This window comes from Bubalus bubalis, chromosome 8 (assembly GCF_019923935.1).
Source record: "Bubalus bubalis isolate 160015118507 breed Murrah chromosome 8, NDDB_SH_1, whole genome shotgun sequence".
Classification (NCBI taxonomy): domain Eukaryota; kingdom Metazoa; phylum Chordata; class Mammalia; order Artiodactyla; family Bovidae; genus Bubalus; species Bubalus bubalis.
Genome location: NC_059164.1, coordinates 92,164,479 through 92,297,536, shown reverse-complemented (window position 1 = coordinate 92,297,536; position 133,058 = coordinate 92,164,479). Strand labels below are relative to the sequence as shown.

The 133,058-nt window shown below is 43.5% G+C and overlaps 5 protein-coding genes, 2 long non-coding RNA genes and 1 other non-coding gene across 10 annotated transcripts; 1 reads left to right on the top strand and 7 right to left on the bottom strand.

The window, feature by feature from the left end:
• Positions 1–6,970: 6,970 nt before the first annotated feature.
• Positions 6,971–7,042, bottom strand: TRNAP-AGG. The gene has a single exon. It is a non-coding gene; the product is annotated as a tRNA-Pro (tRNA).
• A 7,582-nt stretch (positions 7,043–14,624) lies between these two features.
• OPN1SW (opsin 1, short wave sensitive) lies at positions 14,625–17,634 on the top strand. Its single transcript, XM_006074392.3, has 5 exons — positions 14,625–14,979; positions 15,276–15,444; positions 15,760–15,925; positions 16,341–16,580; positions 17,502–17,634. Exons 1-5 carry the CDS (start codon positions 14,625–14,627, stop codon positions 17,619–17,621), a joined length of 1,050 nt encoding a protein of 349 aa, XP_006074454.1. The 3' UTR covers positions 17,622–17,634.
• Positions 17,635–18,697: 1,063 nt separating this feature from the next.
• CALU (calumenin) lies at positions 18,698–42,028 on the bottom strand. 2 transcript variants are annotated; one of them, XM_006074395.4, is made up of 7 exons: positions 41,872–42,028; positions 34,342–34,573; positions 29,329–29,522; positions 25,189–25,355; positions 24,930–24,990; positions 22,888–23,087; positions 18,698–21,088 (listed from the first exon to the last, which is right to left on the bottom strand). In XM_006074395.4, exons 2-7 carry the CDS (start codon positions 34,560–34,562, stop codon positions 20,984–20,986), a joined length of 948 nt encoding a protein of 315 aa, XP_006074457.1. In that variant the 5' UTR covers positions 34,563–34,573; positions 41,872–42,028; the 3' UTR covers positions 18,698–20,983. The 2 variants fall into 2 exon arrangements, with proteins under 2 accessions (XP_006074457.1, XP_025147270.1); XM_025291485.3 differs by lacking the exon at positions 29,329–29,522 and adding an exon at positions 29,062–29,255.
• An 8,231-nt stretch (positions 42,029–50,259) lies between these two features.
• FAM71F1 (family with sequence similarity 71 member F1) lies at positions 50,260–66,315 on the bottom strand. The gene is made up of 7 exons (XM_025291484.2): positions 65,944–66,315; positions 64,562–64,746; positions 62,816–63,068; positions 58,578–58,699; positions 55,497–55,534; positions 52,053–52,223; positions 50,260–51,117 (listed from the first exon to the last, which is right to left on the bottom strand). The coding sequence occupies exons 1-7, from the start codon at positions 66,190–66,192 to the stop codon at positions 51,104–51,106; spliced, it is 1,032 nt and encodes a 343-aa protein (XP_025147269.1). The 5' UTR covers positions 66,193–66,315; the 3' UTR covers positions 50,260–51,103.
• A 744-nt stretch (positions 66,316–67,059) lies between these two features.
• Positions 67,060–70,595, bottom strand: LOC123334791. The gene is made up of 2 exons (XR_006552918.1): positions 70,468–70,595; positions 67,060–67,397 (listed from the first exon to the last, which is right to left on the bottom strand). It is a non-coding gene; the product is annotated as an uncharacterized LOC123334791 (long non-coding RNA).
• Positions 70,596–88,730: 18,135 nt separating this feature from the next.
• On the bottom strand, positions 88,731–101,862 carry FAM71F2 (family with sequence similarity 71 member F2). 2 transcript variants are annotated; one of them, XM_044946849.2, is made up of 5 exons: positions 100,950–101,862; positions 96,654–96,838; positions 95,590–95,836; positions 93,898–94,016; positions 88,731–89,088 (listed from the first exon to the last, which is right to left on the bottom strand). In XM_044946849.2, exons 2-5 carry the CDS (start codon positions 96,815–96,817, stop codon positions 88,890–88,892), a joined length of 729 nt encoding a protein of 242 aa, XP_044802784.1. In that variant the 5' UTR covers positions 96,818–96,838; positions 100,950–101,862; the 3' UTR covers positions 88,731–88,889. The 2 variants fall into 2 exon arrangements, with proteins under 2 accessions (XP_044802784.1, XP_006074458.2); XM_006074396.3 differs by lacking the exon at positions 100,950–101,862 and adding an exon at positions 99,131–99,420.
• A 3,040-nt stretch (positions 101,863–104,902) lies between these two features.
• On the bottom strand, positions 104,903–110,480 carry LOC123334790. Its single transcript, XR_006552917.2, has 2 exons — positions 109,988–110,480; positions 104,903–105,409 (listed from the first exon to the last, which is right to left on the bottom strand). It is a non-coding gene; the product is annotated as an uncharacterized LOC123334790 (long non-coding RNA).
• A 338-nt stretch (positions 110,481–110,818) lies between these two features.
• Positions 110,819–112,777, bottom strand: HILPDA (hypoxia inducible lipid droplet associated). The gene is given in 4 exon segments (XM_025291481.2): positions 110,819–111,533; positions 111,536–111,604; positions 111,607–111,753; positions 112,614–112,777. Coding segments are annotated over 3 exon segments (186 nt in total). The 5' UTR covers positions 111,686–111,753; positions 112,614–112,777; the 3' UTR covers positions 110,819–111,495.
• Positions 112,778–133,058: the final 20,281 nt, after the last annotated feature.

The following is a 133,058-nucleotide window of genomic DNA, read 5'->3' as shown; positions in this document are numbered from 1 at the left end:
ACCTTTCTTCACCTGGACATCCCCTACTTATCCTTCAACACTCAGCAGGGAGTCATCTCTAGGCAGCCCTTCCTAACGCCCCCTCCCACCCCATTATACACACCCTATCCTCCTTTCTTTCTAGGGCAGTGCCAGTCACTCAGGGTTGTCATGGTCAGGTTTTTAATTTTCTGTCTGCCCATTTTCTTGAAGACTGGGAAGTTACCAAGGTCTTCTGTGTATCTCTAGCATCTGACAAATTCTCTTACACGTAGAATGAATGAGTAAAGGTAAATCTCCCAACTTCACATCTGTATATTCTGCTTATCATTTAGTATATGATCTCACACTCAAGGAGTTCAGTGTTGCCTGTTGACAATAATGTTGCCTCTCAGCCTCTGTCTCTCTTTCCCTCCCTCCACACCCTGCCTCCTCTCCTCACCTTTCTTCCTCCCTCTCATACTCCCAGCTCAGTATGTGCTCAGAGAGATGGTGAGCACAGATCAAGATGTTTCTTGTGCTCCCTGGGGGATAGGGCTCCACTCCGGACCTTGTGGTTAATGTGATCCAGCTGTGGGGAAAGACTGCTGGGCAAGTCCACCCAGACCCCTTCCAGAGGGACTGCTGTAGACTTTAGGTTTGTCAAAACTTGGGGAGCAGAGTGCTTGTCAGGGATGGTGGAAGGGGTTGGCATCAGGAAGATGAAGGGCACAGGGTTCCCAGAAATGACAGAGTCTAATGCTGGAAGCAGAGTGACTCTTTGTTCTGCACCAGCCCAGCTCCTTCTGGTTCTGACTGACCATCAGGGTCAGTTAGCAGACCTTGACTGCTGACCTCTTGGCTAATAGAGGGAGGGACTGGGAAGGCAGTTGTCAACTATAACATCCAAGGGTCCAGGCTCTCCTCAGGGAGCTCTGATCCTGAGTATTAGGACTAATCTCTCCTTGGCTCCTGGGTGCAGGTCATCATTTACCCTTGATTTGAGGAGTATTCAGGGGACACCTGAACCAATCTATTCTAGGGACCCAAATGTGGGTAATTCCTGAGCAGAACAGTACTGGGTTGAGCATGAGAGTGGAGATAGGAGGCAGGAGGTATGGGGGGAAGTGGACTGCGGTCCAGGGATGCATCTCTGAAGGGCTTGGAGTGCTGGGAATGCCAACCAGGTGATCAGCTTAGGGGGATGATCTGAATTAATCCTCATAATCCCTGGACCCAGGACTCAGCCTCCCTCCTAATCCCATCCCAGCAGATCATCCTCTCTGAAGACTGATGCAGCCATTTATCCCCATTTACCCTTATTTCTAAATACCTAGATCCTTTCATTAAAAATAAAAAAAAAAAGAAAATCTTTTAAAGATGCATAAAGTACAATACAGAAAGTAACATAATAAATATCCATGCATTTACCACTGAAATCTAACAACTGTTCATTTCTTGACACATTTGATTCAGATAGCCCATCTATTATATATTTACTTAAATATATGTATTTACAAACAATGGACAACATATTGTCACTCTGGTTATTTAACTTATATGCAGAGTATATCATGTGAAATGCCGGGATGGATGAATCACAAGCTGGAGTCAAGATTGACAGGAGAAATACCAACAACCTCAGGTATGCAGGGGATATCACTTTAATGGCCGAGAGTGAAGAGGAACTAAAGAGCTTCTTGATGAAGGTGAAAGAGGAGAGTGAAAAAGCTGGCTTAAAACTCGACATTCAAAAAAACAAAGATCATGGCATCTGGTCCTATCATCACTTCATGGCAAATAGATGGGGGAAATGTGGAAACAGTGTCAGATTTCATTTTCTTGGTCTCCAAAATCACTGCAGATGGTGATTGCAGCCACAAAATTAAAAGACACTTGCTCCTTGGAAGAATATCTATGACAAATCTGCTGCTGCTGCAGTCGTGTCCGACTCTGCGCGGCCCCATAGACGGCAGCCTACGACCCCATAGACGGCAGCTCCCCCGTCCCTGGGATTCTCCAGGCAAGAACACTGGAGTGGGTTGCCATTTCCTTCTCCAATGCATGAAAGTGAAAAGTGAAAGTGAAGTCATTCAGTCGTGTCCAACTCTTCGAGACCCCATGGACTGCAGCCTACCAGGCTCCTCCGACCATGGGATTTTCCAGGCAAGAGTACTGGAGTGGGGTGCCATTGCCTTCTCCAATGACAAATCTAGGCAGTATATTAAAAAGTAGAGATATCACTTTGCCGACAAAGGTCCATCTAGTCAAAGCTATGAATTTTCCAGTAGTCATGTATGGGTGTGAGAGTTGGACTATAAAGAAAGCTGAGCGCTGAAGAATTGTTGCTTTTGAACTGTGGTGTTGGAGAAGACTCTTGAGAGTCCCTTGGACAACAAGGAGATCCAACCAGTCAATCCTAAAGGAGATCAGTCCTGGGTGTTCATTGGAAGGACTCATGCTGAAGCTTCAATACTTTGGGACTTGATGCGAAGAAATGACTCATTTGAAAAGACCCTGATGCTGGGAAAGATTGAGAGCAAGAGGAGAAGGGGGCGACAGAGGATGAGATGGTTGGATGGCATCACTAACTCAAATGAGTTTGAGCAAACTCCGGGAGATAGTGAAGAACAGGAAAGCCTGGCATGCTGTAGTTTATGGGGGTCACAAAGAGTCAGACATGACTTAATGACTGAACAACAACAAACAATAGACAATACTGGTTTGTGTGTTTTAAAAATATATTTATTTTTTTAATTTAATTAATTTATTTATTTTACTTTACAATATTGTATTAGTTTTGCCATACATTGACTTGAATCCGCCATGAGTGTACATGTGTTCCCCATCCTGAACCCCCCTCCATCCTCCCTCCCCATCCCATTCCTCTGGGTCATCCCAGTGCACCAGCCCCGAGCACCCTGTATCATGCATCAAACCTGGACTGGCGATTCGTTTCATATGATATTATACATGTTTCAATGCCATTCTCCCAAATCATCCCACCCTTACCCTCTCCCACAGAGTCCAAAAGACTGTTCACTACATCTGTGTCTCTTTTGCTGTCTCTCATTCAGGGTTATCATTACCTTCTTTCTAAATTCCACATAATGTGTTAGTATACTGTATTGGTGTTTTTCTTTCTGGCTTACTTCACTCTGTATAATAGGCTCTAGTTTCATCCACCTCATTAGAACTGATTCAAATGTATTCTTTTTTAAATGCAAACATTCATGCTGTTTCATATAGTGCCACTTCATAAATTTTAACTGCGGAATACTGTTTCATGGTTTGAATATACCACAATTTATTTATCCATTCCTCTGCTAATGAGCATTTTCAGTATTCTAGATCATAAGCAATGCTGTGATCAACAGTGCTGTGTGTGCCTCTTTGGCATATATGTAAGCACTTCTCTAAGGTAGATACCTAGAAGTAGAATTTGTGGATCATAGGATACATGCACCTTAAACTTTACAAAGTATTGCCAAATTGTTCTATGAAGCAGTAGGACCAATTTACATTCCACCAGCAGTGGCTTTCAGTGCTTGTTTAGATTGATGAACATATTTATAAATCTCTTTGCTCATCGTTCCTTCTTGCATTTCATGCCTTTCTTCTTATTTCAGTTTCCTTCTTATGAAGTATATCCTTTGGTGGCATTTCAGAAGTCTCTGAGTGGCAAACATTCTCAGTCTTTGTGTTAAAAAATCTTTTATTTCAAAACACAAATGGCAATTTAGTGGGCATAGATTTTTAGGCTGACAGTTTTCTCTTGGCCTTTTGAAGATATTCTACTTTTTCTATAATCTTTTGCAGTGAATAAGAAGTCAACTGCCAATATAATTGTCCTTCTAGGTGAACAGGCTTGCTTTTAAGATTTTTATTTTTCTATTCAGTATTCTGCAGTTTCACCACAATCTGTTTATAAGCTCAGTTTCAACCTGAGAACCATGTCTTTCTTCTTTTTGGAAAATTATGGATCATTATCTATTGGAATATTACATTTCCCTCACCCTCTCTCTTTTAAGAAACTTTATATACATATAAACTTTATATGTATAATATACCAGTACATTGCATTTATCAGTTTAGTTCAGTTGCAGTGTCATGTCCGACTCTGTGACCCCATGGACTGCAGCACACCAGGCTTCCCTGTCCATCACAAACTCCCGGAGCTTGCTCAAATTCACGTCCATTATGTCAGTGATGCCATCCAACCATCTCATCCTCTGTTGTCCCCTTCTCCTCCTGCCTTCAATCTTTCCCAGCATCAGGGTCTTTTTCAAAGAGTCAGTTCTTCGCATCAGGTGGCCAAAGTATTGGAGTTTCAGCTTCAGCATCAGTCCTTCCAATGAATACTCACGACTGATTTCCTTTAGGATGGACTGGTTGGATCTCCTGGCAGTCCAAGGGACTCTTAAGAGCTTTCCACAGTTTGTTGTGATCCACACAGTCAAAAACTTTGGCATAGTCAATAAAGCAGAAGTAGATATTTTTCTGGAACTTTCTTGCTTTTTTGATGATCCAGCGGATGTTGACAATTTGATCTCTGGTTCCTCTGCCTTTTCTAAATCCAGCTTGAACATTTGGAAGTTCACAGTTCACATATTGTTGAAGCCTGGCTTGGAGGATTTGAGCATTACTTTGCTAGTGTGTGACATGAGTGCAATTGTGTGGTAGTTTGAACATTCTTTGGCATTGCCTTTCTTTGGGATTGGAATGAAAACTGACCTTTCCCAGTCCTCTTCCTTATGAAGTATATCCTTTGGTGGCATTTCAGTGCAAGTCTTTGAAAGTGAAAGTGAAAGTGAAAGTTTCTCAGTCATATCCTACTCTTTGTGACCCCATGGACTGTATAGTCCATGGAATTCTCCAGGCCAGAATACTGGAGTGGGTAGCCTTTCCCTTCTCCAGAGGATCTCCCCAACTAAGGGATCAAACCCAGGTCTCCCGCATTGTAGGCAGATTCTTTACCAGTTGAGCCACCAAGGAAGCCCAGAAATACTGGAGTGGATAGCCTATCCTTTCTCCAGCGCATCTTCCTGACCCAAGAATCAAACTGGGGTCTCCTGCATTGCAGGCAGATTCTTTACTAACTAAGCTATCAGAGAAGCCCAAAAGTCTATGAGTATATAATATATATATGTGTGTATATATATATATACACACACACATATATATAGTGTTCTTTTCCTCATGTCTTTTAACTATTCTTTCATATTTTGTATCTCATTACTTTCCCCTTTCCCCCCTTATTTTGAACACTTTCGTCAGCCTCATCTTCCAGTTCATCAATTCTCTTTCCAGCTGGGTCAAGTCTACTGTTTAATGCATTGAGTCTTTAGTGGTGTATCTTTCATTTCCTAAAGTTTTGGTTTTTTTCCCTCAGTGAGCTGCTTTTCTTCATAGTGCAATATTTTCATTATTGTTTATTTTCTTGTCTTTCATCTTTAACACTTTTAAGAAAACTTATACACTGCTTGTCATATTTGTCTATTATGCACCGTTCTTAGTGTGTTAATTGTCCTGTCTGCTGTGTCTGCCAATTCTTCCTTATGATGGATTGCGTTCTTGTCTAGCTTTTAATATTTTATTATGAATTCTTTTTCAGTAGGTGTTTTTGACTTGTCACTTTTTAGTGAGATTTCCATTTATTTAGTGAGATATACCTTGGGTTATGAAACATGCTTGGAGAGCTCTTTCCTGCTTTCTGTGGCTGTGTGGTATTCCTAGGGATTCCTGTGGTATTCCCAGGGAGTCTTGTGGTATTCCTAGGGATTTTCCTAAACCAATTTATATTGAATTTCTTGGCTTGAGGATTCAGCATCATGCAGATAAACCCAGAGGCAACACAAGCATCTTCTCAGGCTTGGACTTCAGTTTCTCAGAGCTGACTTATATTTCTCCCCCTTTTTTCTCTGCTTCCTTGAACTAGAGTGTGCCATTTTTAGTCTTCCTGCCATGGATAAGGTAGATCTTCGATGTTCTAAACTTTAATGTAGAAGGTTCAGTCCCGGCTCTTTGTGTCTGCTGGGCTGAGGGGACATAGCCTAGAACTGAAAGCAATATATCTGTTATCTGTGTCTGAAATAAACCATGGGCTCCTGTGATAGCTCTTTTCCTTCTTCCCCTCTCCCTTCTTTGTTTTGTATTCCTTTTTTCTTTTCTTTCACTTTTTGGCCACACAGTGAAGTATATGGGATCTTAGTTCTCTGACCAGGGATTAGAAGCAGAATTAGAAGCAGGATCTTAACCACTGGATTGCCAGGGAAGTCCCTTGTATTCCTTATTAAATTCTGATATCTGGAAATTTCAAAGTCAATTTTGCAATTGTTCATACTTTAGTTTTTAAATTCTGTTTTATGCAATATTTCTGTGTGTGTTTTAGGGGACACTAGGTGAAGTGAGAGCTACGTTAGTTCAGTCTGTCACGTTGTCAGAATTTTCTTTCTAGATTCTCTTTACCTTTAGTAGTATTCCTAATAATCCCTGTCGGTAAGGTACATTATAGTTTGCAAAGGGCTTTCACATACAGTTTCTGATTTAATCCTCCCAACTTTGAGAAATGAATATTATTGTTCCCATTTTACCAAGAGGAAAGCTGAGACTCCAAATTGTAACTTTGATCCTAGCTTTTGGACTTTGAAGCCAGTGTATTTCATAGCTTGGATTTTGCATGGCGGGTTTGCCTTTTCTTGACCTCCAACTCAGACCCACTCCTCAGTCCTGACCCCCTGCTCTTTCTCTGAGGCTGAGAGGCTTTCTGCCTGACAGGAGGCAACATTTTGGCTCTATAACCTTCTCAGGTTCCAACTGGAGCCTCGGTGGGAATAATGGGCTATCTACAGGACATGGCTAGTGGGGAAATTGACTGGCAGCTTGTCCTGAGTCCTTTATTCACTCACCACTGCATCATCTCTGCTTCTAACTTTAGAAAAGGCAGGCAGTGTATACTTGTGTGTGTGGTGGGGAAAAGGGAATGGAAAAAAAGAAAAATCCAGGAAAAGTAGGGCTCGTCCGGGATTTGAACCCGGGACCTCTCGCACCCTAAGCGAGAATCATACCCCTAGACCAACGAGCCACTGATGGTTATTCCTTGCCAGATGTGCCTTCTCTGCCACCTCAGCAGCAGCCACAGTCTGTGGTTCCTGGAAGAGTTTCTTCGTCCAGGCTGGCTCCCAGCCCAGGCCGGCTCCACTCCAGCAGGCCTCACCTCTCAGCGCGCTCTGCTCTTCCCCAGCCCACTGCAGGGACTGTTCCATCTTCCCTGTGACCATCCAGCTCTCCCCCAGGCTGCCAAGTGGAGTTCATAGGGTGCTGCTGGGGAAGGGCAGAGAAGGGGCCAGGCTCCCCCAGCTGCCCTTGTGAGAAGCCCAGGGCTGAGGGGAGCCAGTTTGGTGTCTCCCGCACCCAGAATGAACCATTCTTCTTTCTTATCTCATGATTAGACCACCAGAAAAAATCCTCCAAACTCATCAGTCTCCTACATGGGGACCGAGAAACCTGTCCTCGATCACCCTTGATTAGGTGATAGTTGCTAAATGACTCAGTTTCTTCATCTGTCAGTTGGGGAAGGAACACTTGCCCTGTCTCACAGGGTCATTTGAGGATCAGGTGAGAAAACATAAGTGAACGCACTCTACAGGGACTTCCCTGGTGGCCCAGGGGTTAAGACTCCCACTTCCAGTGCAGAGGGTCGGGTTTGATCCCTGGTCGGGGAACTAAGATCCCGCATGTCTTGTAGCCAAAAAGCCAAAACATAAAACAGAAACAATAATTGTAACAAATTCAATAGACTTAAAAAAGAAAGAAAGTATGCTGCAAACTGTAAAGTGCTGGAAAAGGAAAGGAGTTATAATGAGGTAATCTGAGGGCAGGGAAAAAAATACACGCTAGGAGACCTGCCACTTAATGCTTATGGTAGGGTGAGCGGTGTGATCTGCGCTTTACAGCTCCTTCTTAACTTCATGGCAGCCTTGTGAGATAGCTGTCACCCCACTGTAAGAAAATGAAACTTGGCAAAACTCAGCTTACAAGGATCACATTTATCTGAATCCAAAGCCTGTTTTAAACACAGTACACATGCTACCCAGACTTTCTAGAAAACCAAAAATGGGAATACATTCTGTAAATACACACACTCCCTCCCTCACCCTGGCCTGCCCTGTTCATCCTATCCAGGGAGGCTGCAGGGACGAGCTGGCCAATCAGCTAAGGGTGGCCAGGGTGGGGTTCTTCAAGCTGGGGTTCCCCAAATGAGAGAGAGGCAGGAGGTCACCCCTCTAGAAACTGGGGCCTTGTAGGAGGCCCAGGAGGCTCCGGCACGGCACCACACCCATCACATCCCAGGACGCTTGCTTGCTTCCAGGGGTGGGGCTGCCCCCTAGGAAGCTGGGAGCTTCTGGGGGGACAGAGATCTATCTTATTGATCTCTGGATCTAGGCTGGCATCTGGCACTTGGCCATACTGCTGACAAAACAAATGACTCCCAAGCACTTCTGTGTGCCTGGCCTTCGGTAAGCACTCTATCAGATTAATCTCATCTCACCCTCACAGCACAGTTGCTGCTGCAGATATCTCTCAGCAAATGACTGTGGAATAAATGAGTGCAAGAATGAAGAAAGAAAGTCAGGGGTGTACACAAAAAAACCCACCAGGGGCAACAGATACTCACTTGGATCGAGGTAAAAACCATAAGCCTGAAGAAACCCTCTCCACCATCCACGTAAAAATAGGCTTCCTAATAAACCACCCTCTTCTCTTGGATAGGAGGAAGAATGGTTCTCACTTTAGAGAACAGATTGGCCAACATTCCTTTGTACTCAGGGGATCAAGTTTTATTATCTCCATCCAGGAGTGTCTGGACCAGATGACTGACTCAGCTAACTAGTCATGGCCAGAGAGAAAATCAACAGCTCATCTATTCTCAAACCAAAGGGACTTTTTTGGGTAATTGTTCCCCAGCTTCAAACTGGCTTATAAATAAAAGCCACTCAACGCGTCATTCCATTACCTCAGTATGCATTCCCTAATTGTTTCTCTCGCTGGGTGTGCCAGGGAGTGAGGTGGCTCCTAGTAAGGGCTCCAGGGGGACTTTGAGGAGAATGTTTCAGGGCTGAGACTGGGGTTGGGTCCCAGCCCAGGCTTCTTTCTGGGGGAGTTGATGGAATTTGAGGCCAGATCCTTCTCAGTGTGGGCGGTCTTGAGCAGTGTCCTGCCTAGTCAATACCAGTAAACCCTTCTTTGCCCAGAGCCATAAGACACTCTTCCAGTCCAGTGTTTCTCATGATGTACTCTGCATATAAGTTAAATAAACAGGGTGACAATATACAGCCTTGATGAACTCCTTTTCCTATGTGGAACCAGTCTGTTGTTCCGTGGCCAGCTCTAACTGTTGCTTCCTGACCTGCATACAAATTTCTCAAGAGGCAGATCAGGTGGTCTAGTATTTCCATCTCTTTCAGAATTTTCCACAGTTTATTGTGATCCACACAGTTAAAGGCTTTGGCATAGTCAATAAAGCAGAAATAGATGCTTTTCTGGAACTCTCTTGCTTTTTCCATGATCTAGCAGATGTTGGCAATTTGATCTCTGGTTCCTCTGCCTTTTCTAAAACCAGCTTGAACATCAGGAAGTTCACGGTTCACATATTGCTGAAGACTGGCTTGGAGAATTTTGAGCATTACTTTACTAGCATAGTGCAATTGTGCGGTAGTTTGAGCAATCTTTGGCATTGCCTTTCTTTGGGATTGGAATGAAAACTAACCTTTTCCAGTCCTGTGGCCACTGCTGAGTTTTCCAAATTTGCTGGCATATTGAGTGCAGCACCTTCACAGCATCATCTTTCAGGATTTGAAATAGCAGCTACCCACTCTAGTATTCTTGAATAGCTATCCACTCCAGTATTCTTGAGGCTTCCCTGGTGGCTCTCGGATGGTATAGAATCTGCCCACAATGTGGGGGATCTGGGTTCAATACATGGATCAGGAAGGTATTCTCATCCCCTGAAGAATGGGAATGGCAACCCACTCTAGAATTCTTGCCTGGGAAATCCCATGGACAGAGGAGCCTGGCAGGCTACAGTCTATGGTGTCACACAGAGTCAAACACGACTGAGCATGAAATGTGTTTTAGCAGTTTTAGCTTCTTTGCCAAGAGCCATAAGACATCCTTTTCCCACCCGCACACTTCCAAATGCCTCCAAGATGGTGGGTCAGGGAGAGGATCGCTTTCCTGGTGGCAATCCGTTGGCATCTACCGTGCGTTGATTTCCGAAGTGACTGTGGCCTGGCTCTAAGCAGTAGGAGTTCAGGCCCTCGGTGACTCATTTGTCTCTGCATTTCAAGGCCAGCAGATTAAATTCTCTAGGGAGAGTCATGATTCTGCCTCGGGGTGGGGATAGGGAATGGGGGTGGTTTCTGTCCTTTCCTCCCAGATATGAGGATGGCATTTGTTCAAGTAAACCTTGGATGATTTCTCATTTTCAAAAGAGCATGTGTGAACCTTTCCCTTATCTCACCACTTCTTTGGAGAGTGACCGGTCAGTATTTAACAGACAACGTTGTCACAACACATCATTTCAAGCTCGTTGTCACCTCCTATGCAGGAAAAACACAGCAAAAAGCGAACACTGGTTGCTTCTGGAGAGGGGGATTGGGAGCCTGGGTGGGAAAGAAATGTATTGTTCACTGTATATTCTTTTGTACTTTTTGAATTTTGAGCCCCTGGCATATACAATCCACTCAAAACAGGAATTAAACGATAAAACACTAAGTGGAGAGAAGCAATGAGTCAAGCCTCCAGAGAGCTGAAATGTCCTGTGGATCAGAGCAGCCTGGCAGAGCTGGTATTTGGCCCCCCGGGGAATGGTTCTGGTTTGTGTCCTGTTCTGAATCACGCCTTGTGTGGCGCCTATACTGAAGGTACTCCCAGCAGTAGACCCGGGCCAGTGAAGCTGGTGCTTGTGCTACTCAGGAATGTTGTTAAGGACCTTGTTTATTATATCACACCGATGTCTCCTCTGTGAACCCCCCTCTTTGCCTCACATAATCCGAAGAATGGTTAGTTTGTGTTTGCTTTCTGGACATTGAATTTTGTAAATGGGGCCCCTGGGGAAGCACGAACGTGTGGTCCATCAATAGCGAGCTCCCGGAGTAGTTGTATTTCACTCTCGCCCCTGAACTTGCTTCTGTTGTTTCTCTCTCTCTCTCTCTTTTTTTTTTTTTTGCTTTCACATTTGATTAATAATTTCTCATTTACCCTATATAGTTCTGTAAGCCTTCCTTAAACTATCTCTGGAAAAGGTGGGAGTATATATGAATACACTACTAAGGACAATAGGGGGATAAAAACCCTGAAACAAATCAGAAAATCTCCTCTTTCACTAAGGCTTTCTTTCTTTCTTTTTCTCTGGATAATTAGAAGTACTAGAAAAACATAATTTCTCTTAATTCTTTTCCATTTGGTTCTGGGCATTTATAAGTTCAACTTGAAATCACCGGTTCTCAATTGGAGGGGAGAGGAGCAGGGGGCAATTTTGCCTCTTGGGGGGCCATCTGTGTCTGGAGACATGACTGGTTATTATCACGGGGGTGACGGTGGTGCTCTCCTCATCCAGAGGCCAGGGATGCTGTTAAACATCTTCCATTGCACAAGACAACCACCCCCATCCCGATCCCCCCAGATCATCCAGTGTGGCGGTAGTGCTGAGGCTGAGAAAACCCTGGTCTAAATGCACCTGATGTGATATTCTGTAAAGCCTCAGTGTATTGTCATGTTCCTAAACTAATAACTCTAAATATGAAAAGGGCACAGTATTGTATATTAAATATACAGTTGCCCTTTAAATACACAGGGGGATTGGTAAGGACCCCCTGCAGACACCCAAATCCTCTGATGTTCAAGTCCCTTATATAAAATAGCATAGTGCTTGCATATATTCTCACACATTCTCTTGGATACTTGAAATTATCTCTAGACTACTGACAATACCTAATACTTATAATACCTTGTAAATAGTTATAAATACAATGTGAATGCTATGTGAATAGTTGCCTGCATAAGGCAATTTTAAGTTTTGGGTTTTGGAATTTTCTGGAATTTTTAAATATTTTGGTTGACCCTTGCAGAAGCAGAGGGTCCACCATATCTAAAATGTCTCCAGTTTTTATATCATTACCCTTCTCCTTTACTACTTGTCCTCTCCTTAAAATCTCCCTTCCTCCTACTCCATGGCTTCAATGACTGGCAATTTTTTATCTCTTGCCAGTGAGACTCTATGCTTGAGCAAGGCTCGGTTGGCCTCAGCCCCACAGGGGCATTTGCCTCCTTTTAACTGTGGCTACGTTGCCCTCAGCTGGGGCCCATTGCCCCTTCTTCTGATGTGGGGTGGAATAGAGAGGAAAACACTGTCTGGGAAGTTGTCAGGACAGTAGAGGGAGAGGCTAAAGATGCAGCCACTTGGCCTGAGGAGTGGGAGTAAGAGGCCTCTCTTACCCATAACGGTTGGACTGACAGCCCAAGCCCAGGGGCTGCCCTCACGGGCTCCTGTCAGAACCAATTGCAGAGGTGGGTACCTCAGCAGAGCCCTGCTGACAGCTGAGGTGGACTAAGTCCACTCAGCCCAGGCTGACACATCACTGCGTGCCCTGCCCAGGGATGGGCACTTAAAACACTGCCTTCAGGGGGGTCTCTGGCCCTGGTCTTAAGGACCCAGGGCGCAGAATATGCCAACTCAGGCAATCTAGTGGGGACCAACGGGCCTTGCAATTCCTGGACAGTTAGCTGGCTTTCACCAGGAACCTCTGCGAGGAATCCTACCTGTGGGTGAGTGTCTGTGTGGAGCGTGTGTGTGTGCTCATGCACACGTGTCCCTGTGTGCCTGGAAATGTCAGCCTTTCAGAAATGGCTGACATGTCTCCATCTAGTATTTCTAGTTCAGGATTCAAGGGACAGATTTTTGTCCTAAAGTGTGGTTTTCTGGGAGTTTCACCTGGAGAAGCTGAAGTCCTTGCTTAACTTGTCTAACTTGGAAGGAATCAAACATAAACTCTTTCTCTCCTGCAGTAGGTAGCAGCTCATATCTCTGTTGAGCTTTCAGACCTCCAGCTCTTGCCTTTTGCTGGGCTCCTCAGATTCCTCCAACATAGCTCAGCAGTCATCTTAGGATTTGAGGGGAGTTTATATGCAGATTTGAAGGCTTCTCCTTTCATGGCTTCCTTCATTCTCAGAAACCCACCTTCAATTTCCAGCTGCTCTGGAGTCCCAGGCTCTGTCTTGTGACTCTCCAAGTCAATAAAGGCTGGACTTTGCTTGAGGAGTCCTAGCTGGTCCTTGCCCTTTAGATGGGGATTGTCCTTAGGAAAAATCCATTTGAATGTAGATGGTAGGTGGTTCCTTTCATTCAAGGGTTGAGTCCCCTTTATTTTCTGCCTGTTTTGAGGATACTTTATAGTGCTTTCAAATAGGGTTGTTTTTTTTTTTTTCACATTTTGTCCAGAGTTTATAACTTTTATCTATGATGGGATTCATCTGATCCAAATGACTGCCATTACTGGACCATCCTTTCACTTTTTTTTTTTTTTTCATCCTTTCACTTTTAACTTATCTATATATCTATAGTCTACTGAGGTTTGGAAGAAGATACACTCATAAGGGCTGAAGTGTAGTGTTGAGTATAAGTGCAAGCAGAGCTTTAAGTATTTTATTTATTTTGGCCACTCCATGTGGCATGCAGGATCTTAGTTTCCCAACCAGGGATCAAACCCGTGGGTGCCCCCTGCAGTGGAAGTGCGGAGTCTCAACCACCGGACCACCAGGGAAGTCCCCAAGCAGAGTTTAGAGTGGAGCTGGGGTCACTGGGGTGGGCTTCTCAGCAAATCAGGCTAAGAGCTGGGCAGGTCTGGGATGGGCAGACAGGAGGAAGTCTGGCCCCTGAGGCACTGCTGAGTTAACAGCAGGGGCAGGTGTGAACATGGTGTGAGAGGGACCACAGCACACCAACCTGGACCTGTCTGGGGGAGTTCTGAGCAGGAAAGGTTCCATCTCTGGGGAGACTCGCCATGAAGAAACTGGCAGCCTGGGATGCCTTAGACCTCTAGGCATTGTCGAGTTGCCCCTGGACTGTTCCATGAAGGCTGTTCAAGAACACTCTCTATCCCCTACCCTTTCCTGCAGCCTGAGGCTGGCTGAGCCCAAGACCCCTGGAGAGGGAGACTTAGGGGGCACCTACCACAATGGGGCAGATGGTGTGTAAACACCTACATGGATGTAGTGGTGCCTGAAGCGAAACGAAGAGGCTTGCCTTCAACAGTTCCACTCAAAGGGAAAAAGAGTGGTGGAAGGGTCTTCATTAAATATGGGTCAGCATCTCCCTACTGAGTCCACCCTTATTTATTCCAGCCTGCAGCATCGCATATCTGGATTCTGTGAGCCCAATCTTTTATCCTCTGAAGAACACACAATCGGCTTTGGGGCCACAAAAGGTTTAGATGGGGGTTTGGGGTCTCTAATCTCAAACTTTGTCCTTAGGAGGCTTAGGATCAGTACTGATCTTTCAGGGAGCCCCAAAGTGGCTTTGGAGGAGAGGGTCTTTGGCAGGGTGGGGGGAAAGTGGTGGGGGAGGATGATCTATAAGAGGAATCAGAGGGGGTGGGGGACATCCCATGAGCAAGATGTCAGAGGAGGAGGAGTTTCTTCTGTTCAAGAACATCTCCTTGGTGGGGCCGTGGGATGGACCTCAGTACCACCTCGCCCCTGTCTGGGCCTTCCACCTCCAGGCAGTCTTCATGGGTTTTGTCTTCTTTGTAGGGACGCCACTCAATGCCACAGTGCTGGTGGCCACACTGCGCTACAGAAAGTTGCGGCAGCCGCTCAACTATATTCTGGTCAACGTGTCTCTGGGGGGCTTCATCTACTGCATCTTCTCTGTCTTCATCGTATTCATCACCAGTTGTTATGGGTACTTCGTCTTCGGCCGCCATGTCTGTGCCCTGGAGGCCTTCCTGGGCTGTACAGCAGGTACTGCCGGCGAAGGGAGCTGGAGGGATGGGAAGGATCCTGCTTCAGGATGGGAGCCAGGGGCCAGTCTTTTGGGTTAGAGTGGACCCCTAAAGAGGAGTCAAGGGGGTAGAAGTTTGGTGTTCTTTTGAATGCTGAGGTAGAGAGCCACCCAGAGGTCTGAGCAAGTCCCAAACTCTATTTCACTCTCCAGTCCAACCCTTCCTCTCTGTGCTTTCTCCACACTGCCTGTATTCCACTCTGCCTGCCAGGATGAGTGGAGCTGTTTACCCCATTATCCACCCATTTCATCACAGGTCTGGTGACAGGCTGGTCACTGGCCTTCTTGGCCTTTGAGCGCTACATCATCATCTGTAAACCCTTCGGCAACTTCCGCTTCAGCTCCAAGCATGCCCTGATGGTGGTCGTGGCCACCTGGACCATCGGTATTGGTGTCTCCATCCCACCCTTCTTTGGCTGGAGCCGGTGAGAGTGCAGGGCAGTTATGCTGACTTAGCTAGAAGCTCAGGTTCTCAGGGCAGGAAGAGAGTGGGGTATGGTCATTGACCTCTAATTTTTAAAGAGCTGGAGGAATAGAGAAGGGAAAGGGCTGTGGGAGACAAGTGCTAAGGTTTACTCTGTGGTTGGAATTGCTAAAGGTTGGCTATTGAGGACAGAAAATACCCTCTGCCTGACATAACTCTGGGTTCTAAGCAGAGAACACAACCCAGAAATCTCAGCTCCCACTCTACCAATTCTTGCTGTGAGCCTCACGGTGAACAAGTGCTTGGTCCCTTGCAGATTCGTCCCTGAGGGCCTGCAGTGTTCCTGTGGTCCCGACTGGTACACCGTGGGCACCAAATATTACAGCGAGTACTATACCTGGTTCCTCTTCATCTTCTGCTACATTGTGCCTCTCTCCCTCATCTGCTTCTCCTACTCTCAGCTGCTGGGGGCCCTCAGAGCTGTGAGTGGCTTTTGTGAGGGTCAGGGAGGAGGGGTCACAGGGCTCTAGATGAGAGGGAAGAGTGGGTATGTGCTCTAGAACACAAAACACCCGGAAATGTCCACAGCCAGGGTGAGGGGTATCAAAAAGCAGTGCAGGAAGCAGGGACAGGGAGATGAGATGAAGAGTGAGGTGGAGTCATCCCAGCTCAGATGTATCGAGAGATGCCTGTGATTCCACCCAGTATCACGGACTGGAGAGAGAGCTGGCTCCATCTTGCCTTCCTCAATGAAAGGGGAACAGAGGAACTAGGTCAGAAGGTGGGATGGCAGAGAGACAATTAGAGCAGATGGCCCCCTTGTTGAAAAACGTCCAGAGACTTGGGGGTTCAGGGCCAGGGAGCAGAAGGCGTGATGTTTTTCTGCGTTCTTTCCAGGTTGCGGCTCAGCAGCAGGAGTCAGCTTCGACCCAGAAGGCTGAGCGGGAGGTGAGCCACATGGTGGTGGTCATGGTGGGATCCTTTTGTCTCTGTTACACACCCTACGCTGCCCTGGCCATGTATATAGTCAACAACCGTAACCATGGGGTGGACTTACGGCTTGTCACCATTCCTGCCTTCTTCTCCAAGAGTGCTTGTGTCTACAATCCCATCATCTACTGCTTCATGAATAAGCAGGTAAAGTTCTCTTTTAAAAAAAATTTGTTTGGGGCTGTGCTGGGTCTTTGTTGCTGCCCACAGGCTTTCTCTAGTTGTGGTGAGCAGGGGGCTTCTCACTGCGGTCACTTCTCTTGTTGTGGAGCACGGGTTCTAGGCTCAGGCTTCAGTAGTTGTGGCACGTGGGTTTAGTTGCTCTGCCTACCCCAAATCCTGAATTGAAGCTAATAACCCAAACTCAAGACAAATCAAGGATGGCTCCTGTTTTATAGAGCCAAACATTCTGCTTTGAGAATTGTTTCCTCAGTTCCAGAAGCAGATTAAAAACTAATGAGGAAGCTCCTGGGTATTAACAGAACTGGCAGTCCTTTCCTAGTTGGGAGCACTTTCTAGTAATGGTGGGTGGGTGGGGGTACTGTGGGGTCACTTTTGACAGTGCTCTCCTGGCTACCCACTCCAGTATTCTTGAGCTTCTTGTGGCTCAGCTGGTAAAGAATCTGCCTGCAATGCGGGAGACCTGGGTTCAATCCCTGGGTTGGGAAGATCCCCTGGAGAAGGGAAAGGCTACCCACTCCAGTAATTCTGGCCTGGAGAATTTCATGGCCTGTATAGTCCATGGGGTTGCAAAGGGTCAGACACAACTCAGTGACTTTCACTTTCACTTCACTTTCTTGGGACGGGGTGCTTTGTGAGGTTTCCCAACAGTGAGGCCTCAGGGTTAGCCAGAACGTGTAGGGATTATTACTGTAGATCCAGGAGGAGTGAGTAGCATTAGCCTGGACTAGCCAGCTCTCAGGATTGAGAAGACATAATCAATACTGCTCGAGGAGATCCCATGTATAAGGCTATGGGGATACAAAGATCTTTTTTCTCGCATGCTTCCTGAGGTTACCTCCTCTGTACTGGTCTGCCAAGGAGACTATCTGTGCTCTTTCCCTCTAGTTCCGAGCTTGCATCATGGAGATGGTGTGTGGAAAACCCATGACAGATGAGTCTGAACTGTCTAGCTCCCAGAAAACCGAAGTGTCTACTGTCTCTTCTAGCCAAGTTGGCCCCAACTAAAGAGCCATACTGGCCTGTGTGCAGTGAGGACTTTACAATTGAGGACATTTCTACTCTCTCTGTCAAAAACCAAACCACTATCAACATAGAAAATGGGAAGGGGAGTGATAGCAACTTGAGGGGTCAGTTTCCCATTTTCCTACTATTTCCTTCCTACCTACAAAGCAACTGCTGCAGCTGGGTGGTCTTCTGACCTCCTCAAGGGCCACTGCCACAGTCATCAGCTTCTACTCTTAAGTGGCACAATTTATAGCGTTTGGAGAACAGATTTCTATGTACAAGGCAACTGTAAAGGAGTATGGCTAATTTTTCAGTGTACCGACAATTATTTTCCTTTTCAGAAATTTTTTTTCCCTCCTGGGGATCCGTTCAAAGATGATACATTTTGAATCAGAACTTAGGAAAACACCTTGGAAATGAGACATTAAATTAAAAAAAAAAAAAAAAAAAAACCCTTTAGTAGGTCCTAAATATGAGTTTGAAAGAACTTTCTTATGTTGTCACTGCCAGTAACAGCTATCACTTGGACATGCCCATAAATGCCTGCACCAGCATGAACTATTACAGGTGCTTCCTCCCCCTGCCCCCACAGCTCTTATTTGGCTAAACCGATTTATCTGTCTTAAGCTGCGTATTTACTAAAGTCAATAGTTCAACTCCCTTCATGTTCTCAAAATGAACTGGCACGTCTCAATACTGCTTATAAACTATACACAATGTTCAAAAAACTGTTTTACCTTATATTCTGTCTCCCCACACCATGAAGAAGAGCCTTTTTGAAATAAAAATCAAGATAAATGTGTGTACATTCAGAAATGACTGTGTTTGGTATCAGACAATTATGTAATGAGCAGCTGGGCTCCTCTCCAGTTACATGGCCTAAGAGAAGCAGAGAAGGGTTATGGCTGTATAAGGATGCTAAAGATTTCAGTAACCAATTTGGGAGAAGGTAGCAACTTCTCTGGGTTGGGGTGGGGTAAACCTTCTAGGAGAGGTCCATTTTCTGTGACATTTTATAACCCCATAATTCTAAGCAAGAGTTCCATTTCTTAAGAAAATAAAGGACATACATACCCTTCAGTGAATGTAAACAGTTTTATTTAGAAACAGATAGGTACCTGTTTGCATTATAGAATATAAAACTTAGTTTACACTCTATAAAAAATAATAACCAGTATCCAAATTCAAGACAGCTAGCATTCACAGAACACACAATGTGGGTGTGTAGCTACTGTTCACCAGCCTCAGGCTTGATTTAAACCAAAAAAAAAAAAAAAAAAATCCAGGAGGGTCATTAAGAGATTAGAGTACAAATGCTTATTGATGAGCACCCAGCATCCAGAAGTCGCTATCTTAGCAGATGGAGGTTTGCTTTCTAGGTGCATGACTTTAACATAAAGCCTGGGTTCTCTGTACCTAGTGACCTGCGAGGCTCTCCTGCCATACAATTTGGCTGTGCCCTCTCCAAGCCAGGGTTGGTGGCATTATTAATTATCCCCGGTCTTCTTAACAATTCAAATGGGGAATCTGGAAGGCAGAGAATTTCCATTTCCTTATATGGGGGTTCAAACAATGTATCCACTCTCAAGAGCTCAATGCAAAGGCCAGGGTGAAGTTACGTGATATCTGGCCTTTTACCAGGCCAAGGAGCCCACCTGAACATGATTGTGGAAGACCAAAGGATACACCTAGGTTCAGATTATAATAATCACCCAGCACCACCTGAATGTATTATCAAGAAAGATATATGAAATAATAAAGGTTATATATATATATATATATATTTGTCTTAGTAACCTGAGGGCTAAAAACTTGGAATACATAATTCTTCTCAAAAGAGGTCCATGTGTATGAAAGGGACCAAAAAAAAAGGCAGTTTCTTGTTATGTAAAATATAGGTGAGTTGGGAACAGAGGTGGTTTCTTCAGCTCTTTCTACAATGTCCCTCTCTTTGATAAGGACTGACAATGTTGATCCATGATAAACGTTTTTTGGCAGCAGGGAGATGGGGACATAGGGAGGGATGGGTCTAAGGCAGGAAGGGTGAGCGACGGTCCTCAAACCAAAGAGCCCTCTCATCTCTGAGCCTTAGCTCAGCCTCCTCAGCTGACACAGAAACAGGCCCGGTAGTAAGTGGTTAGCATTCTGAGGTATGAGGATCCCTGGTAAATTCAGCAGCATGTGGTTTTCAGCAATCAGCTCACAAGGTAAGAACACTGCAACCAAGCCCCTAACTAATACTGCTATTGAACCACTGTCCAAAAGAGAAAGGGAAGAAAAAAATCCCCACCACAACAGGAGGTTCTAAGCTTTCATTTAAGGTGTTCCAATTCGTCTACTTTCTTTTTATCTTAGGGTTTCTTAAGAGAATCCTCCTTCAGTGACCGCTTCTCTCATTAAAGGCACTTTCAATGACATGATTGGAAAGGAGCACATTTTGACTGCAGTGAAATCAAAATTAGTTTCTTGGAACACCTGGGGAAATAGGAGCTGAATGGGGCACTGACTGATTGAATAAAGACAGGCTTGAGCGCTTCAATAGACGCACACCCAGAAAAAAGCATGTGCCCTAAGAACACTTGGATTTTTTCTTTAGTTTTCCAGCTGTTTCTATTTATATCTCTGTAAAGAGATCACACTCACTACTTGATTGATATTCAAGACACTGGCCCCAACTTTTCCCACCACAGCTGTGCTTGACAAAATTAGCAAACAGCTAGTCTTACAGGGAAGGGGTGGGGGGGGAAAGGATGAATGAAATAAAGTCGATTCAAGCTTTCTTATAGCACAGGGATCTGTCCTTGCCCAGATAATGCTAGGACCTGGACATGAAGCAACTGAATGAAACATGTGGCCCCTACTACTTATGAAATATACTTATCAATAGGCAAGTTTAAGTGTTCTCTCTCTAAATAGTGAGGAATATTTCTTCCCTTTCCTCTCTCCTGAACATTTCTTATTGATCTCAGGCTTAAACTTAAGTCAAAATTATAAAAAATTACATGATAAGGGTTGAGAAAGAGTGAAGGGCTAATGTTTGCCTACAAGTGTGAGTTGAGGATGTTGATCCTTCATATCAGACTCCCAACCAGAGAACAAATACAAAAATAAACACACATGTTATACATAATACAAAGTGTAAATCTACAAACACAAGTGTACTAATTAGAGTTGTTCCTCAGAAGCACGGTTTCCCTCCTGTCCCTCAGAGAGGAGGAGGAATGGGGACGGGATCATTTCTGTTATAACTTTTCATGTCTTAAAAAGTTTGTAATAACAGTCTCAGTAGCGCAATTTCATGTGAAACCAGAAGCTGTAAAAATAAATTATTTTGAAGAAATGTGGGTTCCTCTGTCTGCAGCTCAGAACTCATCATGTCGTACTAAGGCCTCACCAAAATCTGTGGCCTGGCTGCCCACAAATAAATCATACTTGTCAACAATCTCCTCCTTGGTAAGCTTGCCATCCTAAAAGCAGAAAGAACAGTGAACTGAGGCGAAATAAATGTTTCCATTTCAAATTTAGAAACACTGCTATCATATAATAGGGAATCTAAGAATTGTCAAGATTTAAGATTCTAATTCCCACTAAATTAAATGTGAACTCAGTACTCATGGCCCATCCCCAACACACACACACATGGAAGAAAAGAGCAATTAATATATTTCCTTATCAAGAAGGTTAAAAGGATGAAAATAATACAGCTGAATAGGACAATGCCAGCAGTATGGGTTTATTTCTTGGGGAGAAAATGCTCCCTTTTCAGCAAAATGTGGGACACCTCCTAGATATGGGTAAGAGAGAGTTAACAAGAGCCAGGAAAAATACTTCAAAGTGAATCAAGTCACTGTCTAACAGGGACAATGAAATCTGTTACTATCAAGCATAGTTTTCAACTCCAAAATGCCCTGCTGCTGCTGCTGCTAAGTCACTTCAGTCGTGTCTGACTCTGTGTGACCCCATAGATGGCAGCCCACCAGGCTGCCCCGTCCCTGGGATTCTCCAGGCAAGAACACTGGAGTGGGTTGCCATTTCCTTCTCCAATGCATGAAAGTGAAAAGTGAAAGTGAAGTCGCTCAGTCATGTCTGACTCTTAGCTACCCCATGGACTGCAGCCTACCAGGCTCCTCTGCCCATGGGATTTCCCAGGCAAAGTACTGGAGTGGGGTGCCATTGCCGTCTTCACCAAAATGCCCTAGCTACCAATCAGATACCAGACAGAACCCCTAATGGAGGTCCAGATCTTATCTCAAGAATTAGCTAGGGCAGATTCCCAAGGGATGACTATGAGTTTCCTTTCCTCATGTCTCAGCACCTGGCTACTGAAGAGACTGAGCAAGAACTCAAAACAGACTGACCCTTAAAAAGGCTCAATGATAAGAAACTACATAAAAACCAAAGATTAATCTAAATAAAAGAACATTCAGAATTCTAAAACCCCCCATCTCTAAAACCCCCATCTTTAGACGGATTTTCAGTCTGCTCTAAGGACAACGTTCTCTGAAAAAGGTGACAGGGCTCAGTAGTAACACCACTGTTTCAATGAACCAAATGCCTTCTGAGATAATTGGTCAAGGACTGATGCTGAAGCTCCAATACTTTGACCACCTGATATGAAGAAGTGACTCATTGGAAAAGACCCTGATGTTGGGAAAGACTGAAGGCAGGAGGAGGAGACGACAGAGGATGAGATGGTTGGATGGCATCACTGACTCGATGGACATGAGTTTGAGCAAGCTCTGGGAGTTGATGATGGACAGGGAAGCCTGGCGTGCTGCAGTCCATGGGGTTGCAAAGAGTCAGACACAACTAAGCGACTGAACTGAATTATAATAGAGAAAAGCTGATTTATAAGCTACAACAAGCATACTTGTTAAAATTTAAGAAGGAAATAATCAGCTTTGAGTAGGCAAAGTGAGACTGTAAAAGGTAAAAGAACAAAGGAAATAACAACAAAAAGGCAAAGAACATTTCTTGGGGTTCCAAAGATAGCGGATGAGGCACGCTGGGCACAGGCTATACCCAGAGGCTCTTGCTGAGGCCTAAATTCCGCCAGTGCTAAGAACACTGGGCAAAGGGATTTCTAAAATGAGGGAGCACAGAGCCAGTGCTGCCCTGTCAGTTTCAGTCGCCAACTTCAGCTCCATACAGACTCAGACTAATTAAAACCTTAGATGCTCTATGTACATTAATAGGAATTTTTTAAGCAATCTCCTAGAGACAGACTTGGACCATTGCTAGACTGCTTGGGCCTAGTCAGACTTACCTTGTTTTGGTCTGATTCATAGACCAGGTGCCTGGCTTCTGCCTCAGCATGGTCATAATCTGAGGGGAGAATCCAGTCTTTGGTCTCTTCCTTATCCATCTTTCCATCACGGTTCTTATCTCGAAACTCAACAAACTGTTCTCTCTCCGTCTTGACCCACTCTGGCTCATCAGCATTTCCGTCGTGGCTGTACATATCACCTGTATGAACAGACATCCATACATAAGATGGGTGTGTCTTCTCTCAAAGCCTGCCCCATGCAAATCTGATCTGACCTTTCTTCCTCACTCATTAGTTTGGAATCTCACAGGAAGTTATAAGGGTATTTTAGGTTGGAGAGATATTATGAAGTAAGGCATTTTCCTGATGATCTTGCAAAAAGAATATTTCAAGCTATTGGTCTTGAATGATATGAGCAAAGAGAACTGTTTTAAAAAAAGGCAGAAACTGGGATTTTCAGGTGGTCCAGTGGTTAGGAGTCCATCTACCAATGCAGGGGACACGGGTTTGGCCCCTGGACCAGGAAGATTCCACGTGCTACTACGGGGGAACTAAGCCTGAGAGCCAAACTGCTGCAGCCCGCTTGCCTAGAGCCTGTGCTCTGCAGTGGGAGGAGAGCTCACCACAGTGAGAAGCCCAGGCCCTGCAACTAGAGAGGGCCTGTGTGCAGCAGAGGACTCAGCACAGCCATAAGTATTTTTTAAAATGCAGAAACAAAGGGAGATGACTAGCGTCAAGAAAGGTAAAGACCAACTTTCGTAAGACACCTGTTCCCTGCGTTCCATTTCACTACAAGGCAGTTAATTAACCTGACCACTGATTTTAGAAAGATGTGGTTGTAAATCCTCAGGAAAATCTGAGATGTATAAGTGTCTGTAAATGTAAAACAGTCCAACTGTCTACAATCAATGCCTAAATATACTTTACAATGTATCTCTTAAAATGATGGGCATTGTCTTTTGCTACTTTCTATCACATGAACTGTGAAACAATTTGGTCAACTACTTGGTAAGAGGCAGCTCCTTTTTTTTAAAGCAATGGGAAAATCTTGAAATTATTTTTGAGGATAATAAAAATAACTTTAGGGACTTCCCTGGTGGTCCAGTGGTTCAGATTCCATCAATTCCTGATTGGGGAACTAAGATTCCACACGCCAGCAGCGGCATAGCGGGAAAAAAAAGAAAAAAGCTGTACTTGAGAGAAACTGCCTTGAACATACAGCATCTAAAGTAAACAACTCGGAATTCCCTGGCAGTCCAGTGGTTAGGACTCCACATTTTCACTACCAAGGGTGGGGTTTGATCCCTGGTTGGGGAACTAAGATCCCACAAACTGCATGGCATGGCCAAAAAAAAAAAAAAAAGGACAAAAGGAAACAAATTAGAAAACTTCTACAGAAACTACAAATAGAATACAGTGAAAAGGAAAGACGAAGAGGAATCAACAACTCCTGGTTGCTTATTCACCCAAGGGTCTCTTTTGTTCTGTTCCCTAGTTGCCTAATACCAGTCTAGGTTGCCTACAACTCCTCAGTGCCAATTCCACAGGGCAGTTGGGATGCGCTATTTTAGTGCAGTTCACTACGTGGCTGCTGAGGAAATGAAACCTGGCTAGTCCCATACTGTGTAGCCACAGGCTATGAGGAAAGGAAACGTGGCTAGTCCAAACTGAGATGTGCTACAGTGTAAAACTTTTGAAGACTTGTGTGGAAAAAAAAAAAAAAAAAACCCTTGATAATGTGGAAATTATAGTATTTTGGAATGTTAGATTAAATAAAATACAGTTTTGAAGTGAATTTCATCTGTTTCTTTTCATTATTTTTGATGTGGCTAATAGAAAAGTTAAAATTACATCTGGGGCTCACATTCACATTTTGATTGGCCAATGCTACTCAACACTTTATCATGACCCACTATTTCCCATGCTGGTCTGAGTTAATGATGTGCTAAGAGTTGACCCATGGAGTAGATTGTTTTTATTGGTGAACATATCTTCCAAAGTTTCCCAGCTTCTTCTAAGAAAAACACTAGAAACAGACTTACCAATATATTCCTCCAGATCAATGAAACCATCAGCATTCTTATCTATATCTTCCATTGTTTCCTACACAGAAGAGAATAATTAGATCTAGTATTTGGATGAATTAGTTCAGGCAATTATTTAGGACAAGTAACTGTGCTTCATTAAACACACACGTATATATGTGTTAATGTATATCTATTCAAGTATGGTTAAACCATAGGAAAGAGTGTAAGCAACAAAAGGAGAAAGTTTCCATTGAGAATCCTCACTCTCACCCACCTGTACTACTATGTCCTTCATGTAGTCATACTCCTCAGGGTGCAGAAAAGCTGTGAACTCCTCCTTTGTGGCAATCAGGTCTCCATCCTTGTCTGCCATTTTAAACCTCCGCTCATCTCTAACCATCATCTGTTTATAGTTAAATCCATCATCAGGGTCTGGATCATCTAGGAAACAAAAATTTAGGTCAAATCTTAAAAGACTTCCAGAAAACATGAAAATGTACGGAAATCAATTTCCAAGAACAATAAACCTAGCATGGAAGAATTAACTTGGTTACTCAGGGAAAACTACAGCAGTCTAAAGACATTCAGTTTTGGTGATCAAAGACTACAAAGTCAGGTCTGAGTTGAATGTAAATTCAACATGGAACCCTGGCTCTTGGCCTATGTGATCCGTTACATAAATGCTTCACTGTTATCGATATCAAGGCTGCTGGAGGGCTTCAGTTTTCTAGTTATATCCAAGGGGCAGTGGTGGCTCTAAAGCCACATGGTCTGGGTTTGAATCCTAACTCTACTACTTCTTAGCCATGTGACCTTGGACAAGTAACTTAACTGTGCTTCAATTTACTCATCTGTAGAATATAGACAGTAACAGGATTGTTACGAGGTTAAATAAGCAAATAAATAAAAGTTAAGTGCCTCGAACACTGCTTGGCACAGAGCTGGCTTTTAATACATGTTAACTATTGCTATGTTTAGGAAACATTATTTAAACATTTATTAAACATTAGGCTCTCATTAAGAAGCCAGATATCAAAGGCCTTCTACCCCATTACAGGCCATTTGGATTCAATACCAGAACAGCACTACTCTGAAAGGTCACATTTTAGTTTCTTTGGTCAATTCAGAAATATACCATGAGATACAAGTTCTGTTCACTACCCCCACTTCCTCCATTTTTATAAAATTCTAGAAAATGCAAACAAATCAAGTTACAGAAAACAGATCAGTGGATGCCATGGACAGGGCACAAGGAAGGTGAGGACTATAAAGGGACACAAGGAAGCTTTTGGAGGTGATGGAAATATTTAATTACAGTGAGGGGCTCACTGATGCATACAAATATGGCAAAACTCATCAGTTGTGCATTTTAAATATGTGCAGTGCAATAAATTATATGTCAGTTATACTTCAATAAATCTGTTACAGAAGATAAATATTAGATTACAACCAAATTGAATTTGGACCCATCTGTTAGGATGCTGAACTGCACAAGCAATAGTTATTGTGGCTCAGCTGGTAAAGAATCTGCCTGCAATGCGGGAGACCTGGGTTCGATTCCTGGGTTGGGAAGATGCCCTGGAGAAGGTAAAGGCTACACATGCCAGTATTCTGGCCTGGAGAATTCCACGGACTGTGTAGTCCTTGGGGTCGCAAAGAGTCGGACACAACGGAGCGACTTTCACTTCATTTCCTAAGAATCTAGAAAAATGAACTTCAAATTGAAAAAATGTGAAGGAGTTCATGGCAAAAAAGGGGGAAAAACAAAACAACTTTTCAATCTGAGCTGCTATATGGACCAAAATAAGATAACACGTGAAGATATTTTGAAAAGTAAAAGACACCACATTAAAGGTAAGAAATGATTGTTCCCAAAACATATTGATCAAATAAAAAAAGATATAGCACTAGTTTTTATTAACAAACCAACCAACCCACAGGGCCCCTTACTAACACTACACTACTGACTTGTGACATTGTAGTTCAGTCTTTCCATACTTTAAGTACAGCAAAAACAACAACAATAAACTATTGCTCTATTTTGAGTTAAGCGACTTGAAGCTTCATTCTTTGATGAGGTCAAAATTCTGTAAGACAGTTTACTGATTAAACTGGGGCTTTGGGGACCCTATGTGTATACTCAAAGCCATAATAGATTAGAGACTGAGAATTTAAGGAAAATACTACCTCACTCAGATACTAAGTCATTTCTTCTAAACAAATAATCAGTACAAACTATGTAACATAAATAAGATAACAGAACTTACATGTTAAGAGTAGATTCTTAGCTGAGAGCCCTCTTTCCTTAGGTAAAACTTGGTGACTAGGATCACACACACATATATGAGAATGAAGAAGAAAGCTACAGAATTGTATTTAATGACTAAACTCGCATGCCTATCATCACTGCTCAGAGTGCCCTATCTGTCCTAAGCATCGGTTTACTGGGCCAGCTGGCTTGCACACAGTGAAGGGTAGGCTCGTGATCTAGTTTTGGTTTTGGTTTAGGCAGGGCAGATCTTAGCATCTCATATTTTACTTGCGGCAGAGACGGGGTTAATGTTCCTTTTGTGGAAAGCAGATATTAAGACACACCCTAATTAGAAGCTAAGATGATTTCTACCTTAACTCAACTGAGTCAAGAACACATTTTCACAAAAAACTCCTCAGCACTTTTGGAAGGCGCCTCCTTACCCCAGCACTGTCCACCCCCAGGCCGCCAGGGAAAGATGCCTTATAAAGACATTGTTTCTCCAGCCAGTGCTTCAGCTTATGCAGAGTCTCAAGTCAGGAGAAATACTCATTACATTGAATCATTGGCCCTGTGAGGTAACAAAGCTCTCAACAGATTTGTATGCACATAATCATAAAAAGAGTTTAAAACTCCTTCTGGACAGTGAGTGCCTAGGTCTGAGCTGAGATTTAGTAACACATCATTCTGTTGAGATAACCAATTGCCTACCCAGTACTTTGTATTTATAATTAATCCCAAACACATCAGGAAGCTCTGGGTCTCAGCCAGAGAGCAAGAAGCATGGTTGTCTCTCTATCTGCACTGACTTTTTAATACATGTGTTCTTAATTGGGAGGAGGATATGTTTGGTTCTTGGCTAAGTGTCAAGCATGAGAGAGGTGGCCACTCTTGTCTCAGGAATGAGAACAAGCCCCACACAGAAATAAAAATCTGTTCACCAGAAATGCATGCAGTCCTGTAATTAACACGGACAGCTGGTTATCCAATGGGGGAAACAGACCATCATACAGTCATTGCCTGTTAGTCAGTGATGGAGAACGCCTGCTTTCACCCAGAAATTTATTTAATTTCCAGAATAAAAATGCAAGAAGTAACATTTATACATTCTTGTTTAATCTCAAACTGTGACCACGTACAAAAGAGGAATATCACTAACAAAAACACCCTAAGTCATCAACTTGGTAAGATCGCCACCTAGCATTTAATAGCAGGCAAGTGGAATAAGTAAAAGAAAATTACTAACAGGTGGCCTAAGCATACAAGCTACCAAAACAACAAAAAGCAATCAAAGTCACATTGATTTGCCTCGAAGCATTTGCAAAGCAGGCTAATAAACTCATGTGTCAGAGAAAACAAATGGGAAATACTCATTTCTAAACTTCAGTAAGCAGACATATTGAAATAGTTAAATTTCATCAAGGAATGCCATTAGACTTGATCTTTATTTTAGCAAGGGAAGAGAGTAATTTTCCTCCTATTCTCACCAGTTACAAAGAAATCTAATTTGTTTTAAATTTCAGGTCCAACGCTTTAATGTGACCGTGTCAAGAGACATCTCAGCCTCCTGCTTTGCATTGTTGGTACAATGCAGCCTTTTGAACAAGAATTTACTCCAAAAATGGTCTATTTTAGGGATGACAGCAAGAAAAAAATGGGAAAATATATCTGAAATGCTAAAAGATGTAAAAGATGTCAGACCTTAGAAAACCAAAATAAAACAAATTTTAAAAAATAAATAATATACAAATTCAAAATTAATAAAGTGAAGGAGAATCAGCACAGCATCAAACTATCTAAGATAAGTGTAATTTCTTCCTTTCCTTCACTGCTTGACCCATTTGTTTCTTTGACTCAAGACCATGGTCTCCACCAGGCTGACACCTTGCCCCTTACCCAGGTAAGTGCCATAAGTCACGTTTCTGTACTCATCCCAGGAGATTAAGCCGTCTTGATTCAAATCAAACTCCTGCCATTGGTTTTCAACATTGTCATATATGTATTTCTTCTGGGCGTGCTTAATCCAGGATTTCAGCTCCCCCTCCGTCACAAACCCATCTTTATCCGCGTCTATTTTATCTACAATCATTCTACAAGACAAAACAGTTACGTTTCAAGGTGCCGGCTCCACAAGGCTTTTTCCCCCAGAGAGTAGGGACCTACCTAAAACGTAGCCGTAGGTGGCATTTTTATACTCCTCCCAGGAAACGAGGCCGTCCTCATTGAGGTCATGCCCCTTCCACTGCCGCTCTACGTCCTCGTAAATCCAGCGCTTTTGTGCAAATTTAATCCAGTCTTTGAGCTCATCCACAGTGACAAACCCGTCCTTGTCGCCATCTATTTTACTTACAATCTTTCTGTAGAAAATGCAGAGAAATCCAGCAAGAGGTTAAAAGGACACAAGGCTCTGGACTTAGCCAGATGTGTGCTGTGGCCACGGGTGTCGCCCAGGGCTAAAGGATGGAAATAAAAATTGTCTCCAAAACAAAACTGCCAGATGGGCAACTGAAAATTTTTCTCTTGAGTGCCTGTTGCTGGTCTGAAATGAGTCATCCAGATAAGACAAGCACAGTCCATGGCTGGTGTACTTGGAACCAAAAGCAAACTATGGACTATCCCTTTAGAGGTAGGCTTCAGCCAGTGGTCAGAATTTTGGAGTGAATATCCTTTCCTATCTGGGTTCTTCACTCTTAGCATCAAACAACATGCAAATTTTTATATTTTTTCTTTATTGCTCTTAGGAGAATCTCTATTTCTGGGTAAATAATCACAACCACTGACTTGGTTTTCTAAAAATTCAAAAACTGTAACCAGATTTTTTTAAAAATTCAGTTTTTTTTTTTTTTTTAAACCAAAACACTTTTGCTAAAAATATAAAGATATCAAAAAAGTTCCAGGATCAGTTATACCTAAAGTCAAGATTTTTCTTTTAAACCCCAAAATAGGTACAGAGACATAAGCATGCTTATACATAAAAAAAAGGGGGGCCAGCAGTTATTATACACTATATTGAATTGGATTTTTACATATAACCACAAAAACAGAGAGCTCTGAAGAAGTAATGTGGTAAGAACATACATCCTTGATTATGAGAATGTTAATAAGCTGAGAGGGTTAGGGTGCAGATGATAAACCAAACTACAAGGCTAAAGAATGAATATACTTTGCTCTTCATAAGCCTTTCTTCCAGCACTGTCATATTAATAACAGACATTTTAAAAAGACTTATTTAAGGATTTCAAAATATGTGCATGATATGAAAACTTCTGTTAAAAGATGCAATTGCTTACTTATAGAAGCTAAGACTGCTTATGTAAAGTCACAAAAACTTTTTTTTTTTTTACAATTTTACACACCAATTATTTAATGGCCTAAGAGCAGTAATAGTCACTGACTACATTCTTTAAGAGAGCCAGGAAAAGATCATGTAAACACCCCTTGGCCCTTTGTAGGGAGGCTCAAGTCACAAGAACTTTAAATCAAAACTTCTAATGGAAGTGACACAGTAGAAGTCCATTATGCACACTTATTTCATCACATGGAATACTTTAGAAAGAATTCAAGGGTCAAGAATTAAATAATTTTTCTATTCTTAAAAAAAAAACTTCTATTGGAACTGAAATCTTGGCATACCCCTATGCTCTATTATTTGTAGGACTGAAAAAGACTGTCATTTCCCAGTCTGTATTCTTATGAATACAACATTGGAAAGTGATTAGAATCAGAGAATATAAGTGACACAAATTCACCTCAATATTGATTGATATGCTGTTAGCCACGATTGTCTATTACTTAAATCCTGTAATTAACAAGCATTTTCCTTCAAAGAATCTTATAGTTTTTACTCTAAAATATTTTTTTAAAAAGGTAAAACAGTAAGTAAGTGTTAGTCGCTGAGTTGTGTCTGACTCATTGCAACCCCATGGACTGTAGCTTGCCAGTCTTCTCCGTCCATGGGATTCTCCAGGCAAGAATACTGGAGTGGATTGGCATTCCCTTCTCCAGGGGATCTTCCCTACCCAGGGAGCGAACCTGGGTCTCCTGCATTGCAGGCAGACTATGGTTTGAGCTACCAGGGAAGTCCCCTAAAATAGTAAGAAGTCACCTCAAATACCCTTCTGTATCTACATGGACATGGGACAAAAAATTTTTTGCAACTTGAATCTGTAGAATCTTAACAATATTAATAAATTAGCTTTTCTTACTCTTTGGGGGGCTGTGCTGTGCAGTACGAGAGATCTGAGTTCCCTGACCAGGAATAGAACCTATGCCCCCTGCACTGGAGTGCAGCATCTTAACCATTGGACCGCCAGGGAAGCCCCAACAGATTTTTTACCTGTTCAAAAACCTCTACATTATCTATAATGGAATCCAGTTTGTGTCTGAAAGGCATTGGCTACCAAGAGTTCCACTGTCCTATTAAGAAAAAAGGCAAGGTACTTATTCCCAAAAGGAAATTTTAAACTATTATTAATAGCCTAAAGAGAAGCATCACTAAGATAAAAAAGGCATGACTCTTTAAGATGGGCTTTTCCTAATGAAGTTGGCTGAATGCTATTCTATTCATCCCAACAGAAATATCCCAAATGGTTCAATTCAGACGTTAGCAAACTTTTTCTGAAAAAGTCAAATATTTTTCACTTTGTGGTCCACATATCATCTGTCACATATCTTAAAAACAATAGTAAAAATAACCACACAACTATTTAAAAATAAAAAAGCTATCCTTATCTTTCTAGTTATCCAGCCTACAGGCAGTTGTCAAAGTACACTGGAAGTGGACACAGCCTATTTTTGGCATGAAGCTCTAAACTCTGATCTTTAAAAGCCCATGTTAATTTATAAAGCTAATGGTATTGTATTTCTATGACACTGGAGAACACTACAAATGCATGATGCCACTAAATAAGCATTTACTCTAGGACAGACACAATGCACTTAAGTGGATATTATGTCATTTCTAAGAGGTGACATATGCCTCTACATTTCAAAAAGGCATAAAGCCAAATCCTTTGGCTTTTTAAGAACCTGGGTCAATAAAAGGATTCCAGGACGGTTCAAAATATTCCAGAAATTTTCAGCACGCAAAATTTTACATATATTCATATACTTGCACTTACTTTAGCTTTCATCAGACTGCCAAAGGGATTGGGCCTGTGACCCCAAAAAAGGATGATGAACCGCTCTACTTCATTTCGATATCAAAATAAGTGAAAACTTTACTAAGGACCACCACCTCAAATTGGATAAATCATCATGTGAAGGACACATAAATGAAAATTAAGTATATTTAGACTGCTTAGGGTGGGGTAAGGTTGAGAATACACACAGAAGAAAAAAATGTTCTATTTAATTATTCATAAGACACTAAAACCTGGATGTTAAAATTGTTTTTAAGTGCTTCCTGTAGCTTTTTAGATATTATTACTAAAGATTTAAAAATAGTAGTGAATTTTTGCAACTAGAGGTATAAACAATGCTCTTATTTCCTAATAATCACTGGCCTCCTAGATAGGAGGCCTAGATGGAAAGGGGAAACTGTCGTACCTAACCTCTGGTGTACAGTCACATACCAAACAATGTTCAAAAATGCCATAGTAAGCTACTTTAATAGAAAAAAAAGTTCACCTGAAATTCTTGCTTTCAACAGTACATCACCTTATTAATGGGCTATTCGTTATTATCTCCACATGTGGGAGAAGCAAACCGGACTTGGTTCATTCACACATTCCATGAAAAAGATCATTTTAACCATCTTATTCTTATCAAATATGGAGTCTGTGCACGTGTTGAACTTTTGATATTTACTGAGGACTAAAAGAAACATTTTTTTCTCTACTGAAGGCTGTTAGCAGAGCAATCCCAATACCTGCACAGGGCCAGAACACCGACCGCCACCAAACCTAAAGGCCCTCTGTTATCTGACAGTAATTCTGCAGAGACGTGTGCAGACCAAAATCTAGGCTGGACATGCATGTTATTAACAGGCAAGACATGACGACTGAGAACACCCGCATGCACCCCTATTTTCAGCTTGGAATGTTAGCACAGTTAAGAGATTAAAAGTGAGCACAGCCCTTCAAAGTCAAAAAACAACCTAACAGAAGACTGACTCTGATGCACTTGTTTTCTCTATTTTCAGTGTTTTGGGAAAGTTTCTCATTCTACATGGCAAAATCTTTCGATTATTTCTGTCAGTGTTTAAGAATACTGTATCCTTCAGTTGGCAGATAACTCACTGAAAGAATAAATTTATTTTGAAGTACCACTCAAAGCAAACCCTATAATGTCTTCTAATCACAGCACTATCCATGGGAAAAATATTTCTGGAAATTCCTATGTGATATAACTTTTCAGACAACTCTGTTAAATTTAGTTCAGAAAGCTACAGAGATGGTCACTATTCATTGAGGAGAAAATGTTCACCAATTAACCTGCATTTCCTTAAAAAGCAAGCCTTTGAAAGAACTAAAAAAGACATTCTCAGACCCTCAGTTAGAAATAATCAGCTGGAATTCTACCAAATCAACTATTTAGGTAAAAAGATGCCTTCAGAGAGAGCCACAGAACCTGACTATGGCCCAGCTGTTTACTGCAAGAGCAACGCATACTCTGATAATAAGATCACAGCTTAATACAACCTTCTGAAAGCCAAGGTTGATTTGGTTTTGCTTTTAATTAAGCAAATACCTGAGAATGAACCAAAGAGGGTGAAGGACATCCTTGGAAATCATAAACTACAGAAATTAGTCAGTCCAGGGGTCTAATTTGCAGTTTACTATCCACTCAAAGACTTGGCATGGTCAACAACAAAGAGGTCACAGACTGCTTTTAAAAATTAAAAGCAACAGTGTTGAGAAAATCCCCATGTAATGTTCCTTTGGGATCAAGATGATGCGGTTTAAGCCGAGTCCTATAGTATCTGGCACTTTAATGCATAAATGACTTTGTTTTGTAGAATGAGGTAAAAACTGTTTTCAGTTTTTACTTCTCCAATTCAATGGAGAAATGAGGAAAGAGATTAAATTTTAGCGGTAGCAATTCTATGGTTAGCTTTCAGCAGATGTAGTTCGGTACAGCTTTACTGGGTGACTGAGATAGAAGAGAAAAAAAGAATGAGTTGATTTATAACAAAAGGTCATTATTCTAACTAGCCCCCGAGAGCTGGCACCTTACCCAAGTCTCTCCTTGCTCTCTTCTGGCGTCAGCTGATCAAAGGTTTTTGCTTCTTCGGCACCCAAGAAGGCGTCGTGGTCATAATCAAAACTCTGAGCATCATTGTGAACCTTGTCACTGAGCTGAGGCTCATGATGTACTCGGTCCTTCTTTTCTGTGGGCTTGCTCAAGGCAAAGGCCGTGCACAGGGACAGGCACATAAGAAACTGTCGCAGGTCCATGATAACCAGATCTTAAAGAAAAAAGAAAGGCAGTTCAGTCAGTATGCTTAATAATTCAACAGGTAATTAAAAGCTCAGACCCAGTAAAATTATTAATTTGACATTATCCTAAATACAATTATTTAACCCATAAAAAAGTGTGCTAGAATATGAGACTTTCTAGTTTTACTCTGAGAAATTTTCACCACTCTCCTTCATCTGATTGTAGGCTGACAAGGAATTATAGGAACAAGGAATTACAAGGAACATCCATCTTGTAAGTAGTCTCCCTTTATGCAGACACAGAAAACGAACCTGTGGACATAGAGGGGACGTGACTGAGCGTGCATGCATGCACATGCTTCTGAAAGCTTATCAATGTTCTTTTTCATGCTATTCCATCAAAACACCCAAACTCATATACAAAGATGCTTTAATCAATGATGATATTTTATGATTAAAAAATGAAAAATGAACTAAATCAAAGAATTAGTAAATACGTATTAAACCACCACTACCACCACAAAGTAGATATAAGTGACTGTTACATTCCAGAAAAGTCTATGAAAACAACAAAAGCATGTTGCAAAACAATGTCAAGATCTCATTTATATAAAAAGCAAAAATCAACTAACCTCTCCAGGTCGCTTATATTTGCGTAAAATATAACATATATGCATGAAAATGGTGTGGAAGGATAAACATCTATCTATAAATAGCAACAACGCCCTAGGCTGAAGAAGAGATGGGGGTGGGGTGGTGAGGCTGGGATGGAGTGAACTTTAATGCTGTACTCTGTTGTGCTATCTTCCTTTTTCTAAATGAGTACATTACCTTTTTGTGCGTACTTTTTAAACAATATGATAAACATTAATTTCATCGTTAGGTAGCATACATTTTCAAGCCACTTCTCCCGACTGGAAAAGGAGACATATTTATTCTTAAGGAAAAAAACATATATTTATTCTTAAGATACAAATGCTATTTTTCAAGTAAAATAACACTGCCCAAGGAGAAAAACACTCCAGGCTACTTCAATAATTGAACTAATCAATCAGATCAGTGGAAGAGTAGAGAGAAAATTAGATTTAGTGGCTCTCTCAAATGTCACAGTGAGTATCTCTTTATTTTAGGACAAAATGAAACTTTCACTGCAAACTACAAATAATTCTTTAAATAAAATTCTTTAGAGATAAGGAATGAGTTTTATGCTGTTATTCTGTGACATATTCAAATGATATCTATGATGTTAAAGGCTTACAGAATCAAGTAAAAATCAAGAGTCATAGCAACAGTATCTTCCTCATGCCTATTAACAAGGTGACCTCACATTTAGGAAAATTTTATAAATGACTAATTACATCCCCAGAATAATAGCCTACCAACTCTTGCATAATACCCTGAAAGCTTCTGCAAACCGCCATTGTTATAATATAATTAATGCTTAAACCTGGGAACACTATCAAGGCCTGGGAGGGATACTGTGTAAAGTTTTGATACCGTGTAATATACAGAAATGTAACAGATTGACTCATTGTGATTTAGAGGGAAAACTACATTTAGGATTGAGACTTAACATCTTGATACAGTGATAAAAGAAGAATGTCAGCGTAAAAGCCAAGTGATTCAGCTTTATCATTTATCCATCTCTCTATCCTTTCCCTTCACAATTAAACTCAATCCTGCCCCTCTACAGGTTCCTTCATTCTGTCAATCAATACTTCTCAGGTCTTCATAATCCAAAATCAGTCTTTCTCAGACCACACTATTACTTCAAGTGTGCTCTTCCCTGTTCCTTCACCCACATGATACCCAGGAACTCGTCTCTGTTTCCACACCACCTACTGTCTCCCTGCAATCTAGGTTTCTACTGACTACTGATGAAAGTGCCTAAAAACATCACCAAGGACTACCTACCAGACAAAGCAATGGTTTCACTTTCATCTCTCTGCAGTGGCAATAAAAAATCTGTACTTTAGCAGATATTTAAAAATATACTTTTTGTGCCCACGTATATCAACTCCTGGCTGTTCGTGCTTGTGCTTAGTAAAGTTTGACTCTGCCAGTAGTATTTGACTCTCATGGACTATAGCCCACCAGGCTCCTCTGTCCATGGGATTTTCCAGGCAAGAGTAATAGAATGGGTTGCCATTTCCTCCTCCGGGGGATCTTCCCAAATCAGAGATTGACCTGTGTCTCTTCCGTCTCCTGCATTGGCAGGTGGGTTTGTTACCACTACTGCCACCTGGGAAGCCCCCTTGGCTGTTAGAAACTTTAACAAAAGGGCTCTTGTTTTATGAATAGACACTAAAAAAGGCTACCAAATTTATTTAAATCCATACATATAAAAATGTCCATTAGAAACAAAGGGTATCTCCCAAGACAAAGGACATATAACGTGGAAAGATGTGAGAAAAGTATAGAACAACTTATACAAGGCTCCTGAAGAACTACATCAGCACAGTTATTTCTGAAGCATCTTTCTCTTTTCAACCAAACTGAAACCAAGTAATACAAAGCTAACAGACCCTTTTCTTTCTCCATCACGATAGCTTGCTTATATGGCTTTTTACCGCATGATCTAGACAGGGCCTGACCAGAGGTTTATCAATTTTGTCTACGCTTTCAAAGAATAGGGGAAAAAAAGGCTTTTGGTTTTTTCTATTTTAAAATCTCTATTGCCTCTGATCTTTATTATATCCTTCCTTTTGCTGACTTTACCCATCCTCCCTGGTAGCTCAGATGGTAAAGAAGCATCTGCTTGCAATGTGGGAGACACAGGTTCGATCCCTGGGTCAGGGAAGATCCCCTGGAGAAGAGAATGGCAATCCACTTCAGTATACTTGCCTGGAGAATCCCAAGGACAGACCACGGGGTCGCAGAGAGTCAGATACGACAGAGTGACTAACTCTTTCTTTGCTGACTTTAGCTTTTGTTTTTTTCTTCTAATTTATCTTAGGTGGCAGGTTAGGTTGTTTGAGATTTTTGTTTTTTCTTTTTTGAGAAAGGACTTGTAGCACATGATCTAAAGGTAAATCAATGGTTGTGAAAAATACATCTTCCCACTTCCATTTTTCAAGTGACTTATAAGTTTCTCTCATTCAAATTCTGCCCCTCCCTCACAAAGAGTAATATTTAATTGTTGATACTGTTCAGTTGCTATGTCTGACTACATTTAATATTTTTTCTTAAAAGAAAAACAAAACCAGAAAACTAGACCTGCACTGTCCAGGATGAGAGCTGCATGTGGCTACCAAACACCCGAAACATGGCTAGTGTGAATTAAGGATGTGGTATGTTACACTTTATGATAAAAGAATGGTACTTTTGTATGTACTGGATTAATTATTAAAATTAATTTCACATGCTTTATTAATAAAGGTTGTTCAGTCGCTGAGTCATGTCTGACTCTTTGTGACCCTGGGGACTGTAGCCCACCAGGCTCCTCTGTCCACGGGATTTTCCAGGCAGCAACACTGGAGTGAGTTACCATTTCCTCCTCCAGTGGAATCTTTCCAACCCAGGGATGGAACCCACATCTCTTGCATTGGCAGGCAGATTCTTTACCAGTGTGCCACCTGGGAAGCCCCTTGTTTTAAATATTCACTTGATAAAAAAAAAATCCCCCCCCAACCAGCAGGAATCTGACTGGGGACTGAACTCATGCCCCCTGGCAGTGGAAGTGCAGAATCTTAATCACTGGACCACCAGGGAAGTCCCTCATCTGTAAGTTTAAGATTACATATGTGGCTTATATTATATTTCTATTTCATTGTGCCATGTTAGAGACATAAATAAAGGGCTAGAACAGAAAATGTATCAAGTTACTACCATATTTTTGCACTATGTCAGCCATAATGGTTTCCTACAAAGTTATTTTCATGAATTGTTCCAGTAAATTTATAAGGAGAGAGGGGTAATAGCATAAACTTGAATTTCTTTCAGTAACAATGATAGCCTTAAGAATCAGTTTTACCCATTCAAAAATTTTCTTGAAAGCTTTAAATTCTTGCCATTTCTCCTTTCCTTCCCAATCATTTTTAATAAAAATGCACTGGTCACAGAACAGTTAAAAGTTGATTCAGGGAAATTTAGAGGTCTGGATTAAATTCAGCTTCTCAAGAACATTAACAATGAGTGACCCCACAGTTATTCTAGTTGACCAAAGACCCACTGCTCAGTGTTAACAGTGGGAGAAACGGGCGTGGTGGTAAAATGCCAGTTCTGTGAGTTGGATATTCGGGGGCGGGGGGCGGGGAGGCATTCCTCTGCTGCTGCTAAGTCGCTTCAGTCGTGTCCGACTCTGTGCGACCCCAGAGACTGCAGCCCACCAGGCTCCCTCATCCCTGGGATTCTCCAGGCAAGAACACTGGAGTGGGTTGCCATTTCCTTCTCCTATACTGCAGCAAAAGAGGAATCTCAACGCTTAACTGTCTACCTCAATTGGGAATTGAGGGCAAGAGTCTGATAGCAATTTAACAATACTCAAGTTCTTGTTATAAGGTCTAGGAATTAAAGCCACCTGGGGATCTACCTGACATTCTTCACTTCCAGACTTTAGTACCACCAATGGATCATACTAAGGTAATAACATCACCCTTCATGATTTGATGAGAGTTGTAATAATGACAAACCATTTATTCGGCGTTTCTCTAGCAATCAATGGAACTGTTCATTAATACATTCTAATTAAATCATTTGTGTGACTGAGGGTATACCTTTATAAGCTAGCCAAGTATATAAAAGTGCAAAATTTGGCTGTAGGAGAAAAGCTTTGAAATGGCTACTACTTAGGTTTCATTAATTCTATAACCAAAGCAACCCAGCGCAAACTTAAAATTTTTCTTGCTAAAGAGTAAAAAAAAATTTCCTTAGGAAATAAATTCGAGAAACCCTGGGAGAATGAAGGTTTCCTTTTGGCTGATGAAACTTCAATAAGTTATTAACTGCCAAAGGAAAGCTATGTAAAATGTAGGGGCAAGAGATTTGGTTTCTAGTTGCAATTTTGCTGTGCATATGTAACACGCACAAAATTCTTGGGAATTTGGTAGTTATTTTAGCTCAACCTTCCTTTAGTGCCAAATGTAAATAAACAATTTAAAATCCTAGATGAAAAGACCTATCTACTATGATCACTCCAGCTGCAAGTGGTCTGTATATATTCCTCTAAAGAACTTGATAGAACTTGTTTGTACCACTCCACAATAATGATCATAGGTTATCTTAAGTTGTCTCCTTAGCTCCTCTATAGATGTACTTTAGGAAGGCAGGGATCTCAGCTAAATATAAATTAATACTCATCTGTAATCCCTAATGGACTTCCTTGTGGCTCAGTAGTGAAGAATCTGCCTGCTGATGCACAAGTTGCTGGTTTGATCCCTGGGTCGGGAAGATCCCTTGCAGAAGCAAAGGGCAACCCACTCTAGAATCCTTGAGTGGAAAATTCCAAGGACAGAGGAGCCTGGTGAGATACAGCCCATAGAGTTGAAAAGAGTCAGACATGACTGACTGAGCATCCATCATCGTAATCGCTAACACTGTCTCTTGTGATTTTTGTATACTAACACATTTTATTGCATTAGTTGGACTGTACTTGGCAGCAATATAGCTCCTGCCTGCCACCAGTGCTCCCCATCCCCCAATTCCCCTTACTGGATCTGGTCATCAGCCAGCAACAAAAAAAGTGCTATTTCAGCTGTCTTAACTCTAATACATAAATTACAACATCAACAGCAGCCATATTTAACAGTTCATAGAAAGACTGGAACTAGGACCTTATGGCCTAGTAAGCATCTCCAATGGCTATTCCTGGCTACACCTCTGTGCTTCCAACACCCCTGGCACAATCATTAATGTGCCACACACAGAGGAAAACGTGTGTTAAAATCAATGAACGGATCTCTCGTACTGATGCACTGTACAGAAAATGCCCTGAGTATCTTTTGACACATCACTGGATAAATGCAGGCAAGTGATTACATTAACAGTAATGATTATAAGTTTACTAGCCATTCAGGCATACTCGATGCATCTTTGTTAGCTCGTGTTTCTCCTAGTGATTCTCAAAACAGTCCTGTTGGATACCCCTGAATCCCTGTAAATCTCAGATTTAGGCCAAGATAAACAAACTCATCTTCTCTCCACACAAATACAATTTACAGGTTATCTGTGGAGCCGCAATAGTACTAGATATACATAAATTCAACGATGACCATCGTTTGGTCCTTGGTTAACTAAATCTACCGAATAAGGTCAAACGTGCATGTGCCTTGTGTCAAGCTCCATTCTATAGCAAAAATATAAGTTATCAGAAATCCTATGGTTCTCTACCTCTAAGCTACAAAAACAAACCATAAGAAACCTTATTTCCAACTCATGCTTATTTTATGGTTCATGCCAGGAAGTGACTGCAATTCAATTCTCAAGGACATTATTCTAGGACTTTATACACTTAGGACTTCAGATCAAAACTCCTACTAAAGTTTTAGCAGGGGATCCACGGAGCTTTTTGCCTTGAAGCAAAAGCAGCTTTCAGAATTGAAAATCACTCGACTCGATCAGGGCAGCTGCAGGGAATTAAGTTTACTTATGAACTCAGCATGCTAAAAATCAGAACTAGGATCTGGGGCTAAAAGCAACGAAACCATGTAATAATACAGTTCCTTATTGGAGTTTTTTAAAACTATTTTCCGTCGCTGACCGAGGCATGCAGCCAAACATGCTAGAGATATTCTTTTCTTTAAAATTATAAACAACTTTTAAAAAAAATCACATAGGGTCTGTATGCTTTCTTCCCCCCTCGTTTCTACACCCTCCAAGTCAGCGAACACGACTTTCTTGGCAGATGCAGATGTCCTCTCGGGATGTGGCCTTGGGGCGGAGCTGGCGGACACAAGCAGGCCCAAGCGTGGGAAGTGGCAGGGAGCTGTAACAATAACGCTATCTGACTGCCCTCCGACCTTCAGGAGACAAACAAGCGTGACCCTTTAGGATGAGGGACCTCGTGACTGGCGGGGCCCACGGCCAGAGGACGTGGCAAGCCAAGAACCAAACAGTACCCCCCACAGGACGCAGAGCGGGGAGCCGGAGCTCTCAGGGACCCAGGCCCCTTCCCAGAGCGCGCGGGAAGGCGAGCTGCGGCCTCTAATCCAGGCTGCACGCCGAGGGCCGGGCAGTCACGAGCAGTCTCAGGCCCCAGAACCACAACAGGGCAGAAACGGGGACCCTGAGCCAAAGAAGCCCTGCCGCGCCGGGAGCGAGGCCCAGAAGACAGAAAGAAAGTGAAAAAGGAGACGGCGGCGGCAGAGGAATTGTGTACCGTGGTACCTACCTCTCTCCGTCGCACCCGCAGCCCAGGCTGCCGCTGCCACCGCTCTCCCACCGGCTTAGCTCTAGCGCGCAAGCCCCGCCCAGCCGGAAGCGGCTCCGCTCCCCGCCGCTGTCCTCCACGACGGCAGCCTCCAGACCAATCATCAGCCAGCCCGCTGCCTACGCGCAGCTTCCCCGGGCAGCCATTGGCCCCACAGTTGCGTAGTAGGGATTGGCTGGAAAGCGCCACGTCCCCGCGAGCGCGCCGGGTTGCGTGGACAGGATTCCCGCCCAACTCCTGTCCTGGGCCCTGTGGATTTGGCGGGTTGTAAGAAGGCAATGGCAACCCACTCCAGTACTCTTGCCTGGAAAAATCCCATAGACGGAGGAGCCTGGTAGGCTGCAGTCCATGACGTCGCTAAGAGTCGGACACGACTGAGCGACTTCACTTTCACTTTTCCCTTTCATGCATTGGAGAAGGAAATGGCAACCCACTCCAGTGTTCTTGCCTGGAGAAGCCCAGGGACGGGGGAGCCTGGTGGGCTGCGGTCTATGGGGTCGCACAGAGTCGGACACGACTGAAGCGACTTAGCAGCAGCAGCAACCCCTTACTCTGGTTGGCGTGTGGGCGCGGCTGTCTGGCCGCTACGTACCGGTTCGCAGCGTGACTCGGCCTCTGCAGGGCTTCTTAAATTATCCTAGTTATCTTCATGCCCACAAGAAACCAGGGCCAAATTAATTGAATCATTCGCCAAGTATGTTGAACAGCCCTACCCACTTCTTTCCCTTCAGCTCTGCCGCCTAGATGGGTACGTACCCTGTGCTGTGAGTGTCATCATCTAGATGTTTCCAACTGCCCGCCCTTTCATATCTCTGTGCTGTGCTTAGTCGCTCAGTCCTATCCGACTATATGTGACCCCATGGACTGTAGCCTGTCAGGCTCCTCTGTCCATGGGGATTCTCCAAGCAAGATACTGGAGTGGATTGCCATCCCTTCCTCCAGGGGATCTTCCCAACCCTGGGATCGAACCCAGGTCTCCCGCATTGTAGGCAGATTCTTTACTGTCTGAACCACCAGGGAAGCCCTTCATTGACATCTCTATAGTCTTTCATTATCAACCGACAGTGAGCTCGTTTTCCAAATCCTCTGCCTTGTGAATGACAATACAAGTCCCAGTTCACAGAAATCCCAGTTTGATGTTAGCTGTAAAAGCCTTTCCTGACCTTGCTAGGCATAGCAGTTCCTCCCTTATTTACCTTAATACACTTTGTATCTTTGGTATGTATGTTCATGCATGCTCAGTCATGTTGGACTCTTTGCAACCCCATGGACTATAGCCTGCCAAGCTCCTCTATCCATGGGATTTCCCAGACAAGAATACTGGAGTGGGCTGCCATTTGCTCCTCCAGGGTATCTTCCTGACCCAGGGATGGACCCTCCTCTTTTTCGACTCCTGCATTGGCAGGTGGGTCCTTTACCACTAGAGCCACTTGGGAAGAACAAATTTTGCTATAAAACGCTTTTTATCCATTTGTCCTCCAGACTAAGCTCCAGGAGAGATATCTGCCTTTATTCATCTTTGTACCTGAAGCTTTCAGCTTACTGCCCAGTTCAAAGTAAATGCTTAATAATATTAAGTGAACTGAATGGGTGGAACCCATATGATGTCCCAATTGAAGAGGAACACAGAAAATCATGAACTTATTCATTTTCAAGTCATGAAGTTAGAATTAAATAAGGATAGCTCAGTTGGTAAAGAATCCTCCTGCAATGCAGGAGACCCGGTTCGACTTCTGGGTTGGGAAGATCCCCTGGAGAAGTGATAGGCTATGCACTCCAGTATTCTTGGGCTTCCCTTGTGGTTCAGCTGGTAAAGAATCTGCCTGCAATGCAGGAGACCTGGGTTCGATCCCTGGGTTGGGAAGTTCCCCTGGAGAAGTGATAGGCTACACACTCCAGTATTCTGGCCTAGAGAATTCCATGGACTGTACAGTCCATGGGGTCTCAAAGAGTCGGACACGACTAAGTGACTTTCACTTGCTTCACTAAGGGCTGCTACCTGTGCAATGTCAATGGAATATAAACCTACTGTGTTCTTAGCACATAAAGCCTGTGTAGTTTAAAATCCAATTGAGACAAGTAGTGTGCTCACGAGAAAGTGAAATACAAAGCAACTTAGTTTACTTTAAACATCAAGGTGAGAGGTTGACCAATGCTTTGGGAATTCAAAGGTGTGGCCGTAACCCTTGGTAACAGCCAGAGAGGGCTTCCGAAGAAGGTGTGACTCAGGCTGGACTAAAAAATTCCTGAGCACTATTTAGCAAAAGGAATAACTGGAAAAGGGCATGTGGGGGACAGAGTAGGAGTTAAATTCTTAGGTCAGGTAGGGGATGAGGGAGATTAAAAGGGGGGATAGGGAGGGGAGAGCCTGAGCTCTGAGGAGCCTGAGCTGAAGGCAGTGGGAATTGTGGGTCTTCTTCTGAAGGTTTCTAAGCTTGTGCCTTTGTGGCAGGTGGAATGAGGTTAAAAGTGTTCTGTCAGGGAGATGCATCTCCATACAGGTTAACTATAGAATAAGCTGCATCAGGAGCCACTTTAAAAATTATTTTGAAAATGCCTCCTTGAAGTCAGGCACTGTACTGCTGCTGCTAAGTTGCTTCAGTCGTGTCCAACTCTGTGCGACCCCATAGACCGCAGCCCACCAGGCTCCCCTGTCCCTGGGATTCTCCAGGCAAGAACACTGGAGTGGGTTGCCATTTCCTTCTCCAATGCATGAAAGTGAAAAGCGAAAGTGAAGTCACTCAGTCATGTCCGACTCTTAGCGACGTCATGGACTGCAGCCTACCAGGCTCCTCCGTCCATGGGATTTTCCAGGCAAGAGTACTGGAGTGGGGTGCCATCGCCTTCTCCCAGGCACTGTACTAGGTGCTGGTAAACCCACAAAGAATAGGACATGGCCCCTGCCCTCAAGGAACAGCTGCCTAGTGGAAATGCCACCATCTTGGAAGTGTTCTAGAAGAGGCTGGATAAGGTAGTGGGACTCTGCCAGAGATGGGGCACCCTTTAACCCTGAGGTTCCCTATGAATGGGGTTTGGCCTAGGCAAAGCAAGAGAAATGCAAATGAACACTTGTATATAAAAGAATTTTAAAAAGTGGGAATAAGCATTTCCTGAATTTAGTGACTGCTTGGAAGAAAGAAGTGAAAAAGGAGCACTCAAAAATTTAAAGTTTTAATTGTAGGAAACTGGGAGAATGAGCTAGGTGAATGGAAGATAGGGGAATGGAGTTGAATTAAAGACACGATGAGTCTAAGGTGATAGGAGAACATCTAAAAAGAATGAACCAGTAGGCTGGAGGAGATACTTAGGGTCATTGTCCAGGCAGCAGCTGGTGGAGCCATGAGAACACATGAGGTTTCTGAGGAGAGAAAAGCAGATTAGGCCTCGTGGGAGCCCTAGAGTTAGAAAGTCGGTAGAGGAGGAAAAGGACATGAGGGCTGACACACGTCAAGAAATATCACCATAGCTGTACCCAAGGCCCATCAAACTGTAAGGGAAGCACCAAAAGACTGTTTATGGCAGATAGAATAATGTCAACCTCAAAGGGCTGATAATATTCTTCAGACATCCTAACTATTCTCATATGGTGCTACTGAACATTCACTCCGCAAATGTATTGTTTCCTGTGTGCAAGACACTGTTCTAGGCACTGGAGGTACAGCAGTGAACAAAATGGACAAAACTCTCGCCATGGAATTCTCCAGGCAAGAATACTGGAATGGGTAGCCATTCCCTTCTCCAGGGGATCTTCCCTGACCCAGGGATCAAACCCAGGTCTCCTGCATTGCAGGAAGATTCTTTACCATCTAAGTCACCAGGGGAGCCCCAAACTCTCTCATGGTGCCTATGTTCTGGAATGTGGCCTATAAACAATATACAAAAGCAAAATATATAGAATGAGAGGTGGTGATAGATGCCTCAGAATAAAATAAGGCAGGAAAGGAGACTTCCCTAGTGGCTCAGTGGTTAAGAATCCATCTTGCAGTACAGGGTATGCGGGTTTGATCCCTGGTCACAGAGCTAAGATCCTACATGCCGAGGAGCAACTAAAGCCCAGCACTGCAGCTACTGAACCTCAGTTGCTCCAGAGCCTGCTCACCACAACTAGAGAGTCTGTGGGCCACAACGGAAGATCCCTCACGGCGCAACTAAGACCCAATGCAGCCAAATAAATTATTTTTCAAAAAATAAGGCAGGAAAGGAAAAAGGAAACATTAGGACCATCAGGAGTGGTTTTCAGTCTTCAAGAGGGTAGCCAGAGAAGGCTTGTGAAGAGGATGACACATGAGTGTGAGTGAACATCTGAATTTGGTGAAGAACATCCCAGGAAAAGGCAACAGTGAGAGCAAAGGTCCTGAGCTTCTGGAGCCTGCTTGGAGTGTTTGAGCAACATCAGGAAGTCAGTGTGTCTGCGTAAAGTAATTGAGGAGAGTAGAGGATATGAGGTCAGAGAGGTAATAGCAGGGATGGGGGTGAAGATGAGAGGGACACCATGGAGGGCTTTAGGCCATTTTAAAGTCTTTAGCTGCTACTATGATTGAAGTAATGTGGAAAAGACTGGCTGTTTACCAAACTGTTTCCTCTTATCCTGTGACACAGCTGGACTACATTTCCCATTATCCCCCTTCTCGGGATATGGCAATGTGACAGAGCTTGGGCCAAATGATGTCCACTACTTCCAGTACTGGCCATGCAAACCTGCCATGGGCCATTCTCCAAGCTCTTGCTCTTTCTATGGTAACCCTGGGAGCTGTGTAGCACAGATGGCAAGTCACAAGAGCCCAGGGTCCCATTAAAGAGCCACTCCCTGAACAGGACATCCTTCTTGAACTTTTTCTGTGTGTGAGAAATGAAGTTCTGTTGATTATTTTATGCCATTGATATATTGGGGCTTATTTCTTACAGAAGTAGCATTACCTTAATACAGATGGGAAGCCATTTGAAGGTTTTAAGCAGAAAAGTGACATGCCTAAGATCTTAAAAGGGTCACATTAGGGACTTCGGTGGTGGCCCAGTGGCTCAGACTCCATGTTCCCAATGCAGGGGGCCCAGGTTCCATCCCTGATCAGGGAACTAGATCCCACATGTTGCAACTAAAGATTAAAGATCCTGTGTGCTGCAACAAAGACCTGGTTCAGCCAAATAAATATGTTTTTAAAAAATAAAATAATGTTCTGTAGAAATAGTAGTATTAGTCACTCAGTCGTGTTCAAATCTTTGTGATTCCCATGGACTGTAGCCTGCCAGGCTTCTCTGTCCATGGGGTTCTCCAGGCAAGAACAGTGGAATGGTTAGCCATTCCCTTCTCCAGGGGATTTCCCTGATCCAGGGATCGAACCAGGGTCTCTTGCATTTCAGGAGGATTCTTTACCATCTGAGTCATGGAAAAGTATGTTACCATCAATAGAAAAAAAAAAATCAAGCCAACCTTTAAAAAAAGGGGGTCACATGAAATTGAAGAGGGTAATATTAGAAACAAGCCACTCATTTAGGTGACTTTTACAACAATACAGATGATGATGGCTTGGTCCAGGGTGATAACAGTAGAAATTCTGAGAAGTGTCAGATTGTGTGTATATTTTGAAAGCACTTTAAAGGTGTTTCCTGATGGTTTGGAAATGAGATGGAGAGAAAGAGGAGTCAAGGATGACTCCAGGTTTTAGTAAGCAGAAATATGGAGCTGCCATTTACAAGGATAGAAAAGACCTTGTGGGGAGCAAGTCAGTATTGAGAGGTTTTTTTTTTTTTGGACATGTTGAGATGCCTATTAGAAATTCAAATGGAGTTGTCAAGTAGGCAGTTGGCGATCACAGTGTTCTGAACTAGAGAGATACATTTGGGAGTAACTGGTTTATGTGTGGTATGAACCATGAGGTTTGATTAGAAGAGACCAAAGACTAAGTCCTGCAAATTTCTAGTGTTTGGAGATGGTGGTGATGGTGGTGGTGGAGGGGTGTTGCTAAGAATGAATTAGCAAAGGAAACTGAGAAGAAAAGCCAGTGAAAGAGGAGAGCATAGTGTTCTAGAAGCCAAGCGAAGGAAGTGTTTCCAGGAGAAATCACGTATGTTACATGCTAATAAAGTTATGACCAACCTAGATAGCATATTGAAAAGCAGAGACATTACTTTGCCAACAAAGGTCCGTCTAGTCAAGGCTAGGTTTTTCCAGTGGTCATATATAGATGTGAGAGTTGGACTGTGAAGAAAGCTGAGCGCCGAAGAATTGATGCTTTTGAACTGTGGTGTTGGAGAAGACTCTTGAGAGTCCCTTGGACTGCAAGGAGATCCAACCAGTCCATTCTGAAGGAGATCAGCCCTGGGATTTCTTTGGAAGGAATGATGCTAAAGCTGATACTCCAGTACTTTGGCCACCTCATGTGAAGAGTTGACTCATTGGAAAAGACTCTGATGCTGGGAGGGATTGGGGGCAGGAGGAGAAGGGGACGACAGAGGATGAGATGGCAGGATGACATCATTGACTCGATGGATGTGAGTCTGAGTGAACTCTGGGAGTTGGTGATGGACAGGGAGGCCTGGCGTGCTGCGATTCATGGGGTCACAAAGAGTCGGACACGACTGAGCGACTGAACTGAACTGAACTGAACTGAACAAAGGGGTGAGGACTCATTGACCATTGGCTTTAGCAATGTGAAGATCAGGTTTGGTGTTGTAGTGGAAGGGTTCAAGAGAAAATGGGAAGCAAAACATTGGAAACCCTTTTAGGGAGTTTACTAAAGGGGGAAAGAGTGGGCAGAGAGCCCAAGAGAGGTTTTGTTTTATTTTTTTCATGTTTTTAAATGGAAGAAATAGCAGTTATATTAAGGAAAAATACCAGCATGTTTGTTACTGATGGGAAGCCTCTAAGAGAGAGAATCAAATTGATGATGAAGGGAGAAGGGAGAGTTGCTGGAGCAATGTCCTTGAGTAGGTGAGGTGGGAGGGGACCCAGTACAAAAGGGGAAGAGTTGGACTTTGCTTAGAGCTAGGCAGTTCTTTTAGATTAACAAGGAGAGAATCTAGATCTACTGGTCTGGTTCTAGATGAGTGGTAGGGGTGGTCAGTGAGAACTTGGAGTTTTCTTTCAATTGCTACTATGTTCCCAGTGAAATAGGAAGCTGGGTCATCAGGAGGCACTGGGGGAAGCCTCCCACCCAAAGGAGAAGATGTGAAATAGCCATTCAGCAGAAAGAGCAGATGAGGGGAACATAGTATGAGCTCCAGGCAATATTAAGGACCCTCTTGAAGAGTGAGATAATGTTAAGGTGAAACTGGGTAGTATGGCATGTGATTTTTCTCTAGGCAAGTTTAGTGGCGTGGGGAACTCCCTAGCGGTCCAATGGCTAAGACTCCGTGATCCTAATGCAGGGGCCCTGGGTTCAACCCCTTGTTAGGGAACTAGATCCTGCAACTAAGAGTCTGAACGATGAAAAATAAAGATCCTGCATGCCTCAACTAAGATCAAAGATCCCAGGTACTGCAACTAAGACCTAGTGCAGCCAAAAAATAGTTTAGCGTCATGGTGGAGAGTTCGACCCGGTCAGTTAATAAAGTGGAAGAGGTGCAAAGGCGCTGAGGGTACTTGCAAGACAGTGATGGTATTCAGGATGGATCATGGAATCTAGGCTGGAGGAGAAGGGAATGAGGATGTGAGGACAGGAAGGGATAATGAAAACCTAGAAGGAGCAAGAAATTGCAGGATTGGTGGGGTCAAAGGATTATCGGACTCAGGGAAAGATAGGAGATAGTATATAGTAGGAGAGTAGAAATGATGGGGTGGGTGCAGTTATTAATGGCAAACTCTAGGGTAAATTGGGGAGGGGGGGGTCAGTGGCTGAGGAGGGTGAAGGACAAGGACAGTGACTAGGGTATGGGAAGGATCATCTATGTGGATACTGAAATCACCAAGAATTAGGACATAACTCATCCTTGGCAAGACCAATGATGATCGAGGAACTTACTTTTTAGGCCTCCAACCATTTCAGTCTGAAAACTGCTTCAGTGAAGAAAAATACCCTCCCCTAGGATAGCCTAAATCAAAGCAAGATGTCCAGAAAAGCTTTCCAATTGGAAGGTTGGGTACCTTTTCTGAAATACGTATAGTCTGGCTTTTATTGAATATGCAATATCGTGCATTTTAAATAGAGACCAGTCCATGGTCTCTCTAGCAGACCCTCCTTAGTGACTCTCTTCATCTATAATTTGTGAACCCTTGATTTTACCTATACTTTGAGCCTGGAACCTCTGATTTACCTGTAGCTTGAGCCTGTGTCTCCTCTCTTTGGCATATCTAATAAGTACTAACAAGTTACTCTATTTCAAGGGAGTATGGTATGCAAAAGATATTGAGCCAGTGTTTGTAGGGCTGAGACAATAGAAAGCCTTATTTCTGAAACTCAGAAAGAGAAACTCCCCCTACAACACACACCTTGTCTTACCACCTCCCGCGGGAAACTTGTGTAGCCTCAGACCCAAACCACCATTTGGAACAGCAGGGCCAGGCTAGCAGGTCCAAGTCAGGAAATGCACTAAGGAGGAAGGTCTAAGGCTTGAATCAAAACAGAGGGACTAAGGAGAAAAATTGGCAAAAAGGAACATTTAAGGAGAGGCCTTTGGCTGGAATTCATTTCTGTCCCCTTATCCTTGTCCAGAGGAGTCTGAGCAGAGAAGAAAACACATGTCTCCTTTGGTATATGGCCTTACTTTGAAGTTTTAAATTAGATAAATAGAAGTGTGGCGAGGCATCTCTCAGTGTGCTTCGTTTCCTTCTGTTACCACTTTTCTGCATCTCCCCTCTTCTCTGATTTCCGCCCTCCACCTTCCTCTTCAGCCCCGTTTTGTTCTCTTCCACCTCTTTTCTGGTTCTGGTTCTCTTTCCTTCCTTCTCTCTCTCTTGATCCTGGTCTTTCTGAGAGCGTATGTTCTTGTGCTGGAAGGGAGGTGAGGTGCAGTGATGTGTGGTGGTGAGGATGCAAAGTTGTGGACCAGAATAATGCTGGAATAACGCTTCTCATCTGGGAGCCATGCTCCCAAGCGATTCTCCAGGGAAAGGCTGTGCTGTCAGCGTGAGACGATTCTAGTTTTTCCTTAGGTGCAGCTTTTCTCCTCCCCTCAAGACAGTATCGCACAGAAAGCTGAATGCTGCAGAGTGGTGTTGGCAAGGGTCGTATGATTCTCTCTACTGTGAAAGGGTGGCTCAAATAGAACTTCCTGTGAGTATAGGAGAGAAAAACTTTCAATAAGATGTAGCTTGCCTTATGAGCTCTTCTATAGGCACCTAGATACTTCTGTTAGTTTTTTAAATCGTCAACTGTTGATAATAGGTAACTTGTAAGAGTTAGTGGCTTATTGATAATACTTTACTCTAGAAAACATAAACCACTGTACCTTCTTTAAGGATCTCTCTCTCTGGTCAGACAGAGGCACATAGGAAATACTTAATGCATGTTAAATGAATACATGGATGGATGGATGAGCCTTGGTGCATGGAAAGATAAGGGCTGGGCCTCAGAGAAATTTGATCCCTACACCTCATCCCTCCCGGGCTTCCCTGGTGCCTCAGATGGTAAAGAATCTGCCTGCCTTGCAGGAGACTCGGGTTCGATCCCAGGTTCAAGAAGATCCCCTGGAGAAGGGATCAGCTACCCACTCCAGTATTCTTGCCTGGAGAATCCCATGAACAGAAGAGCCCAGTGGGCTGCAGTCCATGACGTCATAAAGAGTCAGAGGCGACTTTCACTTTTGTTCCTCACGGACTTCCTCCTTCCCACTCTACACAGCAGAAGGTTGGGATTCCCATGGAGACCAGAGAAGGAGAAGGAGCTCCTCCCTCTGCAGAGGCAGCCCCTCATGCCTCCCGCACAGCACAGAGAAGGCAGCTCTAGTGACAGCCGTGTCCTGCTAGTCTCTGTCTCTTTTGAGCCACTTGCAGGAAGCCCACTCTGGTAGCTCTGGAGGTGCCACACTTAGGGTTTCACTCAGCCCAGTTGGAGGTAGAGAAGAACAGGGCAAGAAGAAAGAGTGTTGACGCAGCTATGGCTGGTCCCCCACTCCCAACCCACAGCCTCCTGGAATCATTCCCAAGACCCTAGAACCTGAACCCAGGCTGGTCCCAGGAAGGCAGTGGATGAATGCCGTCACCGTACCTATGAGTGGGGCCAGCTGAGGCCCAGTGGAGGCTGCCAGAGTGCTGAGGAGCGAGAGGGATTGTGGCCCAGAGGGGTTCTCTCTTTCCCACTCTCCGTAGGTGAACGAATCCCTCCAACTGAGGTCACGGGTGCAAGGGATGGAGTCTTCACTCGGAGAGGTTTTTTTTTCTAGGTTAAAAAGGAATGCAGTTGTTTGTACTTTAATTCACAGAGCACACTCACAGGTTCCAGCCAACATGTGTGAGGTGCTTATTACGGGCCAGGCACTGTTCCAAACAATTACACGCATTAATGCTCTTTTAACCCTTACAACAACCTCCGAGAGGTCAGTGCTGCCATGGTCCCCATCTGATGCATGAGGATTTTGAGGCCCCCCAAAGTGAAGTCACTTACCCATGGTCACATCGTGAGGAGGCAAGGCCAGAATCCCAAGCCAGATAGCCAGGCAACAGAACCCATGTTTTTACCACTACATCATGTCAACAGGCAGTACCCATAAAACGAGGCAACCAACATGGCTTGGAGAGGTTAACCAAGTGAATTTCCCCAGGAGATTCAGCTAGCTGAACAGGCAATGCCTTTGAACCCAGATGGCCTGAAGCCAGAGCCTGTTCTTGGTCCACGTGGCTTGAGCTACTTAAGGGTGGCTCACAGCCCAGCAGCTTTGGCATCACCCAGAGCATGTGAGAAATGTAGTCTCAGGTCTGCCCAGATGCTCTGAATCAGAATCTACATGTTAACAAGATCCCTAGGGGGGCATTTGCACATTAAAGTTTTAGGAAGGACCATATAGATCACATCACCCACAAATGGGGAAGTGACATGTTCAACTACACAGGTACACTTGGGGATGCTGTCTTTTCCAAATGTAGCTCCCTCTGTCTCTCCCTCTCATCATCCAAAAAGTTTTAAGAGGCTGGGGTGTAAGTGTCCTTCCAAACTGAAAGTATACGCTACTTGGCCCAAAGAGAAAAGAGGGGTTCCTTCAGCTCCAAGGAAAGAACAGGGTCCTAAGGACATCCCAGGATCATTCGTTGCAATCAGCCTAGGGACATCTTGGGAGCAACAGTTCCGATGACAGAGATGTCCTGTGACTCTGAAATTCTAGCTGTTCTCTCAAGTCCTAGAAATAAGTTTGAAATATTCTCTAGCTCTATCTTCTTCGACACTAATCTCATGAGATATGTTTTGAGTGTGTGTGTATGTACGTGTGTGTGTGTTTGAATGTATGTGTAAAAACATTAATGACTCATCATTGTATTAGCAATCACATAATATTAAAAGGCAATTCTAGACTTGCAGAAAATGTGGGCCAGCAGTCAGCTCTGCTTACCATAGAGAACAGAGGCTGAAAACTGGCAGCCTCTAGGCTCACTTTGGTCTGCAGGAACCTTTTGTTTCCCCACTAAGTTTGGCCTATACTGTACTTTGTTGGGCTTCCCTGGTGGCTCCGATGGTAAAGGATTGTCCTGTGATGCGGGAGACTCGGGTTCAGTCTCTGGGTTGGGAAGATCCCCTGGAAAAGGGAATGGTAACCCACTGCAGTAGTCTTGCCTGGAGAATTCTAAGAACCAAGGAGCCTGAAAGGCTACAGTCCATGGGTTCACAAAGAATCAGACATGACTGAACAACTATCACTTTCGCACTATAGATTTTTATGAAGGGGGGGATGGGGGTGTATGTGATATAAAAATTCAGATTTTTGTTTTTTCTTGAAAAATCAGATTATCTGGCAATGCCAGGCCTGTGTTGCAGCATGGCAACCATTAATGAAACTTGAATCGAAACATTCACTTTTTCATTGCCACAGTCCCCATCACCCCCTACTGTCTCTTCAGTGCTGAACCGTGTCAGCCCAGCTGTTGTTTTACGAATAATAGGGATGAGGGAAAAATTAGCCGTTTCTTCTATCTATGACACGTAGACTCTTTACTCCTTTATAACACCTAGCAGATGTTTGAGTTTGAATCCCTGGTTTAGATAAAAGTTGGCACAGCTCCTCTGGGACCTACGCACTCCTCCAAATATAACATGATATTCTGGCTGCCTTATGAGCCGATTTGGAGGAATAATTTCTTAGGGATGTGGTACATGAATATTTATTGAGCTCCTATTGCATTCTCAGACCTGTGCTTCCCACTGTAGGAATTCAGAGGCATACAAAAAAGTTTAGTATTGGTTGAAGAAATAAGACTTAAACCTATGAAACAATTAGGGAACTTATGTTATGAAAGAGAGGTTATGAGCAAGGCAAGATGTGCCTGGACAGGAAGGTGTTGTGAGTGTTTAGTCTCTAAGTCGTGTCTGACTCTTTGCGACCCACGGACTGTAGCCCTCCAGGCTCCTCTGTCTATGGAATTCTCCAGGCAAAAATACTGGAGTGGGTTGCCATTTCTTTCTCTAGGGGACCTTCCTGACCCAGGGATTGAACCCATGTCTCCTGCATTGCAGATGGATTCTTAACGCTGAGTCACTGGGGAAGCCCCAGTTGTGAGTGTATCTGGATGATTAGGCAGGATTTAGAGTGGCATCAGGAAGAAGGGAGCAGAGGAGGATGAATAAGTCATGGGAAAGGATAACTGAGGTTTGACCAGAGCAGAAGATTTAAGCTGGAGAAAAGAAGGTAGAGAGCTCCTGATTAAGAAGGAGAGAATAATCAGGTGAGATAGGTAAGAGATGGAAGGCTCATGCAGGATCAGCCATGCCAAAATGAGTGGATTTGGGGTAAACTAGAACCTGAGAATACATCGGGAACTGGCTGCTGTTTCCAGAACATGCCATACTGTCTTACACAGACTCTGTGTCTCTTTCTAGGATCCCTGCCTCATCCGCCTTGGCCAGCCCACTTGTACTCATCCTCTGTGACTCAGCACAGACCCCAGGTCTTCTGGGACAGCTTCCCAGGAGGAGTGAGGGAGTTCTGCCTTTGTGCCCTCAAGACAGGAACACCCCAGTCTTGAGCTTTGAATGTTACCTGGAAGGAGAGGTTATGTGATTAGGGAATTTACCCATTTGACTCCAAAAACTATAAACCCCTGAGTGGGGTGCTGTGTTTTTCTTCACTGTGACTCCAAAGCCTTCAACAGTGTTTGGCACTTACCAAGTGCCCAATATGTGTTTTTGAATGAATGAATGAACTAGCAGGAGATTGCTGCAGTGGCCCAGGCAAGAGATAATAAAGTAGATTAGGGTAGGATCTGTGGGCTTGGAAATGAACTCAAGAATGTAAAGAATATTTCAAAGAAAGAAACGGGGGTGATGTGGTGCCAAATAGACTATGGTGACTGCAGATCCCAGAAGAACTGGAACCAAGGTACAGGAGGATAATGGTGATCCTGACAGCAAAGGGAAGTTGGGATGGGGGGCTGGAGGGAATTTTATTCCTATGTCTGCAGAGCAGAAAGATTCTCCAAGATGTGGGTGCCCTGCGCCCTCCCTTACCTGAGCTGTCCTTTTTGTTCTCTGTCTTTTTGCTGCTCCTGGAACTCCAGTCATTTCAGGATCGAGGAAATGAAGGTCAGAAGGAAAAGAATAGAGCATGAGACTCTTATTTTAAAGCTTGTTTCTCATTATATTTTTCTTGATGCAACAAAAGCTTTAGAGGCAGATATAAATATGAAAAAGGACAGCTGTGGCTATATTGGGTGGATGTGACCCATATTAAAGCACCAGAAGGAAAACTAGAGAAGGGGGAGGTAGGATGGGGTAGGGGTTTGGGGAGCAGAACCCTTGACGCTGATTTTGCTGAGGTGGAGTGGGCGTGACTCCATCTGTTTGGCATCTCAGCCATTTATTTTATTGCTGTAAGTTGCATATTGCTGTTGATGTGCAAAAACTGCTAAAACTGCAACCAGACCAGAACCTGCCTAAATGAGGAGAAAAATCATCACTCCAGGGCTTCATGCTGGGAAATGAAAGAGAAGAAACTAAACATCTGTACAAAGTAATTGTTTGAGATGGGGAAGCAAAAATTAAATGTTCCCTGTTTCTCACATCCCTCTGATCCGTCTTGGACATGACAGCCCCGACTCGGTTGCCATGGCTCCCTGGCTGGTCCCATCACACCTAGCCTGCCTCTCTTCAAATCGCCGTCACAGCAGCAGCCAGCTTGACCTTTTAAAAATGTAAATGGGATCACAGCACTTCCCTATTTAAAATGCCAAGGTTCCCATTACACTTAAAGCTTAAATCCATTGGCATGGCTTCCCAGGCCCTGCCTGGTTTGGGCCCTGCCCACTTCTACATATGTCCTCTACTAACATCCCCACTTCCCCTTGATCTTCCTTCCCTTTCTCTACACTGACTCATTAAGCTTATTACTCAGGGCGAAGCCTCAGTCTTACACCCATTTGTTCCCTTAGTGTGCACAGCTTTTCCCATCCTTTATCTGACTTCTGTGAGTTTTTCCTTTAGGTCTTCAACTTCTCTGACCTTTCAGAGATATTAAAATCTCTCTGTGCCAGAGATTGCCAGTAGGCCCCCAGCATCCCTTCTTCCCTTCTCCTGCTGAGGCAGAGCATCTAATTTTGTGCTGGGCCCATGGCTATGTGGAGTAGAGGCTTCATTTCCCAGCCTCCTTTGTAACTGGGTGTGGCTATCATTATTCAGTGTCTAAGTCATGCCCCACTCTTTGCAACTCCATAGACTGCAGCACACGAGGCTCCTCTGCCTTCCACTATCTCCTGGAGTTTGTTCAAATTCATGTTCACTGAGTCAGTGATGCTATCTAACCATCTCATCCTCTGCCACCCCTTCTCCTTTTGCCTTCAATCTTTCCCAGCATTAGGGTCTTTTCCAATGAGTCGACTCATCGCATCAGGTGACCAAAGTATTAGAGCTTCAGCTTCAGCAACAGTCCTTCCAGTGAATATTGAGGGTTAATTTCCTTTAGAATTGACTGGTTTGATCTTGCAGTCCAAAGGACTCTCAAGAGTCTTCTCCAGCACCACAATTTGAAAGCATCACAATTCTTTGGCGCTTAGCTTTCTTTCTGGTCCAACTCTCACATCCATACATGACTACTGGAAAAACCATAGCTATGACTAAATATAGGTGTGGCTAATGAGGTATAAACAGAGGCTGTCCTAAGAGTAATAAAGAAAATCTGTGAGTTAACATTTTGAGACAATCAAAAAGTTGCTTCAGAATATCTTGTTCTGGGAATTCCCTGATGGTCCAATGGTTAGAACTCTGCACTTCCACTGCCTGGGGTCAGGAGTTCCACCCTTGGTCAGTGAGCTAAGAGCTTGCAAGCTGAATGGTGTGGTAGAAAAAAAAATGGCTGTATTAAGTCCAGAGCTCTCCTGTTCAGATTGTGATATCTTACCCTGGAACTTAATTACAGATCTCTGTGTGATATACCAATGACAACCCCAGTATAAAAAATTCTTCAACATCAGGCAACTAATAAGTCTTTTTCTTGTGTTATCACTTTTCTACTTTCAGCCCAAGTTAGAATACAAGTTAATATTTATTGAGAGTTAACTTATAACTGCCTCTAGATTTGCTGAGGACCAGCCAAGCACTTGATGCATATGGGTTCATTTTATACTGACACTATCTGGATGAGGTTGGCGTTATCATAATTTCCACTCTATAGATCTGAAAACTGAGGCCCAGCAGAGTTAAGCAATGTGCCCAAGGGCTCATAGTCAGAGCAGTGACTTGGGCCCAAACCTATGTGAGCACTTACCCACTATGCGACTTCGCCTCCTCTGAGCTCTCCTGATTTTCAGTTTATTACTGGCACTCATACATACAAAAAAACTTTCTTTTTTTAATTCTGTCTCTGAAATGCTGGTCCCTGTTATGACAAAATCTCCTTCTTTGGTGTTTTTCTCTTCTGGTGACATTTATTAATTCATTTCTGTTCTTCCTTTTCTTTGACACCACATGTCAAGTTCGCTGGAACTCCGGTTCCCACTTGATCTTTGCTCTCTGGCTGTGGTATCCTGAGGTCTAAGTGTGCTCTGCTTTTGTCTCTCTCATACCAACCAGTCCTAAGAGTCAACCCTAAGTCATCTGTACCTACAATGACATTTCCTCAGACATGGAGAAGACAGGCCTACATGAGGGAGCTTTCCAGAAAACACTTTAAAAAAAATGACCACAGAAACTCCATAAAGTCCAAGCAGAGGCCAAGTATGTAGGTAAAGGAACTCAGTGATAGAGGAAGTTTTCAACAATGTTTTGATTATTTCTCAGTAGGAAATCTAGGAACTAGATTAGAAATTAGGTTTTACTTTTCCACTGTGTCACTAATTTATTCTTAATATTGAAGAGGTTACTTTTCATTTTTTATGAATATCCTCCTCTGAAGTCAAGCCCACAGTGCTTGTGGAGGACAATCAGGCAAAGAGACCAGGAAAAGGTTTCCCTGAGTCAAGAATACAGACTGGATTGCATGTGGAAGGGCAGAATTTCATGTACTTCCTTGTGCCCCTTAACCAGATTACTTGGTTTCTGGGTCTCTGGGGCAGACCACCTTGGGGACATCAGGCTGGCTGGATTTGAGTCATGTACCTGAACAGGTTGTGCTGATGCAAGTCCGCAAAGATCAGACAGAGGGCCTCGCTCTCCCCTTTGGCCATCAGCTGCATGAGGCTCTCGCTGGGCTGGGAAGCTTGGAGTTTCTTCTGTACTAACTAGATGGAGGAAAGAAAAACAAAGCCAGGTTGTTAAGGTCTTAGCATCTCTGCATTTTCCTAATATCATGGTCTAGAACCGAAAGTGTTAGAACCTGAAGTGTTCCATCAGACAAAGCCATGCCAGCAGCTCAGAGAGGCAATTCTGAGGCTGTATCTGTTTGTTTTGATCTCTATTGTTATAAATTTCCTTTGATGTCCTAAGAATAATATTGTTATTGAAAACTTTAAACATAATTTAGTGTAGGTAAGCTATTCTTAACATACCTTACTATGTTATTGAACAGTCTATTAATATAAACTTTAATAAAACTTACCGTACTTGGTTTTATATTTAAATAGAGGGGGTTAAATGTTTATTGTAGAAATTTAATGTTTTTCAAATTCATTTATCTAAGAAATATCCTGTGTTGAGGTGCTTTTTATGCCAAAGCAAAATTGCCTCTTTTCTTGTTGCCTGTGATGCCCCTCGGATGTTCTGGTTGTGCGGGTGTGTGTGTGTGTGTGTGTGTGCACATGCTCAGTCACATCAGACTCAGGCCCCGTGGACTGTAGCCCACCAGGCTCCTCCGTCCATAGAATTTTCCGGGCAAGAATGCTGGAGTGAGTTGCCATTTCCTCCTCCAGGGGCTCTTCCTGACCCAGGGATCAAACCCATATCTCCTGCATCTCCCAGATTGGCAGGCAGATTCTTTACCACTGCACCACCTGGGATGCCCCCAGTTGTGCACGCTGCTCACGTTCATTTAATATTAATATTTACTGAATATCAACTATTTGCCAGGTGCTGGGGAATCTCAGTGAAAAAGACAGATAAAAATCTCAGCCATTGTGGAGCTTATGTTGTAGCTCACGTCAGGCTTCGGTTCATTAGACTCCAAGGCCTGAGGCAAAAAGGCCCAGGTGGCTTCCCTGATTTCTATCAAATATTTAAAGAAGTAGTAACATCAATTCTTCAAAAACTCAGAAACAGAGGAGGAGGGAACACTTTTTAAATTAGTCAATAAGGCAAGTATTATTCTGATACCAAAGCCAGGCTATCACAAGAACACTACAGACCAATATCTCTAACGAACATAGGTGCAAAACTCTTAACAAAATGCTAGCAAATCAAATCAAACTATATAGAAAGGATCATATACAACATAATGTAATGGAATTTATTGCAGGAACACAAGGCTGGTTTAACATCTAAGAATTAAAGTAATATATGGGCTTCCCTGTTGGCTCAGTGGTAAAGAATCCACCTGCCAGTGCAGGAGACCTGGGATCTATCCCTGTGTTGGGAAGTTCCCCTGGAGAAGAAAATGGCAACCCATTCCAGTATTCTTGCCCGGGAAATCCTATGGACATGGACAAAGGAGTCTGGCAGGCTACAGTCCATGGGGTTGCAAAGAGTTGGACACAACTTGGCAACTAAACAACAACAATATACTATATTAATAAATAACAAACAATATGATCATCTTAGTAGACAGAGAAAAAGCACTTAGCAAAATCTAATACCCATTCATGATAAAAACTCTTAATAAACAAGGAATAGAAAGGAATTTCCTCTATCTTATAAAGGGCATCTACAAAAATCCTATAGTTAATATCATACTTAGTGAAAGACTGGATATTTTCCCCCTAATACCCGGAATGAGGCAAGGATGTCTGCTTTTGTTACTTTTATTAAACACTGTGCTGAAGGTTCTAACTAATGCAATAAGCAATAAACAAATAAATGGATCCAAATGAGAAATGAAATTAAGTTGTATTTATTTGCAGATAACAAGAATGTATGCAAAAATTAGAAAATCCTAAGGAATCCATGAAAACTACTACAGCTAATAACAATACACAAAAATCGATTGTATTTCTATATACTTTCAATAAGTGATACAAAATTAAGATAACACAATTCCATTCACAATAATATCAACAACAATCAAATACTTAGCAATATATTGAACAAAAGAAGTGCAGAACTTATAAACTGAAAGCTGCAAACATTGCTAAGGGAAATTAGATTGATATAAATGGAAAGACTTTGTATACATATGTACTGAAAGACTCAATATTGTCAAGATGGCAATTTTCCCCAAATTGTTGTATAAATTCAACATGTCCTTACCAAAATTCCAGCAGGTTTGTTTGTTTTTTTTTTGTTTTTGCAGAAATTGGCAAGTTGATCCTAAAATTTACATGGAAATGCAGAGGATCTGGAATTGGCTATTCCAAAACAATTTGAAAAAGAGCAAAATTGGAAGATTTACAGCACCCAATTTCAAAAATTAAAATTCAGAGGTTTCAAAAAACTTACTATAAAGCTTCGTTTATCAAAACATTGTGGTATTGGCACAAGAATAGCAAACAGATCAATGGAACAGAACTGAGAAGCCAGAAATAAATCCTTACGTTTATGGTCCAATGCCAAGACAATTCAACATGGGAAGGATAGTCTTTTAACAAATGATACTAGAACTGTTATAACATCCACATGCCAAAAAAAAAAATTACTAAAAAATGTACCCTTACCTCACATCATACAAAAATATTAACTCAAAAGGGATCAAAGACCTACGTGTAAGAGCTAAGTCTAGGGACTTCCCTGGTGGTCCAGTGGTTAAGACTCCATGTTTCAAATGGCAGGGGCTCATATTCAATTCTTGGCTGGGGAACTAAGATCCCACATGCCACATGATGTGGCCAAAAAAAAAAATTTTTTTTTTTTAAAGAAGTCTATACAACTTCTTGAAGAAAATATAGGATAACACCTTTGTGACTTTGGGTTGAACAAAGAGTTTTTAGTTAAAAGATCTATTAAAGAAAAAATTGATAAACTGTACTTCATCAAAATTTAAAAGTTTTGCTCCTTAGAAAACATCATTAAGAAAATGAAAAGACAACTCACAGACTGGGAAAAAACATTTACAAGTCATATATCTGTTAAAGGACTTATATCCATAATATGCAAAGAGCTCTTACAACTCAATACAAATTTTTTTTTTAATAAGAAAAGATTTGAATAGAAATTTCACCAAGAATATATGTAAATGGTTAACATGTCTATGAAAAGTTTCTTGACAGGAAATCCTAATTAAAAACACAACATATCCCCTAGAATAGCTTTAATTAAGAAGATAATATCATTGTTGGTGAAGATGTGGAGAAAGCAAAACCCTCTCACATTCCTGGTGGGAATGTAAATGGTATAGTCACTTTGGAAAAAGGTTTGCCTGTTTAAACACAAACTTACCATATGACTCAGCAATTCCAAATTCTTGGAATCTACCCACAACAAATGAAAACATACCCTAATATACATCTATACAAAAACTTGTACACAAATGTTCACAGCAGCATTATTCATAATAGGCCCAAACGAAATAACCCAAAGCTCTCCCAGGTGGTGCAGCAGTAAAGAATCTGCCTGCTGATACAGGAGATGCAGATTCGATACCTGGGCCAGGAAGATCTCCTGGAGGAGGAAAGAGCAACCCACTCCAGTATTCTTGCCTGGAAAATTTCATGGACAGAGGAGCCTGGTGGGATTCAGTCCATGGGGTCTCAAAGAGTTGGACAGGACTGAGCACACATGCACAAAAATGATCCAAATGTCCATCAACTGGTGACTAGACAAACAAAATGTGGTATATCCATGCAGTGGAATACTATTCAGCAATAAAAAGGAAGAAATTATTGATAATCTGTGACTCTAACATAGAGTTGGCCTCATACTATGATATGAATGAACTTGAAAAACCTTACGCTAAATGAAAGAAGCCAGACACAAAACACTATATATTATAGGATTCCATGTATATGAAATGTTTCAGAAATATGAGTGGAGTTTGAAGACAGATCAGTGGTTGCCTAGGGTAGAAAGTAGGAACAAAATGACTGCAAATGGGCATGAGGGAATTTTTTAGGGTGATAGATATGGTGGTGATGGTTGCAGAACTCTATTTACTGAAAATGCTGAACTGTACACTTGAGTGAATTTTAATCAATAAAGTGATTAGAAAAGGCCTAAGGCAGGGATCGCCTTCCCAGGGTACTCCCATATCAGCTTACCCAAGCTCTACAGCTCAGCTCTGGCCTTGGCTGGAGGAGGCCATAGTGTCCACTTACCTGTGAGTCTCCTGAGGGACTGCAGCTACTCTTGGGTACCAGGCAGTGAGTGACAAGAATCCTGGGGTCTTTGGTGGTGATGGACAGGCCCTTCTGCAGAATTTGAATGAGCCGGATCCAGAAGTGGAAGACAGTCTTAGGATGGTCAGGGTGGAGTTTTAGATAGTATATCTTCTCTGTGACTGTCCTCAAACGCAGGACACGTTGAAGGCGGTCAGAGACCTGGAGCTCCACAAACTTCAATGGGAGAATCCTGAAGACGCAAGGGAAGACACACATTGATAACACACATGGTCCAACCCTGTCTTCACTAAAATGAAGAGTGTCTCCTTTAGGACTAAGGCTTTGGGGGTGGGTAGGAGTGAATGGTTAGCACAGTGGTTATCAAACTTCAGGGAGATCAGATTCACCTGGGGAGCTTGGTTAAAATGCAGACACCTGAATTTACCCCCAAAGATTCAGATTCAGTAGGTCTGGGGTGGGGCCCTGGAATCTGCATTTTAACCTCCACCTATCCTGCCACGATTCTGATGCTGGTGTTCCCTGAATCCTGCTTGAGAGGGGCAGCCTGGGAGTAAGGTATCTGGGATCATAGGGATTTTTAATTTTCTTCTTGATAGAACAACAGGAGCTGGGTCCCACTGTCCAGCTTGTCCATTCATTGACCTTAAGGCCCCAATTACTCTTCCCAAAGGAGCTAAAGTTCAGGGAGCTGGCTTTGGATTTGGGATTAGTCAGCTGAACTGGGATGCACTTGCTGTAGGGGGTGCTTAGAACATAACGGAGAGGTTTATTATTGAAGCAACATGGAGCAATGAAAAGTTAACTTGGGCTTCTGGGAATATCTAGAGATTCTTGAGATATCCTGCAAATTACTTGAAGAGGCTCAAGCATCTAAAGGGGCCACTGCACACTGCTGTATTTAAAATGAATAACCAGCAAGGGTATAGCACATGGAACTATACTCAGTGTTATGTGCCAGCCTGGATGGGAGGAGGATATGGGGGGAGAATGGATACAAGTATATGTATGGCTGAGTCACTTTGCTGTTCACCTGAAACTACCACAACATTGTTAATTGGCTATACCCAATACAAAATAAAAAGTTGGAAATCTGAAAAAATAAAGGGCCATTGCATCCCAGACAATCATAATATTACAGTTCCAAGTAAGACTTCATTCAATTCACTTTACCAGTAGGAAAACTGAAATGCATCAAGTAACTTGGAACTCAAAAATTGTTTTGAGTCTGCTGCTGCTGCTAAGTCGCTTCAGTTGTGTCCAACTCTGCACGACTCCATAGATGGCAGCCCACCAGGCTCCGCCGTCCCTGGGATTCTCCAGGCAAGAACACTGGAGTGGGTTGCCATTTCCTTCTCCAATGCATGAAAGTGAAAAGTGAAAGTGAAGTCGCTTGGTTGTGTCCGACTCTTTGCAACCCCATGGACTGCAGCCTACCAGGCTCCTCCGTCCATGGGATTCTCCAGGCAAGAGTACTGGAATGGGTTGCCATTGCCTTTTCTGGTTTTGAGTCTAGTCAGTTGCATAAGGTCTAGAACCTGCATCTCCCAACCAATGCTTCGTCTCCTAGACCCCTTGGCTTCCTTGTCCCTTGCCCCAAAGTAGAGAGACTTCCTAAGAATTCAGTGCAGTGAGTGCAACAAGAAGGAAAGTGGGGATGTAGACTGGCCCTCCTTCCTATCCATGTTACATGCCTCCCCCTTTGCCCCACTTCAGGATGCTCACCTCTTCAGGATGATCTTGGGGGCTGTGGATGGTTTGTTCCATGTCTGGTTCTGCCTGTGGTGCCATTTGACACTGGCCATGAGGAGGATGTTGGGAAGAGGCAGGCAGGGCACGGAGGAGGTCACCCCCAGGGCCATGGTGTTGTAGGCTTTGTAGATGTCTATCCAGTCCCTGCCCTTTCTGACCTGCAAAGCAGTCCCCCAGGCACAGTCTGAGCGTTTGGCAGGAGCAGCAGCGTGTTTCACGAGAGAGCTGCTCAAACTCGGCACTGTTCACCTTTGGGGCTGGATAATTCTTTGTTTGGGAGGAGCAGGCTCTCCTGTGTGTTGTAAGGTGTTTAACAGCATCCATGGCCTCTGCCCAATAGATGCGGACAGCAGTGACCACCCCAACCCCACCCCAAACTGTGACAATCCAAAATGCTTCATTCAGACATGGCCAATGGCTTCAGACATGGCTCCACTACTGGTGGGGCAAAGTCATCACTTGTTTGGAACCACAGTTAAACCTCTATTGGTTAAACAACTGTAACAGTATTTACTTTGCCTATTGTGTGTTGACCAAAAAGTTCATTTGGGTTTTTTAAGCTGATATGGAAAAATCGGATGAGCTTTTTGACTAACCCAATATTAGCAATTGCCCACAAGAGTTCCCTGAACATGTGTCACACTTCCATGAATCCTCCCCAGACCATTTCCTGACTTTTAATTAAAAAACCTGCCCTTTGGCACTTTCTTGAGGGGCCCTATTATCTCCTGCATCTTTTTTTCACTGTCAGGCCCCTGTAACCCCCAAGTGCTGCTTATTCTGGGTCCCATATGGCCCAAGGAGAGCCCAGGCAAGGAAACAAAATGCACTGAGTGCTCCTGTACTGAGGCCTTTCTTCCCATGTTTCCCAGCCAGGTCAGTCCCACCTCTTTTACAACAAAGAAAACTGGTGCGCAGGTCACCTGCACCATGACATCCCCTGACGAGAAAAAAATGGACCAGACTCTGAGCCTAGATCTCTCTGGGTGCCCGACTTCTATTCTTTCATCCATCAGCATTTCTGCTCTAAAGCCGTAAATAGCATCTCATTTTACTGCCTCTTTGTTCATCTACTTTGAACTGACAGCCTGGAGGATGAAGTAAACTAAGGGATTCAGAGATCAAACCCTCCCCTCAGAGCAGAGAACCCTTGACCTCTCTCCCCAGAGTGACTGCAGGAGAAAGCCTATCTGGGTCTCTGCAACGTCAGGGTCAGGTGTGGGTAGCCTTGCCTTCGGTTCCTCTCTTTGCCTCAGTAGTCACTCCACTGCAGTTCCAGGGACAGACTCTCCGTCACATTGTGGGAAGAGATTTAGAGGAATCAAGGAGTGCCATTCGGAGCGGCCCAAGAGTACCTGGACAAAGTTGCTTTCAAACACCACTGATTCAGGAAACAGGTTGAATTCTGGAGAATGAACCACCTGGCCAAGCAGTCCCTCCTCCACACCCAGGCCCACTCCAGGATTTGGTTCCCCATCCACAGGAAAGAGGCCCCTGAATTCTTCCCAGGCATTCAGGGAAGGGAAGGTTGGATAGGATCTTGTGACTTTTACTGTCTTCTTCGATTTGTTCCAAGTCTTTCTATGTGGAACTGATGACAACATTTCCGCACATACTCAGGGGCCTGCTGCGCATTTGTCCTGGGTCCTCTTTCTTCCCTCCTGGCCTTGGGCAGCCAGCCAAGGCCTGGGGCCACCAATCAGCTCACAATGATGAATGGATGACATCATGAAAAACCAGGGCAGGCCTGCGGGAAAGGGAAATGAAGAGGAGCCTCCCTTTTCCTCCAGAGTGCTTTCACAGCTTGCTGCATGCCCCGACAGGCCCCAGCCCCCTTGGGACCTGAGGACACAGCTCCCCTAGAACTTGCTGACCCAGGCACAAAGCAGAAAAGGAAGGCTGTTAGGAAACTCCTTCCGCTGTTAAGAGGAAAGTCCCCTCCCTGCCTTTCAAGCCTTCCTTACTCCAAATGTGACCTACCCTCAAAGAGTTTTAAGGGCGGTGGTTGATTTAAAACAGCTTTCCAGAGCTCTGTACCATGTGGGCCCCATGTGACCTGGTCTATCTGCAGTAGCCTCTGCTGGTTCTGGGAGAAGCTGCAGGACTGTAGGTGCCTGCTCTATACTTTGCTACCACTGTCTGGCCACTTCTGCGGGGCTAATTTCCCTAAGGAAGTCAAACTGAAGAACAGTAGGAATAAGTGGTTTCTTACCCAGAGGCTGTCTGGGTGGGGGTGCCAGCTGAGAGGAACAGAATCCCAATGAGCCACTCTGCTAGATCAACATGCCCTGCTTCTTCTCAGAGAGTGAGTATGCCTCAACCCTGAGCCAGAGGAAAAAAGAGCCCAGATCTTGGGGCAGCTAGATAAGAGGCAAAGAACACAGCAGACTGACCACCACTCCTACTGACCACTACCACTATTTCAGGGAGAAATCCTATTCTAGTTTGAACAAAATTCCAGACTCTATTAACCACCAAGGTAAATTCCCTCATCAAGGTCAAATGCAATCAATTTAGAAAAGCAATATGACAACCAAAATATGCAAAGTACAAGCGGGGAGGTTTATTTCTGTATTTCATTATCAAGCCAGGGAGAAGGCTGAAAGGTCACGAGGCTTTCCTTTGCTGATTCCGTCACCCACCTCTGGTTGTTTCTATTATGCTCCGGCTCTATAGGCTCTCTCATGGGCACAACAACTTCTACCCTCACGTTCCTTGTTTTCCTTTGTTTACCATATGGGGAAATGTCTTCTATGGTAACATTCTCTAGGGATGGGGTCAGAGACCACATCCGGTGGTTTAAATTTCCCTGGAAACAACACGCAGTAAAAAGTGATGATAATTAGTACACTGATACGGTGCTTTTCACAGCTAAAGCTTACATGCTGCAGTAAAGCTTAGATATATGGTTTGGATATATTTGACCATTGGGTCTCTAGTAATAGAGCATCTGGTTTTTAGTTGGCATGAGTTTGTGGAATAAAAATTGTGTTTCCTGGCCTCTCTCTCGGCTAGCTAAGGCTATAGGGCAAAAATGATGCAAGATCAGGAGGTGGATGAAATTTCTGTAAGGAATCATCATGGGAAGGGGGCATGCTCTTTTTCACTCATTTTTCCCTTCAGACTGGAATATAGACTTGATGGCTGGAGCTTGAGCAACCCTACTGGGCCATGAATTGGCATGTTAAGGATGGTAGCATAGCAAGATAAAAGGGCTCCAGTTCCTTGAGGATCATAAAATCATACTAGTCCTGGACTCTTACCTTGAACTTCTTCTAAGTATGAAAGAAATAAAGGTTTCTTTGATTTTGAATCAGGCTTAAAACTAGCTGATAGAACTATATAAAATGCCTATATACTCCCCTGGACTAATTTTACAGGAAGTTATGGTACTATTTACCAATAATTCTAAGTAATGAAGAAAATAGGCTTAACTTTACAATAAAATTGGACCTTAAGAATGACAAACAAGTAACTTCTGGAAAAAGTTGTTTAATATATATTCTAGTAACATTCACTGGTTTTGTTTTTATGTGTATACACTGTTGTTGATGTTGTCGCAATTATTGACTTTTGCACATTTACTGATGAGCACTTTGGTGAGAGTCTCCTTGAGTATGTTGATTGTCCTTTGGTTTGAGGTTAAAGTCACCTTGTCAGGGTTAGGTATCATTTCAAAAGCTTTCTCAAGAATGACTAGGATATCTGGTTGTCAGTTGAGGCTAGGCCCAGGTTTTGTGGAGTTTAAAGCTTATACAGTTTTCGAGATTCTTAAAAATAAAAAGACTGGAGAGAGGGGTGAGTCAAGAGTTATTGTTTAACAGGTACAGAGTCTGAGCTTGGAAAGATGACCAAGCCTTGGAGATGAGTGGTGATGATGTTTGCACAACAATGTGAAGGCATGCACTACCGCTGAACTGTAAACCTAAAAATGGTTAAAAGAGTGAACTTTTCATTATGTGTCTTTACCACAATTTAAAAATGCTAGAGAAATCAAAAATGAGATTTAAAATCCTACAAAAGTATGGTACAAAATTGCTGGAGGGATGTCCTCCTAGACCTTGGAAGGGCACATAAGGGACCTTGAAGCTTAAGCTTTATTATCTCCATGGTAAATATTTTAAATATAAAAGTAAAGTGTTAGTTGCTCAGTCATGTTTGACTCATTGTGACCTCATGGACTGGAGCCCACCAGGGTCCTCTATCCAATACTGGAGTGAGTAGCCATTCCCTTCTCCAATTTTAAATATGTGTCACTATTAAAAAAAACAAACTGTATTACATAAAAAGTATATGTACTTGTAAAATATTAGAAAATATAGACAAGCTTAAAAACAAATAGCATATTCCTACCACCCAGAGAATATCACTCACTGTAACAGCTACCTGTGTGTGTACTAAAATGAGATCATACTGTAAAAATGGTTTTATAACATTTTTATCCCTGTTTTGTTTAGGTAACACTTTCTACCTTTGTGTTTTAGTTATTTTATCTCATCTCATTTAATTTCCAGGCCATATTAAAATTTTTCCAATTATTCTTAGCTGCTTTATCCATATCAGTATCCAATCAAGGACCCTAATGCCTGTTAAGCTTAATCTCATCCAGTCCCTTTTTTAGAACACTTACTGGTGGAAAAAACTGAGTCAGTTGTCCTACAGAATGTCCTTCTGTATTTCTCTGGTTTTCCCTTGTGTTAGCTTTCTTCTCTAGCTACTACATTTCCTATGAAATAGAAGTTATATCTCAAGGGCAAATGGATTCAAGTACTAGTCACTATTTCTTAGTAAAGAGCTACCATGGGATCTACGTGAGCTACTATTCTCCTCTCCCAAAGAATGTCAGTAGAAAAATACATATAAAGAAAACACATCAGAAGAAAAATGATTTCAGAAAATAGAATAAATTCTTTGAAAAGTATCACTCTAACTGAATACAATATGAGACCCTATGAAACAAAAATTCAGAGATACCAAAATTATATGAAAAGGAGACTTGGAAAGGTAAGGAAAGAAATAGAAGAAAAACACACTATCTGAAAGTCACATTAGAAACCACAAGAAGTGGAGTTGCTATAACAGAAAAGTGAGTCAGTGCCACGGATAACAGATGTGAGAATATCACACAGACTCAAAAGAGAAGTACAAAGAGATGAAACGATTAGAAAGAAAATGGTAGCTATGTGAGATGTTTATATTGATCCAGCATACAGCTAGAGTCCTGATGAAGAGGGAACAAATGAAATTGAAAAAGTAGTCACAAGCGTAAAAGAAAAGCCATTTCTGAAACAAAAAGACTCAGCTTGGCAAGTGAACAGAATTTCCTATATTCCAGGTAAATTGAGTAAAGAGACTATTGAAAGCAGAATAGCTCTTGTGAAGTTCCTAAATCTTAGGGATAACAAAAGCTTCCTACTATAAACATCCCAGCAGAAGCAGCAGACCATCTACCAAGAAGAAGAAAATGAGACTGACCTTGGACTTCTTTTCAGCAGTTTTAGATGGCATAGGACAATGGAACAATGTAGAAAGAATGTTGAGGAGGAAAGGATGTGACTCAACAATTCCATAAATGGCTGGAAATTAATTCAAGTGTAAAGGTAGCAAAAATAATCTTAAAACTCTAAGCACTCTAGAATAAGGAAAACCATAAGCTGATTCTTTGAAAAAAAAATTAGATGACCCACTAGCTAACAGTTTAAGTTTTTAAAAGGAATACAGAAATCATAAAACTTGAACTAAGAAAACACAAATAAGTACAAGTAAGAAGGACAGGTTCCTGGGTAATGGTAGTAACATGAAGCTTAGAGCATAAAATAGGTAGTCAGAAGACCCCAAAATACAATGACTTAAACTAAGCAGAATTTTTATTCTCTTACATAGTAGTCCAAAGGAATGTAGTCTACAGCTGGTAGAGTATCTCTGCCATTCTCAACATGTGACTTCCATTTCTGAGTTCCAAGGTGACTGCTTCAGCTCCTGCCATCAATGTTTGCATCCTGGCCATTGAGAAGAGGAAGAGAGAAGGGGAGTGTACACTCATTCCTTTTAAGGGCAAGACCTGGAAATGACATAATCACTTTTGCTCACATCCCATTGGTTGGAATTCAGTCACATGACCACACCCAGCTACAAGGGAAGCTGGGAAATGTAGATTTTTTAGCTGAGTGAACGTGAGTCCCTGTAGAACTGGAAAGTTCTATTACTTATTATTTAAAGATGAAGGATATTGATAGATTACCAGCAACCTCTGCAAGGAAACCATGTCACAGAATTACTCCCTCTGACACCCACAGTAAATACATAATATTTAATAGCAAAATTTTAACTATTGACAGTCTAACCAGGAAAGAGGTTAAATGGTGGTCAAAGGATAGGGAAAACATAAAATCTGGGTATGGCCTGATAATAAAGAAAGCAAGTGATTATAATTGTGTGTGTTCTCACAGATTACCTGCCACCCCCAACAGGAGAGAGACAACCAGAGATGAGTAATAAGCTTTGGGGAAACAACAATAAGGAAAATCTTCAAGAGAAGAAGCCCTTATTGATCACAACACTGTCTCTGCGAAGGCAGAAAAGCTCAGCTAGGCTCACCATTTTTCAGATCTCCAGGCTGACCTAACAAAGATTATTCCATGAGAACAGGATGCATCTCCAGCTAGAGAAAAGAACATTTAAAAGGCCATCAGGATAGAGCGCATAGCCCAGAATCTCACCTGGACAGACAGTCCGGAAGAGATTGGATATGTAAAGTGTGTTGAAGTGAGGGCAGAATAAGCAAGATGGAGCTGGGAGACTGGGAAGGGGTGGGAGGGAGCCTAGGAGGGAGCAATGGCCCTCCTGGGATGGTACCAGGGAGCAAGTGATGCTGTCAGGAACTTGTTTCTCTGATAGGTAAAGAGAAGGTGTGGGACCAGCAGAGCAAAGGAGCCTCTGGGAGCAGCCCCAGGGTGAGGAGAGCGCAGGAGAAAGTGGAGATAACAAAGTAAGCTAAAAGTTGTTATCTGTTCAAGTATCATCAAGTCAACCAGAAAATATCTGGAAGGTCAATATTCCAATATGATGGCCTCAACCTTGTCAGACTCAAGTTCCCTTTTCATGGTAAATATTTTTTATAATACCTCTTTTGCTGTTCTGAAATAAAATTCAGTGATTATATCCTTATAGAAATATATACATATGTAGTTTTAAGAAATCGATGTGCTTCAATCTTATGTGGCAGCCTGAAGGGAGCAGAGTTTGGGGAAGAATGGATATACATATATATATATATGGCTGAGTCCCTTTGCTTTTCACCTGAAACTATCACAACATTGTTAATTGGCTATATTCCAACTCAAAATAAAAAACTTAAAAAAAAAAAAGGAAAGATAAAAAGAAAAAGAAAAAAATCAATGTGTTAGCCTGTCATGTAAAAGGAAAAAAGTATAATGAAAATATATATTCCAATATGTAAATTCTTGCATACAACTTGCAAAAGTCACAGTGAAATCTAATCAGAAACTTTTACTCAGAAAACAATGAAACCTAATCAGAGACTTAGAATGCAGCTGTAACAACAAAAAAATACCCTTGAAGGTGTATTGAACTGGGTACTGAAAAGCAGTAGAACTCCACTATAGACAAACAAGTGAGGTCCCAAATAATCAGTTGGTTGGTGGGGCATTATTCTGAAGTTAATAAAATGCCTGGGGCTAGGCTACTCAGCCAAGGGGCTGGGAGATGCAGATCTGACCCATGAGGGTCCCCGCTGCGGTGTGGTGGCACCTGGTGACAGCCTGCTTACCTAGGCCAGAATCCAGGGCTTGGGCTTGGGTTGGGCCCCTGGTTTAGCAACTAGGTTGGGCAAAGCCTGCAACCAAAGGTCTCGGTGATGATGACTGACAGAAATGGGCACAACAGGGACTGACACGCATGAAAAGAGGCCCAGAGGCCATTGACCCCACTCCCCTCTGGACTTTGAGACTCACGAGCTGCCCAAAGCTCATGCCAAGCTGTTCTGGGCTTTACTTTTCTCATCTGTAAGGTATAGTTCAAAATAACAGCTATCATCTCACACAACTGGGAAAATTACATTAGACTGTAGAAATGGAGACACTTTTTGAAAAATCCAAAGCATTTACAAATGGAACATCCTGAGGATGGGTGTGTGAAGATCTCATACCACTAGGGGCCACATTCTTCTTGCATCCAGATGTGGCCCTTGACAGGAATGTGACAGAAATTCCTTTCTTTTGTTGTGCAAGGCAGCATGCTTGACTGGAGACTTTAGGGGGCTATAAGAGGGCTTCCCTGATGGCTCTATGGTAAAGAATCTACCTGCCAATGCAGAAGACATGGGTTTGATCCCTAGGTCAGGAAGATCCCCTGAAAAGGAAATGGCAACCCACTCCAGTATTCTTGCCTGGGAAATCCTGTGGACAGAGGAGCCTGGTGGGCTACAGTCTATGGAGCTGCAAATGAGTTGGACACGACTAAACAACCACAGCAAGACCAACTTGGAATAAACTATGACTACTTGTTTGTCAAGAACACTTGGTGTGTTTCCAGTTACTGTTGCAACTATTAACATTCAAAAACAGTGTTTTGTTTGGAAGCATCATGAAAAAATGTATCTCTCCAATGGGGAAATTTATTGATTTATTCTAAGTCAAACAGGAATCAGAAACAGATTCGAAAACTTGAACTGAAACCTCTTGGTATATTTCTAGATTGTTGCATTTCTGGTTGTTTCCATTCAAGATATAGCTCCAATAAGTGCCTTTAGACTTAATAATTCTAAATTTTCATTTAAAATGTTCGCTTTAGGAAGTTTCACCATTCTCAGTAGTTGTTTTTCTCTTTTGAAACCATAGTCTTGGATTTCTCAAGATTGACCCCTTGTGGGCTTTTTTTTTTTTTAAGTAAGAAAGGAAGACTTTATTTGGGGCAGGAGGGGTGAGGGTTAACACAACAGGTGTTAACACAACAGGTATAAGGACCACCACGATGGAATTTTGCAACTGAGGAGAGAAATTGCATCAACTCTGACTACAGCATGGATGTGTATGCTCAGTTGTGTCCAACTCTTTGTGACCCCATTGTTTGTAGCCTGCTAGGCTCCTCTGTCCATGGATTCTCCAGGCAATAATACTGGAGTGGGTTGCCACTTCCTCCTTCAGGAGATCTTCCCGACCCAGGGATTGAACCTGTGTCTCCTGCATTGGCAGGCAGATTCTTTACCACTGAGCCACCTGAGAAGCCTTATTGGTGGCATTTTATAGCCAAGGAACAGGGTGGGGAGCAGTGGATGGAAATTTACTAAGAGGAAACATCAGGGGTAAGAAGGAAAGTGAAGAAGAACTAAAGAGCCTCTTGATGAAAGTAAAAGAGGAGAATGAAAAATTGGCTTAAAGTTCAACATTCAGAAAACTAAGATCATGGCATCTGGTCCCATCACTTCATGGGAAATAGATGGGGAAACAGGGGAAACAGTGGTTGACTTTATTTTGGGGGGCTCCAAAATCACTGCAGATGGTGACTGCAGCCATGAAATTAAAAGACGCTTACTCTTTGGAAGGAAAGTTATGACCAACCTAGTCAGCATATTAAAAAGCAGAGACATTACTTTGCCAACAAAGGTCTATCTAGTCAAGGTTATGTTTTTTTCAGTAGTCATGTATGGATGTGAGAGTTGGACTATAAACAAAGCTGAGTGCCGAAGAATTGATGCTTTTGAACTGTGGTGTTGGAGAAGACTCTTGAGAGTCCTTTGGACTGCAAGGAGATCCAACCAGTCCATCCTTTAGGAGATCAGTCCTGCGTGTTCATTGGAAGGACTGATGTTGAAGTTGAAACTCCAATCCTTTGGCCACCTGATGTGAAGAACTGCCTCATTTGAAAAGACCCTGATACTGGGAAAGATTGAAGGCAGGAGCAGAAGGGGACGACAGAGGATGAGATGGCTGGATGGTATCACCAACTCAATGGACATGAGTTTGGATAAACTCCGGGAGTTGGTGATGGACAGGGAGGCCTGGCGTGCTGTGGTCCATGGGGTTGCAAAGAGTCGGACATGACTGAGCAACTGAACTAAATTGAACTAAAGGAGGATTCTGGCTAAACTGAAGTGACAGGATTCTTGCTGAAGATGAGACATGTATTGTTTTGTTTTTCTAAATCAATGCTCTGTGGTTCTGGGAGTTCATTAGTGGATGCCTTGGTGGCCCCAGGATGCAGGTCAGAATGGCTCATTTCGACATGTTCTCTGTCCCCAGGTTCTCTGCTTCTCCCACCTGCTGTCTCATCACTGCTGCTGCTGCTGCTGCTAAGGCGCTTCAGTCGTGTCCGACTCTGTGCGACGCCATAGACGGCAGCCCACCAGGCTCCCTGTCCCTAGGATTCTCCAGGCAAGAGCACTGGAGTGGGTCGCCATTTCCTTCTCCAATGCATGAAAGTGTTAAGTGAAGATAAGTGATAAAGTGATAAGATACTCTAGTATCTCATCACTGCTGCTGCTAAGTCGCTTCAGTCGTGTCCGACTCTGTGCGACGCCATAGACGGCAGCCCACCAGGCTCCCCTATCCCTGGGATTCTCCAGGCAAGAACACTGGAGTGGGTTGCCATTTCCTTCTCCAATGCATGAAAGTGAAAAGTGAAAGTGAAGTCACTCAGTCATGTCCGACTCTTAGCGACCCCATGGACTGTAGCCCACCAGGCTCCTCCGTCCATGTGATTTTCCAGGCAAGAGTGCTGGAGTGGGGTGCCATTGCCTTCTCCGATCTCATCACTACTAGAGTCTTAATGGACCTGCTGTTGATTATTTTTCTTGAGATTTACAGGGCATTTGTGAAGCTTTCATCTCATTTCCATCACACATTTTAAGTAGGTCCCTCTTGGTATTATTCCTTGAGGACATTTTCTCTTGTCTCTGAATTCCATTTCAGAAACTTTAACAGGCATTCTTACGTTGTTTGGGGGATGGGTTTTGCAAATATCATGTCCTGGTGGGCTCTATATGACTCTGGATGACAATGTTTTATTCCTTTTCCCTTTTAAATGATGTGCTTATCAGCCCTTGAAAGCTTTACTAATCCTTTATGTTGTGTTATTTTCATCTAAGCAATAGTCTCCGGGAAGTCAGTTTCACTACGCTCATTCAGCAAAGACTGTAGTTTCTTCCCTCGTTTCTATGGGGAATCCCTCCCCATGGAGGAACACTATGGGGCAGCCAGGGCTGGCCATGGCAGAAATGGATTCACTTAACAGCTTTTAACTGGGTATCTAGTAGGAACCAGGCGCTGGAGGAAACAGATGACTAAGACTCCTGTGTTTGCCATGTTGACACAGCATCCACTTTTCTGAGGATAGCAGCACATCAATTAGACTTCATGGTTGTAGGCACAGGAAGCGACAGGCTCACCTAAGCCAAACAGAGTTCATTGGAAGACTTTTGGAAGGTCTTGACAACAGCTGAAAGTTATGGGAACCAGACGAGGGATTTGGGATTCTTGGCAGGAACCAAAAGAGGACAAGAAGCTGGATGGATGCCCAGCCCTGTCACACAACCAGCACTGCCTGGTCAGGATGCTGACCCCACTACCATACCTTCATTTAGTGGGGATGAAGGACATCCCTGATCAAGATATAAAATTCAGGAGGGAGCATCCAGTTGGCTAAAGTTCATAATGGCCCTAGGGGTGAGGGGAGGCCATGGTTACTGGAACTAGGAAAGAGAGAATTGAGTGGAAGAGGCTGCCACAAGAAGAACAATTTCCTTCTCCTGAGGGACACACAGCCAGCCTCCTGTTACTGCAAGAGAGGGAATAATTGTCTTGATTCCATTCTCCCCTCATCCTCTGATCTCCTACCTGGACTTCCTACTGGCCAAACCCGTCTGGAGACCAGAGGCAATGAGACCATTGATGTAGTCTATGGTCTTGTGGAACAGGCAGAAACCATATGGTTCTGGCCACAGAGAGGGTGAAGAAGGGAGAGAGTGGGTTTGAATGGAAAAGGGAAGATAACTGGCACAGGCAGGCAACAAGGCCCAAGAGAGGTTCCTGGGACTTTGAATGTTAAACGGAAAACCATAAGGACAGAGAACTTGGTGGAGCCTTGTTCAAGCTGGTAACAGTGTCCCAAACAAAGTGTGGATTAAAACCACGTCCTGCATCCCTGATGCTGCTCTGAGTCTGCATTTTCTTTCTTCTTTTCGGGAGAGGGGGGTCTGCATCTTCTAAGCCTGTTTCTCTAATTGTCTCTGATTCTGTGCTCTGCTCTGCTTAGTTGTTCAGAGGTGTCTGACTCTTTGCGACCCCATGGACTGTAGCCCACCAGGAACCTCTGTTCATGGAATTCTCCAGGTAAGAATAATGGAGTGAGTTGCCATGCCCTCCTCCAGGGAATCTTCCCAACCCCAGAGATCAAGCCCAGGTCTGCCCGCATTGCAGACAGATTCTTTATCATCCAGGGAAGCCCAAGAATACTGGAGTGGGTAGCCTATCCCTTCTCTAGGGGATCTGCCCAACCCAGGAATCGAACCGGGGGTCTCCTGCATTACAGGCGAATTCTTTACCAGCTGACCTACCGAAGAAGTGAGGGACACAAAACCCAAGCTCCTTCTAAAGATAGAGAAATTCCTATTGCTTGCAACTGAAGAACTCTGAGACAGAAATTGGTACTAGAGAGTGGATTGCAGGTTATAGGTCCCCAGGGAGTTTATTTTATCCTAACAAGACGGAATAGAATTCAGCAAGATTCCAGCAATATTCCGGGTTGGGAACTTAACTGTCAATGGCCTGCAGCTAATTATAAGTTGTTGATAACCAGGACCATTTGTTGGCTGAGGGTATCCAGGGAACGAGGTAGCTGCTGCCTTCGGACAACATAAGGGGTATGAAGAACTCCTGGACACTGGGGTACAACAGGAGCTTCTGATGACACAGAATAACTCAAAGAAAGAGACCAAAAGTTCAAAGAAAAAGAACTCAGAATCCAGGTTCCTTGGGTTGTTGAATTTTGAAGACTACCAAAGTCATAGCTTCAATCCAGTCTTTAAAAGAAAGGCATGATGAAACAGAGTGAAAATTAGGGATTAATTCTAGAGACTTAGAAGATCCAAACCCTCAAATCCTTCTGGAAATTTCCCACTGCCTAATCCCTTATGAGAAGAAGGATTTCCTTTCTTTCAGGAGGATGCTAAAATTTTCCCTCAGAGTTAGGAGACTGGTAAGCAGAAATCAATTCCACAATGTCCAGTGGGTGTGGCTAGGTAAGTGTAGGAATCAATGTAGGGAAGAGAAAGTATTTACCCATGAAAACATATGGTAGGAATTTGATGATTTGTATGTGCAAAGTCTGGAAGTATCTGTTATAATAAATTTAAGGAACTCCATCAACGAGGGACAGCATAATTTTAGACAGGGCTGGTTTATTAATATGGGTCCTCTTACCACAAATTATGTAATGATTGCTATTTCTCCCAGCTCTGTGTGTTTCTAATTGTTTGCTGTGTTGGCTTAAATGAGCTTGGATTCAACCTGGTTTACGTTAAAGAACAATGAGAGGCCAGAAATTCCTTGATAGGATATAGAAAAAGGAATTCAAGGCTTTGGGAGACAAGAATGCTGACTCATCTATTGTGTACCTCCTCTGTCCTGGCCCAACTCTGTCCTTTGAGAAGACCCTGAATACTTAGACATCTCCAAGGTTTTTGCAAAAGTTATTTATTTATCTGGCTGCCTCAGGTCTTAGTTGCATCATGTGGTATCTTTCATTGGAAGGCACAGACTTCCTAGTTGTGGTGCATGAGCTTAGTTGCTCTGCAGCATGTGGGATCTTAGTTCCTTGATCAGGGATCGAACCCATGTCCCCTGCATTGCAAGGCAGATTTTTAACCACTGGACCACCAGTGAAGTCCCTATCTCCAGGGTTTTGAGAAAGCATTAGAATGTCTAATAGGCTAGTTGTAAGCCTGTAAATGGGCTCCAGGGGAGACTTTAGTGGAGAAAAAAGGACTCTGGGAAGCACTCGAGGACCAGAAACATAGTCAGGTTTGGTAATCAGAGAGCTGAGAATGGTTTGACCTTTTGAGATCTGGGACTGTACTTACTTAATTAAGGGTGCTTTGGGGACATTTTTCAAGACTTCTGGCTGTTGTACTTCTATTTGGGGATTTGCACATCATAAATTTCGCTTTCCTGGGGAGGAAGCCAGACCTTACTTCCCTAGCCTCTGTTTCAGCTCAGGTACATCCTGTCACCTGGGTTCTGCCAAGCAGACTCACTTATTTGGGAGTGAGAACATAAGGAAGCCAGCACCGCACAGCCTTGTTTTCCGGACCAGGTGGCTGCAGAAGTGTCTGATATTAAAAGACAGTGATGGCAGACTCTCGGCCCAGCATCGCTGCGGGGAGCTGTAGTGTTTGTGTTGTAGCAGGGCATGGGGTCTTTGTTGGGGCAGTCCTGCCGTGGGTGGGCCATCATTCCTTGTTCTGGCTGGATAAGCCTTCAAGCCATTTCTCTCTTGTCTTTCGTGAGAGTGTGTCAGCTACTGGATATCCCGTCAAATGTTCATTTTATGCCTGAACTTCAGAGAGTTGGTTGTGGACACCTAAAAAATAAAAACTGAGGACTTCCCTGGTGGTTCAGTGGTTGACTCTGGGCTTCCAATGCAGGGGGTGTGGGCTTGATCCCTGGTCGGGGCATTAAGATCCTACATGGCATGCTGTTTAGTTGTTCAGTCACTAAGTTGTGTCCAACTCTTTGTGACCCCATGGACTGCAGCACGCCAGGCTTCCCTGTCCTTCACTATCTCCTGGAGTTTGCTCGAACTCCTGTTCATTGAGTCAGTGATGCCATCCAACCATCTCATCTTCTGTCATAGTATTATGAGTAATCACAGACAAAGCATATACCTAAATTGTACTTCTTTTTAGTACAACTTTTTCCTCTTCAAGTTAATAATTGTAGCATTGTCTTGTTTGCTTGGTTTAAAAAACTAATTATTTATTTGGCCGCACTGGGACTTTATTTGGCTCACAGGATCTTTGTTGCCACATTCAAACTTTCAGCTGTGGCATGTGAGATCTAATTCTCTGACCAGGGATTGAACCCCAGGCCCCCTGCGTCGATAGCTCAGAGTCTTACAAACTGGACCACCAGGGACATCCCTACTTGGTTTTATATACTATTCCTAATGTACCCCTTCCCAGGTGGTGCTAGTGGTAAAGAATATGCTTCCAAATGCAAGAGACACAAGAGACCCAGGTTTGATCCCTGGGTTGGGAAGATCCCCTGGAGGAGGAAATGGCACCCCACTCCAGTATTCTTGCCTGGAGAATCCCATGGACAGAGGACAGAGACATATTTAGCAGAGTCCTTTCTTGCTCCAATAAGAACTGACTGCTCTGCTGTCATTCTGGCATCTCCCTCCATCAATATCCTGGATTTCCTTTACTTCTATGCTACATTGAATCCATCCTTTTCCTGGATCCATGTTTTCCTCCTTCTGAGGAATTTTAATGCAGTGCATCCTCCAGAAGTCTTCGAAGGCAGGGTTGTATGAAAAAATTTCATAAGTTACATCTCCAAAGTTTGGAGCTTTTAATACTTAAGGATGGAAATGATTCCACCAGAGGCACAAAAATCATTCTACTGATTGGGACTGATGCTGCTATTTTGGGCTCCACTTGCCATTAGCAGAGCATGTGATTATGTATAAAAGGGGGTTCTGGAGGCATTTGAGAAGCACTGACTCATTATCAAAGGCAAAAGTGTTGTAAAAACAACATTGGGGCAGGGGCAAATTGGCATGGAACCCAAAAGATCCCTGAGATGCTTCTTTACAGCACCTGCTCAGTTAACGGAAGAGCACGTGAGCCTACACAGCCAGACCAGTGAGGGCTTAGGGGTTTGGTTTTTTTGTTGTTGTTGTTTTGGCTGCACTGTGGGGCATGCAGGATCTTAGTTCCCTGACCAAAGATCAAATCCATACTCCCTGCAGTGGAAACGCAGAGTCTTAACCACTGGGCCACCGGGGAAATCTAAACCTAAAGAATTAACTTTTAAGGTTTTTCAAGAATTAAGTTTTATGGTCTTCCTACCAAGAGAAGAACCCCATCTAGCTGAGGTGCTTGTCAAAGCAAAAGGTACATGGAATGCGTAATAAAGAAATAAATGCTACCTTGTTGTCCAGTCACTTAGTCGTGTTCAACTCTTTGCAACCCCACGGGCTGTAGCACACCAGGCTTCCCTGTCCTTCACTATCTCCCGGAGTTTGCTCAAACTCATGTCCATTGAGTCGGTGATGCCATCCAACCATCTCATCCTCTGTCACCCCCTTCTCCTCCTGCCCTCAATACTTCTCAGCATCAGGGTCTTTTCCAATGAGTCAGCTATTTGCACCTCTTGGCCAAAGTATTGGAGCTTCAGCTTCAGCAACAGTCCTCCCAATGAATATTAAGGATTCATTTCCTTTAGGATTGACTGATTTGATCTCTTTGCTGTCCAAGGGACTCTCAAGAGTCCTCCTGTACCACAGTTCGAAAGCATCAGTTCTTCAGCACTCAGTCTTCTTTACGATCCAACTCTCACATCTGTACATTACTGGAAAAACCATAGCTTTGACTAGACAGACCTTTGTCAGCAAAGAGATGTCTCTTTTAAAAACACTGTCTAGGTTTGTCATAGCTTTTCTCCCAAGGAACAAGTGTCTTTTAATTTCATGGCTGTAGTCATCATCTGCAGTGACTTTGGAGCCCAAGAAAAGAAATTCTGCCACTGTTTCCATTTTTTCCCCATCTATTTGCCATAAACTGATAGGACCACATGCCATGATCTTAGCTTTTGCGATGCTGAGTTTTAAGGCAGCTTTTTCACCCTCCTCTTTCACTTTCATCAAGAGGCTCTTTAGTTCTTTGCTTTCTGCCATAAGTGTGGTGTCATCTGCCTATCTGAGGTTAATGATATTTCTCCCAGCAATCTTGATTCCAGATTGTGCTTCATCCAGCCCAGCATTTCTCATGATGTACTCTGTATATAAGTTAAATAAACAGGGTGACAATATACAGCCTTGATGAACTCCTTTCCCAATTTGGAACCAGTCCATAGTTACATGTCTGATTCTAACTGTTTCTTCTTAACCACCATACAGGTTTCTGAGGAGGAAGGTAAGGTGGTCTGGTATTCTCATCTCTAAAAGTTTTCCACAATTTGTTGTGATACACACAATCAAAGGCTTTAACGTAGTCAATGAAGCTGAAATAGATGTTTTTCTGGAATCCTCTTGCTTTCTCTATGATCAAATGGATATTGGCAATTTGATCTCTGGTTCCCCTGCCTTTTTTAAACCCAGCTTGTACATCTGGAAGTTCTTGGTTCACGTACCGTTGAAGCCTAGCTTGAAGGATTTTGAGCATTACCTTACTCAAAAAATGTGCTCAGGTGTGAAATGAGCACAATTGTGTGATAGTTTGAACATTCTTTGGCATTACTTTTCTTCGGGATTAGAACGAAAACTGACCTTTTCCAGTCCTGTGGCCACTGTTGAGTTTTCCAAATTTGCTGGCATATGAATGCAGCACTTTAACAGCATCATCTTTTAGGATGCAAAATAGCTCAGCTGGAATCCCATCACCTCCACTAGCTTTGTTTGTAGTGATGCTTCCTCAGGCCCACTTGACTTTGCACTCCAGGATGTCTGACTCTAGGTGAGTGATCACACCATTATGGTCATCTGGGTCATTAAGACCTTTTCTGTATAGTCCTTCTGGGTATTCTTGCCACCTCTTTCTAATCTATTCTGCTTCTGTTAGGTCCTTGCCATTTCTGTCCTGTATTGTACCCATCCTTGCATGCAGTATTCTCTTGGTATCTCTAATTTTCTTGAAGAGATCTCTAGTCTTTCCCATCCCACTGTTTTCCTCTATTTCTTTGCATTGTTCACTTAAGAAGGCTTTCTTATCTCTCCTTGATATTCTTTGGAACTCTGCATTCAGTCGGGTAAACCTTGCCCTTTCTCCTTTGCCTTTCGTTTCTCTTCTTTTCTCAGCTATTTGTAAAGCCACCTCAGACAATCATTTTGCCTTCTGGCATTTCTTTTTCTTTGGGATGGTTTTGGTCACCACCTGTGTTCAATGTTACGAACCCCTGTCCATAGATCTTCAGGCACTCTTGTCTATCAGATCTAATCCCACTTCCACTGTATGAAAATCCCATGGATGGAGGAACCTGGTAGGCTGCAGTCCCTGGGGTCGCTAAGAGTCGGACACGACTGAGCGACTTCACTTTCACTTTTCACTTTCATGCATTGGAGAAGGAAATGACAACCCACTCCAGTGTTCTTGCCTGGAGAATCCCAGGGATAGGGGAGCCTGGTGGGCTGTCGTCTATGGGGTCACACAGAGTCAGACACGACTGAAGTGACTTAGCAGCAGCAGCTACTTCCTGGTCATCAAGATGCAGAAACAAGAATTTCAACCTACAGTTCTTTCTTTGTAATCAAGTATATTATTTAAGTTATTCCTTCTCTCGTTACTATACATAGGATGTATCTGTGGCATTTCAATTTACCACTTGGTATGGAAGATTGTGACTGCAGCCATGAAATTAAAAGACGCTTACTCCTTGGAAGAAAAGTTATGACCAACCTAGATAGCATATTGAAAAGCAGACATTACTTTGCCAACAAAGGTCCATCTAGTCAAGGCTATGGTTTTTCCAGTGGTCATGTATGGATGTGAGAGTTGGACTATAAAGAAAGCTGAGCACCGAAGAATTGATGCTTTTGAACTGTGGTGTTGGAGAAGACTCTTGAGAGTCCCTTGGACTGCAAGGAGATCCAACCAGTCTGTTCTAAAGGAGATCAGCCCTGGGATTTCTTTGGAAGGAATGATGCTAAAGCTGAAACTCCAGTACTTTGGCCACCTCATGGGAAGAGTTGACTCAATGGAAAAGACTCTGATGCTGGGAGGGATTGGGGGCATGAAGAGAAGGGGACAATAGAGGATGAGATGGCTGGATGGCATCACTGACTCAATGGACGTGAGTCTGAGTGAACTCCAGGAGTTTGTGATGGACAGGGAGGCCTGGCGTGCTGCGATTCATGGGGTCACAAAGAGTTGGACACGACCGAGCGACTGAACTTAACTGAACTGAACTGATAGAAGTTTTGGAATATAAAGGCAAGATAGCAACAAGCCAGGGGAAGATTGGACCTTGCCTCGTGAACCCAGATCTGTAAATGGACACAATAATTGAGGAAGTTTTGTGTTTTCTCTAAAAAGAAAGATCCTCCCCATCCCCAAACACAGGCATTATGTTAGCTGAAGATTATTCTTAATAGCGAAAAAATGATATTGGGTTGGCCAATAGTGAAAAAAATCAGAGTGAATGTGGGGGTTTGGACAGTGTTGGAGACAAACCCAGAAATCACAGAGAATAGCAGAGAGAAGCACAGCAATGACTCCAAAGAAAATGACTAAGGAAGAAAGCAGATTGATTTACGACAATCCCAAAGGCACCCAAAGTAGACATGCAGAGTGAATGGATGAAAGCAAGACAGTTTGTTACCAATAGCACAGCAAACAGAGGAGCCTCAGCATGATAATACAAGCTGCCCAGCCCACAGGAGAACAGGATGGGCCCGGTGAGCCCCATGCCCACAGTGAACTGCACTGCAGCTGAGGAACCCAGGGCTGAGGGCTCAGCAAACAGCAGCGGTAACCAAACCAGTGCCTGAGAGCAAGTCATTGTAGTCATGCATTGGTCCCTTCACCTATTTAATTGCCTATGTGGCTAGCTACAGAAATGGCTCAAGGTCATAGGACAGTTAGGCCTCGAAATCTGGACTTCCTCAGTAAGGATATACAGACTTGCTTGAGGCTGATGGCAGAGCTCCTGTCCAAATTCAGAGCAAAGAGTTAGACTGTGGTGGGCATTTGTTATCATCCCCCAGTAGACATCTATTCCCCTAATTGTTCTTTCATGCTGCTAAGTCACTTCAGTCGTGTCTGACTCTGTGCGACCCCATGGACGGCAGCCCACCAGGCTCCCCGTCCCTGGGATTCTCCAGGCAAGAACACTGGAGTGGGTTGCCATTTCCTCCTCCAATGCATGCAAGTGAAAAGTGAAAGTGACGTCGCTCAGTCGTGTCCGACTCTTAGGGACCCCATGGACTATAGCCTACCAGGCTCCTCTGTCCAATGGGATTTTCCAGGCAAGAGTACTGGAGTGGGGTGCCATTGCCTTCTTCGAATTGTTCTTTCATAAGAGCCCTCAATTGCCTTTGGGGAAACCACGCAGCCTGCTGCAGCATTTGATGAGATGTTCAACCGGATATCCTTACCCGAAACCCCAGAGCTCTACTGGTGTCAGCGCATTCCAAGACTGGCTCCTAAGACTGGCTCTTCAGCTGGCTCTTCAATCCCATGAGCCAACTCATATTCTCCCAATAAGTTCCTTTAGGTTTAAATTAGAGTCAGCTTCTCTTATTGGAATCAAAAGAGTTTAATATAAAATGGATCCTCTTCTTAAAGGGGTTCTAGTCTCTCCAACAGAGAAGGCAATGGCAACCCACTCCAGTACTCTTGCCTGGAAAATGCCATGGATGGAGGAGCCTGGTAGGCTGCAGTCCATGGGGTCTCGAAGAGTTGGACACGACTGAGTGACTTCACTTTCACTTTTCACTTTCATGTATTGGAGGAGGAAATGGTAACCCACTCCAGTGTTCTTTCCTGGAGAACCCCAGGGATGGCAGGGCCTGGTGGGCTGCCGTCTATGGGGTTGCACAGAGTCGGACACAACTGAAGCGACTTAGCAGCAGCAGCAGCAGCAGCAGCAGTCCCTCCAGGGAAACAGATATGCAAGCAACTACAGTAGTGTGAGAAATGCTATAAGACAGGCACACACAGGGCACACTGGCAGCCTAGAAGAGCTCCATCAATTAGGACAAGTATCTTGAGAGCAATGTGAGAACAACAGGTAGAAAACACAAGAAAAGATATTTGAATCGAGTGAAGGATGGGCAACATCCTTGCAGCATCTAAACACGTGGTGCCTTATGGAAACCACAAGAAATTCGGCATGGTGGAAGCAGCTGACTCACAGGGAGCAGTGCTCAGTGGGGAGGCTGGAGAGATAGGCCTGGTCATTTCATATCAAAGAGTTTGGTTTTATCAAGGTGAGGTTATAGTCAGATCTGTGGTTCAGAAAGACAGCTTTTTAGACATATGAAAGGGAAATGGATTGGGAAGAAATCAGAGTCATCAAGAGTATGGTCTTGGCTCTGCTATCAGTCCCTTTATGGCCTTGAGCAAGTTCTTGAGCCCCTCTGTCACTCGGGTTCATCATCTATCAAAATGTGACCCTTAGAATATCTCTATTCCAATGAGTTGGGTCGTTTAAGTGATCTTTGTGAAGTCTTAGCATAGTGTTTGGCCTATAGTAAGTTTCTAATGAAATTAGCTGTTAATGCTACAGTGATGACAGAATCTGGGAGCCCAGTTGGAGTTATCACAGTAATCTAGGTGAGAGTTGATGGAGGCTTAAACCAAGGTGATAGAAGTGAGGATGGAGATCTCCTAAACATTTGTGAGGATACATTAGTAGAGTGATTCCTATAGGGATGATTTTGAGAGTGGAATGGGTTCACGTTAACAATGATACTAGAACAACAGGCATAAATTGGGAAGTGTGGTCACCCTTCACATGAGTCTCTTCTAAGTTCTGCTTCCAGATGTCCCTCATCAGCACCAACAATGCTCAGCTGATTTGATTGTTAACACGTGAAAGGAAAATTTGTTGTTTTTATTGGACACAGAGAGAAACCAACAAACACTGGGCAACCTCTTGGCTCAGATGTCTTTTCTGATCCAGTCTAGCCTGGATTTGTCCCGTGCCATGCTAAGTCACTTCAGTCATGCTGACTCTTTGCGACCTTATGGACTGTAACCCTCCAGGCTCCCGTCTTTGGGGATTCTCCAGGCAAGAATACTGGGGTGGGTTGCCATGCCCTCCTCCAGGGGATCTGCCCCTCCCAGGGATGGAACCCGTGTCTCAGGTCTCCTGCATTGGCAAGCACGTTCTTTGCCACTAGTGCTACCTAGGAAGTCCCTCTAGCTGGGATTTACCACTCAGCATAACTGAGCACACACGGAGGCAGGGGGAAAGGGGAGGGCAGTCATGCTGTTTCTGCCTCTCTCACTCTATTACTCGGAGAAGGCAATGGCACCCCACTCTAGTACTCTTGCCTGGGAAGAGTAGCCTGGTACTGCAGAGGACAGAGGAGCCTGGTAGACTGCAGTCCATGGGGTCCCTAAGAGTCGGACACGACTGAGTGACTTCACTTTCACTTTTCAGTTTCATGCATTGGAGAAGGAAATGGCACCCCACTCCAGTATTCTTGCCTGGGAAATCCCATGGACGGAGGAGCCTGGTGGGCTGCAGTCCATGGGGTCCCTAAGAGTTGGACACGACTGAGTGACTTCACTTTCACTTTTCACTTTCATGCATTGGAGAAGGAAATGGCAACCCACTCCAGTGTTCTTGCCTGGAGAATCCCAGGGATGGAGGAACCTGGTGGGCTGCTGTCCATGGGGTTGCACAGAGTCAGACACGACTGATGCAACTTAGCAGCAGCAGCACTCTATTACGCACAACGTGAACTACATGGAAGCAGGTCTTCCAAGCTTTGACTTGCAGACCAGGTGACTCACACATCATGTCCACCTGAATGGCTTTCTTGCGTCTCCAAAACAGGGCTCAGTGGCTCTCCCATTTGCTCCCTAAGTTGAGTATTATGTCCCTCTGTCTTGTTCTCAATAATATATCCAGCGTCGAGTGCAGCGTCTGGTGCCTAGCAGGAGCTTGACAGATGCTTACTGAATGTTGACGTGGTATTTCCCAAGTCAATATTCCCCATTTGCCCAGATGTTGGCCAAGGCTCCTGCCCCATCCCTGATCTACACAGTGTGTCTTCCAGGTGACTTTCATTAGGTGCTGGGTTGGAAGAGTCAAATCCGTTAGGACTTCCAGTGATGAGTGATCACCAGCTGCCTTACCAGAAGCCCAGTCTTCATTAGCAACCAAAGTCTGCATGGCTAAGATGAGCCTTCATGAAATGGAACAGAACCATATGGTCCTTGCTGCCGCCCCCAACCCCCATCATGTCCTCTGCCTGCCTTTTGCCTGTGGAAAACTTTAGTCAAAGAATAAGTTTAATCAGAGAAGTGAGAAATGCTGAAACAAAGGAAAACAGTGTAAGGAGACTAAACAATAATACTATAGTCATTAAGCATGGTCAAGGACCTTTAGTTCTTTCTCAAGGGCTATAGATAATATTCTGAGGCATATCCTGTGAGCTCTCTTATAGAAACTAAAATCCCGGGTGGAAAAGTTAACTACATGATGACCAGACTGTACCCAGGACATGAGCTGCCACAATTCTGAGAACTGACCACAAAGAATTGGGAACAAGTGCACCCTGGAAATGAAGATTAACTGTACCTAAAACAACCAAGATGATGCTGTTCAGACCACCGATGACCAATTTGAAGATGACTGTTAGAAATGACTATGCTATTTCTGCATGTAGGCCCCCTGCCCCAGACTGTCTATAAATGCTCTTACACCTGCTTATCAGGGGCGGGGAGTCTGCCTTCGGACAGATGTCCACCACTCTCCCCGCCAAGTGGCAGGCCTCTAAAATGAAGCAAACTTTCCTTTCCACCAACCTGGCCTGCTCATTGGCTTTTGAGCAGCAAGGAGCCAGACCCCTCACGCATACCTTTCGGTAACATTCATAGCTTTACACTTAACATAGGGTATGGGGGCAGGAAGACACACATTCTTGCTTGGGGTAAGTGGGGCAACACAAAAATATCTCCCAGTCAGTCGCCATCAGTCTCAGGATTTCTTTCATTTTGGGCTTGTAGCAGCCCTGTCTCTGTTCCTCTGACCTCTCCCTTGTAGGAGGGAGTTGGATTTCTCCCCAGGCCTTTTCCTTGAGACTGGCTTTTTGGACTTTGCTTGGCTGTTTTGGGGTTTCAATTGAGCAAACAGAACACATTTTTCCCACTTGTTTCCCCAGGAGCTATTGCTCCTAATTAGTCCTTCTCCAGCCTAGGGCCCCGCCCTCCCTTCCATAGCACAATCTTCAACAATTAGGGACTCATCTGGAGGTTTATTGATGGACGTGCAGAAGCATCTTGTTATAAACACCATCTTACCTCTCTCCCAGGGTCATTTGGGCCACAATAGGAAAACTGCCCTATAGAAGTTTGTAACAAGTGCACTGAAGACCACCCTGTTTGGGCTAGGTGTTAGGGTCCCCAAAAGTTCTCTCCTAAGGAACTGGCTACAGGAGCCTGCATGTGGTACTCATCAGCATTCTCTTGTTCCCAGAGACTGTGGCTCAAGGTGGCTCTCATGGGTATATTCAAAATGACCGGGGATGACGCTGGCGAGGATGTGTTGTCCTTGCAGTTGAAATTCTCTATTTCAGTGGCACCGTTGGTGTTTCTGGAGTAGCCCAGGAATATTGAAAGCAACAGAAGAAAAAGAAAGCATTGGTAAGGATCGAATTTTAAAACTGTTAATTATGTTTTTTCCAGCACAGATACCTTCAACCCAGATCTGGGTTGAAGTGAAAAGACACCAAAAAGAAAGTTAAAAATAACAAACAGAATTCAGAGAGAAGCATGATGAATTTTTTTTCCAATGAAAATAATTTTAGGGTTATTTAGCCAGAGACAGGTAATATGGACTAATAATCTAAAAATGCCTTTGCCATGAAACACCTAGGACTGCTAGATAAAATATAATCAACATAATTTTGAATGTATCATTACATTTATGAAAACTAAAGTAAAAATCCCTGGGACCAAAAATTAAAGATCAGTGAGGCATGAGTTAAAGCTGGGCTGACTGAGGGACTGGCCAGTCTTGGTGACCCAGGCCCTGGGGTTATTATGTGTTTATTTTGGCTCTGCTGAGTCTTTGTTGCTGTACAGGCTTCTCTAGTTGTGGGGAGTGGGGGCTACTCTCTAGTTGAGCATGCCTGGCTTTCTCATTGTAGTGGCTTCTCTTGCTGCAGAGCACAGGCTCTAGTGTGCATGGATTTGGTTGCTCTGTGACATGTGGAATCCTCCTGGACCAGGGATTGAATTCATGTCCCCTGCATTGGAGGTGGATTCTTAACCAGTGGATCAAGGGAAGTCCAGGCCTTGGGTATTTATGGCCATGTGGCCCAGGAGGTTAAGTATTGGGACCCAGCTCCTGGGACATTAACTTGAGAGAGTTAATTCTTTGATAGGTTGATAAGAAGTCTGAAGCCCTTTTCTGTCCCTTTTCCACTGTAATAAAACTTCTGCCACATGAAGCTCTGAGTGCCTGAAGCCTTGGCCCTGGTTCCGAAGCTAAATTCTCTTCTTCGGAGATCATGAATACAATACCGGTCAAGATATTTGCGTAAGTCCAGGACTTTCAAAGCCACCTTCTTGACAAAAGGGGATACCAAGGACTTCCCTGGTGATCCAATGGTTAAGAATACACCTGCTGATGCAGAGGACACAGGTTCAATCCCTGGTCTGGGAAGATTCCACATGCTACTTAACCTGTGCTCCATGGCAAAATACACCACAATGACAAGCCCGTGCACTAAGAGAGTAGCCCCTGCTCTCTGCAACTAGAGAAAGCTCACGTGTGTAGCAGTGAAGAACCTGTGCAGTCAAAAATTAATTAATTAAATTAAAGGGGCAGGGGAATACCAGAAAGAAATCCATCCAGTGTCAAAGCCAACCTGGATTCTGGGTCAAAACAAAAGTCTCTGTTGAAAATTCTTATCCTTGGGACTGTCCCAATACTGGTTTGAGATCTGAAATGATACAGGGTCCAATAACTTCCAAGCTGAGAAACTAATGTAAAAAATTTCTCCTGAGCCATTAATCTCTCTGAGGCATCCAACAGAAGCAAACTTACAATGGTTCTGTGGGGTCAAACCCTGCCCTTCCAATTTAGGCCAACATGAATCCCACAGATATAGGCCTGTTTGAGAAAAGCTCAGATAAAATATTACAGCTACAGGTAGCCCCAAGGCCCAGAGGGTCAATATCTATGTGAGAGACAGCAAAGAGAAGCAACAGGGCATCTGATGTGCCTGTAAACAGGAGGGCTTCTACATTGCCCACAGCTTCTCAGGAGAAAGTGCAACCAGCCAATTTGGAAAGAAGGAAACTGGGGTAGTAAGTGCAAGGGGTCTGTGGCACAGTCTGAAGAGGCTGTTGAAGTACGTGCCTTAAGAACTCTCAAAACCACCAGAACGCTCTCCCTTGCAGGACATGGCCTCCGGAAATGGAATCCAAATTAAGTAGGACAGGAACAATAGAAGGAAAGGAAAGAGAAAAAATCAGCTAAAAATAGGAACACAGCATGGGAACCCTAAAAGGCTTAAGTCCATAAACACTTCACAAAAACAACACAAGAGGGCGCTCTGAGCCCAAACCAGACAGCTACCTTGACCAACCCCTCACTCCCAAAGGTTTAGGAAAACCGTTTTGCATAAAAACAAGCATCAGAAATGGATCATAATCCAAGATCATACAAAATTATCTCAGGAAGAAAGAGGCTATGAAGCATCTTAACTCCTTACAGACAACGAATGCATGCTAAAAAGATGTGCCTGCTAAACAAACGAAAACTGCAACCCAGCATTTCAAAATGAGCTCACAGTTAAGACAATGACAGAGCATATATGAAAGAACCAAGTCAGCCAGAATTTAAAGATTTATAAATGCGGTGACAAAATTGAGAAAAGGATTAGACATTTCTAAAGAAACAAAAATTACTTCCAAAATGAAGGAACATGAAAATGAACAAAGCAGCTAATGCCTTAAGAGAAAGAAGAGAGCAAAAGTCCTCTCCTTGAGTTTCAGAAATAAGAAAGTGGCAGGCAACTGGATAGCAAAGATGATCCAACCCACATATAGTGAGCATACCTTAAGAGGAAATTTTAATATTATAATTCAAGAAAACGATCTTGAAGTCAGAAAAAAAAAAAAAAAAAAAAAGACTGCCAAGTACATATAAAGGTGAATCATTACCTGGGAGGTGGTGAAGGACAGAGAGGTCTGGTGTGCTGCAGTCCATGGCGGGGTCGCAGAGAGTGGGACACAACTGAGCAGCTGAACAACAACAAATGGCCTGGGAGAACTGACCTGGCATGACCAGCACTGGGACCCCAGAGCGAGGCTATGGAAGCACTGAGACAGGGGATGTGTGGCGAGTCCTTTGTACAGAGCTGCTGCCTCGTCCCACCCCAGCTGAAGGAGAGAGGCTCCCTGCAACCACCCAGAGCCCTTGAGCAGTGGTCCCCAGGGTCTGGGAAACTCAGTAGTTGGGGGCACAACTCCTGCCCAGGGAGCATGGAGGGTGGGAGAAATGGGAGAGTGGGTTTCTTTGATGATGGAGTGATGAGGATCTGTGTGCATCTGTGTCCAGGAGGCACAGTCGTCCGTCCAGTAGCCGGTCATTTCCTGAGGACCAGATGTGAACTGTACCAGGGAGAGAGCCAGCCTGGAGCCACTGTGAACCCTGCCTGACTCCCTTAAAGGGGAGGGGACACAGACAGCCAGTGCCTGGTGGGCACGGATGCCTGCAGATCCAGGGCCTGGAGGGGGAGGGGGGCTTGCCTTGGGGTGAGGGGTGTTAAGTGTATAGTGCATGTTAAGTTGCTTCAGTCTGTCTGACTCTTTGCAATCCTATGGACTGTAGACTGCCAGTCTCCTCTGTCTATGGGGATTCTCCAGGCAAGAATACTGGAGTGGGTTGCCATGCCCTCCTCCAGGGGATCTTCCCAACCCAGGGATGGAACCTGTGTCTCCTGCATCACAGGTGGATTCTTTACCTCTGAGCCACTGGGGAAGCTTGAGGGGTGATAAGTAGGGGATTTCAAATAACCCAAGGAAGCTCCTAAGAGAAAAAGTCAGTTTCAAAATCAAGAAACAAGGGGCTTCCCCTGTGGTCCAGTGATTAAGACTCCACCTTCTAATGTAGGGGATGCAGTTTTGATCCCTGGTCAGGGAACTAAGATGCCTCAAAGCCAAAAAGCCAGAGCATAAACAACAGATGCAATATTGTAACAAATTCAATAAAGACCTTAAAAATAGTCCACATCAAAAAAAAAAAAAAATCATAGGGACTGACTTCCCAGGTGGTACAGTGGATAAAAGTATACAGGCTTGATTCCTGGTCTGGGAAGATTCCACATGGCATGGAGCAACTAAGCCCATGAACCGCAACTACTGGAGCCCATGCACCTAGAGGCCATGCTTTGCAACAAGAGAAGCCACCACAATGAGACGCCTGAGCATGACAACTAGAGAAAGCCACTGTGCAACAACAAAGACTCAGCACAATCAAAAGTAAATAAATAAAAATTATATTTTAGAAAAATCTTCAAAAATAAAATCAAATCAGAAACCTGAAGGAGAGGAGTGACAAGCCAGTCCCCACAAAGAAGGGCCATCCTAATATAAGGCCATGCTGACTGAAGGGGGGTGATGTGGCCACTTCAGAATTTTGATAATTTTCAGGCACTGGATGTTTTAATTCCAGAATTGAGGCTGCTTTTGCAGTTTAAAGGGACCAAAGAGCCTTTTTATATTCTAAGAAGGAGCCCATATATGCTTAGGGGGCCTGCCCAGAGACCAGCTTTTACTCAGGAGCAAGAGGAAGACTTCTCCCACTGAAAAAAAATTATAAAAGGAAGAACAAATTTTTGCATTTTGATGATGCCCTCCAAGTTGTACTTGTTCAACGTGCATGATCTTGTGTTGGTTTTTCTATCACTTGTTACAGAAAGAATCTAACACAGTGACTTAGTAGATAGTAAAGCTTTGGAGCCAGCAGTAGTCTCCTCTATGGGTTAATGTCTATTCTGCCCATTTTACAGAATAGATAAGTGAGGCAAAGAGGCCTCAGGATTGTCTTACCCAAGGGACCCTTGCGAGCTGGGACTGTCCACATCTAACTCCATGAGTCTGCAATTATCACCCTTCTTTGAATTAACCTATTCATCCTCACTCCTTTTACTGAACATCTTCCATATGAAAACACTGGGGTTTGCCTAGGGAATATTTAGATCAAGCAGCCACAGATCCTGTTTCCAAGAACAGGCTTATAATAAAATGAAGCAGAAACATTACATGTAAAAGTCTAAAGTGAAAAGAAGGAACTGAGATGGGTAGGCAGAGGGTGTCACTGATCCTCCATCCCACCATGACTCTAGGCTGTGGGAAAGGGAAGCCAGGGCAGCCCGCATGGAGGACCCACCTGTGCACTGTGAGCTGGGAAGTTCCTGAGAGTTTCAAGAAACGGTCACTGTTCTGCTCGGCAGCCAACAGCATGGAGCTCTCACTGGGCCAGGAGGATGACAGCAGGCTGCTTTCAGACTGGATGGAGAAATTGACAGTCAGATGACCGGGTCTGATCTCCAATTGCTCTTGGCCTCCCCAGGCCAGAACCTTGAAGAAATTCACTTGTGTCTTCCAGCCTAGTCCCGGGAACTGTTCCTTAAATGTTAAGCCCTGGAATCATCAGACCGAAAGCAGGGCCCCTAGCAGGATCTCCTCCTCTCCCTGATGGACTGCTTTGGCTACTCTGCCTAGAGCCAAGGTCTGATCCTTATGAACGAGAGCAGCAGAGCTGTAAGGGCTGGCTTTGAAGTCAGTGACCAAGTACCTAAAGCATATCACTTAAATGCGATGAAGCAAGTGTTTAGATCTTGAAATCTAGAGGTTTAAGGCTATCTAATCTATCATGCTTTTCCTTTTTATGCTTCTACCCTAAGCAGGTACTGGGAAAGCCTTCTGTATGTCAAAAGAAGAAGGGAAAAAAAACAACCCTTAAATAAACTAAAAGGGAAAACCAAATCCTTAGAACAAATATTTGCAAAAACTTATGATTAAAGGCTTAAAGTTCCTGACATAAAAAGCTCTGTTTTATAAATCAACTTAGAAAAATGCAAAGTTGCCAACAGAAAAATGGCTAAAGAACGCAAAAGATAGTGCAAAAAAAAAAAGTCGGCGTTCAAATTCATTGACAATCAAAGAGCTGCCACTTTTTTTTTAACCTGTCATATTAGACAAGGAAAATTTACACTTCTCAATTGTGATAAGGATACAGTGACACAGTCACTCATATTATTAGAGAGAGTATAATTTGGTATGAATTTCCTGGAAATAATCTGACAATATGTATTGAGAGCCTTAAAAACATTCATACCCTTTGAATTCTGCTTCTAAATCTATTCTGGGAAAACCATCAGAAATGTGGACAATACATATATGCTTGTTTTAGCATCAGTTACAATAATGAAAAGTTAGGAATTACTCTGAATGTCTGATATTAGAGGAATGGTGAAGTAAAATTTAACTCATTCATACACCTGAATAGCATGAAATGGTGAAGTAAATTTTAACTCATTCATACACCTGAATAGCATGAAATTATCAAAGTGATGTGTACAAAGGGCTTTTGAAAGAAATGGGAAATGCTTATGATATATGATATACTCTAAACTGGAAAAAAAAAAGCAAAATTGAGAAATATATTTATATATGTAATGTCCTCAAGGATATAAATTAAAAATTAAGATGAAAGACTAGAAGAATATATGCCAAAATGTTCCAAATGATTGCTTAGGGCTAGAGAGGAGTGGGGGTGATTTTTCTGTAATTTTCTGATTTTTCTTCAGTGAACATTATTCCTTTATAACACTGAGGGAAAAAAACCCAGAAAACAATTTTTAAGTGAGTTCAGTACTTTATCACTTTTTAGGAAAACAAAATTACTTTTTAATGTCTGTAGACCTCAGTGTGGTGTGCGCATATCACTGACTTGAAAAAGAAGGCTGCTGACCCCCACACAGTGCTAGACTCTAACATCCATCCATTCTCCAGAGACGGTATATCTCCAATTCCCAGCTGACCCTATGGATCTTGGCAGGATCTTGGTGAAACTTACTGTTTCTGCTGAGCGGCAGGGCAACTTGGGCACCAGGCAGTGAGAGATTCGGATTCTTGGATCTTTGGTGGTGATGGACAGACCTCTCTGCAGAATGTTCACCAAACGGGTCCAGAACTGAAACACGGTCTCTGGGTATTTTTCGTGGAGCCTCAGGTAGTAGATCTTTTCAGTCACTGTCCTAACCCTTAGGATGCGTTGGAGCCGGTCATAGATTCGCAGTTCCACGTACTTCAGGGGCAGAATCCTGGGCACAATCAGGAAATTCCCATGACAGAGGCCCCAGTGGTTTTAATGAACCTTGCTGGGCTAACCCCATTAGACTCCTGCCTCTGTTTGGGGGATGCCGGAGAGCGAAAGCTTGTGGTCTGAGGGTGGAAATGATCATTAAAACCTATTCTTCTCTGATTTCTAGAGCCTTGGTTATTAAAGAATCTGCTCAAACCAATAACAATGGCTGATGGTTGATGTATACAATCTCACTTAACCCTCACAACAACCCCTTGATGAAGGAACGATAAGTAGTATTAATTCCCTGTTACAGAATTTGAAACTGTGGCTCAGAGAAGCTAAGTGATTTGCCCAAGCTTAGATCTTCTTAAGTAGGAACGGGAACTAAGATTTTCTGACTCCATCTCCAGGTCTCCTTCTCCCTAGATCCTGAGCAACTGTGCTGAAAGGATAAGGAGAAGGATGGAGGTCTGGTATTTTACATCCAGTATTTTTTTTCAATTTCAATATTTCATAATCCTATTTGACTTTCATATTGCTCACCTTTCTTTTGAAAATCTCCAAGTCTATATTGACAAAACAAAAAATAAGCAAAAGGAAGCCAAGATTCTCAAAAACTAGGAAGAGAACAGGGAGTGGTGCTCTACCCCAGCACCAAGTACAGCACTTGGTACATACAGACACTAAATAAATATTTGTTAAATGAACGAAGGAAGTCTACGCAGTTTATAAGCTAAAGAACACTGTCCTTTCTTCTTGTCTAGAGACCAGTGGCAAAACAATTCAGTTGTTCACGCAGCCCCTTCCAGCACCTCCCTCAAATCTTCCTTTACCTGCTGAGGGTGATGACTGGGACACTCCCAGGTGTGCTCCAGGTGGGAAACTGACCCTGGGGCCAGGTGACGTTGGCCATCAGGAGGATGTTGGGGAGTGGCAAGGAGGGTACGGATGAGGTCACCCCAAGGATCACAGTGGTTGGCTCTTCACAGTCATCCATCCAGTTCCCAGGCTTAGTGATCTGGAAGTTAGCCCCAAGCACATGGAGTCAGAGAGAAACAGAAGACAGGGGTGGAAGATTACAGGTGCTAGCAACTGGCACTTCAACTTGGCAACAGGCTTGGAGCACCTGTGTTCTTGCACACTGGGCTGGGTCATGACCTGCCATCCATCCTTCCCGTGGGTTCTCCCCAAAGAGACTTTAGGTCATTGACAACAGGAAATTGGTCACCCTCCTTCGTGTCCTTTGCATGACTAACTTTAAAAGGATGTGCTGGTAAGACAAAGCTGATCACCATTTCATTCCTCCGTCCTTGGGCAGAAGAAGGCAGCACAGGTTTCTAATGATCTGGAAGGGGGATTATGCAAAGAAAGTTCCAGAAGTGGGGGGGGGGGGGGGATGAGGAAAAAGCTGTTGAATGGGGACGATCCAGGCAGCCCAACTTGAGAGAGGTTTGGGGAGCTTCCCTCAAGATGATGGTCAGTCTGGCTTGCTGCTGGGTCCTGAGAGGAATAAGGACCTGTTCTCTTGCAGCACTCAGGGCTGTGGCAGGACAGAAAGATGGCAGCCTGGCACTTGGGCGCAGTCTCAGCTGAGACACCCCCATACCTCACTGTCCAGGACAGGCAGATAAGCACCATCACTGTAGCGTCCAAGGAACCACGGGGGTCAGGATCTAAGGGGGTGACCCCTATGTTCCCAAGACCAGAGGGCCTTCTCCCAATGTCCCAGACTCTGTAAGACCATCAAGGCCATTCACAGCCTGCGAAGGATCTGGGCAACAGGGGAGAGCCCCAGCAATGCCTGAATTGTAGGTTTCCACAAGCCTAGTAGATGGTACTCTGAGAAAAGTGCATTTTGATTTTGAGAAGAAATAAGAGGAACATTTCTTGAAGTCCATGTTATGGAATGAAATTCATGTTCTACAAAACACAGAGGGCCCCACACACAGAGTGCTTCATTAATGTTTGCGGGGGACGTTTCTTGGCAATTGACGGTAGTGCTGGTGATGCTGAGGAGAGGGGAAGGTGGGAGCAGCGTAACTCTGGGCTGGATCATTTCAAGGCAGCTTTTAGCTCTGAAGAGCTAGCTTAAGCAGGCAGGCTTTTCCCCTCCCTGGCACAGTCTGAGTCTCCTGGGGCAGCTCAGGGATGGGGAAGACCCCGAGCTATGAACCAGCTCTCTGAGACCTGGGGGACCTCATCAGAGAGAGGCTCCCTACTCTGTGAAACAGTCTCCAAATTAAGTTCAACACCCACCTCCGATTATTTCCACCCTCTCTCCCAGGGTTCCTCATCACTTTTCAACTCCACCAAATAGATTCCTGACTGCAGACCCTCCCTGTGCATTCCAGCCTCCTGGCTTCACCCAGGAGCTTGAAAACCTTTCCCTCTTCCTAAAAGGTTTTCTCTGCCAACTCTTCCGCTTACCAAAGTCTTAGGAACACCTCAAAGACGTGCTTTCCCAGAATACGGGGAAAGCTTCCACAACCGCCCATGTCGAGGGTTTGCTCTGCTCATGCTATAGGGCTCAGCGGGTCCAAATCCTCTGACACAGAGCTTTCTTAACAACTACCATTTCACATTATGTCCGTTGAACCTCCAAAGTCACAAGCTTCTTGGCCAGGGGCACTATCTCATCTCTCTTTGCATCTCCTGCCCCTCACACAGCTTGTTGACAAACTGGCGATGCTATACCTGCCACGGAGCACAGCGGGGTCACCAGCCAGACCACTGGAGGGAGGTGGGGGAGCACGGATTGAAATGACCATCCTGTGCTCTTGGTGGCTCCATGCTTCTCAGGCCACACTCACTCGCTTGAGTGGGTCACATTACTACTCTTCTGGGGATCAGTAGAATCTGGGAAAGGCTAATTTATCCAGGACCTTGCTCTCACACAAGGGTGTTTGTAAGACATCCTAGAAAGAAGGAATTTGGGTTTCAGAGCAGAGATTCTGACAGCTGCCTTCATCCTCTTTAACCAGTCAGTATACACTGGCGGCCCCAGAAGATGCCTGTGTCCCCCCGCTTCACCCCTGGAAAACGGGTCCTGCTATCTCCTTCTGCAGGTATAACTCTATTTCCCAAAAGCATCTGACCTGCAGGGAGGCCTGTGATCTGTAGGTACAAACCGAGGTGAACTTGGGATCTAGACACTCCTGTTTTCTCTGGCTCTACCTGCTTCCCTGCTTCTTCCTCCTCCCCACAGCTTTCAAAGGCTGTGGCATTTGGGGGCCAAACCCTGGGAATAGGCTTTGGGGTACAGGGGTGGGGGGGGGAGGTGAGGAGAGGGGCCCTGAGTGCACAAGGGTACCTGGATAAAGATGCTTTCAAACACCACTGAGTCAGAGAACAAGTTGAATTCTGGAGAATGAATCAGTTGACAAAGGAGGCCATCTTCCACCCCAAGTTCCACTCCAGGGCCTGGTTCCCTGACCTCAGATGGGAGGCCCCGAATTTTACTCATTGGTTCTTGGGAAGAATGGGCTGGGGAACATCTCTGGGGCTCCACGCAGACCCAGCCCAACTCCAAGGTGATGTTGTGACCTCTTCTCCCCCCACCTCCACAGTGCCACCCCTCCTGATGTAGGGCTGTCCCCCAGGCTGGGGGGTGGGGGACACTGCAGGCTCACAATGGCAGGAATGACATCAAGGAATGTGATGGGTAACAACAGGAAAGGAGGGCAGACAAGAGGCGAGGAAGGATTGGCAGTGGGCAGGGCGTGTCTCTCTCCTTTCCTACTCACTGCAGACCAGCAGTAACGCAGCCTCCTCCATTCTTCACTCAGTCTCCTCACACACACACAAGGAAAATGAGTCTCCCAAGGCTGTGCCCTGATTGTGAGCTGCCAGAGTAGCAAGGGAGTCTCTCTGAAGCCTCTCACAAAAACTTTCTCTCTATGCGTGACCTGTTCACCCAAATGCCAGGCCTTCACCAGGCCAGGGGAGGTCAGGATGGGGGCCACAATTCAGCCCAATCTTTCCTCCCCATCTCATGAGATGAAAAAAAAAATTTTTTTTTAACATCAGGCTATTGACAAAGCAAAGAAGTTTATTTATTTGGAAGCTGTGAGCGAATGAGGAAGTATGATACAGTGTATGCTGGAGCATCAGAGAAAAGATCAAGAAAACCAACTGTTATTTTTTTAGGAATTTGAATGAGCCTGTTAAACACAGCCACTATTTAAAATTTAATAATATAAACTGATAATATTAAATAAGTTATATAAAAAGCAAGGTAATAGATGCCCAAACTCATCACTTCTTAATCATTTAACTCTATTTTATGTCTCTTTATTCCCTTGGGGTTATTGGTTTCTACTGGTAGAAATGATATATAATGTGCTACTATTGCTTCTCTCTTCTCAGGGTGTACAGAAAGTTCACAGTGGTTGCTGTCTTGAAACCAGCCATGCTGGGAGGTGTTTACATGATGGAAATCAGCCAGTGCTAAAATCTGGCCTTAATTTATTGCCATTGTGATTGTCTAAAGGGATAAAGAAAATGTCAATGATGCCAATTAAAAGAGTGTCTATAGCTGTTACATTGTGGACACAAAGAAAAATCTGAGGAAATGATCTTCCAGTATTTGAAAGGTATTATCTAAATTAGCAAAGAAGGTGCTGGTCATTATCCTTAACAGAGTTCTGAAAGGCAACTTTGTTATTTATAACAAATAACATTCCCCTTATTCATGAATGTAAGTGGAAAAATCAGCCAGCATTCATGTCAGAACTACACTGGCTTGTCAGTTACACAGGCAGGCTAGGAACACAAAAATCCGACAAAAGTCCATGAAAGCTTTCTTTGAGAATCATCTGGCATCTGAAAGTTACAGTAGAATATTGTATAGTCTATTGTTGTAAATTGTGTGCTTTAAAGTAAAGTTTTATTAAGTAAAATGTTATACAGTAAGATTTTTTTAAAGAAAAAAAAAATGTATACTTATATGTATTTCCCCTTTCCACCGCCCCCTTGGAAAGCTGGTGGTTAGACATTTAACAGCACCCCACTGTGGCGGTACCAACTACTCCTCTCCCACTGCAATCTTTCCCTGGTTCCAGGACATGAAACTTTCACTTAAAGGCATCTTCCGGTTGCATGAAGTTGAGGAGGGATGAGCCATTAGTTACCTCTCTCGGACGTTGGCTGTACAGCTACAGGCTCTCTCACTTGGTGCTTCAATAGGCCAAGGCGTGAGTTCTCTCATCTTTTAAACTCTCAAGACACACACTGCTGCAGTCCACCCATGACTGCGCTTGAATCTTCTGCGGCCTCCTATCAGGAGGGAAATCCGCTTCTCATTGTTTTCCCAAAGCTGTGACATCAGAAGCAGGATTAGCTTATTTCTTCTTAAGACTCACTCATTAGAAGAGAAAATTCTTCTCTTTTATCAATGCAAAGTCTGTAAGACCAGGGATTTAAACTTCAAACGCTTCAAGACTATTCCTTTCCTTTTCTTATCTCAGTGCACTCTGTAACATTGTTTCTCCTTTGCTTGTAAAAGGAAAAAACAAAAAACAAACAGGAAACTTCTCTTACAATGTTTGTAGCATAGACCAAAAATTTAAAGGACATAAAGAACATCAGCGTGACCACTTATGCTAGAGTACCTCACTTACTTGTATAGTAAGTTCTAGTGTTAAATAAGTGGAAGAATGTTCCCTGAAACACTGTTTGCAGTAACAAAGACTGGAGACAACTTAAATGTCCATCAACAGGGCAGTAGTTACATTATGATATGAACCTAACCTTAACCCTAACCATAATCTATAATGAGGTAATGGTTTGCAGCCCATGAAAGAATAGGTAACTTTATATATACTGATAAAGAATGATTACCAAGACATTAAGGTAAAACAAGATGCAGAGCAGTATATATAATATGCCACCACTTGGGTAAAAGGAATTTAAAAGAATATATACCCATATGAACATGTTAGAACATGCCCAGAAACTTCTGGGAGGATAAAAATGTGGTTGTGTTAGGAGGGGTAGGGTACTGGCAACTGTGGTGAAAAGAAAGGGCTTATTTTCCACAGAATATATCTATATGCTTGAATATACATAGTATACTATATGTACAGTATATATCTATATGCTTGAATATATATAGTATACAGTATATACTATATATATAGTATATTATATATATATAATATAATATATGTATATATATTATATATATATATTATATATATCATTGTGTATATATATAATATATATAATAATATATATTATATATAACGATCCCTGGGATTTCTCTGGAGGTAATGATGCTAAAGTTTGGCCACCTCATGCGAAGAGTTGACTCATTGGAAAAGACTCTGATGCTGGGAGGGATTGGGGGCAGGAGGAGAAGGGGACGACAGAGGATGAGATGGCTGGATGGCATCATTGACTCGATGGACGTGAGTCTGAGTGAACTCCGGGAGTTGGTGATGAACAGGGAGGCCTGGCATGCTGCAATTCATGGGGTCACAAAGAGTCGGACATGACTGAGCGACTGAACTGAACTGAACTGATATACATATAATATGTACATATATAGTATGAATATATTATATATATATTTATAATATATATATAGTATATATAGAATATACAGTATATAACATATACATATATACAGTATATATACACATATATACAGTATACACATACATTTATATACAGTATACATACACATATAGTATATATACTATATACAGTATATACTGTATATATACAGTATGTGTGTGTATATATATATGCTTGAATTATTTACCTTGAGCATGTATTTCCTTTTTAAATAAATAAATTTTAAAATAAAAAGTGTTAAAGAATTATCCTACATATGGCCCTGCAAATATTTGCTGAGAAGCAACTATGTTTGCCAAGGTATGCCACATGTTGGAAGAACCATTACTAGCTCTAAAAGCAGTTTGATCAGGGTTGTGGACATGGTCAGGGCTGTCTTAGACATAACTCTTTACTTGTTGAGGTTAAAAACAAAAACAAAAACATATTTGAAGAAATACGGGTGGGAAACTTCCCAAATGTAATAGAAACTGTAAACCTACATCTATACAAAGAATAAGAACAGTACAAACTGTAAGTATGTAGCTAAACTTTAAAAATATACATATTAAAATATATATTATAGGGCTTCCCTAGTGGCTCAGACATTGAAGAATCTACCTGCAACTCAAGAGACCTGGGTTTAATCCCTGGGTTAGGAAGATCCCCTGGAAAAGGAAATGGCTACCCACTTCAGCATGGACAGAGAAGCCTAGAAATTGTAAATATGTAAGCCCTCAATATGCCAGCAAATTTGGAAAACTCAGCAGTGGCCACAGGACTGGAAAAGGTCAGTTTTCATTCCAATCCCAAAGAAAGGCAATGCCAAAGAATGCTTAAACTACTGCACAATTGTACTCATCTCACATGCTAGTAAAGTAATGCTCAAAATTCTCCAAGCCAGGCTTCAGCAATACTGTGAACCGTGAACTTCCTGATGTTCAAGCTGGTTAGAAAAGGCAGGGGAACCAGAGATCAAATTGCCAACATCTGCTGGATCATGGAAAAAGCAAGAGAGTTCCAGAAAAACATCTATTTCTGCTTTATTGACTATGCCAAAGCCTTTGACTGTGTGGATCACAATAAACTGTGGAAAATTCTGAAAGAGATGAGAATACCACCAGACCACCTGACCTGCCTCTTGAGAAATCTGTATGCAGGTCAGGAAGCAACAGTTAGAACTGGACATGGAACAACAGACTGGTTCCAAATAGGAAAAGGAGTATGTCAAGGCTGTATATTATCACCCTGCTTATTTAACTTATATGCAGAATACATCATGAGAAACGCTGGACTGGAAGAAGCACAAGCTGGAATCAAGATTGCCGGGAGAAATATCAGTAACCTCAGATATGCAGATGACACCACCCTTATGACAGAAAGTGAAAAGGAACTAAAAAGCCTCTTGATGAAAGTGAAAGCGGAGAGTGAAAAAGTTGGCTTAAAGCTCAACATTCAGAAAACGAAGATCATGGCATCCGGTCCCATCACTCATGGGAAATAGATGGGGAAATAGTGGAAACAGTGTCAGACTTTAGTTTTTGGGGCTCCAAAATCACTGCAGATGGTGATTGCAGCTATGAAATTAAAAGAGGCTTACTCCTTGGAAGAAAAGTTATGACCAACCTAGATAGCATATTGAAAAGCAGAGACATTACTTTGCCAACAAAGGTCCGTCTAGTCAAGGCTATGGTTTTTCCAGTGGTCATGTATGGATGTGAGAGTTGGACTGTGAAGAAGGCTGAGCGCTGAAGAATTGATGCTTTTGAACTGTGGTGTTGGAGAAGACTTGAGAGTTCCCTGGACTGCAAGGAAATCCAATCAGTCTATTCTGGAGGAGATCAGCCCTGGGGTTTCTTTGGAAGGAATGATGCTAAAGCTGAAACTCCAGTACTTTGGCCACCTCATGCGAAGAGTTGACTCATTGGAAAAGACTCTGATGCTGGGAGGGATTGGGGGCAGGAGGAGAAGGGGACGACAAAGGATGAGATGGCTGGATGGCATCACTGACTTGATGGACGTTGAGTCTGTGTGAACTCCGGGAGTTTGTGATGGACAGGGAGGCCTGGCGTGCTGCGATTCATGGGGTCGCAAAGAGTCAGACACGACTGAGCAACAACTGAACTGAAGCAAATTTTTAAATATACATATTAAAATATATATTGTATATAATTTTAAGAGTTCTTGAAATGAGTTTTTAAAAAAATTACAACAGTATGTAACATCAAATTTAGAACACATGCAGAAGTAAAATATATGACAAGAATGGCACATTGAATAGGAGTGTGGAGATAAAAATGTACTGTTGCATGGCTCTGACATTATACATGAGTGGTATAAGATCATTTGAAGGTAAACTGTAGTAAGTTGAAGATGTCTATTGTAAACCCTAGAAGAGAGAAACCATTAAAAAAATAACGAGAGGTATAGCTAATAAATCAATAGTGGAGGTAAAATACAACACTGAAGAATTTTCAGTTAACCCAAAAGAAGAAGGCAAACAGTAAAAAAGACAGTTAATGCTCAGTGGTGATTTATTTTTTTTTTATTTTGGCTGCGCTGGGTCTTCATTGCCACATGTGGGCTCTTTGTTGGGGCGTGTGGTTTTCTCTTATTGCAGAACATAGGCTCAAGAGCACAGGATCAATAGTTGTGCCACACGGGCTTGGTTGCCCTGTGGCATTTGGGACCTCCATTCCCTGACCAGGGATTGAACCCAGGTCCCCTGCTGTGGAAGGCGGATTCTTAAACACTGGAGCACCAGGGAAGTCCCTCAAGTGATGAATGCTGAGTCATCAAGTCGGTATAGGTTTGCCATATAAAGCAAATCAAGTTTGTTGGCATTATTAATACTCTGTGTGCAAAGCAGGACATAAAACAAGCATTGTAAGTTATAGCCATTTTATAATTTTAAATTGTGTTACAATAATTTTGCTTAGGAAAAAAAAATCTCACATGTGCCCACATAAGAATTACCTCAAGGGTGATAAAACTTGTTATTGACTTATTTTTCTTTACTGCACTTTGAAGAGTCCTTGAAAAAGGAAAAACAAACAAACAAACAAACAAAACCCATGATGTAGACAAAAGAGCTGCATACTGGAAGAGACCAATTAATTCAATGACATTATCTAAGTTACTTAGTTTCCTTCTGTTTCCTCTGTGGTAAAATGATAAGACATCACCCAATACACTAGCCACCAGCCACACATGATTACTAAACCCTTGAAATGTGGCTAATCCAAATGCAGGTGTGTTTTAAGTGTAAATACTCACCAATACAAATACACACTTAGAACAAAAATAAAAATGTAAAACATTTCATTAATAACTTTTCATGTTGATTACATATTGAAATATTCTTAATGTATTAGGTTAGCTAAAATTTAAAATACCTTTTCCTGTTTCTTTTTTCATGTGACCAGTAGACAATTTTAAACCATATATACAGCTTGCATTATACCTTTTTTGGACAGTGCTAAACTAGATTGTATCTTCTAGCCCTTAATATTCTGATACTTCTCCTAAGCTTTAGGAGTGCAGTGCTTCAAACCCAGAAAGCATACATTTATAGCAGTTCATTCTCTTCATTCCTTTCCAGTAGATGGCACTAGAGTTACAGCTTCAAGCTAACAACTATATTTTAAAATAGTTGCAGTTCTCTAAACATGTGCTTAGTTTCAGCTCCATGCCCTTACTCACACTATTTGCTCTACTGGGAAACTCTTTCCTAACTAGATAGCCTATTCATTTGTTAAAAATTCAGATCCTCTGGGACATCCCTGTGGTCCAGTGGTTAGGATTCTGAGCTTTCCCTGCCAAGGGCATGGATTCAATCTCTGGTTGGGAAACTAAGATCCCACAAGCCATGTGGCACAACCAATATAAAGAAATTAAAAATAAAACTCAGATCCTTAACATCCGTCTCCTGTCCATAAATAATGTTATGTAGCCACTGTCAATATTATGTATGTAGCCATATCATTCTATAGTACAGCCATGAAATATTGTTTACATGCATCCCCCCTTCTATCTTGCATGTTATCTGAGATAGGTAGTGATGAGATTTTAGTTGATGCCTGGCACGCAGTAGGTACTATAAGCAATGTTATCAGGATAGGCCAAGTTAGCAAAAAGTCCACATCGCAGTAGCGTAAGACAACAGAGGGGCATTTCCCTGGTGGTCCAGTGGTTTGGACTTTACGCTCTCGGACCAATCCCTAGTGGGGTAACTAGATCCGACATGCAGCAACTAAGAGTTCACATGCTACAACTAAAGATCCTACATACCACAGCTAAGACCTGGCACAGCCAAATAAATAAATAAAATACAATGTATTAAAAAAAAAGACAAAAGTTTTTTTCTGTGTACGTTACATGTTCATCAGGGATCAGCTGAAGGCTCTGTTCCATGACCCGTACTCCAGGACTATGTTAACGGAACAAATCCATCTACAGCCCTGCTGGCGACTGTGGTAGAAGCAAACAGGGCTTTGGAGGTTTCTGAACCCGTGCTTAAATGCACCAACCTAGAATTGACACAAATCATTTCTACTCGCACGTTAGTGGCCAGAACTAATTATATGGCTCCATTCAATGCAAGGATGTCAGAAAGTGCGATTCTGTCATGTGCTTGGAAGGCAAGGGCAGAAATATTTGAGGAATGTTAATGATGACCTTTCCAGTAGTCATGTATGTATGAGTGAGTTGGACTATAAAGAAGGCTGAGCGTCCAAAAATTGATGCTTTCAAACTGCGGTGCTGGAGAAGACTCTTGAGAGTCCCTGGGACAGCAAGGACATCAAACCAGTCAATCCTAAAGGAAATCAACCTTGAATATACATTGGAAGGACTGATGCTGAAGCTGAAGCTCCAATACTTTGGCCACCTGATTTGAAGAGCCAATTCATTGGAAAAGACTCTGATGCTGTGAAAGACTGAGGCTAGGAGGAGAAGGGGGCAACAGAGGATGAGATGGTTGGATGGTATTATCAACTCAATGGAAATGAGTCTGAGCAAACTCCAGGAGATAGTGAAGGACAGGGAAGGCTTGCGTGCTGCAGTCCGCGGGGTCACAAAGAATTGTACATGACTTAGTGACTGACCAAATGACTACTAATAACCCTTCTAGTCAATAACCTTTCAGCTCACTATTTCTCCTGCAGGTAGAACACATTCACTATATGTTCTCCCACAAAGGAAACAACCCAAGAATTCCCTTCAGTCACATCAAGTTCAAATTCAAGAATCTGCATGATGCACAACAGTTGCTATTGACAGTTTCAGATGTGGCTTGAGCTAGAGAACGATAAACTAAAACAAGCCATGTGCCACACATCTCGGAGAAGGCGATGGCACCCCACTCCAGTACTCTTGCCTGGAAAATCCCATGGACGGAGGAGCCTGGTAGGCTGCAATCCATAGGGTGGCGAAGAGTCGGACACGACTGAGTGACTTCCTTTTCACTTTCATGCATTGGAGAAGGAAATGGCAAGCCACTCCAGTGTTCTTGCCTGGAGAATCCCAGGGAAAGCGGAGCCTGGTGGGCTGCTGTCTATGGGGTCACACAGAGTCGGACACGACTAAAGTGACTTAGCAGTAGCAGCCACACATCTAATGTACTCTGGTGGAACAGGGACAGGATAAATGCAGTCACGGGAGTGGGGACAAATGGAAAATACAACAGCCTAGTGACTGTGATGTTCCACTGCGTAGATGTGATGACAGCCCCTTACCTGGAGCAAAGGGAATAGTTCTTGATTAGCTCTCAATTCTGCTTCTTGGGAAGACATCCTTAGGCCATTGTTCTCTGTTTTAAGCTGCAAAGTTTTCAGGGTGGTTGCTGCAGTATAACCTAATTTGTCCTGACTGATAAAGAAATCAGAATCTAGAGGGGGGTGTTACATATTATTTAAAAAACAACACTTAATATGTATGAATAACTAATGTGGAGGGCAGCAAAGAAATCTTACTGGAGGCTGGAAGGTCAGCAATCCATGTTATACAGTAGCAAAACATTTGGTAAAATGGTGGCCTGCAGTAACTTAGATGTTATACTTTAATAATCTACCTAATAAGCTAGGAGAGTCAAGAGAATAGAATTTTAGCAGCAGAAATTGCATACAGTTGGCTGTCACTGACAAAGCACCCCAGGGTGAGTTCAGAAGAGAATTGGCCAGCTTGCAAGAAGGTAAAGGGATCAAGAGAGACTATGGATGTCACAGGGGTTCACAGAAGCAACTGCTTCTCATCCTTAAGCGCATGCACAGTCGTGTCTGACTGCAGCCCTACCAGGCTCCTGTCCATGGGATTTCCCAGGCAATCCCAATACCTTGGGTATTGTGAGTTGCCATTTCCTCCTCCAGGGCATCCCTAAATGGTAAGAGATAAAATGGAGATGCTTGGAGTGACAAAAATCACTCAAAAGAAAATTCAAACTCAGCTTTGTTGGTATGGTAACAGTCCTGGTTTGACCAGAACCATTCCAGTTCTTAACACTGAAAATCCAGTAACCAAGGAAACCCCTCTGCCAGGTACAGGGACAGTTTTTTACCCTACTCATCACATCTCTGTTGAAACCTCTGAGTAGATTAAATTGTTTTAGAGCCAAGACCTTATTTAATTTGTGGCACTCAGTAACCATTTCCATTAAGCTAAACTGCTTGGGAAAGAGACTTCAGGTGCAGGTCTCCAACCAAAAGATGAAAATGCCCCAAAGTAGTTGAAAAGGCATAAGAATGAAAAAAGACACCAAATCTAAGAAAAATGTCTAGAAAAGGGCAGCTATGGCATGAAACTGCCTGAAATCAGAGATAAAAAGCCAACTATATTTCTGAGAGTACTCTGCTACCAAGACAAGTCACATAAGCCCAGCCAATCACGAAAGACCAGAGTGCAATCTTTTATCATGTGCCCAGGTGGGAAGCTGGAAATACTTGCCAACAGCACTAAGAATTACCACAGCACAATAAATAAAAGTGATGCCCAAACCACTGGTTTCTGGGCTATGCGTTAGTCACTCAGTTGTGTTCAACTCTTTGTGACCCCATGGACTGTAGCCAGGCTCCTCTGTCCATGTTATTCTCTAGGCAAGAATACTGGAGTGGGTTGCCATTCCCTTCTCCAGGGGATCATCCCAACCCAGGGATTGAACTCAAGATTCTTTACCATCTGAGCCACCAGAGAAGTCTGGGGTAGTAGCACTTGAGTTTAAGAACACTCAGGAAGAGGGCTTCCCTGGTGGCTCAGTGGTAAAGAATCTGCCCGCCTACCAATGCTGGAGACATGGATTTGATATCTGATCCAGGAAGACCCCACATGCTGAGGAGCAACTAAGCCCACAGAACTATTGAGCGTGTGATCTAGAGCCTGGGAGCCGCAACTACTGAAGCCCACGTGCCCTAAAACCTGTGCTCCCCAAAAAGAGAAGCCACTGCAGTATGAGAAGTCCAAGCACTGCGACTAGAGAGCAGCCCCCACTCTCGTCAAGGAGCCCGCACAGCTGCCAAGACCCAGCACAGCCAAAAACAAAGAACACTCAGAAAGTAAAACTGGTTTAGCAGAGGACACCATGCACCATTCTTACCCTTTAACAAAAGTAAATCAGACTCACCATATACAAAAGGGTGTGTGCACCAAGATGAGTGTGTTAATTACCATACGCAGAGGAATGAATATGCTTCAATATTGAGTGGGGATGAAGGAGGGAATTCAAGGAAAAAAAAATCTCCATTTTTCTGGAAAGTCCAAGCTGTTAGGTCTGGGAGAGCAGAAACAATCATCAGTGAAGCACAGACATTTCACCAGCTGACCTGGAGAACAATCAGAATTGAGTAGATAAGAACACAGAGAAAAAACGCCTACTGGACTCAAGTCTTCTCCAGGGACTGAAGCTGAAGGATTGTCAGAAAGGATCATTTTTTTTTTAGAGATGGATAGAGTCAAGAGAAAACTCTAATAGCCTTGGCCTAGGCTGGGACACGGAGAAGGCGATGGCACCCCACTCCAGTACTCTTGCTTGGAAAATCCCATGGATGGAGGAGCATGGTGGGCTGCAGTCCATGGGGTCACGAAGAGTCGGACACAACTGAGCGACTTCCCTTTCACTTTTCACTTTCATGCACTGGAGAAGGAAATGGCAACCCACTCCAGTGTTCTTGCCTGGAGAATCCCAGGGATGGGGGAAGCCTGGTGGGCTGCCGTCTATGGGGTCGCACAGAGTCAGACACGACTGAAGTGACTTAGCAGCAGGCTGGGACAACTGGTTGATACAGGGCAGCCCCAAGTGCACCTGCCTCCACGTTCAAAGGTTTATTTACCTTATGTTTTAAACAAAGTGTTTTACATACTTTTCTGCTCCTATGCTTTAAGATGTGAAACCTCAGAGGTGCGCATTAAAACCCTTCCCTATCACTAATTTCAAGGGCAGGAGTCAACAAGACAGAGTGGAAATATACATTCAACCTTATTTCATTAGAAAAACTTATTTAAGCCACAAGGTGGCCAAAATGCCCTTGTCCCAAGCAGGTGCTATCATTCCCCTGTCCACTTCAGACCAATACACACACACACATATTCGCTATGTTGGAGGAAGAACTTTAAAAAATGTAAAAATGAGAATGGGACACAGAAGACTCCACCTTCCCCCTTCCTACAGCCAACCCACACAACTCTTAACTGTTATCTGCACACAGAAGAGCTCTCATGGGAAAAAAGCTGAATACCAAGTAAATTGACTATAAGACACCCAAGTCCAAAAGAATTCTTGGCAGATGCTTAGAAAGTAGGATTGAAACTAAGACCATCTCCCAACAGCTGAAGTTCCAGCACAAGTCCTCATCTAAAAGAAGACAAAGCCAGGCTGCCCAGGACAGCCAAGCATAGGGCAGACTGGGGAGGAGAGTGAGATCACTCCATTCCACAGCCACAGGCCACCCACTAAGATCTGTGATTAAACAGGCTTTTTCCAGGACAAGGAGTATCCAGATGAGGTTCTTCGAGGGCCTAGTAACAGTTAGTTCTCTGATAACACTGATGTGGAGCTTGCCTGCCCAGGAACCGGTAGAGCTGGCGGTATTTTGGACACTGTTCCAAGGTTATAACCGGTGGAAGGAGGTCTTATCACACCCCTCTGGATGGATGGTCTGGAAGGCCCTTGGGGGCTCTGTGTTGGCAAGCTGACCTCTGGTGGCCCAGGAGCTCCCAGGAGACAGGCTCTCCAGCAGGCCTCCAGGGACTCCATCAGTCCAATGAAGATGGAGAGCAGGGTCAACACCCCACCTAAGAGATAGAGGTTCAATATATGCTTCATGGCTTCAAGGATTCCACTCCTTTGTAGAACAACAGAGCTGACTTCTGCTTCTGAAAGGCCTCTGGATCCTGAGAAGAGAGAGCCGAGGTTAATCTCCAGCCTTCCGGGATATGCCTGCCTCTGACCTTGACCCTGGAGCTAAGCAGGTGGCCAGCCAGTCAGGGAGGCAGGGGCCAGGGCAGAATCTCCAAGTAAATTTACACTGTAAATGCCATGGCTCCCACCAGCTGTGGAACGACTCAGCTTTTTGGACTAATTCAAGAGCATTCCTTAAAACTTTTACTTCTGCTTTCAGGTATAGAGAATCCCTGTTCCACAGTCCAGGGACCACAAACCTTCCTGATGTAAAAACCCAGTTCTTTTTTTGGGGGGGAAGGGTGCAGGGGGTAGGGGGGTCGATTGCAGGAATATAAGAACATGTCCTTGAGAAAGCAAAAGCAACCTGCCTGGAAATCTCCATCACATCTCAGTCAGGTGTGAATTAATCATAAACTTTTTAAAAAGTCTAATCCTAACGGAATAAAATATATCAAGTTCACTTATTTAACAAGTACGCCCTGAACACCCACAACTTGTTAGGCACCCCGGATGGCACTAAGGCCACTCGAGGCCCTGCAGACACGAACTCGGCCCTCATGCGCCTTCCAGTCTAGGGGGGGACAGGCAAGAAAACGGGCAGTTCCTACAAGCAACAGGAAGGAGATGCTCGGTGTGCTCTGGATGGGCACGGCATGGGGTGGGCACACGGATCCTAGTTAGGGCCACCCCTGGAGAAAGCTGGGCAGGGTGGCTGAGTGGGGCCCCAGGTGGGGACGAGAAGGGACGCTCTCCACAGCGCAGTCCCAGGCGGGGGAACGCCAGGAGACCCGCGGGGCACGCAGCCCTGGGGATGGGGGCGGGGAGCCGGGAAGCCTACAAAGCCGCTCACCTCCAGGAGGAAGGGCCAGGAGCGGCCCGCTTGCTGTAATAACGGGTCGCGCGGAGTCGGAAAGAAAGTCGACCCACGAGACGTCAACCCAGACGCCCCTCTGCAGCTAAAAGCGCAGCTAGGGCCACACTGCCCATTTATACCCGCGGTGCGGCCGGGAGCCCGCGCGCGCGCACTGGAGCCCTGACGTAAGCTCGCGGCCCCGCCCCTAGGCGAGGGCGGTCTGGGGTCCCAGGCAGTTCTCAGCAGCTTCGGTCAGGGCTGTTTCTGGAAATAAACGCTGTGCGACTGAGTCACTGAGGTGGACATGGCACCAGGCATGTATATTAACTTTAACTGCCTTTTTTAGCTGCAGGAAACGTTTGAGGGAATTAGAAAGTAATTATTCCCGCATACCAAGTAGATGGAAAACACACCTAAGTTGGTACAATCCAAGGGCTCTCAGACTGCGCGGGATGAGGTCCGGCGGGCGGCTGGGGATGCATTCTTCGCCGCAGATTTCAGCAAAGCACAGACTGTCAGAGGGCCTCAGGCCCTCGCTTCACCCACCCCCCACCGTACTGCCCGTTTCCTTCATTCAGGAACTGAAAAGTTGACATTGTTTCACTTCCTAGAGGTAACAGGATTCCAAACGCCTCCCCCCCCCCCCCCCCCCCGCCCCCCAGTCCCTATTCCGAGTTATCTTTGCCATTGGTATCTCTGGAATGGCGTCTTTTTACATCATAAACCCTGCCTTTCATGAGAGTTTGTACCAAAATGTGGAATACACACCTGGCCCTGGTGTCTGAGCATGTGACCGAGTTCCTTGGCAGGCACTGGATGTCAGTTTCCTCGTGTACAATGTGGCCACGGAACGAAGTCTGAGGATGAACGAAAATCCTAGGAGGTCACAGTCTAGGTGGTGGTTTAGTCCCTAAGCCGTGTCCGACTCTTGCGACGCCGTGGACTGTAGCCAGCCAGGCTCCTCTATCTATGGAATTCACCAGGCAAAAACACTGGAGCGGGTTGCCATTTCCTTCTCCAGGGGAGCTTCCTGACCCAGGAATCGAACCTGGATCTTATGCATTGCAGGCAGATTCTTTACCGACTGAGCTACGAGGGAAGCTCCTACAGGCTAGCTCCTAGATTGGGGGCTGAGGAAACCTCATTAAGCACCACCCTCCCAGGGTGCTCCCAAACCTCATCCCTGCCCCCCGCCCCAAGTCACTGGGTGTCGTGAGGGCACCCAATGGCTGATCTCGAGAAATAAATTGCTGGGGACACGCTGGGAGTGGGGAGGCCCCTGGGGAGGGAATGTCCACGCCGTGGAAGGAAGGCCGTGGGTGGTTTCGCTGCCTTCCTCGTGGGGAGGTGAGGGGGCAAAGCTCCAAGTTGGTGACTCTAGCAGGTCCCCGGAGCTTTAGGACTGTCGGCTCCGCTTGCCTGGACTGGACGAGCGACAATCCAGGAGCTCCCTCGGCTCCGCCGGCTCAGCGGAAAAGAGACGGGACCAACCCGGAGTTGCCAAACCCCGCTGCGACCTTTCACCTACTATCCCGGCTCCGTCTGCTGTCAGAGGAGGAGGGGCGGGAAAGGCCGCCGAGAAGGAGGAAAGTTGGAGATGGAAGACGTGCTGGCAGGCAGGCAGGCACAGAGAAATTAACTTTTCTACTCAGCTTGCAGGAATTTTTGGTTCTTCATTAAACTACAGTTTCGTCTCTATTTTCGCTGGACTCAAGTGACTCTTCTCTTGCACTGTTATTCAGGAGGGGCTCCAGCTCTAAGCTATGAGGGAAGCCCTCAAATGTTTTAGTATATATACCTTTTCTGGTCATGTCCAACTCTTTTGCGACCCCATGAACTATACAGTCCATGGAATTCTCCAGGCCAGAATACTGGAGTAGGTAGCCTTTTCTTTCTCCAGGGGATCTTCCTAACCCAGGAATCGAACCTGGGTCTCCCGCTTTGTGGGCAGATTCTTAACCAGCTGAGCCACAAGGGAAACCCAAGAATACTGGAGTGGGTTCAGTTCAGTTCAGTTCAGTCGCTCAGTCGTGTCCGACTCTTTGCGACCCCATGAATCGCAGCACACCAGGCCTCCCTGTCCATCACCAACTCCTGGAGTTCACTCAGACTCACGTCCATCAAGTCGGTGATGCCATCCAGCCATCTCATCCTCTGTCGTCCCCTTTTCCTCCTGCCCCCAATCCAGCCCAGCATCAGAGTCTTTTCCAATGAGTCAACTCTTCGCATCAGGTGGCCAAAGTACTGGAGTTTCAGCTTTAGCATCATTCCTTCCAAAGAAATCCCAGGGCTGATCTCCTTCAGAATGGACTGGTTGGATCTCCTTGCAGTCCAAGGGATTCTCAAGAGTCTTCTCCAACACCACAGTTCAAAAGCATCAATTCTTCGGCGCTCAGCTTTCTTCGCAGTCCAACTCTCACATCCATACATGACCACAGGAAAAACCATAGCCTTGACTAGATGAGCCTTTGTTCGCAAAGTTATGTCTCTGTTTTGAATACGCTATCTAGGTTGGTCATAACTTTTCTTGCAAGGAGTAAGCATCTTTTAATTTCATGGCTGCAGTCACCATCTGCAGTGATTTTGGAGCCAAAAAAAATAAAGTCTGACACTGTTTCCTCTGTTTCCCCATCCATTTGCCATAAAGTGATGGGACCAGATGCCATGATCTTCGTTTTCTGAATGTTGAGTTTTAAGCCAACTTTTTCACTCTCCTCTTTCACCTTCATCAAGAGGCTTTTTAGTTCCTCTTCACTTTCTGCCATAAGGGTGGTGTCATCTGCATATCTGAGGTTATTGATATTTCTCCCGGCAATCTTGATTCCAGCTTGTGCTTCTTCCAGTCCAGCGTTTCTCATGATGTACTCTGCATATAAGTTAAATAAGTAGGGTGATAATATGCAGCCTTGACGTACTCCTTTTCCTATTTGGAACCAGTCTGTTGTTCCATGTCCAGTTCTAACTGTTGCTTCCTGACCTGCATACAAATTTCTCAAGAGGCAAGTCAGGTGGTCTGGGATTCCCATCTCTTTCAGAATTTTCCACAGTTTATTGTGATCCACACAGTCAAAGGCTTTGGCATAGTCAATAAAGCAGAAATAGATGTTTTTCTGGAACTCTCTTGCTTTTTCCATGATCCAGCAGATGTTCGCAATTTGGTCTCTGGTTCCTCTGCCTTTTCTAAAACCAGCTTGAACATCAGGAAGTTTACGGTTCACGTATTGCTGAAGTCTGGCTTGGAGAATTTTGAGCATTCCTTTACTAGCATGTGAGATGAGTGCAATTGTGTGGTAGTTTGAGCATTCTTTGGCATTGCCTTTCTTTGGGATTGGAATGAAAACTGACCTTTTCCAGTCCTGTGGCCCCTGCTGAGTTTTCCAAATTTGCTGGCATATTGAGTGCAGCACTTTCACAGCATCATCTTTCAGGATTTGAAATAGCTCAACTGGAATTCCATCACCTCCACTAGCTTTGTTCGTAGTGATGCTTTCTAAGGCCCACTTGACTTCACATTCCAGGATGTCTGGCTCTAGGTCAGTGATCACACCATCGTGATACTGGAGTGGGTAGCCTATTCCTTTTCCAGCAGATCTTTCTGACCCAGGAATCGAACCCAAGTCTTCTGCATTGCAGGCGGATTCTTTACCAACTGAGTTCTCTGGTAGCTCAGACAACAAAGCGTCTGCCTGCACTGCGGAGACTCCGGTTTGCTCCCTGGGTCGGGAAGATCCCCTGGAGAAGGAAATGGCAGCCCACTCCAGTATTCTTGCAAGGAAAATCCCATGGACAGAGGAGCCTGATAGGCTGCAGTCCATCAGGTTGCAAAGAGTCGAACACGATTGAGCGACTTCTCTTTCTCTCTCGCCAGCTCTGGAACCACGCTAAGGAGTGTCCCCCGCCCTTGCTAGTTAAAGGCCTCGGGCAAATCCTTTAACCTTTAGGCACTTCAGTTTCTCAGCTGTGATATGGGAGGTTAACAGTCCTTACCTGGAAATTGAATGAGTTAAACCACATGAAGGACTGAGAATGCTGCCTGGTACATGGAAAACGTGCTGTAAGTGTTAAAATTATCTGTATTCTCTACCACAAAACTCCCAGTGACTTTGGTCACAGTTGCCTATGTTCGGTGAGGCAACGTAGGAATTCCACAATAACCCGTTGGGCTCTGCTTACTGTCAAGTCTAAAAGTTTATTCTCATAGAGCTTGAAGGAAGAGATAGGCAGCTCTCTGACAATTCCCTCTCCCCTATTTACTGCCACTGTGCAAACATCACGCTAGATGCAGAAAACCAGAGTTTGGGTGAATATAGTCCTGTGATTTCCCATTTATCAATTACAAATATTCTTCTACATCATCTCCTCATCTCTGGGTAGGTACTGGGCCTACCTATATCAAGATTCTTGTCTGTTGTATCTGCAGGCCAAGTTAGTTAATCCTTTTGAGCCCTAATCTCCTAATCTGTAACATGAGGGAAATAATATATAAAAGAGTTATGAGGATTTGAACTAATACATGTAAAGTATGTGTCATGTGAAAGTGAAGTGCTCAGTCGTGTCCGACTCTTTGCAACCCGTGGACTGTAGCCCACCAAGCTCCTCTGTCCATGGGATTCTCCAGGCAAGAATACTGGAGTGGGTTGCCATTTCCTTCTCCAGGGGATCTTCCCAACCCAGGGATCGAACCCAGATCTCCCGCATTGCAGGCAGACGCTCTAACCTATAAATCTTAGCTCTTTTTATTAAAACGAGAAAGGCAAGTTCTTGTCCTAAAATAAGCTTGTCACCTTGTTGGGTAAATAAGATTTAAGATAATTAGCAACCCAGCGCCTGGGTAAGGTTGTGGTTAGAAATCAGTCCAACTTGAATTTGAATACTGCTCTGCGATTTGCTAGCTATTGTCCTTGGGCTTTGCTTGCTTCAGTCTCTTCATTTCTAAAATGGAAATAATAATAGTTTGTACCTACTAAGATTATTATGAAGATTACATAATGGGTGTAAAGTACTTGGTATAGATTAGGGCAAAATGTATGGTATTTACTAATCTAATTAGCTTCTGTTGTTGTTTTTGTTCAGTAACTAAATCATGTCCAACTCTTTGCGACCCCATGGACTGCAGCATGCCAGGCTTCCCTGTCCTTCACTATCTCCCAGCGCTTGCTCAAACTCATGTCCATTGAGCCAGTGGTCCAACCACTCATCCTCGGTTGCCCCCTTCTCCTCCTGCCTTCAATCTCCCAGCATTAGTGTCTTTTCCAGTGAGTTGGCTCTTCACATGAAGTGGCCAAAGTATTAGAGCTTCAGCTTCAGCATCAGTCCTTCCAATGAATATTCAGGGTTGATTTCTTTTAAGATTGACTGGTTTGATCTTGCAGTCCAAAGAACTATCAAGAATCTTCTCCAGTACCACAGTTCAGAAACATCAGTTCTGTGGCGCTTAGCTTTCTTCATGGTCCGACTCTCACATCCAAGCATGACTACTAGAAAAACCATAGATTTGACTATATCAACCTTTATCAGCAAAGTGATGCCTCTGCTTTCTACTATGCCCTCTAGGGTTGTCATAGCTTTCCTTCCAAGGAGCAAGCATCTTTATTCATTTTTTAAAATTTGCTTGTTACATTTATTGCAGTGTAGCTACTTTACAATTTGTGTTAGGTTCTGGTATACAAAAGAGTGATTCAGTTATATGTGTGCATGCTCAGTCACTAAGTTGTGTCGGATTCTTTGTGACCCCATGGACTGTAGCCCGCCAGGTTCCTCTGTCCATGGGATTTTCCAGGCAAGAATACTGGAGGGGGTTGCCATTTCCTTCTCCAGCAAGTGTCTTTTATTTTCATGGCTGCAGTCACCATCTGCAGTGATTTTGGAGCCGAAGAAAATAAACTTTGCTACTGTTTCCACTTTTTCTCCTTCTATTTGCTATGAAGTGATGGGACCAGATGTCATTATCTCAGTTTTTTGAATGCTGAGTTTTAAGCCAGCTTTTTCACTCTCCTCTTTCACCTTTATCAGGAGGCTCTTTTGTTCGTCTTCATTTCCAACCATTACAGTGGTTTCATCTGCATATCTGAGGATGTTAGTATTTCCCAGCAATCTTGATTCCAGTTTGTGATTCATCCAGCCTGGCATTTCACATGATGTACTCTGCGTAGAAGTTAAATAAGCAGGGTGACAATATACAGCCTTGACGTACTCCTTTCCCAATTTGGAACCAGTGAGTTGTTCCATGTCTGGTTCTAATTGTTGCTTCTTGACCTGCATACAGGCTTCTCAGGAGGCAGGTAAGATGGTATTCCCATCTCTTTAAGAATTTTCCAGGTTATTGTTATCCATACAAATGCTCTAGTACAGTCAATGAAGCAAAAGTAGATTTTTTTTCTGGAATTTCCTAGCTTTCTCTATGATCCACTGAATGTTAGCAATTTGATCTCTGATTCCTCTACCTTTTCTAAACCCAGCTTGTACATCTGGACATTCATGGTTCACATACTGCTAAGGCCTAGCTTGAAGGATTTTGAGCATTACCTTACTAGAATGCGAAATGAGAGCAGTTGAACAGTAGTTTGAACAATCTTTGCCATTGCCATTCTTTGGGACTGGAGTTGAAAATTGTGGCCATTACTGAGTTTTCCAAATTTGCTGACATATTGAGTACAGCACTTTTAACAGCATCATGTTTTAGGATTTGAAATAGCTCAGCTGGAATTCCATCACCTCCACTAGCTTTGTTCATAATAATGCTTCCTAAGGCCCACTTGACTTTACACTCCAGGTTATCTGGCTGTGGGTGAGACCACACCATTGTGGTTATCTGGGTCATTAAGACCTTTTTTGTACAGTTCTTCTGTATATTCTTGCCACCTCTTCTTAATCTCTTCTGCTTCTGTTAGGCCCTTACCTTTTCTGTTCTTTATCGTGCCCATCCTTGCTTGAAATGTTCCCTTGATATCTCCAGTTTTCTTGAAGAGATCTCTAGTCTTTCTCATTCTATTGTTTTCCTCTGTCTCTTTGCATTGTTCTCTTAATAAGGCTTTCTTATCTCTCCTTGATATTCCCTGAAACTCTGCATTCATTGCCTTTCTCCCTTGCCTTTTGCTTTTCTTCTTTTCTCAGCTATTTGTAAAGCTGCCTCAGAAATTAGCTTCTAAGGTGGACATTATAGATGTCCTGCAGTGGATAGGAGTCCAAAAATAGAGGAAGAGAGAGAACTGGGTGGTAGTGAAATTGAAATAAGACCATAACTAGGGTGGCAATGCTTTGCTTTGGGATCTAGAATTTTAATATTCCCCCATGACTGAATGAAACAGTGGAAACAAAAAGAGCATTCTGCAAGTAACTGACATGCCAAGAATTTTGCTAAATATAGCACAGAAATTATTTGTTAGTTCTTATAACAACTCTGTGAGGTAGGTATTTTTACCTCTTCTTTATGTGTTAACTATGCTTTTTTCGGGCTTCCCTGGTGGTTCAGAGGTTAAAGCGTCTGCCTGCAATGCAGGAGACCTGTGTTTGATCCCTGGGTCGGGAAGATGCCCTGGAGAAGGAAATGCTAACCCACTCCAGTATTCTTGCCTGGAGGATCCCATGGACAGAGGAGCCTGGTAGGCTACAGTCCACGGGGTCGCAAAGAGTCGGACACGACTGAGCGACTTCACTTTCACTTCATGCTTTTTCCACTAGAAGAAAAAGAGACTTCCCTTTATCTAGTCTTTTTTTAAAGGCTGATCAACTATTTTAATCAATTAGCTTATTTATTTTTTGGTGCACAGCACAGCATGTGGGATCTTAGTTCCCCAAGCAGCATTCAAACCTGAGCTCACTGCATTAGAAGCTAGGAGTCTTAGTCACTGGACTGCCAGGGAAGTCCTTCTTTAGCGAGTCTTTTATTCATATTTCATATCTCAATTCAAACATGTTTCCTCTGGAAACTGTTTGCTGACCCTCAGATACTTGCTACAGACTCTGGTAGCATGACATACATTTTCCTCACTGTTTGTTGTTACCTTACTCTTACTTGTGTTAATGTCTTATACTCCTCAAGAGCCTGAAAACATCAACAAAAGGTCTATCTTGTCTCTTTTTTTCATTCCACCCTAGCATCTAGCTCCACATTGTAGGCTTTCAATAAATATTTGTTGACTGAAGGAATAAATGAACAAATGATTATCTTGCCCAGCATCTTTAGTTGGTCCCCACTATTCCAAGGAAGGGTAGACAGAGTTCTAAAATGAACCCACTTCAGGTTCTTTCTCCTTGATAACTGCCAACCAAGGAAACCTCCTGATGAGGCGGGTCCTTATCCCCAGTGCCCTCAAAAGAAGTGATTCCAGACTTGACCCACACAGGAGTACATACTAAGACTACTTTAGCCTCACAAATCTGATCTTATGATTCTGGGTCCATTTAAAAAACAGGTACCTGCACAGCTGGTGAGTGTAAATTGGTACACTTTCTGTGGAAACCAATTTGACAACACCTGTAAAAATAAAAGAATGCACATGCCCTTTAATCTAGAATTCCACTTCTCAGAATGATCATTACAGACAAACTTCTGTATGAGAACAATAGAATATAAGAGGCAACCACTTCAGTGCTGTTTGCACAAAAGATTGGGGGTAAAAATAGAACAGCAGCCTATCAGAAAGGGACTGGCTAAGTCAATGACAACTAGGAAGATTGCACATCCATAAAACTGGATACCATGAAGCCAGCAAAAAAGAATAAGAAGTTTTGCACGTCCTGATATGATCTCCACAAAATTAAATGGGAAAAGCAAATGTGTAGTGTGTGTATAGTATGCTACAATTTGTGTTAAACTCACAAGATAGGATGTACAAAAAGAGATACTACCTTCTACCCACTAGGACAGCCATATACACACACACACATGCATATCAGTTCAGTTCAGTTCAGTTCAGTCGCTCAGTCGTGTCTGACTCTTTGCATCCCCATGGACTCCAGCACGCCAGGCTTCCCTGTCCATCACCAACTCCCAGAGCTTGCTCAAATTCGTGTCCATCGAGTCAGTGATGCCCTCCAACCATCTCATCCTCTGTCATCCCCTTCTCCTCTTGCCTTCACTCTTTCCCAGCATCAGGATCTTTTCCAGTGAGTCAGTTCTTTGCATCAGATGGCCAAAGTATTGGAGCTTCAGCTTCAGCATCAGTCCTTCCAATGAATATTCAATGAAACACACACACACACACACACACACACACATATTTAAATGTATTAAAGAAAATAAAATTAAAAGTGTTGAGGATGTGAAGAAAATGGAACGCTTATATATTGTTCTTAGGAATGTAAAATGGTGTAGCTGCTGTTGAAAAGTTTGAGAGTTCCCCCCAAAAGTTAAACATAGAGTTATCATGTGACCCATTAATTCCACTACCCAGGAGAATTGAAGACATGGGTTCACACAAAAACTTGTACACAAGCAGCATTATTTGTAATAGCTAAACAATGGGCCGCGGCGGTGGCTGCGACGGCGCACATAGCGCGGCCGAGAGGAGCTACCCCACGTCCGAGGTCAGGGGCAGCGGCCAAGAGTGCCAGGCTGCCACTGCGCAGGAATAGCCGAGAAGAGCTACCCAAGTCCGAGGTCAGGGGCGGCGGCCAGGAGGAACTACCTCACGCCCCCAACCCAAGGCCAGGGGCGGCGGCCGGGAGGACCAACCCCACCTCCAAGGAGCAGTGGCTGCGCGGGCGCAGGAGGGCCTAGAGGCGCTATCCCACGTTGAAGGTCAGGAAGGGCGGCGGTGAGGAGATACCCCTCGTCCAAGGTAAGGAGCAGCGGCTGTGCTTTGCTGGAGCAGCCGTGAAGAGATACCCCATGCCCAAGGTAAGAGAAACCCAAGTAAGATGGTAGGTGTTGCAAGAGGGCATCAGAGGGCAGACACACTGAAACCATACTCACAGAAAACTAGTCAATCTAATCACACTAGGCCCACAGCCGTGTCTAACTCAATGAAACTAAGCCATGCCTGTGGGGCAACCCAAGATGGGCGGGTCATGGTGGAGAGATCTGACAGAATGTGGTCCACTGCAGAAGGGAATGGCAAACCACTTCAGTATTCTCGCCTTGAGAACCCCATGAACAGTATGAAAAGGCAAAATGATAGGATACTGAAAGAGGAACTCCCCAGGTCAGTAGGGGCCCAATATGCTACTGGAGATCAGTGGAGAAATAATGAAGAATGAAGGGATGGAGCCAAAGCAAAAAGAATACCCAGCTGTGGATGTGACTGGTGATACAAGCAAGGTCCGATGCTGTAAAGAGCAATATTGCATAGGAACCTGGAATGTCAGGTCCCTGAATCAAGGCAAATTGGAAGTGGTCAAACAAGAGATGGCAAGAGTGAATGTTGACATTCTAGGAATCAGTGAACTGAAATGGACTGGAATGGGTGAATTTAACTCAGATGACCATTATATCTACTACTGCGGGCAGGAATCCTTTAGAAGAAATGGAGTAGCCATCATGGTCAACAAAAGAGTCTGAAATGCAGTACTTGGATGCAATCTCAAAAACGACAGAATGATCTCTGTTCGTTTCCAAGGCAAACCATTCAATATCACAGTAATCCAAGCCTCTGCCCCAACCAGTAACGCTGAAGAAGCTGAAGTTGAACGGTTCTATGAAGACCTACAAGACCTGTTAGAACTAACAGCCAAAAAAGATGTCCTTTTCATTATAGGGGACTGGAATGCAAAAGTAGGAAGTCAAGAAACACCTGGAGTAACAGGCAAATTTGGCCTTGAAATACGGAATGAAGCAGGGCAAAGACTAATAGAGTTTTGCCAAAAAAATGCACTGGTCATAGCAAACACCCTCTTCCAACCACACAAGAGAAGACTCTACCCATGGACATCACCAGATGGTCAACACCGAAATCAGATTGATTATATTCTTTGCAGCCAAAGATGGAGAAGCTCTATACAGTCAACCAAAACAAGACCAGGAGCTGACTGTGGCTCAGATCATGAACTCCTTATTGCCAAATTCAGACTGAAATTGAAGAAAGTAGGGAAAACCACTAGACCATTCAGGTATGACCTAAATCAAATCCCTTATGATTATACAGTGGAAGTGAGAAATAGATTTAAGGGCCTAGATCTGATAGATAGAGTGCCTGATGAACTATGGAATGAGGTTCGTGACATTGTACAGGAGACAGGGATCAAGACCATCCCCATGGAAAAGAAATGCAAAAAAGCAAAATGGCTGTCTGGGGAGGCCTTACAAATAGTTGTGAAAAGAAGAGAAGCGAAAAGCAAAGGAGAAAAGGAAAGATATAAGCATCTGAATGCAGAGTTCCAAAGAATAGCAAGAAGAGATAAGAAAGCCTTCCTTAGCGATCAATGCAAAGAAATAGAGGAAAACAACAGAATGGGAAAGACTAGAGATCTCTTCAAGAAAATTAGAGATTCCAAGGGGACATTTCATGCAAAGATGGGCTTGATAAAGGACAGAAATGGTATGGACCTAACAGAAGCAGAAGATATTAAGAAGAGATGGCAAGAATGCACAGAAGAATTGTACAAAAAAGATCTTCACGACCCAGATAATCATGATGGTGTGATCACCGACCTAGAGCCAGACATCCTGGAATGTGAAGTCAAGTGGGCCTTAGAAAGCATCACTATGAACAAAGCTAGTGGAGGTGATGGAATTCCAGTTGAGCTATTCCAAATCCTGAAAGATGATGCTGTGCAAGTGCTACACTCAATATGCCAGCACATTTGGAAAACTCAGCAGTGGCCACAGGACTGGGAAAGGTCAGTTTTCATTCCAATCCCAAAGAAAGGCAATGCCAAAGAATGCTCAAACTACCGCACAATTGCACTCATCTCACATGCTAGTAAAGGAATGCTCAAAATTCTCCACCCAGGCTTCAGCAATATGTGAACCATGAACTTCCAGATGTTCAAGCTGGTTTTAGAAAAGGCAGAGGAACCAGAGACCAAATTGCCAACATCCGCTGGATCATGGAAAAAGCAAGAGAGTTCCAGAAAAACATCTATTTCTGTTTTATTGACTATGCCAAAGCCTTTGACTGTGTGGATCACAATAAACTGTGGAAAATTCTGAAAGAGATGGGAATCCCAGACCACCTGACTTGCCTCTTGAGAAATTTGTATGCAGGTCAGGAAGCAACAGTTAGAACTGGACATGGAACAACAGACTGGTTCCAAATAGGAAAAGGAGTACGTCAAGGCTGCATATTATCACCCTGATTATTTAACTTATATGCAGAGTACATCATGAGAAACGCTGGACTGGAAGAAACACAAGCTGGAATCAAGATTGCTGGGAGAAATATCAATAACCCCAGATATGCAGATGACACCACCCTCATGGCAGAAAGTGAAGAGGAACTAAAAAGCCTCTTGATGAAAGTGGAAGTGGAGAGTGAAAAAGTTGGCTTAAAGCTCAACATTCAGAAAACGAAGATCATGGCATCCGGTCCCATCACTTCATGGGAAATAGATGGGGAAACAGTGGAAACAGTGTCAGACTTTATTTTTTGGGGCTCCAAAATCACTGCAGATGGGACTGCAGCCATTAAATTAAAAGAGGCTTACTCCTTGGAAGGAAAGTTATGACCAACCTAGATAGCATATTGAAAAGCAGAGACATTACTTTGCCAACAAAGGTCCGTCTGGTCAAGGCTATGGTTTTTCCAGTGGTCATGTATGGATGTGAGAGTTGGACTGTGAAGAAGGCTGAGTGCCGAAGAATTGATGCTTTTGAACTGTGGTGTTGGAGAAGACTCTTGAGAGTCCCTTGGACTGCAAGGAGATCCAACCAGTAAATTCTGAAGGAGATCAGCCCTGGGCTTTCTTTGGAAGGAATGATGCTAAAGCTGAAACTCCAGTACTTTGGCCACCTGATGCGAAGAGTTGACTCATTGGAAAAGACTCTGATGCTGGGCTGGATTGGGGGCAGGAGGAGAAGGGGACGACAGAGGATGAGATGGCTGGATGGCATCACTGACTCGATGGACATGAGTCTGAGTGAACTCCAGGAGTTGGTGATGGACAGGGAGGCCTGGTGTGCTGCGATTCATGGGGTTGCAAAGAGTCAGACATGACTGAGCGACTGAACTGAACTGATCTGAAACAATGGGAACAACCCAAATGTACATCAGCTGATGAACAGGTAACCAAATGTGGTACAATGGAATATTATTTAGTCATAAAATGAAGCATTAATACAGGCTACAAGATGGATGAACCTTGAAAATGTTATACTATGTGAAGAATTCAGACGCAAAAGAACACATATTGTATGATTCCATCTACAAGCAATGTCCAGGGTAGACAAATCCGTAGAGACAGAAAGTAGGTTAGTGGTTGCTGGGGACTGGAGGGAGAAGGGAAAGGGGAGTGACAACTTTTTGGGGATGATGAAAATGTTCTAAAATTAGACAGTGATGTTGTACAACTCTGTAAACCACGGAATTACACACTTTAAATGGTGAATTTAGGTATGTGAATTATATCTGAATAGTAGATTTTATTCTTTAAAAAGAAGAACAAAGATACCTCCATAGACTCAGAAATAGAGAACAAACTAGTAGTTACCAGTGAGGGGAGCAATATAAGGGGTGGGAAGTGGGAGGCACAGACTATTGGGTGTAAGACGTGCTCAAGTATGTCGTGTACAGCATGGGGAATACAGCCCATATTTTGTAATAAATTTAAGTAGAAAGTAACTTTTAAATATTTTTTAAAGTTATAATTTAAATATATATTTTTTAATTTAAAAAAGACATCTTCATCTTCAGATGACAAACAAAAACAGAACTAACCATTATAGATCCTTTAAAATGTTTTTAAACTTATTTATTAATTTTGGCTTCACCACCAGAGCCCTTGGCAGTGAAAGTGTGGAGTCCTAACCATTTGATCACCAGGCAATTCCCTATAGACCCTTATTAAGGAAGCATGAACCTAAGAAGAAAACTGAACTTAGAAGGAAATAGTAAGATGCAAGAAAAAGTGAGTAAACATTTAGAAACCATATGAATAGATCTAAATAAATTGACTCCTTCAAACCATTTTTAATAATAATGATTACCTTGGCAAAGTAAAGAAAACAAGATGAATTTTTTAAAAAATGATAAAAGTTTAAGATGGGAACAGTGAGCAGAGAAAATTAACATGTCTTCTTTTGAGGGAGGAAGGTAGATATTGTTTAACTTTAGACCTTTGAAATCTTGATCAAAATGTTAGTAATGTGACTCTTCCTCAACCTCCCCTTCCTGAATAATTCAGTCTTCAAGCCCTTGGATAGAACAGAGCAGGTGTCTGCAGTGAAGTGGCCCAGCCTGGACTGTCTCATTTTCTACTGTTCCCTCAATGATGAGTAACTGTTGAGTGTATGGATGCATGAATGAATGTCATTTCTCAGGAAGGCCTTCCTAATTCCCCTACACAAAACAACATCCCCGCCTCCAACCCTCTCCATCTCCCTTACTCTGCTTCATTTCATTTTCATAGTAATCAATACCATCAAACCTATTTTATATTTATATGTATAAAATGAATCATCTATCTTCCTTCACTGGAAGGTAACTCCTTGAGGACAAGACCTTGGACTACTTTGTCAATAACTCTATCCCTAAACCCAGAACAGCGCCCGGCATATAGTAGGTGCTCAAAAAATGAACAAATTTATTGAATGAATGAATAATACTTTTTGTGTCTGAGCTGTTTCATTTTTTTTTTAAGAACAGCTGCTCAGCTATTGGTTCTATATATTTGTATTTTTGTGCAGCAGCATTAACAACGATCATTTCTGGTATTAACAACAACATTTCTGGTATTAACAATATTAACAATGATCATTTCTGGGTAATATGGTTATGAGCTTTATTAATTTATAAATTAATTGCTTGTGCAACATTGCGACAACGACACAATAAGGGGAAAACAGCCAAGTGAGTTTGGATGGGGAAAAGGGGTCAAGAGCCCTGGCAGCTGTCGGGAGCGGGAGGGCCACGGCAAGGCAGGGCTTCTTCGTCCTTATCTGGGCCTGGGATCTTACCCTGAGTCTGCTTCTGGTACTAACTACCACTGATCTGGGGCAAGTCACTTCTCCAGGCCTCAGTTTCCCATTCTGTGGAATGCAGGGCTGATAGACATGAACCATCTCTATGCCTTGCTGCCTCAGAGGTTTGTATTTCCAGAACCTGCACTTAGAGGCTACAGCCTAGACAGTGTGTGTGTGTGTGTGTGTGTGTGTGTGTGTGTGTGTGTGTGTGTATGAGAGAGAGAGTCTTAAAGGCAAAATAGTCCTCTGTCTCCAGTCTCCACTTGGGAAATGCCGAATGAATCATGCAGAGAAAAAACAGTATTTAAAACTATATGGGCCAGAGACCTCCCTGGCTGTCCACTGGTTAAGACTCCAAGTTTACACTGTAAGAGGCACAGGTTTGATCCCTGGTCAGACATGCTGCACTGCTGGGAGAAAAAAAAATACACAAAGCATATATGGGCAATGTAAGTTAACTGTGAAAAATTTATATATATTGAGGTCCTGGTAGGATATACTCTTAAATGCTAACAGTAACATTATTTTTCACTAGGCAGACCCTTTTATCCATTAGTCACAACAGGCACAGTGCCTGGGACTTATAGACTATATAAAAACTCAAAAATATTTCAGATGGGTGGTTTGCTGGCTGTGCTTGACCTGTGACCAGCTGTGGGTGTCAGCTCTGTGGAAAAAACAAAGCCAGCCTGGGAGGTACGTGTCCTTGGACTGGACTCACACTGAACAAAAAGGAAAGAAATGTGCTCACACTCTTTAATGAAAGCTCTCACCCTTTCAGCCTGTGAGAGAAGAATAGTTTAAACCTCTTTCTGTGAAGATGTTATCCCCTTAATGCGACCTGAAACTCACTAAAACTTGCTATGGAGTATGTTACGGTTAAGCATCTCCTCAGGAAGTGTTCTGTGGATCTCCAGGAGATTACAACATCGTACAGAAGTGTATTGACAATTTATTTTCGGCCCAGGCATTTTAAAAGTGTTAGTCACTCAGTTATATCCGACTGTTTGCTACACCATGGACTATAGCCCACCAGGCTTCTCTGCCCATGGAATTCTCCAGGCAAGAGTGCTGGAGTTGGTAGCCATTCCCTTCTTCCCTGGTGGCTCAGACGGTAAAGAATCTGCCTGCAATGCAGGAGACCAGGGTTTGATCTCTGGATTAGGAAGATCCCCTGGAGAAGTCTTCTTGCCTGGAGACTTCCATGGACAGAAGAGCCTGATGGGCTACAGTCCATGGGGTCACAAAGAGTCGGGCACAACTTAAGTGACCTTAGGATGCAAGCGTTTTACTGTTAGGCTTTTAGTGGCTGGCCATTGAAGAGCAAACTTTATGCTTCTTGAAAACAGTGTCTTTGTTGAGTTTATAACCTTGAAAATAAATCTTCAGATAAGTTTAGGGAAGTGGTGGGGAGCTATCTTCCCAACACATCTAAGAGCTCCATTAAAAAAATAACATTCAGATATGGAAAACACAATATATTGGCTTCAAAATTTTTTTAAGGCAAATTAAGATGACTAAACATTTAATCAAAAGTCTCCAAAATATAATATCTCAGCTAGACAATTTCATCTCAACTTGATAACTGTTGATGTGGGCTATGGGTGCATTTTAAGTGATGGGGTCATTGTGTGGAAGGCATGTTGACAGTCTGTGGAAGATCTGTGGGTGGAAGATAGATTATGGATTCATTTTATAATCCCCTACAGTTTCCAATTTTCTACTATATGCATATATTGTAATAATAATAATAATTCAGTGAATGTTTTGAACAAGCATGTTAGTGAAAAAGTTTAGGAAAAGTTTAGGATGAAGAACCTGTGTTTCCTCATCTCAATAAAAGCTTGTGGATGACCTAGTCCTTTCTTCTGTAGGTAATAAGAATCAAAGAGGAAACACTCAAAGCATGTATTTAAGAACGTTTGGTCTTTCTGGGCTCTCTACCAAATTATGTCCATCCAAGGGTCTGGGATAAATCTGAGTATTGACTTGGCTCTCTCCTTCCTTCATAGAATCCTAAAATGATTAAATGTGAAAACTTAGATGAAATCTTTTCCTCTCCTGTCCTCTTGGCTCGTGAGCAGAGTGGGCTCCTTGAGAACAGGGAAGCCCAGGCCAGCTGTGACCGAGCCAGGCTTGGAGTGAGCTTCCTGTCACCTGACAAGTGGCTGCGGGAGCTACAGGAGGGAGCAGGTATCCTGCCATCTTACCATGGAGGTGGCAGTTGGCACAGAGAGCTTGGGAGGCAGTGGGGTTCTCCTGGTTTCTGTGCTGTTTTCGTTCATAGTTACAATACCACTTCCCCCTCTTATTATACGCACATGCCCCATATTGACATATATGTGCACATGTGGGCATATTCTCCCCCTTCCTGGCTGGCTGGCACCTTTCCCCCAGACACAGATGCCCAGCTATTTCGGCTGCCAGCCGACTAACTCCTCGGCTCTGCTCCAAGTCGGCTATTGAAGAGGGTGGGAGCTGCCCTGCTGCCTCTTATCCCAGCTAAGCTGGGGAATAGTGTCCAGCCAGAATCTGCGCCCCTCTGTTCCCCTCAACGTTATGGCCCAGTCCCTCCCAAGCCTGCCCCCCACTGTCCCCTGGCCTGAAGGATCCTGAAAAGCAACTAAAACTACTCACTATCTCAGGCTCCCAGCTCTCTCTTTGGCTCTGGAAACCTCATCAGACCCCGACACCTGTTTTTTGTTTTGCATATTCAAGTATTGCTTACTGATGTCATAGCATCCAATGTTTATGCTTCTTAATTGATAAGCATAAGCATGTTCTGTCTAAAAATTTCTTGTACTGTTCCTAAAAATTATCACAAATATTTTACTTATTCATTTATTTCAGCTGTTAGATTGTAACCACTTTGAGGGAAAGAGTTATTTTAAGACTTAAAGAGGATATATCATCTCCTTCATCTATGCCTTGTATAAACCAGATACTCAGGGGTTATCTGTTGATCAATCTCCTATCATGTGGAAGCACGAAAGGTCAGTAAGTCTCCTGAGCTCACCAAACCCTTTAGCTAAAATGAACCTGTACACTCTCTGCCCATCCCACCCACATCACCAAACTCAGGCTCAGCCCCACTCAGCCAGAGCAATCTCTTTCTTCTTCCAGCCTCAGGGTCTTCACCAATAAAACAAATGGACTGAGCTCTGTAATGTTCCTTTCAGCTGATTACATGCTATAATGGAGTGTTTTTAAGAGGTCCTGGCGCATCCTGTTCCCAGGCTTCTGGAATGAATTCATAGCTGTCCCCTGCCTCTTCTCTCTCTGCTAAACAGAAGAAGTCAAGGAGAAAGAAGAGGAGAGGGATGTGGACAAACTCCTTTCATAGTAAAGGAACGAAGCAGCTTTGGGACTTGCTCAAAATGGGGGCTACGCAAAAGAATAAGCTTGGTGCTTGGCAGAATGTAGAGTCCAGGGTGCTGTGAGTGTGCACACCAAATGGGTGTGTGTACATCAGGGCAAGCATGTGCACACTAGGAACCTTTGCACTGTCAGGGGTTCCAAGCCTGTGGATATCACTGTTGGTGTGACTTCTGGTGCCCAGAGCGCTTGGGCTAGCTTTCACAGCGTCCTTGTGCTGGTCACTTAATCAAGGGGCATGGGACTGTTGGTGTTTCTGTGCACCCGAACCTGTGTGCTGGGCTTATCACTGCAGGAAGTTGAGGTTCTTTAGCTGGATTAGTGGATCACCCAATAATAGTGGACACAGCCTGAAGCTCCATTACTTCTTCCAAGCCAGGAAAGGAGGGAAGTCCCCCCAAGCTCCAGGGGTCAGCACACCTGAACAGCCCCTTCCCACAAAGGGGATGTACTGTGAAAATCATCCTTATCTCCTGAGGATGAGTTCTCAGTTATGCAATCCCTTAATGCGAAGGGCAAAAATGAAAGTCGTTCCAGGATCTGGGCCTGGAAGCAAGCTCAGTAATCAACCCTGTAGCTGCTAAGCCCCGGAGTCATATAACCTCACCTGGTTTCTCACAAGGAAAAGGCATTTTCACGTGCCAGACATGTTACTGCTATCATCAGAGCCCAAGTTTCAATAGCTCCCAAAGCTGGTGTCCTGTGACCTGTCAGGGCAAGACAGACCTGGCCCTGCTCCCCTCGAGCACTCTCCCCAGGATTGCTGTCCACCTGCTAGAGTTGAATTTCCTCCCCAGAGGGTAACCTCACCCTCCAACTCCTTTCCAGTAGAAAGCCACATTCCTGCTTCCAAATACTTCTGATTTTTCTGGCTTCCTTCACCAACTTGGGACATCCGATCACCCTGTCGGGTCACAGAGCACTTCCTCTCCTGCCCTCTCGCTTGCCTGAAAGAGGTCTCACTCAGCCCCTCCGCAAAACGTTATGCATTTTCTTATCAATTCCCTCTCCTCACCTTCCTGAGGGTCACTTGTCCTTATATGGTCCCCAGCGGTCTCTTAGAAAATTAAAGGTGCTAAGTTCCAGGAGAGGCATCGTTCCAGTAGCTCCAAGCCAACTATTCATTCATTTGGTGTTGTCATTTTTCTATTAAAGATTTTCTATTTTTGGTATCAGTTTTCCAAATTATTGACATATTAAGAATATGCTGAGCCCTCCTTGACCTATTGAGCCCTTTCTTATTGTATTTATGAACTCTTTCCCTATCTGCTCGCTTTTAATTTTGTTTATGATTATTTTTCTCCTTTTTACACCCATTTATTCAGAACTGTTTATTAAATGTCACTAGAAATTAGTATCAGGTGAAGCATTTGGGAGACAACTTAGGACTCTTTCTCCTTCCTACTCCCAATTAGTCAAATTACAGATCTAGAAGTTTGATAGTATAGCTATACTTATAGTTGATAAGATTCTGATTTTCTTTAAGGTTTATCACTTAAACCTATATATATAGCTCACTTATATATAGCTCTATATATAAGGTCACATATATATTAGCTATATATATATATATAGCTCACTATATCAGTAATATAAATAGCTCACTTATATCAGTAATAAAAATATATTAGTAATAAAATATAGTAGTAATATATTAGTAATATAGTAATTACTAATATAGTAATACATTAGTAATATAATAAAATATATTAGTAATAAAAATTTCAAATTAACTTAAAATATAAAATATGTATTATGTAGCCAATATTAGTAAAACTCATGTGAAATTGACATATAAATGCATATTAATTGACTTCCATTTTTTAAATCACAGTGAAGAGTGCTTTCTTTCCTCTTTACAAAAGTCCACTTAGGGACTAAAAACATGACAGCCAGTAGCTCAGGACGGTAGAATCCAAGCTGGGCAGCTGGGGGGCATCTTGGGATGAGCGTCACAAGCTCCATCAGTCTGTTATCCTCACTGTCCCTCCATGAAGATACACAACAGG

Excerpts from the sequence above, each read along its gene's own strand:
- OPN1SW (XM_006074392.3), top strand. The coding sequence starts at position 14,625 with ATGAGCAAGATGTCAGAGGAGGAGGAGTTTCTTCTGTTCAAGAACATC. Across the intron at positions 14,980-15,275 it reads CTTCCTGGGCTGTACAGCAG|GTCTGGTGACAGGCTGGTCA; the intron begins GTACTGCCGGCG and ends ATTTCATCACAG. Across the intron at positions 15,445-15,759 it reads CCCTTCTTTGGCTGGAGCCG|ATTCGTCCCTGAGGGCCTGC; the intron begins GTGAGAGTGCAG and ends GGTCCCTTGCAG.
- CALU (XM_006074395.4), bottom strand. The coding sequence starts at position 34,562 with ATGGACCTGCGACAGTTTCTTATGTGCCTGTCCCTGTGCACGGCCTTT. Across the intron at positions 25,356-29,328 it reads CACCTACGGCTACGTTTTAG|ATGATCCAGACCCTGATGAT; the intron begins GTAGGTCCCTAC and ends TTTGTTTCCTAG. Across the intron at positions 23,088-24,929 it reads TGATCTGGAGGAATATATTG|GTGATATGTACAGCCACGAC; the intron begins GTAAGTCTGTTT and ends CTGTTCATACAG.
- FAM71F1 (XM_025291484.2), bottom strand. The coding sequence starts at position 66,192 with ATGTTGTCATCAGTTCCACATAGAAAGACTTGGAACAAATCGAAGAAG. Across the intron at positions 55,535-58,577 it reads CATCAGCACAACCTGTTCAG|GAGCAGCAAAAAGACAGAGA; the intron begins GTACATGACTCA and ends CTGGAGTTCCAG. Across the intron at positions 52,224-55,496 it reads GAACAAAAAGGACAGCTCAG|AAAAAAAAACCTCTCCGAGT; the intron begins GTAAGGGAGGGC and ends TTTTTAACCTAG.
- FAM71F2 (XM_006074396.3), bottom strand. The coding sequence starts at position 99,283 with ATGAGTAAAATTCGGGGCCTCCCATCTGAGGTCAGGGAACCAGGCCCT. Across the intron at positions 96,839-99,130 it reads TTGAAAGCATCTTTATCCAG|ATCACTAAGCCTGGGAACTG; the intron begins GTACCCTTGTGC and ends GCTAACTTCCAG. Across the intron at positions 89,089-93,897 it reads TCCCAGCTCACAGTGCACAG|AAACACCAACGGTGCCACTG; the intron begins GTGGGTCCTCCA and ends GGGCTACTCCAG.